The sequence below is a fragment of the Bos indicus x Bos taurus genome, chromosome 19 (genome assembly GCF_003369695.1).
Source record: "Bos indicus x Bos taurus breed Angus x Brahman F1 hybrid chromosome 19, Bos_hybrid_MaternalHap_v2.0, whole genome shotgun sequence".
NCBI lineage: Eukaryota > Metazoa > Chordata > Mammalia > Artiodactyla > Bovidae > Bos > Bos indicus x Bos taurus.
The window spans coordinates 62,949,144-63,090,013 of NC_040094.1; the positions used below are offsets into that span (position 1 = coordinate 62,949,144).

The 140,870-nt window shown below is 54.0% G+C and overlaps 1 protein-coding gene and 2 long non-coding RNA genes across 8 annotated transcripts; 2 read left to right on the forward strand and 1 right to left on the reverse strand.

The window, feature by feature from the left end:
• Positions 1-13,361: 13,361 nt before the first annotated feature.
• On the reverse strand, positions 13,362-22,149 carry LOC113878235. The gene is made up of 3 exons (XR_003506946.1): positions 21,904-22,149; positions 15,865-16,044; positions 13,362-14,191 (listed from the first exon to the last, which is right to left on the reverse strand). It is a non-coding gene; the product is annotated as an uncharacterized LOC113878235 (long non-coding RNA).
• An 88-nt stretch (positions 22,150-22,237) lies between these two features.
• RGS9 (regulator of G protein signaling 9) lies at positions 22,238-82,493 on the forward strand. Of its 6 annotated transcripts, none has more exons than XM_027519211.1 (20): positions 22,238-22,416; positions 22,806-22,878; positions 37,909-38,005; positions 39,987-40,037; positions 41,078-41,184; positions 41,368-41,419; positions 41,650-41,708; positions 43,159-43,235; positions 46,667-46,748; positions 50,561-50,623; positions 60,561-60,590; positions 61,263-61,324; positions 62,665-62,778; positions 64,734-64,849; positions 68,425-68,512; positions 69,145-69,283; positions 70,408-70,493; positions 72,601-72,718; positions 79,394-79,842; positions 82,056-82,493. In XM_027519211.1, exons 3-20 carry the CDS (start codon positions 37,930-37,932, stop codon positions 82,204-82,206), a joined length of 1,920 nt encoding a protein of 639 aa, XP_027375012.1. In that variant the 5' UTR covers positions 22,238-22,416; positions 22,806-22,878; positions 37,909-37,929; the 3' UTR covers positions 82,207-82,493. The 6 variants fall into 6 exon arrangements, 4 of the variants coding, with proteins under 4 accessions (XP_027375012.1, XP_027375010.1, XP_027375013.1 ...); XM_027519209.1 differs by lacking the exons at positions 22,238-22,416; positions 22,806-22,878 and adding exons at positions 33,469-33,651; positions 81,878-81,973 and having other exon boundaries at positions 82,066-82,493; XR_003506947.1 differs by lacking the exons at positions 22,238-22,416; positions 22,806-22,878 and adding exons at positions 33,470-33,651; positions 81,793-81,973 and having other exon boundaries at positions 82,066-82,493.
• Positions 82,494-85,598: 3,105 nt separating this feature from the next.
• On the forward strand, positions 85,599-89,309 carry LOC113878434. The gene is made up of 3 exons (XR_003506985.1): positions 85,599-85,802; positions 85,965-86,014; positions 89,217-89,309. It is a non-coding gene; the product is annotated as an uncharacterized LOC113878434 (long non-coding RNA).
• The last annotated feature ends 51,561 nt before the right edge of the window (positions 89,310-140,870 follow it).

Below are 140,870 nucleotides of genomic sequence, written 5' to 3' on the forward strand. Positions count from 1 at the left end.
CGACGCGGCTGTTCCCCAGAGGAAGCAGATAAGCAGACAGACCGAGGACGGGAGCCGGCGGAGGTTAGGTTTCCTGCCGGATTGCAGAGGATGTGACCGGCCAAGACTCGGGCCGGGACACCTGCAGGGCTGCGGGGCCACACGTGACACCTGGGCTGGCAGAGGGACGCCTCACAAGGACCCCGGAAGCCAACTTCTCTCTGAGCGCTCTAGTTTCAAGTGGAAAAAGCCCTCTGGGCTGGTCTGTATGGCAGTGCAGCTCCTCCCAAGAGCCTTGCCTGGGGCTTCCGGGGCTCAGAAGCTTGTGTGTGTCAGGCAAAGAGGTCAGTGCCCCGAGAGGCTCAAAAACACGTCTAAACAAAAAAATAAGTGCTAATCAGTTTGCTGGCCGGATTGGGTTAATGGCTGAGGAGCCCCATGACTCAGTAAATTGGCTGCAGTAAGCAATACCTGTGGTAGGATTATCTCCTGTTGTCCTGGCCAAGCCCATCGTGTGGACAAGCTGCCCTATACACCGTAGGGTAGGTTCGCCTCCGGTATCACTAGGCGGTGCCTCTAGGCAAAATAGATAGTAAAAGTCCACCCAGGTTGGAAGAGCTTTTTGCAGCTTCAGCTACTGTTTGGGAAGCTTGGTTCTCCACCCTTGAAAGGACAGACCTCTGCCTAGGACAGGGTATATAGCGCTGGCCCCCAAGCAGCATGTCTGCTTGGACTCCACATGCTAATCTGAATGCCACAAAGACAGGAAGAGGGAAGCCTATCAATTAGATAGCTGGCATCTTTTTCTTCCTTTTCCGGGAGTGCTCACAACATAACTGAAGCACCAAGGATCCCTCTTCAGGCAGGAAGGCTTTCCCGCCCTGCCAGTTCATGCTGTGACATGTAGACCAGCAGAGGAAGGTGTCCAGAGCCCTGCGTGTAACCTTGCGTTGAACAAGGTTGACTCATATCAAACCCCGCTGCTGGCCTCAGTGCTTCAGAAAAAAGACCTCTTTGGGCCCTGCCTGGGGTCGGGCTGCAGTTGTCTAGTAGCTTCTGTCTGGTTGTCAAGCCACCTTGAAAGTGTGAGCGTTAAAATGAGCTGGTGGTATAGTAGATAAGAGTCCTGCTGATGCAGGGGCCACAGGGTTCGGTTCCTGGTCCGGGGTCTGGAAGAGCCCACGTGCTGCAGAGCAACTGAGCCCCGTGTGCTACAACTAGTGGGCACACGGGCTCCTAGCGCCTGTGCTCTGCAGTGAGAAGCCGCCGCAGTGAGAAATGCAGGGTAGAGAAAAGCCCGTGCACAGCAATGAAGACCCAAGGGCAATTAAAATTAAATAAATAAATGAATTATTTTTTAAAATGAGCTGGAGGGACTTCTCTGGCAGTCTGTTGGTCAAGACTTCACCTCCCACTGCAGTGCACGCAGGTTCAATCCCTGGTCGGGGAGCTAGGATCCCACATGCCTCTTGGCCAAAAAACCAAAGCATGAATCAGAAACATTATTGTAACAAAGACTTTAAAAGAAATGGTACACATTTAAAAAAAAAATCTAAAAAAAAAAAAAAGGAGCTAGAGGTTTGATGGTTCCTCAGAAAGTTATACTTAGGATTGCCATATGACCCAGCAATTTCATTCCTAGGTATATACCTGCAAAGAATTGAAAACAGGTGTTCAAAGGAAAAACTGTACTCCTGTGTTCATGGCAGCACTATTCAGAATAGCCCAAAGGGGTGAACAACTCATATCCATCGATGGATGGATGAACAGTGTGGTATATCTGTGCAGTTCAATTATTCAGGCATTAAAAGGAATGAAGTGCTGACACGTGCTACAACGTGGATAAGCCCTGCAAATGTTATGCTGTGTGGAAAAGCTGGTCATAAAAGTCCACACGGTGTAAGGCTCCGTTTATAAGAAATGTCCAGAATAGACAAATCCATAGAAACAGCAGATTAGTACTTGCCAGCAGTAGGCAGAAAGAACAGGGAGTGATTGCTTCATGAGTATAGGCTTTCCTTTTGGGGTGATGAAGATGTTTAAGAATGAGATAGCGGTGATGGTTCATTCACAGAATTTTCGAATATATGTATATTATATACATCCTACATGCATAGGGCGTGCTCAGTCATGTCTGACTCTTTGCCCATGGACTGTAGCCCACCAGGCTCCTCTGTCCATGGGATTCTCCAGGCAAGAATGCTGGAGTGGGTTGCCATTTCCTTTTCCAGGAGTTCTTCCCCATCCCAGGGTAGAAACCACGTCTCTTGCACTGCAGGCGGATTCTTCACCCACTGAGCCATCAGGGAAGCCCCTTGGAATTTACTAAATGCCCCAAATCATACACTTTAAAATGGTCAAGTGATGAATTTAATGTTATGTAAATTTCACCACAATAAAATGAGGTAGGGAAAACAGTAGCTTCCATAAAACAAAACTCACCGGAGTCATTTACCATTGAAGGCCCACAGTATACAATGTTCAGTGAATGAAACTGTGATTATGAGTTTTTTTTTTCTTTTTTGGCCATGCAGCTTGTGGGAGTCTTAGTTCTCTGAGCAGGGATTGAACTCAGGCCCTTGGCAGTGAAAGAGCTGAGTCCTAACCACTGGATAGCCAGGGAATTCTCTGGTTATGTTTAAAGTAACTTGAACAATTAAAATTATTTGCACCAGAAGCAAATCTGCTCTAACTATTGTTTCAAGTCACATTATAATGATATTAGTGAATATTATAATTTTCAGACAAATTGTTTCATAACTGAAAATAGAATCTAAAGTTTTTAAGGGAATATAGAGTCTGTTGGTTGGAATTGGATCTGCTGGCTACTGTATTTCCGATAGACACAGATGTGAATCCATCGGAAGCATCTGTATTAGCTGGTTAATCCAAGTGCAGATGAGGGTTCAGATACCCCGAGGAGGAGCTGTGATAAAAAGATTGCACGGGTAAGCGGTTAATTAGTTGTCGTGTGGCTCTCTTCTTACTGGAAACTCAAAGTCCAGTGGCAAACAGTCTTGCTAGATAAATAATCACGGTGTGACTGACAGCGTAGAAACACATTTCCACACGACTTTTCTGCTCTCCGTGGTCACTGTATGAAGGATCAGGCCCTGTCTAGCAATACTGTCCATTCCTGTAATCTACTATCTGTTCTTTTTTTTTTTCCTCCTTGGCCGCTCCGCGGCTTGTGGGGTCTTAGTTCCCCGGCCTGGGGTGGGACCCATGCTCCCTGTGGTGGAAGCGCCGAGTCCTAACCGCTGAACCTCCAGGGCAGTCCACCTATTTGTAACTTTCTGTTGGAACTGAAAGAAAGACAGGTTTCCTATCTTAGAGTCACAGTTTTCTAAAAAGTGTGGTCTTCCCTCGTGGCTCAGTTAGTAAAGAATCTGCCTGCAATTCTGGAGACCCCAGTTTGATCCCTGGGTCCAGAAGATCCCCTGGAGAAGAAAATGACAACCCAGTCCAGTGTTCTTGCCTGGGAAATCCCGTGGACAGAGGAGCCTGGCCGGCTACAATCCATGGGGTTGGAAAGAGTCAGACACGACTGAGCAGCTAACACTTTTTAAAATAGTGGCACTGCTTAGCTCGTTTGCCAGACTCTGACAAATAACTCTGGGCTGTTTACAAAAATCAGTGTTCTTCACAGAGGACAAAAATGTGTCACCCTCAGACATGTTCGAAAGAATGTGCCAGAGGCACTTGGAACGATTCCAAAAAAGGAGTTTAAAAAAAAAAGATTTTGGAACGATGGGAAACATAATTTAAATAAGTGCTTGGCCTGCCAAGGTGACTACTCACTCTTCAGGATGGGACAACACCCATTTAGATGTGTTTATGTAAAAATCAGTCACATTACTGGATGGGGAAACAGTGGGTTAATTTTCTAATAAAGATGGCAACACACCCAAGGTTTTCTCTCGACTCTTGAGTCTCATCACCAGTGTTATTATAATAGGTGTATTCTGCTGCTTTCTTTCAGATAAAACAGGCGTGGGTTTTTCGTGTCTTCCTTTCTGTGCGAGGAAAGGAAGGGAATTCCCTAGTCTTCCCAGAATACAGATCTTCTGAGCTGTGTGTGTGTGCTGTTTTAAACGCCCCAAAGCACTTTGACCTACTTTATGTCATTCTCTGTTCACAATAGGCTGACGGAGCACCCAGTGTTAAGCTCACTCCCTGAGCAGGAGGAAGCCGGGTGGAGAGAGGCCTGAGGACTCGCAGCCTCCCTCCGACTGTCCGGGGGCAGAGGCAGAACCAGAACCACCTCCTTTTGACTCTAAATCCAGGGCTCTTTCTGAGTCACCAGGAAGAGGTAGTTCCCTGGTGCCCAGGTGTACGAAGATCGCATTTAAGGAACAAGTAGCTAAGTTTGTTTATTTGTTGGTTGGTTACTCGGTCTGTTTTTCCAGCCCCTTTTGGGCTACATGCCACCTCAAAGTTCACAGCTCGCAGGCTGATCCTGGCTCAGTCAGATGTTCTGCACCGGAGCTCAGACTCTGGTTTGTAAAATGTTCTGGGTGACTGAGGTAGAAACAAGAAAGGAGGAGGCCGGCTTTACAGCCATATTTACGCGGCGGCTGAAACCCCAGATGGTCCCTTCATGTGAGTCTGCTATGAAAAGGCAACTTTCTTTGTTACGAAACACAACGGTGCCCTTACCAGGATAAACCTCTCATGTGGAAAGTTTTGTATGAAACCTGGCATGTGGAATTGCCTTCGTGGTGGATCTTGTTGCTGGTGTTATTGAAGGAAAACATGACTTTAATTACTGGCTGTGTTTTTCTCAGCCTCCGAGGAAGATTCGTGAGCTGCTGTTGGGCAGTCGTGACCTCTCGGCTTCTCTGGAGTCAGAAGCCTGCCTCTCAAAGACACACACCCGTCCTCGGAGAAACCCTCATACCTCGCTTGCTCAGTGCGCCGGGCGCGTTTGTGGGCAGTCTATTAATGTGACCCTAAATGCGAGGCTTTGCTTGGAAATCTGAGATTCTTTCTGGGAAGCTCAGAACATCTTGCTCACCATGCCTCCTCTTCCCTTACACTTCTGAAGGTGAGGTCGGCTTTTTATGTTGTGCTGCCTGTGAATGGCTTGCGCCTTGCCAATACCAGTAAAGGTTCTCTAATGCAGGTTCATGCAAAGATGGGCCCGATAAATGACAGAAATGGTATGGACCTAACAGAAGCAGAAGATATTAAGAAGAGGTGGCAAGAATACACAGAAGAACTGTACAAAAAAGATCTTCACGATCAAGATAATCACGATGGTGTGATCACTGACCTAGAGCCAGACATCCTGGAATGTGAAGTCAAGTGGGCCTTAGAAAGCATCACTACGAACAAAGCTAGTGGAGGTGATGGAATTCCAGTTGAGATATTTCAAATCCTGAAAGATGATGCTGTGAAAGTGCTGCACTCAATATGCCAGCAAATTTGGAAAACTCAGCAGTGGCCACAGGACTGGAAAAGGTCAGTTTTCATTCCAATCCCAAAGAAAGGCAATGCCAAAGAATGCTCAAATGACCACACAGTTGCACTCATCTCACACGCTAGTAAAGTAATGCTCAAAATTCCCCAAGCCAGGCTTCAGCAATATGTGAACCGTGAACTCCCAGATGTTCAAGCTGGTTTTAGAAAAGGCAGAGGAACCAGAGATCAAATTGCCAACATCCACTGGATCATAGGAAAAGGAAGAGAGTTTCAGAAAAAGATCTATTTCTGCTTTATTGACTATGCCAAAGCCTTTGACTGTGTGGATCACAATAAACTGTGGAAAATTCTGAAAGAGATGGGAATACCAGACCACCTGACCTGCCTCTTGAGAAACCTATATGCGGGTCAGGAAGCAACAGTTAAAACTGGACATGGAACAATAGACTGGTTCCAAATAGGAAAAGGAGTATGTCAAGGCTGTATATTATCACCCTGCTTATTTAACTTATACGCAGAGTACTTCATGAGAAACGCTGGGCTGGGAGAAGCACAAGCTGGAATCAAGATTGCCGGGAGAAATGTCAATAACCTCAGATATGCAGATGACACCACCCTTATGGCAGAAAGTGAAGAGGAACTAAAAAGCCTCTTGATGAAAGTGAAAGAGGAGAGTGAAAAAGTTGGCTTAAAGCTCAACATTCAGAAAACTAAGATCATGGCATGTGGTCCCATCACTTCATGGGAAATAGATGGGGAAACAGTGGAAGCAGTGTCAGACTTTATTTTTTGGGGCTCCAAAATCACTGCAGATGGTGATTGCAGCCATGAAATTAAAAGACGCTTACTCCTTGGAAGGAAAGTTATGACCAATCTAGATAGCATATTCAAAAGCAGAGCCATTACTTTGCCAGCAAAGGTCCATCTAGTCAAGCCTATGGTTTTTCCAGTGGTCATGTATGGATGTGAGAGTTGGACTGTGAAGAAAGCTGAGCACTGAAGAATTGATGCTTTTGAACTGTGGTGTTGGAGAAGACTCTTGAGAGTCCCTTGGACTTCAAGGAGATCCAACCAGTCCATCCTAAAGGAGATCAGTTCTGGGTGTTCATTGGAAGGATGGATGCTAAAGCTGAGACTCCAATACTTTGGCCACCTCATGTGAAGAGTTGACTCATTGGAAAAGACTCTGATGCTGGGAGGGATTGGGGGCAGGAGGAGAAGGGGACAACAGAGGATGAGATGGTTGGATGGCATCACTGACTTGATGGACATGAGTTTGGGTGAACTCTGGGAGTTGGTGATGAACAGGGAGGCCTGGCGTGCTGCGGTTCATGGGGTCGCAAAGAGTCGAACACGACTGAGCTACTGAACTGTACTGAACGTAGGTTCTGTTTCTCTGGAGAAGTTGACATGTGCGGGGTCTCAGCTGAGTCCTGTGTCTGCACACCCTCTGCTCCCAATCCAGTTTTCTTTCCCTCAGAACATAGACTGGCAGGCCCGGGCCTGCTGCTTCCATAAACCGTGCTCCTGACTCGGTGGCAGCCAGGTGTAGCATGGCACGCCAAAACTGGCCTTGGCCTCTGTACCCACCTGGGCGCTGACCGTCATGTGGTTAGGGCTCACCCAGGGGTGCCGAGAAGCGGTCCCAGGGGCCTTTGTCAGGCCATGGCAGCCTGGCTCCCCAGGGGCGAATAATGCCATCAACGGTCCGTCTCCAAACTCCTGTGTCAGCCACTAAGGGAAAGAACAGGCTGGCTCCCGGCAGGACTCAGGGAAAGACACCAGCTGCTGAGTCAGAGTCACAGAGGCAGAGGTCTGGCAGCTGAGCCACGAAGGCCTTCCTTGTCTCTCGCTGTGGTTACTGCCTTTCTCCTGGCCCTGGGAGGGTTGGCCGGGCCCCCACCGCACACGAGAGGATGAGGAGGGGGTAAGAGCAGGAGGAAGCGCTTCCCTGTGTGCCAGCAGCTGTGCACTCGTTTGCCCTTTCTGGTACACAGCTGGTGATGGGAAAAGTCCTTTAAGCAATGAGTTGAGGTCACCTGCTTCTCTGGTTTAGCCGTGTGAGCCAGATCAAATTGTCTGCTGGTCATTTCCTTTCCCAGAGAAGGAAAGGAGCAAGGGTGTGGGACCCTGGGGAGAACTCCCTGAACATAGCGTGTCTCGCTTTTCCTGTCTGTAAAATGGGAGTTTGATGATGATGGTGGTGGTGATTTTTACCTTTTGGCCACATCGAACAACGTGAGATCTTGGTTCCCCGACAGGAGCTGGAACCTGTGCTCCCTGCAGTGGAAGCTCGGAGCCCTAAGTACTGGACAGCCTGGGAAGTCACCCGGGATAAAAGCGTTTTCTTAGGGAGACACTGCTCCTGGTGAATTTCATGCCATCCCAGTGCAGTGCTGGCCATTTTTCGCATTTGGCCCCTGATGGTCTAGAACACCCAGGGTTCTCCCTGCTGTATTTCCCAGGCCCTCGCCCTCTATCTCACTCCTTTCCTTCCAGGACCTCCACCCCTACTCTCATCTCCCACCCCACCTCCCCACCCTGTCTCATTATTTCCTTCCCCTCGTCCCTCCCTCACCCCCCAGGCTGATCAAAGTTCCCAGCCTCTGAGGTCCCCAGGCATTCTCCCGCCCCCCACACCCCGCAGATCATGGTTCACAGCAGGCGGTAACTTCCCCCCGCCTCCCCCACTGCCCCGGAATACGGGTCCGAGGCCAGGACCACAGCCAGCTCACTGGTGCCCTCGACATCCAGCATGGCACATGGTGCGTGCTCGTGTGCTGAGCTCAGCTACGCGTGACTCTCTGCAAACCCTAACTGTACCCGCCAGGCTCCTCTGTCCATGGGGGTTCTCCACTCAGGAATACTGGAGGGGGTTGCCATTTCCTTCTCCAGGGTTTATTCCCAACCCAGGGATCAGACCTTCGTCTCTTGCATTGGCAGGCGGATTCCGCACCACTGAGCCCACTGGGAATCCCATGTCATATGGTAAAGACTCACTGAATGTGTGTTATTTAAATGAGTAGTCACCATCTGCCTGCTCCCAGCCGTGTCCCTGCATTTCTGACGGCTGCCAGCTGGATCTGCAGCCCTGCAGGACTGGAGGGGCGTGTGTGCGGTGACCAGAGACTCTTGTGGCTCTGCCCCACCACTCAGAACCAGGGTCCAGACGCTGCAGGACACTCCGCTAACTTGGCACGGCCAGACACCACTCACGAGGGGCTCTCAGGTGACCTGAGCTAGCCGGAGGGTGTGCCTGCCACAGGGCGCCTGGGACGCGCCATCACTTGCTGCTATCCATCAAGTGGCTGCCCCCATGGGGCAGGCAGGACGCTCCTGATGCCCGCGGGCCGAGAGGAACCAGAACTTGAGCTGCCACCCCTCTCAGCCGCTGCCCACCCCTGTCAGGCTCGGGCTGGGGTCTCCGAGAGCGGCAGGGAGAGCTGGGCACGAGTGGGGTCCAATCCGAGCTGCTGCCCCACACGTCTACCGTGTTGTTCTTGTTGTTCAGTCACCCAGTCGTGTCCAGCTCTCTGCGACCCCATGGGCTGCAGCACACCAGGCTCCCCTGTCCTTCACCATCTCCCAGAGTTTGCTCAAACTCATGTCCACTGAGTGGGTGATGCCGTCCAATCATCTCATCCTCTGTCGCCCCCTTCTCCTCCTGCCCTCAATCTTTCCCAGCATCTACCATGTGAATCCTGAAAAACACACACACACACACACACACACAAACTCCCTCAGCTTCATTTCTTTTTCTTTAAAAATTATTTATTTATTGGCTGCCTTGGGTCTTGGTCACGGCGTGTGGACCCTGGTTCACTGACCAGGGATGGAACCAGGCCCCTGCGTTGGGAGCGAGGAGTCTTAGCCAGTGGACACCAGAGCTTCGTTTCTGTCATCTGAAAAGTGGAGCTAATTCTGCCGACACGTCACTGGGCTGCTGACAGGGTTCAGTTTGGTGGTAACTAAGCACCTGGCAGAGTGCCTGCCTGGCCCCACATAGGTGGCACATAATGTAGCATCTGCCGCTGTGCATCGGGGGACTGAAAGTGGTTAGTGATTTTGTTACATAAATATGAAGGTTAAAAAAATACAAACCGTGTTGTTGTTGTTTAGTCGCTAAGTCCTGTCCGACTCTTTTGCGACCCCACGGACTGTAGCCCGCCAGGCTGGCTCTTTAGTGAGGGCAAGGACAGAGGCAGAGGTGCTGGGAGGCGTGGGGGCTGCCCGTCTGGGAGACTGGGTCGACCCTGAAGGGCTTAAGGAGCCAGGGTGCTTCTGTGTCAGAAAGCTCCTCTCCTGAGGAAGGGCTGAACGCAGGCCCAGGAGACATGTGTGTGCGCACATGCGCGTGTGTGTGTTTTAAAACAAACGTGTAATTTATGACATATACTCCACCCTCTGAATCACACAGTGACCCTAGACTTTGCCCAGAGTCTCTGAGATTGTGAAGGACACTCCTTAATTCTAGCGAACTCCTGGAGGTGCTAGGTCCAGGCTGGAGACATCAGAAGTTGGAGGGAAAGTCAAGTCTCTGATGGCTCCCTGGCTGGCTTTTCAATCCCCTTCATACCTTCCCGGGGACAGGCACAGCTTCTAACAGGACTTCGGGCTTTGCTGGGTTGGAGCGGGCAGACTCTGCGGGAAGGGAGAGCTGCCGCACCCACCAGCGGGCCTCCCCCTTGCCCCAGCTCCGCTAATCCTCCAGCCGCCTGAGTCACTGTGACCCGTCTCCTTCTGCAGACCGTCCAGGTCAAAAGCCAGCCCGTGGTGGCTGCCGTACAGGGAGGGACCAACCTATGGCCTGTGGTACCAGCCCAGCACTGCCTGGCCTGGACGTGTGGGGAGCGTCTGTGTGGGCCGGGCACTGTGCCTTGTGTTGTGGACTTAGAAAGGAGGGCCATTGCAGGGAGGGCGAAGTGGATGAGGCCAACTGGTCAACCAGCCATCACAGCGCTGTCAGGAACAGGGACAGCTGATGTGTTCGAGCAAGTCCACCAGCCTGGGAACTCAGGTGGGGTCTTGGAAATCAGGTGGATGGTATTTGAGTTATTTTGAAAGAAAAGAAGGGGAAGGTGGGGAAGGGAAGGTGAGCATTCTGGGCTGGGGAATAACATTCGGGGAAAGATCAGGAGGCCCGGAACGACAGCGGAGTAACGAGATGATGCTGCTGGAAGTTTGTTGTCCGGGAGCTCTCGATCTGTGTTGGGTGAGCCCTGTTCCCATTTCCTGGATGGGTAGACTGAAACTCTGAGCCATCAGGGGCGCTCATCAAGGTCGCACTCAAGGGGTGATGCTGATTGAAATCTGGAAATGCCTGACTCCGGCCATCCCACCCAGCAGCGCGGGGCACCCTGGGGGCTGCAACTCATTCGACTTCACATGGGGGGCACATGGGGACCCCACACTGATTCACAAGCATTTTTTCCTTGTAATTGTCTTGATGAGTAGACCTCGCTGGAGGAGCTGAGCAGGTAGCCCCGCGCAGGGCACAAAGGTGACCCTAAGTGATGGTCGAGCCCTGCCCGGTGTGGCGGGTCCGTCGTCAGGGCCGCATATGCAGCGTGGCCTCACCCCGGGCACGTCAAGCACCTCTGGACTCATGGGCACTTCCCCCGGGTGCTGGCTGGGCAGCAGATGTGGGTTTCTTTCTAGGCTGGGCTGCCCGAGGATGTGGTCAGTGTAAGCTGCAGGCCCGGCTGGAGCGCGGTGGAAACAGACTATCTCCTAACCCAACGTTTCCTTTTCGGAGGCCCCTTCCAGCTGGGGCGCTTGATTCCAACTTCCTTATCAATTCGAGCTTCCTACCCTGATATAAGGAAGCTATTAGAGTCCACTTCCTGGTGTTGCCTTGACCTCCCCTGGCCTTGCTTGCGCTGGCATGGAGTTGTCTCTTCAAGTAACCAAGAGAGACAAGGGCCCTGCATAGCCTGTGCCTGGGTGTGACCTGTAGCCGCTCGTGTTCCCTGATGCTCCACGCTTCAGTCCTGCCCATCCGGGCCCTTCTCTCCCACTGTGGCCCGGGGGACGTGGGGAGCACCTTCCATCTACCTGGCAGACGCTGGCTCCGAGACGCTCTGAGAGCCAGGTCACTGGAAAGCTCAACTGCTCATCTCAATGTCTGCTCCTTCCCAGTCCTGCCTGGGGGCCTGGGGGTCCAGGAGAGGGGAGCTTGGGGGAAAAGATGGGGTGTGTCTCCTGACAAACTGGATCCTGGTGACCTGGGGCCACTGCAGGGAGCCTGGCCTGAGCCAGGTCCTGCATGTCCTTTAGGGGCCCTCCAATGGGGACCTGCTCAGCCATCACTTTACAAGTGCGCCTTCCCGACTTCCCTGGGGCAGGAGGTCGGCAAGGACGAGGATGGACTATATACCCCAAGGCTGGGGTGGGGGCGGGGAGGGCTGGCCGGAGCTCAGGGCTGTCAGCGTTAACCTGCCGGCCTCTGGAAGCAGGGTGCCAGGAGGCACAGAGAGAGGTGCTTTGCGTCTGTTCCAGGAGCTTCTGGAAAGACAGAAGGGGAAGGGAAGCCCAGCCGACTTCTCTCCTGGGAGCCGTGAGGCACCCTTGGGAACACAAGAACCCAGCAGAGCCCCGGAGCCTCTGCCTGCAGGTCTGGCGAGGCCTCCCCAGCTGTCTGAGCCCCCAGGGCTCTGGGCACACAGCACCAGCACTGGGTGACCCGCAGCAACAGAAATGCACTCCCGCCGCCCAGGGGCCACAAGCCCGAACTCCCGGGGTGGCCAGCTAGAGACCGGGAGCCTCCTTTGCTTGCCCAGTGTCTGCGGTGGCCACACTCCTGGAGGCGCCGTGCCTGCACACACACCGCTCCGCTCCCACGGCCATTTCTTTCTCTGGGTCTTCACGTCATCTTCCTTGTGTCCAGATTTCCCCTTCTTGTAAAGACACCAGTCATACTGGAATAGCGTCTACCTGACCTCGTTTTAATTCGATTTTGTCTCTCAAGTCACATTTTCACGTATAAGGGGCGTCAGAACTTGGGTCCATCTTTTGGGGGGACACAACTGGACTCTGGCCCTGGCCTCACCAGGCTACTCTTGGCAAGGCCCTTAGCCAAGGGAGGAGACAGAGACAGAGTCAGAGACAGACAGGGTGGAGCAGGGCCAAGGTGGACATGGTGGGAAGCAGGCTGGAGCCCACACAGGGAGGCGGAGGCCTCTAGCCGGACAGCTTTACCCTCTGGCAGGAGCCAGTGAGGATGCACCAGGGCAGGGATGCGGGTTAAAGGTTAAGGGTGCCATGCTTCCTACAGAGAATCAGAGGGGTGAGGTCTGCTCAGGGGTGTGGAAGAGCCGCAGGACCCGCCAAGTTCACGGGGTGATGAGTAGCTTCAGGACCCAGATGAGACGGTGACCTGCAGTCGTGCTGACGAGATGCCACAGCCGGTTTTCCTCCCGGGTCTCTTATTCTCTCCCACGGGGCACCTCCGCTGGCCCAGGGGGACTGGAGGGCCAGGCTGAGCACCGGGGGCCCAGGAGGCCCTGGAGAAGTGGGCTTGCCGGCTGACCTGGAGTCCAGCGAACCGGGCGGGAAGCGCGGCCCCTGGGGGCCGAGGACCCAAGGGGACTGGCAGGGCCGGGCGTTAGGGGGCGGGGTGGGGGGGGAGAGCTGGGGGGCGTTAGGGGGCAGCGGGGGATGGGGGGGAGAGCTGGGGGGCGTTAGGGGGCGGGGTGCGGGGGGAGAGCTGGGGGGCGTTGGGGGGCGTTAGGGGGCGGGGTGGGGGGGAGAGCTGGGGGGCGTTAGGGGGCGGGGTGGGGGGGGAGAGCTGGGGGGCGTTAGGGGGCGGGGTGGGGGGGAGAGCTGGGGGGCGTTAGGGGGCAGCGGGGTTGGGGGGAGAGCTGGGGGGCGTTAGGGGGCAGCGGGGGAGGGGGGGAGAGCTGGCGGGGGGCGTCAGGGGGCGGGGGAGAGCCGGGGGCGGGGGAGCTGGGGGTGGGGGGGAGAGCCAGGGGGAGGCGTCAGGGGGCGCGGGGGCGGGGGAGAGCGGAGGGGCGAAGCCGGCTCGCAGGCCCGAGCCGGACTCCAGACTCCGAAGGGCGCGCGTTGCTGGGTGAGGACAGGGTCCCGTGCGGCTGGGGGTGGGCGGCTGACGCGGGGGCAGCAGGGTCCCCGGGGGCTGTGAAGCTGGGAAGGGGGGCACAGCACTGCGGGCTCTGAAGTCACTCACTTCAGACGAGAGACTGCCCGCGGGGGAGACACCTGGCAGTAGGAGGAAGCGGAGCGGCGGGGGTGGGGGAGCCCCAGGGGAGCGGGGCTTCCAGCCTGGGCGGGGTGCGCAGTGGGAGGCCCTGCGGGGGCTGCTGCTTGGAGTTCTTGGGCAGAGGGCAGTTCATTTAGAAAGGGGGTCCCATGGGGGTGGAGAGTGTGCGATGCAGGGGCCGGAAGGGGGTGCCAGGAAGTTGTGTCGGCCCCGCGCTCCCCCAGGGACGCCCACAGTGCAGTGGGGACCCGGGCCCCTGGGATCTGTGTCACACGCGGGCGCGGGCCAGCCCAGAGGAGGAAGGAAGCGCTCGGGTGAGGGGGGCGCTTCGGGGCCGCCACGGTCAGACCCGGGCCGGGAGAGGCCAGAGCCGACCGGAGGTCCAACATGAACCAAAGCCGCTCCCTGCGCTGACCGAGGAGGGCGGTTCGGGAGGGTGAGGGGGCAGCACTGGCTGGAAAATGGGCTCAGGTCCCCGTGGCCTTGGGGTGTCAGGCGGGGGGCGCCGTCCTCTCCCGGGAGGCAGTAGGGAGCCACAGAAGGTCTTTGCAGGAAGTATGCGGGCAGTCCCTGCGGAAGATAAATTCTCTGAGTTTGTATTAAAAACAAAATGCTTGGTGTCTGCAGGGCAGCCTTGGCTTTGGTCCCAGAAAAGCTGGCTACCCAAGGAGCGAGGAGGCAGGAGGATAGGACTGCTGCCCCCAAGGTCAAGGTGCTGCTCACGTTACTGGGGAGAGAGGGGGGCGGGGAGAGGGCGGGGGTGCGGGGCAGAGAGGAGGGAGGGGAGGGCGGGGGTGGGGGAGCGGGAGGACCGAAGTTCCCCGTCTAAATAAAGAAAGTGAAACTGGCGGTGGCCGTGAAATGGGCCCTCGCAGGTGTCTTCACTTCCTGCCGTCGGTCAGCTTCCTGAGCCCTCCAGAGGGGCTCTTCCCAGGAAGACCAGAGCCGGAAGGAAGCAGGGCAGGAACCTTGGAAAGTCCCTGACTAGGGAGCATCACAGTTAAAAGGACATGGAGACAGTGCTTTTCTCTCATAAGGGCGAGGCTGGAGACCTGAGCCTAGTCTGAGGGTCCAGCGGGCCTGCGGAAGCCGGAAGGAGACGGGATCTCCCGGCTGGCCCAGGGCAGGGCTTCTCAGGGCGGGCAGCGCTGGAGAGATGCTGGCTGTGGGAAGCCCCGGCTGGGGGGAAAGGGCTTGCCCGTGGGATGAGTCACCTCAGCCCCAGGACGGAGGGAGCAGAGGGCAGAGTCGGGGTGGGAGGTCGGGGTGGGAGCGGCCTTCAGCTCCCCGCGCCTCCTGTCTTTATTCCACAAGCCTCCGGTCTTTATTCCACAAGCGCTTCACTCGGGAGTCGCGGAGCCCCGCGGCGGTTCCTCTGGACTTCGGACCTGGCCTGCTGGGTTGGAATCTCTTCTCCACCCCTTCCTAGTTCTGGGCCAGGCCTCCTGCGGTGTCCAGGTTCTCTCTTGAACACGGAGCGGGTGGGGAGGGCATCCATGTGACCTGAAGACTAACTCTTTAAAACACACTTGGGACTTCCCTGGCGGTCCAGTGGTTAAGACTTTACCCTCCAACAAAGACGGTGTGGGTTTGATCCCTGTTGGGGGAGCTAGGATCCCACAGGCCTCAAGGCCAAACAAACCAAACTTAAAACAAAAGTAATATTGTAACACACTCAATAAAGACTTTAAAATAGTCCACATTTAAAAAAAAAAAAAAAACCTTTAAAAAAGGGCCTTCCCTGTATTAAATCCAGGAGCTCCAGTCCACCCCTTTCCCTCCTCCATCCCACTTCAAACTCACTCAAACTTCTTTTCCTAGATTACATGCGAAGTTCAAAAATTCGCTTCTATTTCTATATTTTCAGTAGTGAGCATATATTTACAGGGGAACAAGGAGACTTGTAAAATCAAAGACGTCAATTTTCTCAGAGTCCACCGGACTCCTGATTAAGGAAGGCAGAGTGTGATGTCTTCTGGGGAACAGGGGACAGGACAACGGGGTCCTGTTTGCCTTGGATCATTTCTAGCAGCTGTTTCTGGGAAGTGTGTGCCCCGGACCCACTGCAGGAGCGCTTCTCCTTAGAAGATGGAGGGGAATCATTCCTTATCATAGAGGGGCATCCTGGAGGCGACTAGGAGGTCCCACTTGGCTCAGATCATTCTACGTGGAATTCCTGAAGCCACATTCCCATGTTCCTACCCGCTTCCTCCATCCCTGACTCACTCACTCACCCACCTCACCTGGAAGCCATGGAGGTGCAGCTCAGGTTGAGAAATAGGATGTGCTGTTACTTCTGAACTGAGCTGATCCCTTTCGATAGACAGGCGTGATCTAATCAATTGCCTCGCAAGGAAAGCAAATTTTCATCAAACTCCAATGTATTTTCACCACACTGTTCTCCTTCTCTCATGCATCTTGGACTAAAATAAAACAATGTAGGTTCAACAAACATTTGGATGAATATAGTCACTTATCCTGAAGACCATTTCGACTGCACAGTTTTTCCTTTCTCCCCCCACCTTGTCCAATTCATCAAGCCAACTCCCATTCGCTACTCAAATACAATTTATTTCTATCCCAAGTCATTCCAAAAAGGACTTGTTGTGGCTGACCAAAAGACCAAAACCCAGAGAATGAAATCTCTGGGAGAAAAAAACACGAAAAATTGAACATTCATTCCAGTTCCTGCAAAAGAGCCTGATGCCAGATTTGTTCTGCTGCTCAGGGTGGGAAATGTCTGGGCGCACATCTCTTTTTGATCAAGAAAAAGGATACGTTGTGATTTCTGTCTTCAGGGAACTAAACTTGGAAGGAGATTTCTTTTGTGGTGTTTGTTAGAGAGACAGAATAGACACTGTCTTGACAGTAGTTTGGGGTCAAGTCAGATTTTTTTCGAAAAGAAATTCACGTGCTTTGTTCCTGTAATGACTTTTGGTACCCGCTGGAAACCCTCATACTGTAGATTTGCCCAGAGATGCTGATTCAACGTGGGCATTTGAAAGCACACTGGTGGAAGCTCAGACTGGCAAGAATTTTTGGAGGCAAATGTTATTTCGTAATGTATTGGCCATTATTTTATTTGGCATCTTTGAAAACATAAGCATTATGTCGTCAGTGTTGTCAGCTAGGTCATTATGATTTTTAATAGGATGCCATTGGGTGAATCCTGTGACATACAAGTGGGCACTAAGGAGGAGCTGGGACTGTGGTCATTTGGACATGAGTCCACTTAATCTTTGGGGCTTCCTTGGTGGCTCAGAGGTTAAAGTGTCTGCCTCCAATGCGGAAGACCCGGGTTCGATCCCTGGGTTGGGAAGATCCCCTGGAGAAGGAAATGGTAACGCACTCCAGTATTCTTGCCTGGAGAATCCCATGGACAGAGAAGCCTGGTAGGCTACAGTCTACGGGGTCACAAAGAGTCGGACACGACTGAGCAACTTCACTTTCACTTTCACTTTCCACTTAATCTAGTATTCATCCAAACTCTTGATTCATTTATACCATGCCTCTTTTCAGGCTTCCCTGGTGGCTCAGACGGTAAACAATCCTCCTGCAATGCAGGAGACCTGGGTTTGATCTCTAGGTTGGGAAGATCTCCTGGAAAAAGGAAAGGCTACCCACCCCAGTATTCTGGCCTGGAGAATTCCATGGACAGAGGATCCTGGCAGGCTACAGTTCATGGGGTCAGCTGCAAAGAGTTGGACAGGACTGAGCGACTTTCATTTTCACTTTATGCCTCTTTTCACAGTTCGATCAGTGAGGCATACAGGAGATGCTTAATATAAAACGTGTGTGTGTGCTTAGTCGTTCAGTTGTGTCCAACTCTTTTTGACCCCCTGGACTGGACTGTAGCCTTCCAGGCTCCTCTGTCCATGGGGATTCTCCAGGCAAGAATACTGGAGTGAGTTGCCGTGCCCTCCTCTAAGGGATCTTCCCAAACCAGCGATCCAATCCAGCTCTCTCGCATTGCAGGTGGATTTTTCACCATCTGAGCCACCAGGGAAGCCTCAACATAAAATGGTAAGCTATAAATTAGAAATCCAGGCAAGGAAGGCGTTCCCTGGGGGTCTAGTGGTTAGCACACAGTCTCACCCCAACCTGTTGAGTCAGAATCTGCATTTTTACAAGATCCCTGGGGGACTGCTATGTGCATTAAAGTTTGAGAAGGTTGAAGAGCGGACTCTGGGGAGTGCTGAACAACTCTGACCGGGGACTGGGATTCCCTGAGGTGATGAGTCTTGCGTGATGTACCCAGTGGGTCAGCCGTAGGTTTGCAATCAGCATCTAAGTGTCCTGAGTCCTAACTACGTTCCTTCTTCCCACCCTACCTCGTCCCCTTCATCTGGGAAATGAGGACGCTTGATGAGATCCTTGTTAGGGTAGTAAACTGTGGGGTGATGAGGGTGGCCATTCAATTTATCATCCGAGCAAGGTCGCCTTAGAGAGTGCCAGAGGACCGTGAGCGTCTTCAGGCTGACAGGCCACTCACAGTGACTCAGCTGGCCACTCTACGCACCTACGGTTCTCTCCTGGTCGACAGAGCCCTCTCACAGATGTTCAGCAATTTAAACAGCAGAAATATCCAGTGACCAGATGATCTTAACATTCTATCTTTTTAATAAAATCTGATTCTCAAGGAAACTACACACACACACAATCTCCTAATAGACAAGTCACCATCTAACCTAATTGAGAAAACAGAAAGCCTAAGGTAACAAACAAAAGAGTGGGGAAACAGGTTTGCCAATTATGAGATTCTGAAACCGTTCTGCTCTCCCCATCCCCGTGAGTCTGGGAGCCTGGCTGAAGCGGGGCTTTCCCGCCATCTGTTATGCTCCGTGGCCGCCGCCTGGCCGGGCTGACGTCACATCTGCTGGCTTTCGGCCAAGTCATCTCCCGATGAGTCAACCAGCCCTATTCCAGCACTTCAGCCTGGAGCTGAGATGTCAGAGCAGCTTGGCAGAACTCCGCTCTTCTGCTGGGATGGGAACCCGATTATCTAAAGCCCAGTTTGTTGACTGCTCCTCTGATGGCAGCTGCCCACGTCCCCTCTCTGCCACAGCGTCACCCGCCGCCCTCAGCTGCCCAGTTCTAGGCAAGTCCCCATTTTTCACGGAACCATGTTGCTGGAGCTGGGAGGGCTCACCCTGTCGGAGACTGGGAGCTCCAGTCGCCCCTTTACAGATGAAGAAATTGAGGATCAGGGGAGGGAAGTGGCTGTCAGATGAGACTGCTTTTATTCATTTTGTGCTCTTTCTATTATACTATCTTTAATGACACTAAGTAACAGTCACAACTGGCATCTGTTGGTTTGCATGCTGTCTATCACGTAGGCAGTCACTGTGCCATTCCCATTTCACAGAGGGGTTAAGTAACTTTCCCAGACTCACACAGTTCGTTGGTTGTAAGTAGCAGTGTGGAGATGTGACCCCACATAATCTGACTTCAGATGCTATTCTCTCACCTCCACTGACTGCTCCAAGAGTCCTCACGTTATTCTGGAAAGATACAGGACTCAGACGATGGGTGTAATGGAGCCACTAGAGACGGTGGTTTTCAACAGTCCCCCAAAACACGAGAAACTGTGGTTTATCTGACATTCACCACTTGTCAGTCACGGTTCTAAGTGTTTTTAAAACATTTTAAAATTTTATATGGGAGTATAGTTGATTTACAGTATTGTGTTAGTTTCAGGTATACAGCAAAGTGATTCAGTTATACATATATATGTCCATTCTTTTTCAGATTATTTCCCATTTGGGTTATTATAGATTATTGAGTATAGCCTCTGTTTGTGACCCCAGGAACTGTAGCCAGCCAGGCTCCTCTGTCAAGGAGTTTTCCAGGCGAGAATACTGGAGTGGGTTGCCCTTTCCTGCTCCAGAAGATCTTCCTGACCCAGGAATCGAACTTGCATCTCTCGTATCTCCTGCATTGGCAGGCAGATTATTTGCTCTTGCGCCACTTGGGAAGCCCTCATTAATACTCTCTGCTGTATACAGTAGGTTCTTGTTGATCATCTATTTTATTTATATGTAGTAGTGTGACCTAGGATAACCACGATGGTGTGGTCACTCACCTAGAGCCAGACATCCTGGAGTGTGAAGTCAGGTGGGCCTTAGGAAGCATTACTACAAACAAAGCTAGTGGGGGGATAGAATTCCAGCTGAGCTATTTCAAATCCTAAAAGATGATATTCTTAAAGTATTGTACTCAATACGCCACCAGATTTGGAAAACTCAGCAACGGCCACAGGACTGAAAAAGATCAGTTTTCATTCCAATCCCAGAGAAAGGCAATGCCAAAGAATTCAAACTACTGCACAATTGTGCTCATTTCACATCCTAGCAAGGTAATGCTCAAAAATTCTTCCAGCTAGGCTTCAACAGTACATGCACTGAGAACTTCCAGATACACAACCTGGATTTAGAAAAGGCAGAGGAACCAGAGATCAAATTGCCAACATCCACTGGATCATAGAAACAGCAAGGGAATTCCAGCAAAACATCTATTTCTGCTTCATTGACTATGCTAAAGCCTTTGTGTGGATCACAACAAACTGTGGGAAATTCTTAAAGAGATGGGAGTACCAGACCACCTGACCTGCTTCCTGAGAAACCAGATTGCAGGTCCAGAAGCAACAGTGAGAACCGGACATGGAACGATGGGCTGGTTCAAAATTGGGAAAGGAGTACGTCAAGGCTGTATGTTGTCACTCTGCTTATTTAACTTCTATTCAGAGTACATCACGTGAAATGCTGGGCTGGATGAAGCAGAAGCTGGAATCAAGATTGCCGGGAGAAATATCAACAACCTCAGATACACAGATGACACCACCCTTATGGCAGAAAGTGAACAGGAACAAAAGAGCCTCTTGAAGTAGGTGAAAGAGGAGAGTGAAAAACCTGGCTTAAAACTCAACATTCAAAAATGAAGATCATGGCATCCGGTCCCATCACTTCATGGCAAATAGACGGCGAAACAATGGAAACAATGTCAGATTTAATTTTCTTGGGCTCCAAAGTCACTGTGGATGGTGACTGAAGCCATGAAATTAAAAGACACTTGCTCCTTGGAAGAAAAGCTATGACAAACCAAGACAGTGTATTAAAAAGCAGTCATTACTTTGCCAACAAAGGTTCATATAGTCAAAGCTATGGTTTTTCCAGTAGTCATGTATGGATGTGAGAGTTGAACCATAGAAAAGGTTGAATGCCAAAGAACTGATGCCTTTGAACTGTGGTGTTGGAGAAGGCTCATGAGAATCCCTTGGACGGCAAGGAGATCAAACCAGTCAATCCTAAAGGAACTCAACCCTGAATATTGCATTGGAAGGACTGATGCTGAAGCTGAAGCTCCAATAATTTAGTCACCTGATGTGAAGAGTTGGCTCTTTGGAACAGACCTTGATGCTGGGAAAGATTGAGGGCAGGAGAAGGGGCGGCAGAAGATGAGATGGTTGGATAGCATCACTGACTCAAAGGACATGAATTTGAGCAAACTCCTGGAGACAGCAGAGGACAGAGGAGCCTGGTGTGCTGTGGTCCATGGGGTTACAAAGAGTTGGACATGACTTAGTGACTGAACAATGAGTGTGGACTTCCTGGTGGCTCAGCAGTAAAAAATCCATCAGCAATGCAGGAGATGAAGGTTTGATCCCTGAGTTGGGAAGATCCCCTGGAGGAGAAAATGGCAACCCACTTCAGTATTCTTGCCTGAAGAATCCCATGGACAAAGGAGCCTGGGGGGGCGACAGTCTATGGAGTCGCAAGAGTCAGACATAGCATATGCGCGCGCGCGTGCACACACACACACACACACAGTGTGTGTATGTTAATTCCACATTCCTCATTTTATCCCTCCCCCCCTTTCCCTTTTGGTAACCATCTTTGTTTTCTATGTCTATGAGTCGGTCTCTGTTTAGTAAATCAGGTTATTAGTATCACTCTTTTAGATTCCACATATGATATTTGCTAAATGCTTTTCATATGTATCAGCTCAGGTATCCTAAAACCAAAACCAAAACTCCCCTTCCCAAAGAAAAACTCACAAGGAGGGAGCAGCAATGGCACCACTGAGATGGGGAGAATGAAGCAGAGAAAGGTTACATAACTGGCTTGAGCACAGCGAGTGGCCATCTTGGGGTTCAGAGCCAGTCCACCTGGCAGGGGAGCTGCATTCCTCCCAGCTAACCACACTCCACTGCCGGTTCACCGGGTTATTCATTCTGTCCTCGCAGAGCCCGACACACAGACAGGTGTCACTTTCCATCCACTCACTTTTCTCCAGCGAGATGAGGAGACAGACGCTCAGAAAGTTCAAGCAGCTTGCTAAGGCCATGCAGGGAGCTGATGGCAGCCCAGCTAGGGATCCAAGTGCCGGGGCGCACTGTTCACGCCCCTGGGCCTTGGTGCTCGGTCCGAGCTCGCCCTGGACCACAGAGCATGCGGGCGCCCTGGACCACAGAGCATCCTGGCGCCCCGGGCGCACCTCACCTGCGGCGTCCCCGGCCCGCCGGCCCGACACTGCCCCCTAGCGCCAGGTGGGTGCCAGCGCAGCGCTCGCCCGGGCGGGCGCGGCGCGCTGATTGGCCGGCGCGGATTCGGGCTCCCGGGGGCGCGGGTCGGGGGCTCGGCGGGCAGCCTCGCTCCGCCTGGGCTCGGGACCGCGGGCGCGCTTTCCGGGGGCTTCCCCTTCCGTCCCGTGCGTCCCGGTTCTGAGTCCCAGGGGCCAGGATGACTATCCGACACAAAGGCCAGCAGTGCAGGCCGAGGATGGCGTTTCTGCGGAAGGTGAGCGCGGTGCCATCCGCCGGGCCCGGGAGGGGCGCGGGGACCACCTCGGGGAAGTGCCGGCGGGGACGTGGGCTGGGCTGGGGGCGGGCCTGGTGGGGTGGGGGGAGTCCTTTGTGGTCTTAGTAACCTCAGTGATCTAAGCTTCCACGCCGCCTCTTGGTCCATGTTGGAGTACACGGGCCCGGCTGTCCTGAGGATGTCTACACGCCACACTTGCTCCGAGAAGCTTCCAGTGACCCACGGGGGGAACCTGCATAGGAATGCACCTGGCATTGCGCTCCTTTCTTTCCCTGGATCGGGCCCCCAGCCCTTACGGCCACTTCTGCGCATCAGACTGCCCACCGGACACTATAAAGATAGGTGTGACTAGTGTCCCCATTTTACAGGGAAGGCGACTGAGGCGAGTGAGGACCAACACTGGAAGAACTGTCGGTGTGACACAACAGTCTCCTTACAACGGTAGGAACATGATGCAGTGTCTGCTGGGAAGGGGCTTCCGGTTCTACTCCAGGAGCCGGGGAGCACCGCGGAGAAGCGTGCCTTGAATGTGAGACCCAAGCATGCTACATCGGGCTCTGCTGGGCCCAGGAGAGGCAGAATGAAGACCCAGGGGATGCGTCTTGTCTGTAGGGAGCCCTCTCCGGTTGGTGGGAGCTCCCCCTAGCTAAGATCTCTGTGGAGAGTGTCAGCCACCTAATGTGAGAAGCATTGTGAGCAGTGGGGGGTGGGCGGGATGTTGAAGCCATCCCTTCTGATACTTTTGGTGACTGTCTGGATTCCTTGAAACATTTGCGGTCACACCTCGGTGAGCCGGAATCTGGGAGTGGTAGCGCCAGGGCTGCCTGAGGGGTCAGACAGGCCAATGATGACGTCTTGTTACAGCTCGGAGGCTGTGGTCTGGTCATCTCTGTGTGTCTGCCTGTCTGTATGTTGTGGAAGGGGTCTTCAGGAGGGATGGCACAGGGCACAAAGGTGATGGGGGGCCCGGAGAAAGGCCGCAGCAGCAGCCCCTGTGGAGAGCTTTAAAGTCTAGGCGGGTTTCTGTTGTTGGTGGACAGTTTCTGTTTAAGAAAAGATCAAGATGGCTCTGAGATCCTAGGCGTCAGTCATATATATGTATAATTTTTTTTTTGCGCTTCGGATTGATAACTTTTTTATATTTTTTTGTTTATTTCCAGGTCTTAGTTGTGGCATGCGGAATCTTCTAGTTTGCATAGGAACTCTCTAGTGGAGGCATGTGGGATCTAGCTCCCTGATCAGGAGTGTCACACAGGATCAGGCCCCTGCATTGGGAGTGCAGAGTCTTAGCCACTGGACCACCTGGGAAGTCTCTGACTAGAACTTTTTAAAGGGAACCATTTAAGTGGTTCCTTTAGAGTTTGGTTGGCATGGGTGTGTCCTCTGGAGCCAGGTTATCTCTGTGGGAACTGTGTAGGTTTCTGGCCGTACAAGATGGAGGGGCAGACAAAGGAACAAGGACACAGTCATGTCTTGTTACTGTCGTCCTTTGACAGGTCTTGCTTGAAAGTGCAAGTTTAGTAACATACTATTAATAGTAAGTCACTTCAAAGCTCCCCTTGATAGAGGTTTGGGCCAAAACTGCCTCATTGATTCTGTTGTTATTTCAGTATCTACATCATCGTGAATAAAGCTGAAGAGGTTCCTTGTACCCAATTTTATTCTATAATGTTAGGGCAAGTTTCCAGTGAAAGTTACTTCATGCACACATACAACAGTTCTTGAGTGTTTCTTAGCAACCTTCTATTTATCAGAGGAAATGTTAATCATGTTTTACTAAAGTAGGTCCTTGAACAAATTTCCGAGGTTTGTCATTAAGAAGCCCTGAATTGTTGAATTTCCACTTGGAACAATTTGTATTTTTTCCATGTAATTGTTTCTATATTTTATAAATAATTCATTGATAACACTGGCTCAATGATGTTGAGACGGTATCTATTCATGATATATGTAGGAGGAAGGGCAAGGAGGGTCCACTTCCTTCTCCAAATGTTAACGGCTCGTAGTACTTCATTATTTATGGACTGATTTCTCAATCGTCTGTAAAACTGAAACCATCCTACGGAAATCCAGTCAGATGATTTTCAAAACAGGGGTTTCAAAATGTCGTTTGAGAAGTGAGAGTGACTCTTGCACAGGTCTGTACTCAGGTGAATGATTTATGTCAGTGTCCCCAAAAGTGTGTTCTGGGAAAAAAACACCAGTTGGTGGTGGGGAGAGAGGTGGCTATTAACAGGGTGTTACCCCGAAGTCTCTGAGGTCAAATGCTTGAAAACCACTCAGCTAAACAAAGTCAGCTGAGCTCCATTACTGCAGAGCTTCTCAGAACAGTTTAATATTCTATCAGTAACTGTGGCAAGAGACTGGAGCTCAGATCCCAAACTTACTTGTCCATCTTTTATTGTCCCCTCAGGAACACACTGTGTGAAAGCTTCTTTATGTGAAATATTCCCCAATGCAGCCTGACAGTGTCAGAGAAGGTGAATCTGGTTCACTGAAGAATGCATGCCACAGTAGTCACACGCAGCACGACAGGGTCCCATACAGGAGGCCAGGGTCACACAGGACAGGGTCAGAGTAGGACAGGGTCTCATAGGAGGACAGGGTCTCACAGTAGGGCAGGGTCACATACAGGAGAGGGGCACATACAGGACAGGGTCACACAGTAGGACAGGGTCCCATACAGGAGGCCAGGATGACACAGTAGGACAGGGTCACACACAGGGCAGGGTCAGAGTAGGGCAGGGTCTCACAGTAGGGCAGGGTCTCACAGTAGGATAGGGTCACACACAGGACAGTGTCACACAGTAGGTCAGGGTCACACAGTAGGTCAGGGTCACACACAGGACAGGGTCACACACAGGACAGTGTCACACAGTAGGTCAGGGTCACACACAGGACAGGGTCAGAGGAGGGCAGGGTCTCACAGGAGGACAGGGTCACATACAGGAGGCCAGGATGACACAGTAGGACAGGGTCACACACAGGGCAGGGTCAGAGTAGGGTGGGGTCTCACAGTAGCGCAGGGTCTCACAGTAGGACAGGGTCACACAGTAGGTCAGGGTCACACAGTAGGTCAGGGTCACACACAGGACAGGGTCAGAGGAGGGCAGGGTCTCACAGGAGGACAGGGTCACATACAGGAGGCCAGGATGACACAGTAGGACAGGGTCACACACAGGGCAGGGTCAGAGTAGGGCAGGGTCTCACAGTAGGACAGGGTCACACACAGGACAGGGTCACATACAGGACAGTGTCACACAGTAGGTCAGGGTCACACACAGGACAGGGTCACACACAGGACAGGGTCACATACGGGACAGTGTCACACAGTAGGTCAGGGTCACACACAGGACAGGGTCAGAGGAGGGCAGGGCCTCACACTAGGACAGGGTCAGAGGAGGGCAGGGTCTCACAGTAGGTCAGGGTCACACACAAGGCAGGGTCACATACAGGACAAGGTCAGAGTCGGGCAGGGTCTCACAGGCGGACAGGGTCACATACAGGAGGCCAGGATGACACAGGAGGACAGGGTCCCACACAGGACAGGGTCTCACAGTAGGACAGGGTCACACAGTACGTCAGGGTCACACACAGGGCAGGGTCAGAGTAGGACAGGGTCTCACAGTAGGTCAGGGTCACACACAGGACAGGGTCAGAGGAGGGCAGGGTCACACAGGAGGTCAGGATCACATACAGGGCAGGGTCCCACACAGGACAGGGTCAGAGTAGGACAGGGTCTCACAGTAGATCAGGGTCACACAGTAGGTCAGGGTCACATACAGGACAGGGTCAGAGTAGGGCAGGGTCTCACAGGAGGACAGGGTCTCACAGTAGGACAGGGTCACACACAGGACAGTGTCACACAGTAGGTCAGGGTCACACACAGGGCAGGGTCACATACAGGACAAGGTCAGAGTCGGGCAGGGTCTCACAGGAGGACAGGGTCACACAGTAGGTCAGGGTCACACACAGGACAGGGTCAGAGGAGGGCAGGGTCACATACAGGAGGCCAGGATGACACAGTAGGACAGGGTCACACACAGGGCAGGATCAGAGTAGGGCAGGGTCTCACAGGAGGACAGGGTCTCACAGTAGTTCAGGGTCACACACACAGGACAGGGTCACATACAGGACAGGGTCAAAGTAGGGCAGGGTCTCACAGGAGGACAGGGTCTCACAGGAGGACAGGGTCTCACAGTAGGTCAGGGTCACACACAGGACAGGGTCAGAGGAGGGCAGGGTCTCACAGGCGGACAGGGTCACATACAGGAGGCCAGGATGACACAGGAGGACAGCGTCTCACAGTAGGACAGGGTCACACAGTACGTTAGGGTCACACACAGGGCAGGGTCAGAGGAGGGCAGGGTCACACAGGAGGTCAGGGTCACACACAGGGCAGGGTCACACAGGAGGTCAGGGTCACACACAGGGCAGGGTCAGAGGAGAGCAGGGTCACACAGGAGGTCAGGGTCACATACAGGGCAGGGTCCCACACAGGACAGGGTCAGAGTAGGACAGGGTCTCACAGTAGATCAGGGTCACACAATAGGTCAGGGTCACATACAGGACAGGGTCAGAGTAGGGCAGGGTCTCACAGGAGGACAGGGTCACATACAGGGCAGGGTCTCCAGTAGGTCAGGGTCCCACACAGTAGGACAGGGTCCCACACAGGACAGGGTCAGAGTAGGGCAGGGTCTCACAGGAGGACAGGACGATAAGACTGCAGGAGGAGGCCTCACACAGGAGGCCAGGATGGCTACGCCCACGCTCCTCACAGCTGAGGGCACTCAGCCCGGGCGGTCAGCGGTGCCGGCGGCCAGCCGCTACCCGGAGGAGGAAGAAGCTGGGTTCCGAACGGGTCTCCCCGCCAGGCCCACTTCCGGGCGGGGGCTCGGTTCTGAGCGCCAGCCCGCGCCGAGCGGGGGGCCCTTCCGGGGCGCCGGCAGGGCCTTCCCCCGACACCTGCACGCGTGTGTCTGTTACTTGATGCGTTTTACACGCGCGGCCGGTCCGACACAGCACGACGAGCCCTAGCTCGCGTCCTTTTAGGTCGGGTTTTCACCCTTCTTGTCCACAAACCAGTCGCCTCGAGGGGCTGAAACGAGGAGACAAGTCCACAGCGCTGGGGGTCGACGGGCCGACCCCGAGCCAGGCCCTCGGGAAGGGCCGCGGGAGCTGGGGGGCAGACCCACCCTCACTAGCGCGCGCCCCCCAGGCTCGGGCAGGCGCAGGGAGGGGCCGGGCCGGAAGTGGCTGCCGCCGGAAGTGGCCGCCGCCGGAAGCCCGCCGGCGGGGCCTGCCCTTCCTCTCTAGGGGTGGGGCGGTACCCCCGTCTCTGTGGTCCGGGCGCGGCGGGCGGCGGAAGCGGACGCGGCGCGGGGCTCTGCGTGGGGCCCTTCCCTGCCCTTTGGCACCTGTGCGCGCCTGGCGGCGCAGCTGGCAAGAGTCGGGAATTGCCCTCATCACGACGTTAAATGTGGAGCTGCGGGAACGCGCCAGGGCCCCGTTTCTCACAGCGCGGCCATAGGGGCTCTATCGAAGTGAAGTCTGGCGCCCATTCGCTCACACTTGACTTGTTTTTTTTTTAAAGCGGTCTCACCCTTGAAGTAAGTTTTGGGCCTGAAGCCCGGCCTGGCCGCTGGACCCGCGGCTCCTGTGTCCCTCCGGGTTCGGCCCTCCGGCGCCCTGGGTCTGCGGGGCCCACAGACAGACCTTCCTTCTCTTCCCCTCGGGCCCACTGGTTCGCCTGGGTTCAGAGGCTCCTGTTAGCACCCTCTTACTTGGATTTTCTGGTCCAAGAAGAGAACAGAAACTATACAAATACAGAAGCTAGGAAAAGTAGAATCGTCTAGGTTTAAAAAACTTCACAGCATCCAACACAAACATCCAACATCTGTGGAGGATTCATCCTGGGCAGACAATCAGAGAAGTGGAGGGGAGAGGAAAACCTGCGTTTCTGAAGTGATCCTCCCACGAACGTCTGTTGGGTTTGCTCGCCCAACACCCAGTTTTGTTTGTTGCAGTTTTAAAGTGATGATTTTTCTGTGGAAACCAGCTAGCTCTCAGTCGTCTGAGGTGGGCGCAGGACCCAGGCGTGCCAGGTGGGAGCGCCCCAGCACGTCAGGGGGGCGAGGTTTGAGGTCAGAGGCTGGGCTGCCCAGGTCCCAGTCCTGGGTGCTACCTCATAGGGGTACTAAGAACCTCAGCTTATTATTTGTCCTCTACTCGTTTTTTAAGAAAAACCTTGTTTTAAATTGTAGTACAGTTGGTGTGCAATGTTGTGTTCATCTCAGGTGTACATCAAAGTGAATCAGCTAAACACATGCACATACCCACTCTTCCTCGGAGTCCTTCCCCAGGTAGGCCGTTGCAGTGTTAGAGTTCCCTGTACTATACGGTAGGCCTGTGGTCATCTATTGTGTTGCTTTTATTTTGAATTGGAGTATAGCCACTTAACAGTGTTGTGATAGTTTCAGGCAGCAAAGGGACTCAGCCGTACACGTACATGCGTCCATTCTCCCCCAAACTCCCCTCCTGACCAGGCGGCCACAGAACACTGAGCAGAGTCCCCTGTGCGGTACAGCAGGTCCTTGCTGGTTATCCGTTTTATATGTAGTGGTGTGTGCATGTTACTCCCAACCTCTTAGTTTACCCCCCATTTTCCACTCTGTTTACCCATTTGTTCACTGGGGGTATTTTGTTTTATTGGAGTATGATTGCTTTACCACACTGGGGGCATTCATAACAGGCGTCTACTCCGAGACTGTACCACACACTTGGGGGATAGGGCAGGTGTACTAAGGCCTGTTAGTACAGGCCATGATGAGTTCATCTCAGCGTGCTCTCTTCAGCTTTCTGTTTTTTCCTTTTCGTTTTTGCCTCCCACGATCCCACATCATCCACTGCATTGCCCCAGAAGTTTATTTTTCGTCCTTTTTTACCTACGGGAGACACCCTCAAGACAGAACCATGTCTTCCGTGCATGCTCAGTCGTACCCATCTCTTCCCGACCTCATGGCTGGTAGCCCACCAGGCTCCTCTGTCCGTTGGATTTTTTTTCCCAGGCAAGAATCCTGGAGTGGGTTGCCATTTCCTTCTCCAGGGGATCTTCCTGACCTAGGGATCGAACCCTCGTCTCCTACTTGGCAGGCAGGTTCTTTACCACTGAGCCCCCTGGGAAGCCAGGACCGTGTCTTACTCACCATTATACCATGCGCTTGACACGGTTCCCACCCCAGAAATGGTGCTCGGTCAAGTCTGTCGAACAAAACTGAATACTCCCTGACACAGAGCGGAGAGCACTGGACCAACGAGTGAAAGTGTAGTGAATCCTAGAGGAGGGACAGCGGGGAGATGGTGACAACCTCATGAAACTGGGGCCACTTTCTTACCGAAAACGCCACGATCCCTGGAGACTGCAGACTCCATTTCTTCGTGCTCTGGACTTGCTCTCGTATGGAGGGCAGGTGCTGGTGATCAGCAATCTACTGGTACCCAAGCCTGGCTTTCTGAACGACTGCTGCTTTTTTTCTGCCTTAGAACCCATTTCTTCTCTTGGGGACTGGCAGGGAAAATGACCACTGCCTTCAAAGAAATCAAATCTACCCTCAAGATATCAGATATTGCCCTGTGAGCCCAATAATCAGGTGCAAACGTTCACACACATGATGCAGAGTGGAGAGTGAGCCTCCTTAGGCACGGACGAGATGGATCCGGGCAGCCAGAAAACCCCTTTTAAAAAAAAATTAGTTTTCTTTATTTGTATTTGTTTTGGGCTGTGCTGGGTCTTCGTTGCTGTGCAGGCTTGTCTCTAGTTGCAGAGAACCGGGGCTGCTTTCTGGTTGCAGGGTGCAGGCTTCTCGCTGCGGTGACTTCTCTTGTGGAGAGCGGGCTCAATCAGTAATTGTGGAGCATGGGCTCAGTTGCTCCACAGCATGTGGGCTCTTCCTGGATCAGGGATCAAACCCGTGTTTCCTGCATTGGCAGGTGGAATTTTTTTTTTTTTTTTCTTTTTTACCACTGAGCCACCAGGGAAGTCCCCAGAAAACCCTTTCTCACGGATGATTGCCCAGCCTCCAGTGGTGATGCTGGGTGAGTGATATCACCATCTGTTTCTCTGTTGAACAAGACTCACGTGGAGCCACATGGTCTGAGACTCAGTAATTCTTAGAGTCAGAACAGACGCAAGCGCTGAGTGTAGATCTCATTCACAACATCCAGTACCATGGCCACTTAAGCTGTGAATATTCCCGTGACTCCTGGTTCCCTGGTCCATGAAATAACCTATGTAGTTTATGGAATATTCTAGTTGCTAGAAAGTTTTTCAAATCTTTGGTGAAAGATTTCACCAAATCTTTATGCAATGGTGCCCTAATTCAGATTTTGCTAGTTCTTAGCAAGCTTCGGTGCTGCAAAATGAATCCAGCAAATACAAAGGACCTTCACCTCCCGTCCAGTAGCCCTGTGGTCACTGATGGCACAACAGTAGGGTATTGATACCACGGGAATCGGCGATGCCACAATCAGATCTGCCTCCTGCCAGAACCAAAGCCCAGAACCCGCCGCTCACAAGCTGCAGGCTGACCGTGTCCTCGGCGAAACTCAGAATACGAGGGGGTGTAAGGTGTGCAGCAGTTATCTCCCCCAGATCTGCAAGGAAAAAGTGCCACATGGGTGGCATCTACTCCGTGCTGAGGGAGGAGGGTGGAGGGAGACGTGAGCAGAACATGCAACAGGGGAGAAGATTTGGAGGGGAGAAAACCCACCACGTGCTGGAGAAAAAGTAAAATTCAGGGCTGCTGAAAGGGAGAGACTCCATGTCGAGGGGCAGTGAAACTACAGCTGACAATTCAGATCAGGCCAGACTGAGGGAGGATGAGCCTTTTCAGGGAGCTGATGGAGCCACTGATGATTTTTTTTTTTTTTTTGCCACTGATGATTTTTAAGGAAGGGAGGGGGCCTTATAAGAGCAGGACCTGGGGAAAACTTTCTCTGACCTTGCACTTTAAAAATTGAGATGTAACTCACATACTATAAACTTCACCCTTTTAAAGCACACCGTTCAGTCATTTTGTCTACTCACAAGGTGGTGTGACTATTAACTTCTGTCTAGTTCCAGGACATTGTCATCAGCCCCGAGAGGAAACTCAATACTCATTAGTGGCCACTCTCTCCTCCACTAAATATGTGTACTTTTTACAAAACACCAAATTTGGTAACCTGTGAAGTGACTTGAATTTTGAACCCAGGAGGATTTATGTGTTCCAAACATAAAGAGGAAAAGGGACAGTGGCTTTTCTGAAAAAGAAGTGGCTTTTCCAAGGTTGTGTTGATATAACCAGAAATCATCTATCTATCCATTCATCTAACCATCCGTCTGTGCCATCAATGTTCTATCTAACTAGTCTATCTTTCCGTCCATCCATCCATCCATCTATCCATCCATCCATCCATCTATCCATCCATCCGTCCACCTACCCAGAAAGAGCAGAGAGAGTGAGAGAGAAGGCAGTATTAAATCCACATATGGGAGCAAAGAGCGTGGGTGGAGCTGATCCTCAAAACCAGCATATGGGAGACATGGCAGCTCTGGATGTTAGAAGACAAGTCTTGCAGGGATTATGTTTTTACCTGCAGGCATCTCCCGTATCAGCCGTCTTCCTGTACGCTTCCAGACACTGCCATTCCCGGGGAATCCAAGAGAGAGCAGAAGGCGCAGAAACTTGGAAAATCCCTTGCTCTGGAAAGCCCTAAGGAAGACCCTTGCTTTCCATGGCCCTCTGGGCTCTTCTTTGATGACAGAGGTGGCGGCTGGGGCCCAGGCCTGTGGAGCCTGAGCGACCCCACAGTCAGGGGTGGCATCTGAGCGTCAGGAGTGGGGCTCCCTCTTGCCCCACCCCCCATCCCATGTGGCAGGAATGGTTGGGGCATGTCCACGATGGCATCCAATCTTCAGCCACGTGGAGCCTTGGGCTGGCTGGTCTGAGGGCAGCAGGGCCTCGATATGTAGGGATGCTAAATCCCACCCTGTCAGCCTTCGGGCTGATCGAGCTGTGTATTTTCCTTCACATGTTAGAGTCTCGAGACTTCAAGACTGGAGAGTAATTCTGAGTTCATTGAGCCCGACTCTTTCTTATTACTCCTGAGAAAACAGAGACTCAGAGAGATTATGTAACTTGATCAAATCCACCTCTCCCACTAATCGAAGTGTCAGAAAAGCGGGGTGGGGGTGGGTAGGGGGTGTCAGCGAGAGGGACAAAGGCCACAAGGAGATTTTGGGGGGTAACGTGCTCCCTGACTTGACTGTGGGTGTAGTTTCCTGGGTGGATACATACACTGAAGCCCATCAGGTTGCTCACTTTAAATTCCTGCACTAATGTATGTCAGTTCTCACTCCGTAAGGCTGCTGGAAAAGAGTCACCCATCCGGGGAGGGGCACAGCAGGGGCTAGCCAGGAGGTTCACGCTTCCCTGAAACCCAGCGCTGTCTAAAAAGCAAAGCCTATTTGAAGTCGTGAAAATGCCTTTTCCCATAAAGTAATTTTTCCCTTTTTTAAAATTAAAAAAAATTTTTTTTAATTGATGTGTAGTTGCTGAACAATATTATATAAGTTACAGGTTGCAGTATAGTGACACAATTTTAAAGATTACACTCCAATGGTGGTTTCTATAAAATATTGGCTATATTCCCCGTGCTGTGCATACATCCTTGTTTTACACCTAATACTAATACCTCTTACGCCCCCCTTCTCCCTCTTCCTCCTCGCCGCCCGCCGCCCTCCGCCCCCCACCCCGCCACCCGCCCCTTGTTTTACCTCCCAGCGAAGTCCCATCCTGCCTAAGGGCTCGCCCTGGACCACAGAGCATCCCGGCGCCCTGGACCACAGAGCATCCTGGCGCCCCGGGCGCACCTCACCTGCGGCGCCCCCGGCCCGCCGGCCCGACACCGCCCCCTGGCGCCAGGTGGCCGCCAGCGCAGCGCTCGCCCGGGCGGGCGCGGCTCGCTGATTGGCCGGCGCGGATTCGGGCTCCCGGGGGCGCGGGTCGAGGGCGAGGCGGGCAGCCTAGCTCCTCTCGGGCTCAGGGCCGCGGGCGCGCTCTCCGGGGGCTTCCCCTTCCGTCCCGTGCGTTCCGGTTCTGAGTCCCAGGAGCCAGGATGACCATCCGACACCAAGGCCAGCAGTACAGGCCGAGGATGGCGTTTCTGCGGAAGGTGAGCGCGGTGCCATCCGCCGGGCCCGGGAGGAGCGCGGGGACCACCTCGGGGAAGTGCCGGTGGGGACGTGGGCTGGGCTGGGGGCGGCCCGGTGGTCGGTTATCGCTCCTTGATGTTATTGAGTGACGGTTTGCCGTGTGTGTGTGTGTGTGTGTGTGTGTGTGTGTGTGTGTGTGTGTGTCTGTGTGTGTCGTGTGTGTGTGTCTGTGTGTGTCTGTGTGTCTGTGTGTCTGTGTGTCTTAGTCTGTATTGGTTAGGTTTCCTTGTAACCTGTTTATAGTGGAGAGTCTGCAGCGGGGCGGTGATCAGCTGGAGGCTGAAAACAACCTGTTACTCGGGAGAGGAGGCGCGGCTGGGTCATTTCTGAGACAGTCTCCAGACGTTGTTGGAAGGCGCCCAGAGAGTAAATGAACATGTTTACAGTTTTCTGATTCAAAGCGGCAGTATTTAAAGTGTGTGTGTGTTTGTGTGTGTGGTTAATGTGTACATACAGAAATGGTGTGATTTGTAAGCTAGAGAGACACCCTGCTTCCAGCATCCCTGGGTTGCTCCTTCAAGTGCGTGTATTCGTGGTTCTCGGCTCTCTAGGCCGGCCGCAGAAGTCAGGACCCTCCTGTTGCAAGGGCTTTCTCAAACCAGGTGGCCAGGCACTGGGTGTCCATCCTGGGGACTTGTGCCAGGTGGAGCGCATCTTGTGGGGTGATATATTTGGGGATGAAGTGGCTCATTTTGTTCTGGGCTCTTAGATAAATGGTATTGGAGGAGGTTGGCAGAGGCTTCTGTCCTGGATCACTCGCCCGCACCCGCTCCCATCTGCAGTGAAGTGTCCTCTGTCTTAGGCTTATCCTGAGAATTAGCTGAATCCTTTGTGACGGTAAGAGCTGCCCTGAACCCTTGGAGCTCAGCAAGCTATTGTTGTCAAAACTGCCCTGATCTGTCTTGCAGTGTTAAAAGCTGGGCAGTTTGGGCTACGCTGGGCCACTGGTCACCCCTGGTCCACTTAGTTCAGTAAGCTTGTGCGTCTGCCAGGTGTAGAGGTGTGAGGGTATACAGCAGAGGTGCAGCGTCGTCTCCCTGGGGAAGAGCATACGTTAGAGAGTTGTTTAGTCAGTGGCTCAGTCGTGTCTGACTCCTTGCGACCCCATGGTCTGCAGCATGCCAGGCTCCTCTGTCCTTCACCGTCTCCTGAAGTTTGCTCAAACTCAAGTCCGTTGAGTCGGTGGTGCTATCTGGATCCCCAGGTGGTGCAGTAGTCAAGAATCCCCCTATGAATGAAGGAAACCAGGGTTCCATCCCTGGGTCAGGAAGATCCCTTGGAGAAGGACGTGACTACCCACTCCACAGTTCCTGCCTGGGAAAGCCCGTGGACAGAGGAGCCTGGCGGGTTGCAGTCCATGGGGTCCAAGAGTTGAGCACCACTGAGCACACACACGCTGAAGAACGGCATTTAGGGAAACCCAGGGCTTGGATGTGGGGATCGTGCGGGGACGTGGGGGAGCCCTCAGGGAGTGGGGAACTAGCTTGGGCGGCGAGAAGTTGATGATGGAAGGGCTGGTGGTGAAGGAGGGCTCAGGGTCCGCACACGTCTTGCGGAGGTTGGGGGTTTGATGCTTTCTGTGTTCAGTGAGGAGCTGCTCGACAGTTTAAAGTTGGGGAGGAATAAAACCCGTTGGTTCCCATGTTAGAAAAACGATTCTGGTTAGAGGGGAGGAGGGCCTCTCTACTCTGGTGGCACTTTCAAAACTATGGCCATCAGATCACCAGCCTTAGAGTTTCTGATTTACTTAGGAGGTAATTAAGTCGTTAAATCTGTGGAGCCCAAACATCGGTGTTTCTGAAAAAAAAAAAAGAAGAAGCTTCCCAGGTGATTTGAATGTTCGGTGAAGAGAAAAGGCCACAGGACATTGAATGACATCTGGGGACGTTGTGGGGAAGGGGCTGCTCCTGGCATCTCTGGGGGGAGGCAGGTGCTGCTAGACCCCCAGGCGCACAGGGCCTCTGGCCCCGCATGTCAGCAGCAGCAGCGCTGGAGGGCGCCCTGGAGGCGGGGGACCTGCCAGGCGCAGGCAGAGACAGGCGGCCAAGCCTGGGGGTCGGCGGAGGTTACACGTTTCCCGGAGGCCAGGTCCACTGGGCGAGTGGGAGACTCGGCAGAAACAAATGCAGAGCCCGCAGCAGCTGGCGGGGCCCTGGGGGTGCCTCCCAGGTGTCTGTCAGGTGGGCAGAGCAGGTTTTGGGGAGGGGCCTGTCTGGGAGTGGTGCCCCCAGGGGTTGGAGAGCCGTAGGCGACGTGATCCAGTGTCTACTGGCCCTTGGCGGGAGAGCTCCTTCGTCCCCTGTTGGCAGACAACTCCGAGGTGCCGCTGACTTGCCCGTTGTCTGTGCAGAAAAGGGCTGATGATTATCGTCCCCTGGGGAACCTTCTCGGGCTCCGAGGAAAATTCCAGCTCGTGATCTTGCCCTGTGAATGACAGCTCCCTCCTGCAGGAGTGGCGTGGGCGTGGGAGGTGGGCTGCCGTTCCTGCTCCTGGTGACACTGGAGTTCCCTGTCACGCCTGCAGTCACGCCCAGCACGTGGCCTCCAACGCCCCCATCCTGCCTCCAGCTTGGGGTCACCCGGGGTCAGGCGAGGCCCGGGTCCCCCTCCAACTTCTTGCTCCCCAGGATCGTGGGGGGCTGAGCCTGGGGGGCTTGAACGGGGCTGATGTCTGGGGTGCGGGTGGCCATCCCCTCTGGCCTCTGGGCTCCCAGGCATAGGGAGGAGCAGAGGGGAATTGGCAGCAGTTGAAGCTGAAAGGTGGGGCCTCTCACCTGCTGAGGACCTGGGGTGTGGCTCAGATGGCCCCATCTGTGATGGGCACGGGGCCTTCTTGCCGGAGGCAGAGCTGGAAGCCGGGTCTGCATGGCTGTGCTGGGCCACGACAGCAGAGGCGCGGCCCGGAGTGCACGCCCCGGCTGAGGTGTGCGCAGTGGTCTCCGGGTGGCTCTGCGGGGCCCGTGGGGCCGTGCTCTGCTGGCGTCCTCACGTGGCGCCCCGTCCCCCCGGCCGGTGTGTGTGTGTGTGTCAGTCGCTCGGTCGCGTCCGACTCTTTGCAACCCCGTGGACTGTAGCCCACCAGGCTCCTCTGCCCCTGGGGTTTCCCAGGCAAGAATACAGGAGTGGGTTGCTGTTCTCCTTCTGAGAAGATCCTTCTCCAGGGGATCTTCCCGACCCAGGGATTGAACTTGTGTTTCTTGAGCATCTCCTGCATTGCAGGCGGATTCGTTACCGCCTGAGCCACCAGGGAAGCCCCTCTGTGTGTGTCTGAGTCCTTACCTCGTCTCTTCAGTGGACACCAGCCAGGCCCGCCCTAATGACCTCCTTTTAACTTGGTCACCTTTGCAAAGACCCTGTCTGCTGATCCAGTCACATTCTGAGGTCCTGGGGGACAGGACCTCAACCTATGAATTTGAGGAGTGGTGCCATAAGAGAGTCTCTTGGAGATGAGACCACCAGCCAGAGTCCTGTGGTTTCCTCCCTGGAGAGACCCCGGGGGGACTTCCCTGGAGAACATCTGAGGACGGTGGACCCAAACCCCAAATGTTCTCGAGGTCCCTTTGCTGCTCCCCCTCCCACCAGCCCCCCTTTCTGAGAAGTGTGACACCTGCCAGGGAGAAATCTGACTCCCCTCATTGTGTTTTTAAAATAACTCTCATTATTCCTCCTCGGAAGGTTATTTTCAAACCTTTTGTAACTAGATTTTTTTTTTTTTTTTGATGCAAAGAGAAGGAATCAAACCCCCTGACTTTCTGCTGGAGAAACTCAGGTTTCTAACTCATACCTTGGGTTTCTATTCTCCAATGCTTGGGCGCCTGGACTCCATGAAATGTTGCTGTTTCCTCTCATACAAGTTTTGGGATAAATGTGGACTTTCTTCTGGGAGCTAACGTGGGAAACGGGGCCCCGGGCTCTCACGTCTGAATAGCAGGCAGCCCTGGAAGGAGCAGGTGTGTCCCAGGCTAACGGGCGGGTGTGAATGCAGAAGTGGTGCCTCCTGCAGCCCGAGGCCCCTCGGTCCCCACCCGTGTCCAAGAGAAGCACCCCCTCCACCCCCATCCCGGGGCGTCTCCTCGCTCCCCTGTACTGTGAGCCTCTCGGCTGGCCCAGTGGCCTGAGACAGCAGTGGGCTCCTGGTTGTAAGCGCCCCATGTTCCTCTTGGCATCTTTTACTCCCTTGGTGCCACTCAGCTGAGCCGGGCTGTTCTGTCTTGCAGATCGAGGCCCTTGTGAAGGACATGCAGGACCCGGACACAGGGGTCAGGGTGCAGAACCAGAAGGTCAAGGTCGTCAGCATCCCTCACGCCATGACGGGTAAGGTGTCTGGCCATTTGGTCTTGGCTTGAACAGACCACACACAGGTGTTGGTAAACTAGAGCCCACGGGCCAGAAGCAGCCCTTGTTCTGTATTTGCGAATAAAGTTTTATTGGAACAGATCCATGTCCCCATTTATGTATTACCGGTGGCTGCTTTTGCACTGCAGTGGTAGAGTAAACACACACTCTCCCCCTCCACACACACACGAGTCCAGTGTCCAGCCTCTCATCCCTTGTCTAGGTGTGTGAGACACACTGTCCTTCCTGGCACCTGGGGCCCCCTCAGTTCTCGGATTTGGGGCACTGCCCACTCAGCCACGGTCCCCCTCGTTTCTCCTACGTGGGTGAATCCCAACTGCAGTCGGAGCCCCTGTTGTGTAGCATCGGCACTGATCAAAGCAGACTGGGTCAGCGCTGCTGCCCCCTCGGAGGGCAGGTGACCGGGACTTAGGGGACGACGGGGCTGACGTGCGAGCTGAGATCAGCACAGATCATGTGGTAGATGCCCTGGGAGCCCCTAATCCCATCTGGTCTATTTCAGGAAGTGCCCAAGTGGATGCGAAAGTCCTCGGCTCCTTGGCGGGGAGCGCTAACCCATCTTCTGCCAGCTGGGGGCGGGGGGACTCCTTGGTGTGCACACCTCTGTGTAGAGACGTGGGGTGGACTGTCTAATAACACACCCAGTCCTGGGATTTTAAGTTGGATTTTAGGTGAAGAAGTCTGCTTTTGAATAAGCAAGGGGCTGAATAAAGGCGAGAGCGACAGGGGCCCCCGGGAGCCGTCACGGTGGGCATGTGGACGTGGGTGGCTGGACATGTGTGCGCCCAGGACGTGTGTACGAAGGGGCGGGTACGGGCCGTCCCCCCTCAGCCGTGCTGTGCCCCCCACCCCAGGGCACAGGCAGTGGGGTTTAGACCCTGGCTCCCCCCCTGTGGTGTGTTTCGTGGGCCAGTTTCCACTCAGGCAGGGCACCTAGCTCAGCCCTTGGGAAGCAGGCTGGGGTTGCTAGAAAGAGTGGTGGTTGGCATTTGCACGATGGCTTTGGAGCTGGGGTGCATCTTTGTTCTGAGATGATGCTGCCGCCTCTGACGAGGAGCATGTCCTGCTGAGGGGCTGGGGACCTGGCTGAGCAGGAGACACGCAGCTTCCTTGAGGTCCCGTGTCCACTCTCGGCTGGCTGGTGGGGCTCAGCTTGTCCTGGCCCTTGGATCAATGTGAATCCTTGGGAGGGGCTCCCCGTGCCCTGATCTTGTCCCCGTCTGCCTCCCCTGCCTTCTTGCTCGCTGGCCTCCCATCTGCGTTGCCCCCGGGGCCAGCCCTCAGATGTGCAGGGCTCAAGGGCAGGCAGAGCCCACATTCCACGGTCTGAAGTTGTAAACAAGACTACAGAGTGTTCCTAAGAAAGTGTCTCGTCCTTCTGCTTTGACAGAAGCCTTTATGATGACCTGAAAGGCCAGGCTTGGATGTACCACTGGCCATCAGAGTTTTGCTGGGGAATGTAGGGGCGTCAGAGACCCAGCACCCCGACCCCCTTGCACCCCCTTCCCCTCCCATCCGGGTTCTCATTACTGCCAGGACTGAGCTCCATCCAGAGCTCCATGGACAGCTTGCTTTGGGGCTGTTTTTTTTTCCAATGGTCAAGACTTAGTCTGTTTACTTCCCTCTTGATGGATGACAGTCCAGGCACCCGTTATTGTATCAGTAAGAAAAGAGAGTCAGTACCTCTGAGAGGTGAAGGCTGAGGGGGTGGCGGGGACATGGGGTGGAAGTCTGGCTGGACTCACATCGTGGGCGGCCCTGAATCATGGGCTGGGGGTTCGGACTGGACATAGTTGGGGGGTGGGGTGCAGGGAGGTCCCTGGAAGATCTGAGCAGCAGGACGAGATCACGGCTGGACAGGGAGGCGGCCAGTTGGGTGGCAGCGTGTGGGTGGGTGTTGGGGAGGCTCTGACGTTGGCCAGACCCTTCTGCTTTGCAGGAAGTGACGTCCTCCAGTGGATCAGCCAGCGCCTGTGGATCTCTGGACTGGGTGAGAGCACCTTCTGTCCTCAGCCCGACTGAGGGCTGCTGTGGGCATCACCCTGGGGCGTATCTGGGTGCAGCTGGGTGGGGCTCAACCCGTGTCTCTGAGAAACTGACCTTTTAATTGGCGAGTTGAAGCCTTTGTGAGTAAAACAGCCAGACTCAACATGGAAGGGGTGATAACCGGGGGGACACAGTTGTTTTTTCGTACAAAATACTGAGATGTGTAAGTCACAGGCTTCCCTGGTGGCTCAGATGGTAAGAATCTGCCTACAAGGCGAGAGACCCAAGTTTGATTACTGGGTCAGGATGATCCCCTGAAGAAGGGAATGGCAACCCACTCCATTCTTGGCTGGAAGAATCCCATGGACAGGGGAGCCTGGCGGGCTAGGGGGCTAGTCCATGGGGTTGCAAAGAGTCAGACATGACTGAAGCGACTAATATGACGACTGCTACTACTAGGTCGCAGGAGTAACTGGGGAGGAGTCAGTCAAGAAGGACTTCCTGGAGGGGGTGATGCACACGTACACTTGGTCTGGAAGGACATGATGCCTGTGAAGTGTGCAGGGGAGCTCGGAGGGCCTGGACCCTGGGGGCAGGCAGAGTCCAGCTTGGGGCAGAAGTCGGCTGTGAACTGGGGGCAGAAGTCGACCGCCCCTTCCTGCCTCTCACGGGGTGAAGAAGGGTCTGTTGGTCAGAGACACTCTCCCTGCTCCTGGGTTTCTCCAGACTCAACGGTGTTCCTCCAGGAAGTCCCCATCTATCACCCCAAACCTGGCCCCTGTCAGCCCTGGGGTTCACTGGCTCCCCTCCAGACGCACTGAGTTGTCTCTGGGGCGACCAGGCTGGGGGACACTCTGGGACCGTCTCCCCAGCTGGTACTTGTCCACAGCGAAGGTCAGGAACCGCTGCTCCCACTTCTTGGCGAAAGTGCCGTGAGGATGGGGGTGCCCGTCCTGGCGTTTGGGGTGCTGTGTGGGGGCGGGCGGTGAGCTTCTGCTCTTGGCCCCTGCTCTTAACTTCCTTGTCTCACCTGCTCCTCCCCAGAGGCCCAGAACTTGGGCAACTTCATTGTCAAGTATGGCTACATTTATCCCCTGCAAGACCCCAGGAACCTCACTCTGAAGCCCGACAGCAGCCTCTATCGATTCCAGGTGAGCCTCGGCCTTGACCTGGGGTCAGTGGGGCAGGATGTCATCTGGAGGTTTAACGGTCAGCTTCACATCCTCCCAGAGCTTTAGAAACGGTGGCAGAGGCGGAGGCATGTTTCAGGCTACGGGGCGGGGGGCCCGGGGCGCACAGCCTGTGTCAGCCTGGCCGCCTGGTTTCTCTCGCAGACGCCGTACTTCTGGCCCACCCAGCAGTGGCCGGCTGAAGACGTCGACTACGGTAAACCGCGCCCGCCCCCGGCCTGGCGAGGGCTCCCCATGCTGCCCAGCTGCACGCTGCGTCTTGGCGGCGTCTGTGGCCGTCACGACCTTGTCTGTGTTAGGAGTGGCTCCTGGGGGCGGGAGCGGGTCCCGGAGTGTCCTGTCTGCTACGCTGAGCGTGGCAGCCTAGCTCATAGGGGGGTTTCGACAAGCGATGAGGGTGGAAAACGGTGTCGTTTTCTTTTCTAGCCATCTATCTGGCCAAGCGAAATATCAAGAAGAAAGGGATTTTAGAGGAATACGAGAAGGTATGGAGACGCTTTCACATATAGGTCCTTGTCATTGAGTGCAGTGCAGTCTTGAGCTGCTTCCCCCGTCCCCCCGTTACTCCATTCACACATGCGCTCATCACCCCTCCCTCCCTCATCCTGTGCCCATCCATCATCCGCCCTTATATTAATATTTGGAAGCAGCTGGTTGGAGTAGTCTCCCCCATGTTGTGCTACGGTTTCTCCTGCTGTAGTTTAAGCCTTTGTCTCAGTAACTCCTGGGCTCACAGTAGCGACTGCTTTCCTTTCTGTCCCCAAATAAGAGGAGTTAACATGTGTGATGATGCACATTATAGGAGGGACAGATTTTTTTAAAAACACTTTTTATTTTGTGGTGGAGTATAGCAGATTAATGCTCTTGTAACAGTGCCAGGTGGACTGCAAAGGGACCCAGCCACACATACACGTGTCCATTCTCCCCCAAACTCCTCTGCCGTCCAGGCTGGCACACAATGCTGAGCAGAGTTCCATGTGCTGGACAGGAGATCCTTGCTTATCCACTTTAAATAGAGCCGTGTGCACAGGTCCATCCCAGACTCCCTGACCAGCCCTTCCCGGCGTCCTCCCCACCTGCAACCATAAGCTCCTTCTCCAAGTCTGCGAGTCTCTTTCTGTTTTGTAAACAAGTCACATTGTATCATTTCTTTGTAGCTTCTGCATATAAGGGGTGCCATGCGCTATTTCTCCTTCTCTGTCTGATTTACATCACTCAGTATGACTACCTCTAGGTCCAGGATGGAGAGATTTGAACCTGAGTGTGAGATGGGAAAACAGCAGTGCAGGCTTTTGTTTTGGGCAGAATAAGTCAGATTTCTCAGAGAACACACCCTAATCCTCAAAAGGCTAGGTTTCTGGGCAGATGGCAACAATCTTGCTGTGTTTACTTTTTGAAAGTGAGAGTGTTAGTTGCTCAGTTGTATCCAACTCTTTGCGACTCCATGGACTGTAGCCCTCCAGGCTCCTCTGTCCATTGAATTCTCCAGGCAAGATACTGGAGTGGCTTGCCGTTCCCTTCTTCAGGGGATCTTCCCGACCCAGGCCACATTGCAGATTCTTTACTGTCTGAGCCACCAGGGAAGCCCCAAACACGTTTGTAGAAGGGCCAGCATCACACACGGTGTTAGGTTGTAGCTCTGTGGGTTTGTGGTGCTCTGCTGTTGACTGTTAAGTTTCCACATTCTTCTCCACACAACTCCCATCTTCGTAATCAGACTAGGATACATTTATTTAAAAAAAAAATCCAAGCCCACCTGTGGCTTCTGTTGTGAAAGCTTGTTGAGGATTCGGCATCACCCTGTGAATGAAGCCTTTGCACAGCAGGTGGGGAGGGGGCGTTTGGCTAGGTCTCCTGGTTGACTAGGGCTCCCTGCCCATTGCACACAGCAAAGATCCTGAGGCTCAGTGTTCTCATTTTGTCTTCCTCCTCTAGGAAAACTACAATTTCTTGAACAAAAAAATTAACTACAAGTGGGACTTTGTCATCATGCAGGCCAGAGAGCAGTACCGGTAAGCCGGCGCTCGCCCTGGTCCTCTGGTATCCCTCTGCCCTCCCCTCCTTCCTTGTTTCTTTAAAAAAAAATGAGCTTTTATCAGGTGTCTGTGTGTTAAACAGCGGGCTAGGCCTAGGCGTAGGGAAGGGAGAGGCATTGTCCGGGGAGCTGGAGGCAGCGGAGAGGGGTGTCCGGAGGGGGCGGGGTGGGAGGACGGTGGCGGGGCAGGGAGGGAGAGGAGCGGGGTTGGGGGGACGGTGCGGGGGGGGTGCCCACCTGAAGCGGACCTGGCACAGAGAGTGGCAGGAGTGAGGCTGGAGGTGTCGCATCCAGACTGGGAGAGGGTACTCTGCTCAGCACTGCCGGATGGTGAGCCGCCTCAGTTCACGTGTCATGAGCTCAAAGAAGTTTATCTTTTTAAAAAAAATGTTATCAGAGTGTAGTTAGAGAAGGAAATGGCAACCCACTCCAGTATTCTTGCCTGGGAAATTCCATGGCCAGAGGAGCCTGGTGGGCTACAGTCCACGGGGTCACACAGAGTCAGACGAGACTGGGCGGCTACACAACAGCAGCAGTTGGAGTGCAGTGCTGTGTTGGTTTTGGGTGTCTGGCAAAGTGGGTCACCAGTCACACATACACACACGCCCTCTCTTTTTAGATTCTTTTCTCACGTGGGTCAGTACAGAGTACTGAATTGAGTTCCCTGTGTATACAGTAGGTTCTTATTAGTTACCTAGTTCATACACGGTAGCGTGTGTCTGTCTGTCCCAATCAAAGAAGCTTTTCTGATTAGCAGTTATTACTGCACACAGATCACCCCGAAGCTTCATGCTCCGAATGGCAACAGTTGTTTTCCGCTCACGGAAGTTTCCGCAGCTCTGGAGTCGGGGACGGCTTGGTTGGAGGTTGTGGATCAGAGCCTCTCGTGTGGCTGCAGCCATGAAACAGTCACACAAGTAGTCAGGAAGTAAATATAAAATGACATGTTGGGTCACGAACTTTAAGGACATGGCCTGTGCACTCTCGTGCAGAACCCAGGATGGCCCCTGTGGTGCTTTTAAATCTGTCTGAAGTTCTGAGGGCTTCCCAGGTGGCTCAGCGGTAAAGAATTCACCTGGAGTACAGGAGTCCCAGGTTTGATCCCTGGGTCGGGAAGGGCCCCTGGAGAAGGGCATGGCAACCCACCGCAGTATTCTTGCCTGGAGAACCCCATGGACAGCGGAGCCTGGTGGACCACAGTCCATGGGGTCACAGAGAGTTGGACACTGAGCGCCTGAGCACGCACGCCTGGTTCTATGACCCCTGTCCACCGTGAGGGGGAGGGCTTGGCGTTCACCCCTTCCTCCCCTCGGGGTCTCTCCAGGAGGTCACTTGGCCTTCCTCACAGCATGAGGCATCTCACCACCTACAGGTGGTCCGAAGCTCTGAGGGCAAATACCACAGGGAAGGAGGGTGGCGGCTGCCCGCTTTGATGGCCCAGCCTCAGAAGCTGCACAGGGCCGTCTTCCTGACGTGCTCTGTTGGTCAAAACAGCTGGAAACCCCACCTGGTCTCTGAGGGGGAGGACACAGACCCTCCTTACAGCGGGGGGAACCGTAGACAGATTTATAAAGCGCCACAGTGGCCACCCCTGATCCTGCATGCAGTATACGGAATGTGTCCCTAGAGCACACAGCGAAACTTGTGATTTTGTATTTATTGCTTGACTCTTTCTGTAACATTTAGACCAGAAGCTATTCAAGGGCAAGACACATGTTTGTGTGTCATGCCGGTGACTTAAACAGCAGACGTTCATTTTCTCACAGGCCTGGAGGCGGGGAAGTCAGAGTTCACGGTTCCGCCAGGGTTTGGTTTCTGATGGTGCCTCTCTTCTCGGCTTGCAGATGGCTGGCAGCCTTTTTGTTGGGGGAGGGTGGTGGGGAGAGGAGAGAGGCTGTCCAGTGTCTTCTGTACCCAGGGCACGAATCCTATCCTAAAGGCCCCACCCACATGACCTCATCTAACTGCTTCTAAACTCTTAAGTGCTTCTTAAAGAGCCTACCTCCAGGTACTGTCACACCGGGAGCTAGGGCTGCAGCACATGAATTCTGGGGGAGAGTTGCTAACGTTCAGACCTCCACAGTCTGGTTCTCCCAGTGCTTGGATCAGAGTGGAGATCAATAAATATAACATCAAATGACTGTGGGAATGAGTGCAGAATTGATCAATTAAGGGATACTTTTGCTTTAAAGATCATAAAGTGACAAACTAAGATAATTCCTCGCTCAGGGTTCTCTTGAAGCCCATTCCTCACGACTCTCCTCCAATAAGCTCCGTTGCAGACAAGCAAAGCCAGAGAGGACACAGCAGTAAATTAGCCCTTGACTGTATTTCCAGGGCTGCCAGCATTATGGAAAGTCCCCAGTGCCCCAGGCCATCTGTGGCCTGTCTGCCTGGCTCGTTTACCCAGTAGAAGATCCACTTAGGTTGGCAAGGGGACAGTGTTTATAGTTAACTTCCGGAGGAGGTTGCAGAGCGCCCCACGGGAAGGGCCCTCCCCGCCTACCTTGCTTGCTGGGTGTCCTGAAGTTACTCAAACACGTGAGCTGGCACACGACCCCGCCAACCGAGTCTTGAGAGAGTGTGTGCGTCATCCTGCGTTGCCTGGGAGAACGAGCCTCCCCGAGCAGAGCTCAGGTCGCCGTGGAAACAGCGCTGACGGGTCCACGGTGGGATAATGAGCACAGCCTCGTTTCCTACCTGTGATGGCGGGGGAGACTGGGATGGGAAGGAACACAAGTAACCTTTCCCAGGAATCAGCTGGGGGGCTCAGGAAAACTCTGACTTGGCACAAATTCTCTGAAGCCGCAGAGTGGAAGTGACGCTGGAGAGAAGCCGGGACTCCCCATGCAGGCTCTGGAGTTGCTTGCCACGCCCTCCCTCAGATGTTGATGATTTCGTTTATCAGAGCAGGGAAAGTTCAGAAGCCGGGTGGGTGGATGTCAGCCCCGCAAGTCCTCCGTACTTCTGCAGGGGTGACGTGGGTGGGGATGGTCAGACCCTCAGCTGGTCATGGGGCCTACATCGCCTTGCAGCCCGTGCTCCTGTGGGGAGCTGGACTCTGGGACCCGTCCCCAGTTCAGCTCCCGCCGCTGCCCCCTGGTGGCCCCGTGACCCTCAGGGGGCTCAGCCTCTCTCTGCTTCAGTCCCTGGGCTGCAAGGTGAGGCTCGCTCACCGGGAGGATTCGATGAGTCAATATGTGTAGAAGTTCTGAGCAGGGTACTCAGTGTGTAAGTGTGGTGTTAGGGTTCGCTACTTTCATCATCGTCATTATTATTATGGCAAGTACAGCTTATCTGGGCAGATCCGGAGAGTGGTCCGGAATGGGGTCCATCAGGAAGGGGGGCCATCAGTGAGCAAAGCATGCAGCATCTTCCTGGCCTCCAACGTGGCTTGTGGCTTTTCAGGGCCGGGAAGGAGCGGAACAAGGTGGACAGGTGCGCGCTGGACTGCCAGGAGAAGGCGTACTGGCTGGTGCACAGGTGCCCTGTGAGTGCCCTCCTGGCCCACCCGCCTCCTCTCACACCTGCCCGCCCCACCATGCTCCCCACCCCCGTGCGGCACAGGTGCCCTGTGAGTGCCCTCCTGGCCCACCCGCCTCCTCTCACGCCTGCCCGCCCCACCCATGCTCCCCACCCTCATGCGGCAGAGGTGCCCTGTGAGTCCCCTCCTGGCCCACCCGCCTCCTCTCACGGCTGCCCGCCCCACCATACTCCCCGCCCCACCATACTCCCCACCCCCGTGCGGCTCATCTGTCTGGGGCTGGAACTGAATCTGCAGGAGCTCAGTGTGGGCTCGCGTCCAGGGTCCTCTGGCTGGAAGAGGAAATGGACTGACTGGATGGAGTCTGCCCGCCGCCCGTCCGTTGGTGTCAGGATGGAGCGAAGTTCCCTAACGGAGGGACCGGAATGAGTCTGCCTTGTGTGAGGGCTGGGACTCGATGCCTTGAAAAAGAATATGAGAAGAAAAAACTGTACTTCTCTGGGGGTCCAGTGGTTAAGACTCTGCTCCCGGTGCAGGGGCTTAGGTGCAGTCTCTTGTCGGGGAACTAAGATGCCACGCATTGCATGGTGCGGCCAAAAAATTAAAAGAAGAAGAAAGAACTAGAGCCCAGGCCGCACGGCAGAAGCAACCCCGTGTTGCGGAACGGGAGTCGCTCGCGGTGGCCACGCCCCGGCGTCCCCGCGCCGCCTCTCCCTTCCTCGTCTGCGTCCCGCTGGCGGGGGCGGGAGGACGGGGTGAGCGTGTGCTCAGCCTGGGGCTTTGAGCGTGGGGCTCGAGGGCGCTAAGAGGCCGAGAGAGACCAGCCGTGCCGGCCACGTGCCCTGTCACTCATTCCCGGGAAGGCTGGCCTCGCCCCCAGCGCAGCAGAGGCGGTGTCTGTTCACGCCTGCTTCGGACCCGGTCGCTGCAGGCGAAGGGATTCGGAGAAGTCAGCTATTCAGAACCGAGCTCCTCCTCTTGCGGGAACCAAGTTCTCAGAACCAGAGTGACCTGCGTCCCCCACGGTGTCCAAGCTTCCGGATTCTTTGAACTTGAAGCCATCAGGGTTTGGCCGTTTCGCTCATTTTCTTTCTGGATTCAGAACAGACAGCCCGTAGGCGTTCCCTCTGTGAAGGCGTTGGTGTGGACGCCATGCTGGCCTGGGCTCCGCGCTAGGCCTCATGGTGCGATTTCTTTCTCCTTCAGAAAAAGCTTCTTCCTCTCTTTGGCCGTCTCAGGTCCTCGCTGCGGCACGCGGGGTCTTTGGTTGTGGGGTGTGGGATCCAGTTCCCCGACCGGGGACTGAAGCCGGCCCGTGCGTTGGGAGCACGGAGTCTTGGCCACGGGAGCACCAGGGACTTCCCTGCGTGGACGTTCTTAGTCACCTCTCGGCCGTGTGGGAGGCACAGTCAGGGCTGGTGCTGACTCCCTGTGGGAGCTGGCGCCCCGCTCTCCTGGAGAGCTCCTCCGCCTCCCACGACAGCGTCACGTGGTGTCACTGGGCGTGCAAGGCCTTTGTCACCTCCTCAGTCATGAGAGCATCACGTGATTGCTGCTCAGAGTTACCTGCCCCCCATGGGTGGCCCTGGGGAGCTGTGTTCAGAACACGGCCTGATGTGAAAGAGCAGGCGTGAGCAGATGTGAACAGACGTGAGCAGATGTGAGCAGACGTGAACAGATATGAACACATGTGAACAGACGCGAGCACATGGGAACAGATGTGAACACATGTGAACAGACCTGAGCACACGGGAACAGATGTGAACAGACACGAGCACATGTGAACAGACATGAGCAGACGTGAGCACATGTGAAAGATGCAAGCAGACGTGAACAGACACACGCAGACATGAACAAACGTGAGCAGACATGAACAGCATGAGCACATGTGAACAGATATGAGCAGATGTGAACAGATGTGAGCAGATGTGAACAGACGTGAACAGCGTGAGCACATGCGAACAGACGCGAGCAGACATGAACAGATGTGAACAGACACGAGCACACGTGAAAGACACGAGCAGACGTGAACAGACGTGAGCAGATGTGAACAGATATGAGCACATGTGAAAGACACGAGCAGATGTGAGCAGACGTGAGCACACGTGAAAGATATGAGCAGACCCGAGCAGATGTGAACGGATGTGAGCAGACATGAGCACACGTGAAAGACACGAGCAGACGTGAGCAGATGTGAACAGACGTGAGCAGACGTGAACAGACGTGAGCAGACATGAAGCCGCTCTCACACCCCGGCCCCCTCCTGGCTGCCTCTCTCCATCGGAACTGAACTGGGAGTTGGGGACGAGACCAGGATGTCCCTGAGTCTCCGCTCCCTGAGTTTTTTTTAAAACTCTCAGCCTCTCGGTGGCCTGGAGTGTAGGGATGAGGGCCGTGTCTTGTCTGAGGAGCATCCACTTTAAAGTCTGTCTTGGGTGGGGATGGAGCGATCCAAGTGACAGGCCAGCAGCCCAGGCCGTCAGATGGTCTCCGGGAGCACTCATCCAGAGTGTCCGCCCTGGGCTGCACGCAGCTGCGCGGCTCCCCCTCTGCTGACGGCCACCGCTGCCCTTGTTTCCTGTGCCCTGACGTCAGCTCTGAGGGGTCTCCATTCCAGCTGCCTCTGGGGTCCCAGAAACTGCATCAGAGTGTGGGTCAAGTGTGTATGTATGTGTGTGTGTGTGAGAGAGAGTGTAAGACTGTTTTCCATCTCCCTGGGATGGGAGGTCCCAGATCGTTGCCTGCACCAAACAGAGGAAGTGAAAGACTTCAATTGCTGGCCCGAAGGAGTTCAGAGCTGGAGCAGGACTGGCCGGGGAGGCGGCCTGGTGGAGGCGGCAGAGCCGAGACCAGCTCTGGGCCAGGCCTCTCCACCGTGATCTTAGGGTGAACCGAGGCCTTGCCTGGTGACAGCGACCCTCCGTTGTGAGCTTCCATCGTGCTAAATCCTCACAAGAACCAGACAGACAGGAGGGGTCATCTCTGGTTCTCAGCACAGAGAGAAGTCTTTTCCAAGATCCTCCCCCCAGCTGGGAGATGGCAGAATCTGGATCAGAACTTCTGGGTGCTTGACTGAAGCCCGGACTCTCCAGAGCAGTGAGCCGTGGAGCGCAGCAGTTGGAAGGCCCCTGTGCCAATCCCATGAACTCCGATCCAGTCTGCGTGTTTATCCATCTACCCACCCACCCACCCATGCATCCATCCACCCACCCATTCATCCACCCACCCACCCATCCATTTATTTATCCATCTATCCACCCAGTCCCTTGGAGTGCAAGGAGATCAAACCAGTCCATCCTAAAGGAAATCAACCCTGAATATTCATTGGAAGGACTGATGCTGAAGCTCCAATGTTTTGGCCACCTGATACAAAGAGGCCGACTCACTAGAAAAGACCCTGATGATGGGAAAGATGGAAGGCAAAAGGAGAAGAGGGTGGCTGAGGATGAGATGGTTAGACAGCGTCACTCAGTGGACATGCAGATGCAAACTCCAGGGGCCTGGAGTGCTGCAGTCCATGCTGCAAGAGAGTCCGACCTGACTTAGTGACTGAACAACCACCACCACCACCCACCCACCCACCCGTCCAGCCACCCACCCACCCGTCCAGCCACCCATCCACCCTCCCTCCCTTCCTCTGGGGATGCTATGGTGGTGGAAGACGCCCCCACCTGAGGAACCTTACACACCCCTGTAGCTCCCCACAGATGGGCCACAATCCTCAGCTTGGTCTCACGATGGGCAGCTTGGCCAGAATCCAAAGGTAATCAGAAACTGGAGACTCTCCCGGTCCTTACACTGAGTTTTTCCTCATTCAGCCAGGGGCGAACAATGTGCTGGACTACGGCCTGGACCGAGTGACTAACCCAAATGAAGACCAGGTAAACCAGGTCAGTCTGCTGCGTACGTTGGGCGGGGCCTGGGCCAGGGGGGTCTTCGGCTGGGCAGGTGTCTGCGTGCCGTTGTCTGTCTGTGTCTGTAGGGCAGTGGAGCCTCTGCTCTGAGACGGCCAGGGAGAGGAGGCCTGTGCACGCTGTGGTGTCAGAGAGGGGAGACCACGGCAGGGGTTCTGGTCAGGAGAGTGGGTGAGGGCAGGCCAGGGCAATGGGATCTAATGGTTGGTTTTCAGACTCCTGAATCACTTCCCTCTTTGAAAATCTGATGAAACTTATCAACCCGTGTCAGCCAGAGAGGCACAGAAAGGCCTTTTGCACGCCGCTTCCACCAGTTCCCTTCCCCCTCAAAGACAGTAGGCCCCAGGCTCACAACCCCTGAGTCAACTTTGGGTTCAAACCTTAATCCACATGACAGGACCTGGTCCCTTCACTTTCTTTTGCATCTCAGTCGGCTGGGATCTTTGCTTTTTTTTTTTTTTTTAAAGGACCCCTTTCCTTAATAGGCCACCGCTGATGATGAACTGTTTCCTATAATAGATTTTTATTTAAGGAAATGTGGTTCAGAAGCTGCTGAAACACAGGGCACCCCGATTAGGGTTTCCCAGGCATGGCACAGTTATTTGGGGCAGATAGTTCTGTGGGGCTATCCTGTGCCTTGTGGGGTGATCTGAAGCACCCCTGGCCTCCCCAACTGGATATCTGTAGCTCCAAGCATCTCCCTGATGTCTCCCAGTCCTGACGATCAGAAGTGTCTCCAGACATCATCTGGTGGTCTTGGGGACCAAGACTGTCCAGGCTGAGAACACGGGTCCCAGTAAACCAGCCTGTCCCCACTTAAACTAGCTGTGGACGGCTCCCTTGCTTTCTGTCCACCGCTGTATCTGGCAGCAAGCAGCCAGGGGCCTCGTTAGCCCTGTGTATCACCTGTAAGCCTCGGCAGTGCCTGGAAATGCTGGCAGGAAGTCTGACTTGTTTTCTTAGCCCACGGGGACCCGGAGCTCCGCATGACTGTGGGGACCCCCACCAGTGCCTACACGTTTTGGGTGGGGTCCACATGGAGGGTGTCCATACACAGAGGACACCCTGGGGACTCCGCTGGGCTCCCTGCCCCTAAATCAGAGCCCCCCTCCCTTGATACATGTTTGGCACCGTCAGCGGCCTTTTCCACATTCCCTGCGTCAGATGACAGGTAATTGCCCAGGCCTTGGCGGCTTGGTTGCCATGGATACAGCATCCTCAAGGAAAATACTGAACAGGGCTGGAGATTTGCTTTTTTGTGGATGCTGGCAGCTCTGGGACCTGTGTGGCCTGGAGGAGGGGGTGTGGAGGGGAGGCCCCCACTCAGCCTGACCAGCCACACACCGCATATGTGTGTGTGCATGTGTGCATGTGTGTACCTGTGTATCGTGTGTGTATCTTTCTGTGTGTATGGTATGTGGATATGCATGTCTCTCTGTATATATTGTATGTGTGTGTTTTATGTATACATGCATGTGTGTATATGTTTGCATCGTATGTGTATATGTGTCTGTATGTATTGTGTGTGTATACATGTATATGTGTGTGACTCTATGTGTGCGTGTATGTGCACGTGTGTGTTATGTGTACATGTGTGTGTGTTGGGTGTGGATTGTGTGGATGTGTATTTGTGTACATGTGTACGTGTGTATTGTATGGCCACCCCCTGGGGAGTCACCCCACAGAGCACCCCCGTGAAGCCGCTCACTCAGCATCTCAGCCTCCCGCCAAGGCCAGAGCCAGAGGGCCCGCCTCTGCCACACACACACACATACACACAATACACATACATGCATGCACACACACACAACACACTCACATACACACAGAGACACATACACACCACATACATGTACACGCATAATACAGAGACACATACGTACAGAGACACATACATATATACACGCAATACACACAGACACACACACACAATACATACATGCATACACACATACAACACACACACACACGTACACACACGTACATACACACTGTGTGTGTGTGTGGTGTGTGTGTGTCTGTGTGTAGTGTATGTCTCTGTGTACTGTGTGTATATGTGTCTGTGTGCATGTGTGTGCATGTGTATGTGTTATGTTTGTGTATTTGTGTGTGCATATGTGCGTGTGGTGTGTATACGTGTCTCTGTATGTGTGTTATGTGTGTCTCTCTCTGTGTGTATATATGTATGTGTGTCTGTTTGTACTTGTGTGTTGTATGCATGTATGCATGCATGTGTATTGTGTGTATGTATGTCTCTGTGTATTGTGTGTATATATGTATGTGTGTCTCTGTATGTGTATTGTGTGTATGTATTATGTGTGTACGTGTGTGTGGTGTGTATATGTCTCTGTGTGTATGTGTGTGTGTATGTATGTGTATTGTGTGTATGTGTGTGTATGTGGCAGAGGCAGGCCCTCTGGCTCCGGCCTTGGCAGAATGGCTGAGATGCTGAGTGAGCGGCATCACGGGGGTGCTCTGTGGGGTGACTCCCCAGGGGGTGGCCAGCCCCTTCTGGCTGAGGCAGGGTCCTCAGGGCCCCTTTCTGGGCAAAGGCAGGCAATGCGCCCCTCCAGGAGCCCAAGCCGAGGCTGGGGAGGCTGCGGCCACGGTGCCAGCAGCAGGGGCATAGGGGGCGGTGGGGGGGTGGGGGGCGCCGGGGGGCAGGGGTGGCCGGTGGGCCGGGGGCGCCGGTGGGTGTCACAGCCGGGTACCCACTGTCTTTCTGTTTCTCTCCCACCAGCTCCCCTCCTCCGTCTGCACTCGGGCTGCCCTGGTGCCTTAAGAAGAACAAAGACGTGTAACTCTGCTCGCGGGCCCGCCCCCAGCCCTCACCAGCCCTCCCCCTGGACCTGGGGCCCCCAGCCCTCCGCCTGGGCCCAGGGCGGGTGTGTGTGTGCCCTCTCCCGCAGCTGGACCCAGTGTCCCTGCTTGTCTGGCCCGAGCGCAGGGTGCAGGGAGCGGGCAGCGTGTCCCGGGGGCTGGGTGTCCAGAGGTGTCGGATTTCTGCGCAGTGCTGGTTTGAAGAGGGCTCGTTTCTGACAGTTTGTAAATTCTTGGAAAGACCTCTTTTCCTTAAACAGAGGCAGATGACCCGGAAACTGTAAACACCATGGAGAGAGGGCAGAGGCTCGGGTTTGGCAGGTGCCCGGGGCCCTGGGGGACCCTGTGCCTCAGGCTGGTGGCCGCGGGGGCTGCCCAGCCCGGGGAGGAGCCGGCCGGAGCGGGGTGGCCCGGGAAGCGGGTCCTCTTGGTCCTGCCACCCCGGCAGGTGGGGCGCCCTAATCTCAGAGGGCACCTGTCCCCACGGGGAGCAAGCTGAGTGGCGGCCAGCCCCAGCCTGGCTGTAGGCAGTGGTGCCAGGGCCGTGCCCCTCCCCTGGGCTCCAGCAGGGTCTCCAGGTGGTTCTGTGACAAGGGCTGGTGGGAGCTCTGACATCAAGGTGAGGCCCTGCTCCCTGCTTCTGCAGTTGTGTCATCTCGGACAAGCTGTGGCTCAGGCAAGCTCTTGAGCTCAAAGCCTCAGTTTCCTCGTCTGTAAAATGGGAGTAAGGAGAGTGCCTCCAGGGGCTGAGTGAGGTCATTTATGCCAAGTGTCTGGAGTGGGATTGGCGTGTGCGCACACTGGCCACAGCAGTGCTCACTGTTGTCATGACCATCTCTTTGCTGCCAGAGAGGGAATCTCTGGGGCCTGGAGACCCTCCGCCCTATCTGGGGGGCGCTCTCCCTCACCCCAAGTGTCCCCCTTCATCCTCCTTTCTTCTCATCCTTCTGCCCTGACCGTTGGTGGCAGAGGCAGGTACACGGCAACGCCACCACCCTGCCTGGCCCTGTGGACGGCTGCGGAGAACAGCGCCGTCCACACCGGCGGCCGCTCCCGCCTTTAGGGGGAAGGGCAGACACACGGCTCCACGGTCAGGGGCTGTGGCCTGTGGGGCTCCGGCCAGGAGCCCTCCATGAGCAACACCCCTCACCCCATGTGTCCCTGCCACCTGGGGGCAGACAGCTGTCGTCCTCTGGCTCCTGTGCGACCGGCGGGCGGCCGGGGCTCCATGCGGGCTCAGCAAGCGGCTCGTGACGCGGAAGCTCTGGCGTCTGTGTTCACAGCTGGGGACACAGGCGCTGGGGGTGGGCTGCCCGTCCCGGACACTCTCGGGGCTGGTGAAGCCGGGTGAGAGCTGACGGGCCCGAGCCCCCTCGGGGCCTTGTTGACATGTCCCGATGTCCGCTGCGCGGCCTCTGGAGGCTTTGCTGGAGTTTATTCTCTTCTCCCAGCAGCGTGGTGAGAGAGGTCACACCAGTTCCGTTTTGCGGAGAGACTGAGCCGTCTGTCTGCTCAGGCCGGGCCAGCCGGCGGGCGTGTGGGTCCTCACGGTTCTGTAGCCGCTGCCTCTCCGGGTACCGCCTCCCCATCCCCAGCCGCACCCTGCGGTCCTGCGCCCGGCGCCCCCTTCATGGCAGGGTCTGTGCTCAAGCCCCGAGCTCTACGCTCAGCAGGCCCGCGCTTGCCTTGATGTTCTGCTGATCTAGAACCTTATCCAGGTCCCTGGTCCCCTGAAAGCTGTGCGGTCAGTCCCGCCCTCATCGGGACAAGGACTCCTTCCGATGCTCACAGCCTCGGACTCGTCTCCTTGGACCGCTGACCGCACCCCTCTCTTTTCCGGTCAGCTTTGCCAGAACTGCTTCCGCTCTCGGATTTCCGGTTTCCGGCGTTTGACTCTTCCTCTGCTCTCGCGGCCCGTGTTCCCGGCGTCCCTGGGGTCCTCCCCACCTTACGTTTCACTCCACGGCTTGCCCGGCCCTCACCTGTTTCTGCACAGAAACCTGCCTGATCGCCTGACCCCAGGGTCGCTGCTCTTCCCTCCCCGGGTTTGCCCAGCCTCTGCCCCCGTCACCCCAGGGCACAACCTTGAGCCCTCCTGCCCTGGACCATCGCCTGCAGCCTGCGTCTGGATCTCAGGGCTGGCACGCGGGCCACAGGGCTGTGTGTAAACAGGCTCTGGACGTGTCCCTATTTGGGCAACTCTGGAAAAATCCCAAGCCAGAATCCTGGGAATGCAGAGAATGCTAAGATTCCTTGAGTGGGGTGCTCCTCCTGTAACAGCGTCTTCTTCCCTGGGCTGCGGGATAAAGAGGTGACTTCACCCCAGGAGGACTAGCTGTGGAGACAGTGGGGTTTGTGCGTGCCTTCCAGGGTGCAAGACGTGTTTTAGTCTTACCATGAGACGGCTTTCTCAGAATTGCTTAGAAATATGTGTGTGTGTACTTTTTAAGGGATTTCCTGGTGGCTCAGATGGTAAAGAGTCTGCCTGCAATGCCGGGGACCCAGGTTCAATCCCTGGATTGGAACAATCCCCTGGAGAAGGAAATGGCAACCCACTCCAGTACTTTTGAATAACTGAACTTTGATTAAATATTTCTTATGACCTTTTCTGCTTCCCTGGTGGCTCAGAGGTAAAGAACCCACTTGCCAATGCAGGAGACTTGCAGGAGATGCGGATTTGATCCCTGGGTTGGGAAGATCCCCTGAAGGAGGGAATGACAACCCACTCCAGTATTCTTGCCTGGAGAATCCCACGGACAGAGGAGCCTGGTGGGCTACAGTCCACAGAGTTGTAAAGAGTTGGACACGACTGAGCGACTGAGCACACACACACGTGGCCTTTTCTGTATTGATAGTAATAATCATATTGATAGGTTTGTGAGGCTTTGAAGCCCAGTTAAGTTTATTTTATTTTATTTTATTTTTCCCAGTTAAGTTTAAATTTCACGTAAGCAGCAGATGACTGTGTCCCCAGTATTGCCTGGGCATCCTGATCTGCCTCCTGACTGGGGCTAAAGCGGTACCTGCGTGTTCTTGGCAGAAGCATCTGAGCCCTCGTCAGCAGCCAGTGCTTAGGGTCCCGCCCCACGCCAGTCACTCCAGCTTATGTCCCTCTTTACGGATGAGAAGGCAGAGGCTTTCAGCTGCCGGGTAACTTATCCAGAGTCAGGGAGCCGAGAGGTGACAGACCGGGATTTTGACCTCTCTGACCCAGAAGGTCGATACTCTTTTAGTGACCCCCATCCCGTCAAATTCTCTCTCTGTCTTTTCAGAGAAGTCCAGAACCCTCTCCCTACTGCCAAGATACACACTCTCCAGACAGGAGAGAGACTCCCTGTATGTTAACCTAGAGGAGGCAGGTCCCATGGACAGAGGGTTGTTTTTTTTAAAATGATATATATATATATCATTATTAAATGATATATATATATCATTATTAAATGATATATATATATCATTATTAAATGATATATATATATATCATTATTAAATGATATATATAGATATAAATCATTATTAAATATATATATATATTTAATAGTTGGGCTTCCCAGGTAGTGCTAATGGTAAAGAACCTGCCTGCTAATGCAGGAGACATAGGAGACGTGGTTTCTACCCTTGGGTCGGGAAGATCCCCTGGAGAAGGAAATGACCACCCATTCCAGTATTCTTGCTCAGAGCTTCCCACGGACAGAGGAGCCTGGTGGGCTACAGTCCATGGTGTCACAAAGAGTCAGACACGACTGAAGTGACTTAGCATGTAAGCAGTGGCTTTACAGTGATGCATTTGTGCTGTACAACGAAGTGACCACGGTACCTGTATCCCCTCCCTCTTGGACCTCCCTCCACCCCACACTGGACATCAGTATTTAAAGTTAGAAATAAACACTGAAGTCCATGTGGGTGATCCAGGGTGGAGGTGGACAAGCTCTTAGACCCCAAGGAACCCACTGCAGTCCGATTCCCAGGAGATCGCTGGTAGTTTGGGGGAACCAGAAAGCCCACAGCAAGCCCAGCGTCCTGAAAGGATAGTGAAGTCAAGAAGGGAATTAAAATATAAAAAAGTTTAACACCCTGAAGACCGAGATAGTGGCCCCAGAAACAGCAGTATTAGGCCGGAGACCATGCCGAGTAGACTAGAGGTGGGAGTGCTGGTGGCCGGGGCTGTGCGAGGACGGCCCCCGGGGGCCCAGAGGCGGTGGACAGGCTGGGCTGCGTGTCCACACAGGGTGCAGGGCCGGGGACAGCGGCTCATCCTGGGGCCTGGGCACCGAGGGAGGGTGTCTGAGACCCTGCCCACCGGGCACCCCGAGCACAGTTGCAGTCGTTACCACCGTCAGCGTGTCCACGCTCCAGCCTTGCTGAGGTATTGGCGTTATTACATGTGCAGGTTTCAGGGGTATAGTGGGTGGTTAGATGCGAACAGATATGGCAAAGTGAGTTCCACCAATGAGTTCACACCTCCACCCTTGACTTTGTGGTGTAACAGTTAAGATCTGTGCTCTGAACAGCTTCTAAGCATGTAATACAGCATCGTTAACTATGGTCACCGGGCTGTGTCAGGTCCCAGGTCCTACTTCTCTTCCAGCTGGGAGTGTTTTATCGTCGTTAGTGTTAATTAAAGAGTCAGTCAGGTGTGTGCTTCCTCTTGGACTGGGGCTCTTGCGTTCTTTCGTGCTTCTTGGTTTGTTTTTGTTTTTAATTTTTATTGGAGTGTAGTTGATTTACAGTGTTAGCCTCAGGTTTACAGCAAAGTGAATCAGTTAAATATACACATGTCTCCTCTTTTCTGGATTCTTTTACCACTGCAGACTGCTGAGCAGAGGTCCCTGTCCCGTGCAGCAGGCCCTCATTCTTTATCTGCTTTATACGAAGTAGTGTCTCATGGCCAAACAGGGGCATTCCATTCAGCACTAGCCTCAGCCTCGGGGCAAGCGAGGAACAGGTGCAGAGAACACACCATTTTCCAATTCTCCTGGATCACTGCTCGGAATTTTTGTTTTTGAACAGCCTTTTTTGAGCCTTTCTTGCTATGATTCTTGTTTTTTCTGGCCCGCACTGTGCTTCCTGTGGGATCTTAGCTCTCTGACCGGGGATGGAGCCCGAACCCCCTGCAATGGAAGCACAGTCTTAGCCACTAGACCACCAGGGAAGCCCCACTTCTCCGCTTGCCAAGGTCACATCTGGGTTTGGATCCTGGTTCAGCCAGTTACCAACCAGGAGATGTCAGAGCCTTGGTTTCCTCGGCCGGAAATTAGAATAATAAAACCTCCCTCCCTTAAATTTTCTAAGGGCTCAGAGAGGTGTAAATAGCTTTGTATATAGCTAGGTGATTATTTTCACACAAAAGTCCAGCTTCTCTTTTGAGCAGAAGGCATAAACCAGTAGATACTCTTCTTAATCCACTTCCGCATGACTTGAACTGAAGCCTCTGATTATATTAGATTTGAATGCAAATCCACCCTGGCCCTGGGGTCCTTTCCCACCTGAAATGTGTGTCTTCTCACACAGCCCTGTGTTAGGAGAACATAGGAACAGATAATTAGCGTAACTGCCAAAATGTTTGGGTCATTTGGAGAGTGTTCTCAGTTTTTTAAGAGAAAAATATTCTCTTAACCTTAAAATGCATCTCCTTTTTTTTCAGCCTCCAGGCACACAGTGGTCATCATTTGTCTGGTATTTAGCGAGCATCTGCTCTGTGCCACAGGTTATGCTCCGGAAGATTAACGTGGTCTTCCTGCTCCTAGTAGCGCCTGATGGGTGCTGCATAGATTAAACAGAGGTGCACAAACAGTGTCTAATTATGGTTGTGATGAGTGCGACGAAGGCGGAAGCATGTGTGGGGATGAGGGTCAAATCAGAGAGCTGTGCCTGAGCATTCCCTTCCTTGGTTAAAAGTATGTACTTTTCATCTTTGACTGTGTCTGGTCTCAGTTTGGCACGTGGCCCCCGGAGCGCACGGACTCTCTAGCTGTGGCGCGGGTACTCGGTTGCCTTGTGGGGTGTGGGATCTCAGTTCCCCGAGCAGGGCTTGAAGCCACGTCCCCTGCACTGGAAGCTGGATTCCTAACCCCTGAACCACCAGGGAAGTCGCACGTTGCCTTTCTGAGATCACTTGTCTTAGCTTCCCGCCGCCCCCCCCCCGCCCCCGCCCCCGCCTGAGAAAAGCAATCACATAAAAACAATTCCTGATGCAAAGTTAAAAAAATGCCGCAAAGTAGAAAGGAGACTCACATATGACGTTCCAGATCAGACCCTCCTTCCTTCCTTGTCACTGGGCTCTGGCCCAGGACTTAGCTCACTAGCTGGCCAAAGGAGATCGTGTCGTCCTTGGGCTTTCCCAGGGACGCAAACCCGGTGGGACTCAGCAGCACGGGTGTTAGCCGCCAGGAATGGTGCTCAGCTTGACGCGTAAGAGGCACACCAGGCGGTCCTTGACACAAGCAAACCTCGGAAAACTGGTTTGGGAAGCACCAGCTGTACCCAGCCTCCCAGAGTTGGATGGGGCAGACAAATGGTACCAGGGGCGCGTGTCAGGTGGTAGGAAGGTTCAGGAGGAGGCAGGTCTGAGTGGTTTCCGGGAGCTTCCAGGATCCTAGACACGGGGCTCCTCTCCGAGTCGCCCTTCCTCTGCTGTGAAAGTCCAGACCGAGGAGGGAGCCCGAGGTGAGAGCGTCCGTGTTAGGGCTCCGCTCTGGGGCTCAGCTTGCAGTGGAGGCTGCTCTCGAGTCTTTGAAGCGTGTGCTTTATTTTTGCTGGCGTGGCTTTTCCCTGAAACATCGGGTACTGGTCAAGTGGCTAGTTCCCCCAGTGGATGTTATGTGGGCGCTGTGGTGGATTGGGAGCAGTCCTGAAGTAGTGGCAAAGCAGCCCCTTCTGTCACCAAACCTCCCAGCTGATATAATTCTCCAGTAGTTGTACAGAATAGGGTGGAACAAGTAATGGGGAAATTCTGTCTTTTAAGTAAAAAAAAAAAAAATGGGCAGTGTTCTCTTGGGGAAGGGTTTTTATGTTTCAAATGGATATTTGGACTCTAATGATTTCATGACTTCTGTTTAATGGTTTTGCTTCTTTGTTTTTACAGAAACAGACCGTGGTTTCTGTCAGGAAAGAGGTAATTAGCCTCCCAGTTTCAGGGAAGTTTGATTTTTAATCCTCTAACAAATTATATGTGCTTTGGCTTCCTGCTCTGCACTCAGCGATGAAATGAAAACCAGGTGTAGGGTTCAGACAGTTGTCTACAAAGTAACGGACGGCACAGACGCCAAAGCGTCTCTTGTAAGATGTGCCTGGGGTGAGCTGCTATGCGGGACATGAAGCACCCACCAAAGGCGGGATCTGCGGGGTGTGGGGTGGGTCCCGCACCCTGGATCCCGCTCACAGTCAGAGGAGCTCAGCGTCTGTCCGGGGTGACGGGCTAACTGCCCGGGCAGATCTTCTATCCAGGGCCCAGGACAGAGGCCTGGGTCATGATGGCCGTGAGGTTAGATCTGCTTCTGTGCGTCAGAGGCGTCTGGGGAAATGCTGAGCCTTTGTCTCGGTTTAGAACTTTCATTTTTCCCAGGTGGTGTCTTTTCTGAGATGAACACACGATGAGTTAAGGCTGCTCATTTGGAGTTGGGGTCCTCTGTGTGCTACAGACCTGAGCCCTGGGGTCCTGGGGGGCCGGCTTGAGGGGGCGGGATGGGGTGCTTTGATGGGGAAGCAGCTTCTGGTTCAGTCGCGTGTAGGCATTGGTGTTGACGACAGCCCGGGCGGGGCGGTCTAACCACTGTGTCTTTTGCAGATCATGTATTACCGACAGGCCTTGATGAGGTCCACGGTGAAGTCGTCCGTGTCTCTTGGAGGGTAGGTCTCTAACCTGTTGCTCTTGCTGAGGTTGGCACAGCAGGTCATCAGGCAGGAGAACTTCTGCCTCAAGGAGGACTTGACAAGTCGTGGTTGGCTTGAGATTCCCAAGGACTTAAAGGGACAAAAGCAGTCTCACGGGGATTAAGTTGGGTTGGTCTCTGGGTCGGGTGAGGAATAATCAGAGAGGGGTGAGGCGCTGGACAGTCTGTGGATGGGAAAGTGGGAAGCGTTCACGGCCTAGATGGTATGGTTCAGCGGTACTCATAAACATCCGTTGTTAACCTTTAATTAAAATCCAGTTGGGAGAAACTGGAAATTAATGTTTGATTTCTCAAACATTCAGGCTGTCTTGATCCAGTCTCCCAGAGGGCATTACTACTCTGACCTGTTCCAGAAAGTCAGTTTTGAAACCAAATGGACAGTCCATTATAGGAGGCTCAAAGGCTGTTGGATACTTTTAGACTCACTGTCTCGGAGCCTCATTACCATAATTTCCACACCATTAGTGTCTGGACCTGTGGGCACCTGTTTTCCCCCTTTCTTCCCGCTGTTCCACGGTGAAGGTCTGGTGGGAATAAGAAGGTCTTGTGAGAAGTGGAGCCCGGGGCCTTGAGTTCCACCCGGGACTGAGGACGGGGGGCTCTGCCGTGTCCCTGGGGCACGGGTCCTGCTCCGCAGTCCCTCGTGGCGGTGGGCAGCCTTCGTGGTGGGCACCTCGTGTGTATATTATGGATGCAATATGCCCACCCTTACGGTGAGGACCTGGCAGATTTTTTCCCCAAACTAGCGGACACCAGGACACATGTTGGTTCAGGAGGTCTAACCCAGCTAGAAGGGATTAGCGCTTGCATGTGTTTGTCTCGGGGAGACCACAGTGTTGAATAATGGGTCTGAATTCCCAAACGCCAGCATCTTTGACAGAGGGTGGGCCCCAGGGTGGAGACAGAGCCTCACTGAGTCTCCACGGACCTCATGCCTCCAAGATGGTGCCGAGACCCCTGTTTGAATGCGTGCAGAATCAGCTTTGCACTGTGAAGACTCACGATCAAGGCTGAAGAGGCCGTGTTCTATGAACCAAGCACAGAGAAGTCACAGAGGAGCCGGATTGGGAGACGCCGTTCCATTTCACGACGAGAATAGGACAGATCTTGTTAAGCACCTGCCAATCCTGAGAGTTGTTAGTGTTTTTCTGAGAAGACAGTGATGAGTATGTAACCACACGGACAGAGTTGAAGGAGGTCAGGCCGGTCAACCGACCTGAGTGTTGACTTATTTGGTCTCTGGGGTGTTGAACTTCCAGGAAATCACTTTTTTTTATTTTTATTTTTGCTTTTGAGGATCGTTAAGTATAGCGAGCAGTTTTCATCCAATGACGCCATCATGTCAGGCTGCCTCCCCAGCAATCCGTGGATAACGGACGACACCCAGTTCTGGGATTTAAATGCCAAACTGTACGTATTCGAGATGTCTGTGTTCTTTAGAAAGAACTTTTCACATTACAATTTTCACGTCATAGAATTCACCACTTAAAGTGTATGTTTCAGTGATTTTGACTATGCTCCTAGGCTCATGCAACTGCCACAGGTCAATTTTTAAAATATCACCCCAGTAAGAAACCCCCTACCCTTTAGATTCCACCTGCAATGCAGGAGACCCAGGTTTGATCTCTGGGTTGGGAAGATCCCCTGAGAAGGAAATGGCAATCCACTCCAGTCTTCTTGCCTAGAGGATCCCATGGTCAGAGGAGCCTGGCGGGCTACCGTCCATGGGGCCACAGAGAGTCAGACAAGACTGAGCGACTAATGCACACACCCTTTAGCTATCACCCCAAGTCCCCATCCGCTAAACCCCTCCAGCCCTCCTCAGCCACTAAACTGCCTGTCTCTCCAGGTTTGCCTCTTCTGGGTGTTCATATAAATGGAATCGTACAATATGAGGTCTTTTGTGATTAGCTTTTTACCCTTAGCATGATGCCTTCAAAGTTTATCCATGTTGAAGCAGATATTAGTACTCAATTTCAAATTATGGATGAAGAATATAATTCTATGGATGGACCACATCTTGCTCACCCGCTCATCAGCTGGCAGACCTTCAGGTCGTCTCTGCCTCCTAGCGCGTGTGAGTCTGCTGCTGTGAACATTCATGCGCTCGTCTTCCTGTGGACGTATATTTTTCATTTCTTGGGGTGTGTGCCTAGGAATGGAGCTGCTGGGTCAAAGGGTAACTCTGTTTTAACAATACAGAGATTGTTTTTGAAAAGAAAACAGTCATCTCTATGGCTTTCCATTCTCGATTTCTAATTAGAGTAAAAATAAGTTCTGGGAAGGCAGAGCCCTTAACCTGCCTTGAGGAATTACACCACTCATTCCTTCGCTGTTTGTGAAATTTGAGGGGTTGTTGCTGCATAATTCTGCTGTTTGGAAGAGGAGGCAAAGGCTGAACTACAGACGAGAAACCCAAGCTGACACAGAAAGAAAGAAGGGGAGGGGGAGGAGGGGCAGGGCCAGGGCGTGGGTGCAAACCACGGGCAGGTCGGCGACACGGCCGCCGCCTCCTGAGGCCTGTGGAGCACCCCGGGCTGACCCAACCTGGTGAGCAGGCCTGGGGGGGCGCCCTTTCCCCTCCTCCATGTAGCCCTGTGGTCAGCTGATGGGTCAAGGAGGGCGCCCGTGGGAGGCGGGGGTCAGCTGCAGGGCCCAGGACTCTGGAGCCATCTGGTTATGAGGATGGTTTCCTTCAGCCTGTGTGTCTCTCACAGTGTATCGAATAAGAGTTGTTGTTGGGGTTCAGTCGCTCAGTCGTGTCCGACTCTGAGACCCCGTGGACGCAGCACGCCAGGCTTCCCTGCCCTCCATCTCCCAGAGCTTGTTCAAACTCATATCCATCGAGTCAGTGATGCCATCCAACCATCTCATCCTCTGTTGTCCCCTTCTCCTCCTGCCTTCAATCTTTCCCAGCTTCAGGGTCTTATCCAAGGGGAAAGTTCTTCGCATCAGGTGGCCAAAGTATTGGAGCTTCAGCATCAGTCCTCCCAGTGAACATTCAGGGTTGATTCCTTTAGGATGGCCTGGTTTGGATAAGAGAGGCCCCCCTGAATTTGGGCCTGGCGTGGCGGCTGGCCCTCGCCTCCGCAGGCCTTGGAGGGGCTGTGCGTGTCCCTCTGTCCTGGAGGGTTAGCGGGGCGTCCCCCCCACAGCCCCGCCCGGGCCGCCAGCTCCCGACCCCAGTCCCAGGGGATGTGTCTGAGGCTGCATTTTCCGAGCAGGGGGTTACTTGGCTTGTCTGTGCCAAGGGATGGGGGAGGAAACGCGTGGAGGTTAGTGGGGCTGAAGCCCCTCGCCCCACACAGGTCGCCACCTGGCACAGCCCAGGTGTCTGGGGCACTTACACACGGTGGTCCTTGCAGAGTGGACATCCCAACCAAGATGCGGGTGGAGCGCTGGGCCTTCAACTTCAGCGAGCTGATCCGGGACCCCAAGGGTCGGCAGAGCTTCCAGCACTTTCTCAGGAAGGAGTTCAGTGGTGGGTCTTTGATTTTTTTTCTTAATAGAAGCATTTGCTTTTGGAGACACTCCTGGACATCTAGCCTGGGGCCGGAGGATGCTGGCAGGTGTGTTCAGGGCTCTGCTCCGGCCAACTCTTGGTGGGAGCTTTCCAGACTTGCCCCTTCTTGGGCTCCCTGGTAGGGGGGTCGCTTTGCTCACGGAAGCTGTGTGAGCTGTGACTCTCCTCCCCAGCACCCCGTCCCCTTTGGCTGCTGGCACCTGCTCACCCTGAGCCCCAGGGTCACCCAGCCACCAGCTCCCAAGTCTGCTGCCGCCATGCGCCTGGCTTTCTTCAGCACAGGGCGCCCTGGCTGCCGATTAAGCTCGCCTGGACCCCATCCCCAGTGCGTCCTTTCCAATTGGTTTGGGGTGGACTCTCTCAAGTTTTGATAACTCCCCGAGTGACTGTAACGTGTGGCCCTGATCAAGGACCACATCTCAGCTCCCAGTCTGCTTCCTTAGAAGGTGCAGCTTCAGTGGAGTGGGGGGGCTGGGGGGTCTAACGCCTGATGACCTGAGGTGGAGCTGACACAGTAACGATAGACACAAAGGGAAAGTGTTGGTCACTCAGTCGTGTCCGACTCTTCACGACCCCGTGGACTGTAGCCCACCAGGCTCCTCTGTCCATGGAATTCTCCAGGCGAGAATACTGGAGTGGGTTGCCATTTCTTTCTCCTGGGGATCTACCTGGCCCAGAGGTGGAACCTACGTCTCCTGCATTGCAGGTGGATCCTTTACCATCTGAGCCGCCGGGGACATATGGACATAAAGTGCACCCTTGAATCGTCCTGAAACCGTCCCTCCCCCTCCTGCCCCCAGTCCATGAAAAAGCTGTCTTCCGTGAAGTGGGTCCCTGGTAGTGAAAGGCTGGGGGCCACTGGTAGGCCCGCGCTTCATGTCCCGGCCTTGGGGGCCCTGCAACCTCACAGATACGGCGTGCAGGGAGGCACCCGGGAAAAGCGGAGGCCAGACTGGGGCCACATCCCGCCAGTGGAGCATTCCGTGGGCTTCACCGCCTGCCCTGAAATCCTGGCTTTCCCGCCAAGTCCCCAGCCCCGGGGCACCCCTGCCCCTCCCTTGCTCCCCGAGACCCGCTGGCCTGTGAGTTGCATCTGAAACTACCCACCGGGACGTGCCATGAGCCTGTTTGCCTGCCTGATGTGGCAACTTACGTTCTAATAGGGATTCTGGAAAAGCCTTTTCTCTGACTAAGCCTGATTGCCAGGATGTAATAAACCCAGAGATGGGGAGGGGGCTGCTTCAGGCCAGAAGCACCGGGTGAGGAAGTGGGCTGGGCGCCATCTCGTGGCCCCCTGACGAACCACAGCCTGAGTTTATCCCATCAGTGAGAATTCGTCTCTATGATTCCCTGGCTGTTATTTTGAAAAAGAGCGCTATTGATGATCTCTGGATGACATTGCCACGGCTTCTGATACAGGCAGAACAAGTAATCAGTCCATTTCATGAAAATTTTAAAAATCGAGACATGCTGCTCATGTTGTAAATTTGGACCATATAATCCACCTGCCCTTTCACAGTGTGCAGGTCAGCGCTCTGTATTAGACTCACAGACGTGCACAACAGCACCACCGTGTTAACTCTAGAACGTTGTCAGCGCCCCCCAAAAGGAACCCCAACCCATGGGAGCCGTTCCCTATTCCTCTGTCTGCCTCTCCCCCCACAGCCCCCTGCCCAGTCCTGGGCAACCACTGATGTTCTTTCCATTTTCATGGATTTGCCTGTTTGGGACATTTTCTATACATGGAATCATACGGTATGTGGCTCGCTGTCTTCTTTCACTCAGGAGAGTATTTTGCAAGTCGTTCTGTGTTGGAGCCTGTAATCATGCTTCATCCTTTTTAATGGCCGAATAGTATTCCATTCGGGCTTCCTTGGTGGCTCAGCAGCAAAAATCTGCCTGCCAATACAGGAGACGTGGGTTTGATCCCTGGGTCAGAAGATCCCCTGAAGAAGGAAATGGCCATGAACTCCATCTAGTATTCTTGCCTGGAAAATCCCATGGACAGAGGAGGCTGGTGGGCTACCGTCCGTGGGGTTGCAAAGGAGTTGGACACGACTGAGCGACTGAACGACAGCAGTGTTCCGTTCTGTGCAGGCACCCAGCCTCAGGTGGTAGACGTTCGGGTCGTTTCCGCTTTTTGGCTGTTACGAGTAGTACTGCTGTGAACATCCACGTACACACTTCCGTGTGCTCATTTATTTACACTGGTAAAATATCCATAAGGCTGCCATTGTAACCATTCTCAGTGTCGAGTTCAGTGACACTGTCACACCATCCGTCTCCAGAACCTTATAATCTTTCCAAACTGAAAATGTCCCCTTTAAACACGAACTCCCATCCCCTGGAAGCCGTTCTGCTTCCTCTGGGCCTGAGTGCTCGGGGGCCTCGAATACATGGAATCGTACGGTATTTGTTCCTTTGTGTCTGGCTGGTTTCACTTGGCACCACTTCCTTCAGGGTTCACGCCGCTGTGACCTGTGCCAGGATCCCCTCCCTCTCTGGGCTGAGTGGCGCTCATTGCACGCGCGCATCACATGTGTTTGCTCTTGTGCTGGCGAACATTTGGGTGGTTTCCACCTTTTGACTTTTGTGAACAATTGTGCATTTAATTTTACTCCTAAGCAATGAACTGTCTTTTGCTGTGGGCAAGGTGGTGTCCAGGGCCCTTCATGTAAAGCCAGTGGCTGTCACTCAAGAGCATCCTGGCCTGTCTGCTCCTGCGGGTGGTCTTGGTCCTAAGGACTCCCTGGATTTTATGCCAAAGAGGAAGGGTATAACTCTATAGAATTCTATAGAATTCTAATCCTATAGAATTAGGGGACAGAGTCAACTTGCTTAGGCTCCTACAGCCTTCTCTGGTCTGAAATGCCCGGGAGGCTTCCAGGGAACAAGGAAACGGAGCAGAGGGAAGGGGTGGTACACTTCCCTACGTGGTGGTGTTCCGTGACCCACCCCCCGCACACACGCACACCCGTGCCCACACGCACACACGCAGGCTCCTGCTTCCCGCTGCTGTGCCTCCTGTATTCTCTCAGGCGACACTGCCACCTGGGGCGATGCACCCGGTGTCACACTCCCGGGCTCGGGGGCACCGGGTGGAGGGCGTCGAGCTGGAAGGACACAGGAGGGCGACGCCCGGCTTTCCTTCTGGGCCCAGAGGGGCAGGGTCTCTGGCTCAGGCGGCCCTGCGTTTGGTCCCCCGCGGCCAGGCCTTCCCGGAGGGTCAGTCCTTCAGGGTCGCGGCTTCAGCAGAGCATCTGTGAGGGGCTCTGGCGGCAACACGCGCTGCAAGGCTCTCAGAAGCGGGTCTCTGTGCACCAAGGGGGCACCGTCGGCATGCTCCCTGGCCTCGTGCCCTCTCCCGGGCCCTGGCCGGAGCACCCAGGAGCCCGCGGTCCCACCTCCACCCCCGCGCCCGCGGCCCAGGGCAGGAGCTATGCCCACTGACTGCTTCTCTTCTTTCCCTCCCTCCGCCTCCCATCCGGGTTCCCGTCTGGGTGTCCACGGTGTCTACCGTCTGCCCCTCGCAGGGGAGAACCTGGGCTTCTGGGAAGCCTGTGAGGACCTGAAGTACGGCGATCAGTCCAAAGTCAAGGAGAAGGCGGAGGAGATTTACAAGTAAGCACGAGCCGTGCGGGTGCAGAGGCCCCCCACCTGGCTGGTCCCTGCCCTGCACTCGAGGTCAGACTGGACGGAGGCCCCGCACGCCCCGTGTCGTTCCGTCAGTGCACCTCGTGTGTGGACGCCTCACCCCTGCTCTGGGGAGCTGGGGGTCACCCCACCCACTGTTTGCTCTCTAAGAGGTTGGGAATTCCTAAGTTAAGCATATTTCACATTCCCAGTGCTGGCAGGGAAGTCTTCTTGCTTCTAGGAAATGCTGCTTGACAACCTATTCAGATGCTTGAGTATTCTGGAAAAGGACCCCTTTCACCCCAGGGTCGGTGAGGGGTGAGTTATGTCTGCCAGCCCCTCTCTCCCGAGCAGCTGGGAAGATTCCATTCACTGACTTGGTTTGGCTACTTTCATTTTAAATTTAGTTTTGGCTGCACTACACAGCCTGTAGGATCTTAGTTCCCTGACCAGGGATGGAATTCACACCCCCTGCCGTCTTGCGGTCGCACAGAGTCGGACACAACTGAAGCAACTTAGCGGCAGCAGCAGCAGCAGAAGTAGGGAGTCTTCACCACTGGACCGCCACTGGGGAACTCCCTGTCTGGCTACTTTGGCTAACATTCTTCTCCCGGTCTCAGGCTGTTCCTGGCCCCCGGGGCGAGACGGTGGATAAACATAGACGGCAAGACCATGGACATCACGGTCAAGGGGCTGAAGCACCCCCACCGTTATGTGCTGGACGCGGCGCAGACCCACATCTACATGCTCATGAAGAAGGTAGGCAGGGTTGGCCGAGAGCGCCAGGAAGTCCTCCAGTCTCTGGGTCCCCGGATGCGGGGGAAGGGGGCGTGTGTGGTCATGGCCTTGCTGCTGTTGGGTGTAGATCTGTCAGCTGTGTCTCCCACCTGCAGCAGGGCTGGCCCCTCCCTGTGCTCCCGAGCCCTCTGGCCAGGGAGGAGCAGCTGCTGAGGCTCAAGCCCTCTCAGGTCTTCTCACTCTGCAGTTGAAGGGCTGTTCTGACATAGTGATGGCACCAACTTCCATTCCCACCGCGCGTGTGGGAGGGTTCCCTTCTCTCCACATCCTCTCCAGCGGTTTTTGCTTGCAGACTTCTTCATGGTGGCCGTTCTGACTGGTGTGAAGTGGCACCGCATTGGGGTTTTGCTTTGCATTGCTCTGATAATTAGTGATGTTGAGCATCTTTTCCTGTGACTGTTTGGCCATCTGTCCGTTATGTCTTCTGCCCACAGTTCTCATGACTTTTGCTGTCACTGCTTAGTCTTTAGAATGGTACCATTTCAAGAAATTAAAATCAGTTCCCCATTGGTTGTTGAGAAATTCCCCCAGTTGTTGCTCTGGGCTTTCTCCTGTATTTGTTGGGACTGAAGTTTGCAGTTGGTTTGGGTGAGGCAGCATTCAGGAAGTGACTTCTCTGAACCTGCCCAGGGTCCCAGGAAATAGCCACACAAAGGAATCCGGGCTTCCCTGGTGGCTCAGACGGTAAAGAACCTGCCTGCAGTGCAGGAAACCCAGGTTTGATCCCTGGGTCAAGAAGATCCCCTGGAGAAGGAAATGGCAACCCACTCTAGTATTCTTGCTTGGAGAATCCCATGGACAGAGGAGCCTGGTGGGTTACAGTCCACGGGGTCACAAAGAGTCAGATACGACTGAGTGAGTCAGCACAGCACTGTAAGTGATCAGGTGAAATGGATGCCGCCGGCCTGGGGACCACACTTGAGAACCGTGGCTTTCGATGCAGATCTGAATGCCTTGAGCACAAGGAAACAAATCCTTTCAACTCCCGTCTCGCTGCTGGGAGGAAGCTGGGAAAAAGGCAAGTGTATTCTTTTGACTGGACCCTTTCCTTCTTATAATTCTCATTTTTCTCTCATTCCTGCCAGGACTCTTACGCTCGCTACTTAAAATCCCCAATCTATAAGGAGATGCTGGCCAAAGCGATTGAACCCCAGGGAACTACGAGGAAAAGGCAAGTAGAATGGGCTGAAATCGCTCACGGCCTGCTGTTTTGTTTACAGGGAAAGGAGGATCTTTTTCAGCCAAATGGCTATTATCAAGATATTTTCTGGATGAAAATATTGAGACTGGGAGGCATTCTTAGGGTCTGATCGCCTTATTGGCTTCATCACGCTCTGAAAGCATGCTGGCGAGACGCACATGGTCATTACTGCCAGTCAGTTTTGTTTTCCTAATGCTGGTTTGAAAGAGTTTTGATTATCAAATGGAATAATGACCTTTATTACAGATGGAAGCATTGCATTGGCCTTTTAACTGGCACACTTCTCCACTCCAAACTGGTGTTTAGGAATTAATTTAGCTACGTCCTGGTAACATCCTTTGTGATGGCTCAAGACTGTGGCGACAGGGGCAGATTGCTCCCAAAGAAAAATGCTGGACTTTCAGGGGAACGAACAGGGGAACTATTCTTGCTGACCACAGGGGACTGCTTTTCATCAAGTCCCTCTGTTCCTTTATCCATGCTCACCTTCCTCACTGGAGATGCGAATGTCCCTCTGGCAGCCCTTGGGCAAAGGATAAAACGTCCTGAGGAGCAGTTTGAACTCTCTGGGGGCGAAAAAGAAAACGCTAGAGGGATTTAAGATTCAGAAGAGTAACCAAACAACAGCTTGAACAAAGATTTGGGACTTTGGCAGAGTTTCCCCAGCCCCAGGGCCTGTCCTTCCCGCACCCCCCCCACCCCCACCCCCGCCTCCCATAGATGCTTCCCATTTGTCAGCTCAGCCCCACGCCAGGCGCTTTTCCAGCGTCTCCAGTCAATCCAAAGGAGGGGGTGGTTGGACCAGAGCCTTCATCAGAGGAGCTTTAAAAGACCCCAAGTTGATTTCATTTTTGAGGATAACGGCCTTGCTATGAAAAGGAGAGAAAGGAGGTCTTGGTGGTGGGTAAGGACGGGAGTTCAGTGTCCCTGGGAATCGGAAAGCTTCTTTAAGCCACAAGAAACGGCCACAATAGCTCCAGACGTCCTGCCAGAAAGCAGTGGGGGAGGGAGGGGAGCGTCTTGTGCCTCTGTCCAGATGTTTTTAGGTTGGCACAGACCTGAGAAATCAGCTGGGGTCTCTTGTGGGGTGCCTGGGCTCTTGTCTGGGGTGGCGCTGGACCGCGGGTGCAGCGCTCGGCTTCAGGGTCGAGGACCGCGGTCTGGTGGTGCTGTCGGCGCTCTGGGTAGTAAGCGCACCCTGGGGACCCGGGAAGCCCGGCCGGTAGCTGTGCGGGGATGGCAGGGGCTGTGAGTGTGTCCCATGACTGTCAGGCGTGAGACAGTGCACGAAACGGAAGTTTTCCAGAGCAAGTTAAGTGGAGCTCCAAGCAGGCAGGGCTGGGGGTGGAGACCGAGCCTCAGGCACGGCTCACAGGTGGGGGCGTGGTTCCTCCCCCGGCGGATACGGAAGTTCCAGGGATTACATGCTCCCGAAATTTGGAGAGCTCCTAGGCCTGAAGTCGCCCTTTGGGGCTGAAATGCTTCCCCAAGCCTGCTCACGGTCGCCTCCATCACATACCCGGAGCTGTGTCCTGGCCCCGAGGTGATGGTGGACAGTGCGGTCTTGGCGCTGCGTGGGTGGAGTTGGTGGAAGAGGCAGACGGGTCGGCGCATGCGCACATTGCCGCCAGCGCATCCCTGGTCCTCCAGCCCCTTCCCCTTCCTCTGCCGGTCCGGCCTCGCTCTGCGATGGCCTAGCACTTTTCTTCCTTACCAGAACCTTGACTTTTGAAAACAAATGCTCCAGTTCTCCCTGGGGGGCGAGAGCCCTTGGGCTTCCAGTACCCAGGCCCCCTTGTCCCTTTCTTTCCCGAAGAACCTCTAGGAAGCTAAGGGGACACGTTGGTTTCCAGACACTGTGGCGGGTGGTCTGTGCTTGGCGCTGCCCAAGCCCTCTGGCGGCCTCTAAGAGCTGATGGCAGCTGGGGCTCACTCAGGCCCCATCCTCCCGCGGCTGGGGGGCCTCCGAGGGTCCCCCTTAAGGTTCTCCGGGAGGATGAGGGGCCGCCAGAGGCCGGCCTCGCCCCGCCAGGTGTCCAGTGCTGCGCTCCGCCGACCACCCCCTTCTCTCTTCCAGCTCGAGCCTCCCGTTCATGCGGCGGCACCTGCGCTCCAGCCCCAGCCCCGTCATCCTCCGGCAGCTGGAAGAGGAAGCCAAGGCGCGGGAGGCGGCCACCACGGTGGACATCACCCAGGTCATGAGCAAGCTGGACCGCAGGAGCCAACTCAGAAAAGAGCCGCCTCCCAAATAAATCCACACTTGCTTCCTCCCGGGGTGGGGGAGGCAGGGCTGGAGGAGTCCTTTCTGCGTTCGTGGGGCGGTGGGCCGCTCGGGTTCACGCTGATTCCTCAGACCCCCGACCTGGGCTTCCCCCTACCCCTCCAGCTCGCCAGCGGCCTCAGGTGGGCAAAGGCGGGGGCTTGGGCACCTGACTCCATAGCTGTGACATCTGCCTGCTTCCCTCCGGAGCACTTGGGGTGAGAGCCAGAGAGAAAAGCCGCCTCCTGAGCCGCCACTGGCTTTAGGACGTTCGGAAGGGCCCTCCCCACCCCTCCGCGTAGTTCTTTCAGGCAGGTTTGCTGTTTGTTTCCAGTGGCTTCAGGAAGCTCCTCCTCTAGTCTCTCCAAGTTAGACTTTGTCTCTAAAGCAGTTGGAGACCCGCCCCCCGCCCTCCCCGCAAGGGGCTGCTTCAAGGTTCCTCGTCAAACCAGCCCAGAGCAGCTCTGCTGACACAGTTCTGTTGAGCCTGTTCTCAGTCCTGAGTTTTGAAGGCTGGCCGGGACTCTCCTTCGTTTTTGCCTCCTCTCCCCCTGTTACACGATGCCAGGGGAAATTAGTAGCTTGTAGGAATGAAGGACTCAGGCTGGAGGCCTCAGGATGGGTCCAGGTAACACGGAGCATCTTTCTGGACAAAGGATGAAGGTGCTGATGTCTTCATTAGTAGAAGGAGGGATGGTTGGAGGTCTGTGACATTTTCAAAGTGAGTCAGAGTCAAAGATAGTTCTCTTCGGGTTATTTTCTAGATGTTGGTGCTTCCCTTCTTTGTAGCTTTAGATTAGGTGAGCCTGTGGCGGGGCGGTACTCTCTGTTGTTCCCAGTCAGAGACCAGTTTACACTCTGAAAGAGCAACTAGACGCGCTTTGTTCCTCTCTCCTTTGAAGAATGCTGGAGTCTCCTATGGGAGGGGCACCTCAAGGAGAAATTCCAGGTGATGAACCTTTTGTAAACTGACCTGAGTGGGGGACAATACCTCACCATGTGGAGTCTAATGCTTTAGATCTAATTAGTTCTGCATCAATGCATTATGTGAATGGATGGATGGATGAATTGATGAGTGGGTGGATGGATGGATGGAGGGATAAGTCGATGGATGAGTGGGCAGAGCCTTGGGTTTGGAGAAGGCCTCCTAGGCTTTGGTCCTCATTCTCCTGCTAGCCAGGTAGTCTTCAGCAAGTCTCTTCACCTCTATGCTTTGTGATTTGTGAACTGAGGCACTGGGGCCAGATCCATGCTTCTTAGACCAGACTCAGTGAATTCCAGGAGGATACCCAGCCTGGGGCATCAGTTTTACTTGAAGATTTGGAATGGGAGGAAAGATAGATAATTTTTAAAATTTCACATTAAAATAATCATGAATATATTATGAATTAGACTGCAAGATGTACATGAATTTTTAAGATGAAATTTGAGACATCAAAGCCATCTCATGCCTGGCTGTGGCAGATTCAGGCTCTGCCCTCAGACTCCTGGGACAGCGTGGCTCCCCGGCTCTCCTGCTGTTTGTCCTACTTTAACGGGAAAGTTTGCGGAGCATGATCTGGAGGTATTTGCCACCCTTCGTAGTTACCGTGTGTGAGCTGAGTTTGTGCACCCAGCAGAGTGGGGGTGGCTGGTGGGCGTGTTGAGGTGCACCTTGAACCTTCAGGTCATGGAGTGTGTCTTGTTCATCTGTGACTCAACTGTTCACCTGCCCATTCCTCACTTGTGAGACATGTCTGCTTCACACGACTCTCGTCCTCCAGCAGAGTACTGGGTGCTCCAGGTCAGACACGTAGTAGGTCTGGCACAGATGCTGCTGGAAACCTCATGTCAGATACACAAGGACCCCACAATCCAAGCAGAGGCGTAGGCCTGTCAACAAAGTAGGTTATCGTTCTTTATTGGACACGTGAGCCCCATCTGAAGGAAGGCGGATGACAAATGTCTTCTGGATGGCAGCAGTTACACTCCACACGTCTTTGATTCTATTATTATTAGAGTAGAGTTAGGTTACATATTATGTTGGCTTCGTGTGTACGGCATAGTGATTCAGTGTTTTTATGGGTTGTACTCTTGTCTCGTGCCCCCGTGCTGTGCATTATGCCCTGGCACCCGGCTTATTTTATACCCAGTAGTTTGTGCCTCTTAATCCACACCCACCGATGGATTTTAAACGCCTGCTTTGTGTGCGGGCCTGTGGTGGGGGCTCTGGCCCAGCTGCAAACGTGGACAGATGTCTTCTGCCCTCACGGGGCTGACGAGGGTGCGAGCGCATCCAGGCTGGGCAGTGCGCAACACCGACGTGCTGGGAGAACCTGGGGATGGAGAACTGTCTGGCCTGGGGACTCAAGGGGTCCACCGGGAAATTCTCATGTTCCGAAGGAAGAAACCACAGGTCCCTCCCCAGTTTTGAGGTTTTGGAAGCGTGTCTGCTTCTGGACTCCAGCCACGGGCCCCGCCCCTGCCGGCTTAGTCTCTGCTCTCCATCCCTGTTAGCCCCACAGGGCCTCTTTGACTCTCAATGATATAAAAACAGTATTTATCTGGACAATATTGTTGCTACATTTAAATTAGTATCATACTCCTTATTATGCCCTGTACTTAGGTACCTTCTCGATTCTGTTATTATCATATTTTAAACAGTCTGAGTTTCTCTACCCATATGGGGTGTATCTGATGCTAGAAGATAAGTTGTGCTACAGAGTGCCAGGGATGTCTCTGTAGAATTCCAGTGTGAAGCTTGGCTTTTAGAGAAGAGACTGCTTTTGTTGTGAGCGTTGAGTGGAAACACACGGGCTAGAGAGTCGAGTAGAGTGCTTTGGGAAATGCCCGGCGTGAGTGCTCAGCAGATGCTGGCTGCTGTGAGCGGCGTCACATCCACTGTTATTATTATTGTCCTCACTGTCATTCTCACCACCTCCACCAGAGTCATCACCACCAGCATCCCCTCCACCAGCGTCACCATCGTCGTCCTCCCTGTCACCGCCATCCCTAGCAGCTTCACACTCTTGAAGCGCATGCTCCCTTGCATGTCCGTGTTGCCCAGTACAGTGACCTACCATTCTTTATTATTTAGGGCATTTAAAGCCCTGTTGACCCACACCGTCTTGCCTCTGTCCTCGCTGAGAATCCGGCCCTCCAGGGACCACTAGGATATATCCGAGGGGAGGAGAGCAGGGCGTCACAGTCCTGTGGCCTGTCCGCAGTTCCTTGGTGAGGGCTGACCAGCAGCAGGCAGTGACTGATCAGGCTGTGGTGGGAAGGCTGACGCTGGGGTGGGCAGAGGAGATGACGGACAGAAGAAACAGGGAGTTGGCTCGTGTGGATTTTCCACCGTGGGGTCGAGTGTGCTCACTTGCTTTGGGGGACAGCGGAGATGGGGAGAGTGAGAGGGGGCGGGAAGGGGGGACTGGTGCAGAGCATGCAGCCCCGGAAGGTGGCCCCCTCCTCCCGCCTGCTCCCAGGAAGTGGCCGCAGGGTCTCCTCCAAATTCCCAGCTGGCTTCTGGACGGGACGTGAATGGCATCCCTGTACCATCTGCTTTGCCTTTCATGAAAGCCTGAGCTCGTGCTCTCATGTCAGCGGCCTGCTCCACGCCATCGCGTTCTCCTAGGAAAATAAACAGCACAAAGCGAAGCTGAGCTCGCCATCACTGTGTCTCTGTCGCATCATTTCTCTGCCATGTGCCTTGCACGCGCTGCTTTGCCATTTCACGCCCGCGGTGGGTGTGGCCTGGGCTGCCGGGGCTGTGGCGAGCGGGGATCGTGGTGGAAGCGGGCGGAAGAGGCATCTTGCTCGAGTGTCCAGGGCCTGTTGGGCTGTGTCCAGGGCTGCTCACCCAGAAGGAAGGACCTTCTCAGGACAGGTGAGTGAAGCCGGACGGGAGCTGCCTCTTTACCTGTCCTGTCGTTCACCCCGGGGAGGAGCAGGTGCTGGGGGAGGAGGGTGGGCTGCGGGAGAGCCCGGAGTCGGGTGGGGGTGCGTGCCATCAAGTCCCCTGGGTCAGGCTGCCTCATCTCCGTGGGCCTCAGTGTTTTAATCTGTGAAGTGGGGTCATAACAGGAATTGATCACAGGCTTAATGAGTGAGGTTTAAGGTGATGCCCTGAGGTGCGGGTGTCCTCGGTGAACTGGAGGAAGGAGAACCTTGCTGCCCCACCCCCCGTCTCTCTGAACAAAGCCTGGTCTCAGTTTGGCGTATTGGCTCAGCACCCCAAGTCCTGCCCAAACCCTGTAGGCAACAGGCTGGCAATGTGGATCAGTAGGCAAGCAAGGGCTTTGAGGGTTACACGGACCTGGGGTCAGAGTCTCATTTGGTCACGGTAAGAGTTAACAATCGCCGAGTAGCAAGTTCGCACCAACGGCCACCATTTATGAGCTCGCGGTTGGCTGGGTGAGGCTTTGCAGGATTTCCGGGCACACCGTCAAGGTGTCTCGGGCCGTGTGAGTTCTCACTGGGGGCTCAGGAAGAGTCTGCTTCCAGGTTGTTGGAAGGATCCCAGCTCTTGTTGCAGGACCCAGGGCCCCATTTTTTGCTGGCTGCTCTCAGCTTCCAGAAGCCGCCCAAACTCCTTGCCACCTGCTCCCCACTCTCCATCTTCAAAACCAACCATGGAGAACCCCGGCTTGTTGGATTTTTATCACGAGCCTCTGACTTCTGTCTCTGGCTTCTAGACTCAGGATTGAAGGGTTCAGGTGAAGAGCTCAGTGTCACCAGAACGATTCAGAGTCACCTATGCCATATCTCACGGCATGATCATGGGGGTGGCCGCCCAGCACGTTCACAGCTCACACCCATCCTGAGGTCTTAGTGGCCACCTTAAAGTTCTACATTCTGTAGTCACCGGCTTGCAGTGGGAGCCTGGGGATGGTCCCAACCCGCTCCGTCCTCAACATTCTGGTCACTAAAACGGGGCAGTTGTAGATTCACAGGGAACTGGCACAGAGTAGGTCTTCATAACCTACAGGGCCACATACCTGACAGTCACCTCCCAAACCCTCCATCACGGCCATTCCCTGCAGACTGTCAGAAGCACAGGGCTCAGCTTCTCACACGACCTGGCTCTTGCTTACTTGCAAAGCAGTGCCCTCGGTGTTTGTGAGGCTTTGCCCCCCAACTCAGGTTCCCCTCCAGTGAGTCTGGGGTCTGCATTTATAACGGACACCCCGTGTGATGCTGACCTGTAAGCATCCATTGGGCATCACACATGTAAAATGTGGAGCCAGTGAGCCCAATTGCAAAGCCTGCTGACCATCCCTGCGTTCCTGGGCTTGGCTCCTGGAAGCCTTAGCTTTCTCATCTGTAAAATGGGCATAGTAAGTGTTAGTTGCTCTGGAGGTACCTGCAATAATTCACATCAAGTTTGCAGCCCAGAAACTCAAATTTCTGAGCTTCTCAAGCATGTTAATAATAATCACGATGGTGATTAGTAGGCATAGTAACCCGGTGGCCCTGGGTCAGGGCCTTGGCTCTGGTTGGTAGGCCTGTCTGAGCAGTGGATCAGCATCGGTGGCTGCGAGCTGCTGTTTCAGAATCTTGCTTGAGCTTCAGGGAGCAAGTGGGAGAGGGTGGGGCCCCCACCCCCGCCAAGGGCTGAGCCCCGGTGGTCTCCAGGCCTTGCTTTTCTTCTGAGGGCTGCTGGGAGTCTGCCCGCCCGCCCTTCCCTCTTCAGGCTGGGGCCCGCAGCCACCTTCCTTCGGGCCCAGGCGACGCCCCCTCTGGGCCGTGGGGCTGTGATGGTTTCACAGAGGGCTTGTGCTTCCCTGAGGCCAGTCGTCTCTTGGAGGCAGATTTGGTCCACCTCTCCCGGGCACAGCCCAGGACCGGCCCAGCCCCCAGCCCGGACCGCACCGGGCTGCCAAGTGCTGCACGGCTGCGGCGGCAGGCCCTGGGGGACACAAACCTGGCGGGGGAGAGGCGAGACAAGCGAGCTTCCCTGCCCAGGACTTGGATCCTGACGCCCCCATCTACTTGCACGGAGCTCTCGGGCTCCTTCAGCTGACCGGCCCCGGTTCCCCGCTCCTGCCCCGCTGGTCGGGGACCCAGGGCCAAAGCCGCCCAGGGCGGTTGCCTCAAGGAGCCGCCTTATCTGTATTTCCAGTCTCCTCCTCCCCCGGGGGCCCAGGCCCTGCTGCGGTGCCCGTGGGAGGCACAGGAGAGGGTGGCGGTGGATGAGAGTCGGGGCTCAGGACGCGGCGGCAGGTCTCAGGCCTGGAAGGGTCCGCACAAGCCAGGGCTCCTTGCCCCACCTCCAGTGCTCTGTGGAAAGGGTTTTACGTGCCTGCAGACCACAGGTGGCACCAAGGCAGGGCAGAGATAGGATGATGCTCGGTGGGTGGAGCCTGTGCTCCTGGAGAGTGGAGTTGATGGTCGAGGGGAAACCCCAGCCCGCAGCCAGCTCCCAGGCCTGGAGGAGCCTCCAGCTGTGCCCTGGGGAGGCGGCCAGGGCTTGGGGAAGCCTGTTCGAGGCTGTGCCATTCTCTCAGGGGGCTCGGGGCACCCCTCCCCGGTCCCCAGGGGCAACTGGACGGGCCTGGGCTCCAGCCTGGAGGGGGCAGCCCACGGCGGGGCCAGCTGTGCCCTCACTCCCCGTCTCTCTCCTTCTCTGCAGCCCGGCCAGCGGCTGGCTCCCAGCCCCCATCTGGCTGTGTACACCGGAACCTGCGCGCCCCCCTCTCCCTCCAGCCCCTTCTCCCAAAGCTGCCGCTCCCCTGGAAGGCCCTTCCGCTCGCCCAGCCGCTTCATCCGGAGGCCCAGCAGCACCGTCTGTCCCTCACCCATCAGCGTGGCCCTGGAGGGCTCCCCGGGGTCCGAGCAGAGGCGGGAGACCGATGTGTCAGGGGCGGTCGGCGGGGCCTGCATGGATCAGCTCCGGCCCCGGGCCCAGCCCAAGGCGCGTGTGCGCCTGTCCCTCGGGCGGTTCCTGAGACGAGGCTGTTTGGCTTCCCCGGTCTTCGCCCGGCTGTCCCCAAAGTGTCCCGCTGTGTCCCACGGCAAGGTGCAGCCCCTGGGGGATGCCAGCCGGCAGCTATCACGACCGAGGCCCCGGAGAGCAGCCAAGTAAGGATGGAGGGGGCAGTGTGTGTGTGTGTGTGTGCACGCGTGCTCATGGGGAGTGTGTGCACGCACATGGGGATTGTGTGTACACGGGGATTGTGTGTGTGTGCACGAGATTGTGTGTGTGTGCACATGGGGATTCTGTGTGCACACATGGAGAATGTGTGTGTACACGGGGATTGTGTGCATGTGTGCACACGGGGATTGTGTGTATGTGCACATGGGGATTGTGTGTATGTGCACACGGGATTGTGTGTGTATGTGCACACAGGATTGTGTGTATGTGTGCACACGGGGATTGTGTGTGTGTGAACATGGGGAGTGTGTGTGTGAACATGGGGAGTGTGTGCGTGCACATGGGATTGTGTGTGCACACGGGGATTATGTGTGCACACGGGGATTGTGTGTGCACATGGGGATTGTGTGTGTGTGCACATGGGATTGTGTGTGTGTGCACATGGGGAGTGTGTGTGTGCACATGGGATTGTGTGTGTGCGCACGGGGATTATGTGTGCACATGGGGAGTGTGTGTGTGTGCACATGGGATTGTGTGTGTGCACACGGGGATTATGTGTGCACATGGGGAGTGTGTGTGTGTGCACAGATTGTGTGCGTGTGCACATGGGGATTGTGTGTGTGTGTGTGCACATGAGGAGTGTGTGTGTGTGTGTGCGCACACAGGATTGTGTGTATGTGTGCACACGGGTGTCTGGTGAGGACCCAGGTTCTGTGGTCTGGGGTCTAGGGCCTGGGGGCTGGGCAGATGGAGGGTGGAGAGTGCCGGGTGAGGAGGAGGATTCTGGAAAGCAGACCCCATGGACAAACCTTTGACCTCCAGACCCTTTCCAGACTCAGCGCTGCCCTCTGCGGTCTTTCTAGGGGAAAGGAAAGTGAAGTGACGTTTAAGTAATTCAGCTGAGTCCGACTCTTTTCATCCCCTTGGACTATACAGTCCATGGGATTGTTTTTCTTTTCCATCTTTCCCCCTTTCTATTAACATGCTCTTCCAGGCTTCTCTGGTGGCTCAGTGGTAAAGAATCCACCCGCAATGCAGGAGACCCAGGTTCGATCCCTGGAGGAGGGAATGGCTACCTGCTCCAGTATTCCAGCCTGGAGAATTCCATGGACTGAGGGGCCTGGTGGGCTACAGTCCACGGAGTCTCAAAGAGTCAGAAATGACTTAGTAACTAAACAACAACACAATCCTCTTCCACTCACCCTGCCCAACTAAAACCTTGGCCTAATGAGTTTGTTGCATTTTTAAAAGGTCCGGAAATTTCAGTGGCAGTGCTGGGACCCACAGGTGGTGCTGGGCCCCGGTCCCCTCCCCTGCCTTGGGGGCCCTCTCCTCCCCCACCCGCTCCTGCACACATCTGCCCTGGGGAGCACTCAGGGGGGCTACAGGGTGCTGACAGTGTACAGCCTCCATTCAGGGCTGGCCCCTGTTATCCCCACTATGGGCGGCAAAGCAAGACGGACCTCTGAGAGCCCCCTGCCCGAGGCAGCTCTCTGGTGAAGAACAGGGGCTCCGGGGTGCACTTGAGGGCTCCGGGCTCCTGGGCACAAAGAAGAGTTATGGACAGTGCAACACAAAGGCAGCCCCGCCTTTGTTTGGTCTTGAGGGAGACAGCGCGGAGCACCCCTCCACCCTCTGCTATGCTCCTGCGTTTTGGCCATGCGTGGTCTTGGACACGGCGGCTCCGTGCTGAGGCTGTAGGTTGCCATGGATACCCAAGTCTCCAGCCTTGGCTGTGCTCTGTGCATCTGGGGTGGGGGGATTCAGGGGGAAAGAACTTGTCCGTTGATTCCTCCTGATGGGCTCTGCTGAGGGAACGCTCTAGTTTGTGGCCACAGCGGTCTTGGGGCTTTTGAAAACCTCTGTGCTCCATGGCCACCACTTCATTAGAAGGCAGTTTAAAGGGGCTGAGGCCTGGGTCCCGGTATGTTCTACAGGAATATCTGGAATTCATCAAAACCGAAAAAACTGAAGCCCCTTGAAAAGGGAAATAAAGCGTTCCCTGAATTATCCTTCGTTCAGCAGGAAAACAGAGCCTCCCTCGACACCCAGTGAACGGGGTACCCCCCCCAGCCCCGAGCGGGTCACTGCACACACAGCTTCCAGAAAGGCGCCTGGGTCTGTGCCTCCTCGGGGGGTTGGGTGAGCTGGGTGTGGTGACCTTCTGTCTCCACACACTGCTCTGCTCATGTGTCTGAAGCTTTTTCCAGATCAAGATGGACGTGCCCATGGGAAGCGGGGCCTGTCTGATGGACTCGGAGGACCCGGGCCCCGGAGCACGAGGTGACCAGGCCACAGAAAAGGAGGTCATCTGCCCCTGGGAGAGCCCCGCAGAGGGCCACACTGGCTGAGCCTGGGGCCTTGGGCCAGGAAGTTGCTCCCACAGACTCTGCAGGATGGGGCCACGGGACCCGCTGTCTCGGGGACCAGAGTGCACGAAGATCACACGTGGGGGCCGGAGGGACAAGATGGGTGGACTCTGCAGAAGAGCGCTCCGGGTGGGTGCCCCGTGGCCAGCCTTTCCCTTGCCCCCATCTTTCCTCTTGTCATCAGAAGAAAGGCATGTGGACCAGAGGACTTGACTTGCTGCCTTAAAACCAATAAAAGGTTACCTTGTCTAAGTGTTTTTGGATCGGAATGCTAGCGTACATCTCGTTTTATAAGCTATCTGTGAGCTCTCGCCTGCTAAGTCCCTCCAGTCGTGTCCAACTCTTTTGCAACCCCATGGACTGTAGCCCCCCAGGTTCCTCTGTCCAGGGGATTCTCCAGGCAAGACTTCTGGAGTGGGTTGCCATGCTCTCCTCCAGGGGATCTTCCTGATCCAGGGATCAAACCCTGGATCTCCTGCATCTTCTGCATTGGCAGGTGGGTTCTTTACCACTGGTGCCACCTGGGAGAAGGAAATGGCAACCCACTCCAGGGTTCTTGCCTGGAGAATTCCAGGAACAGGGGAGCCTGGTGGGCTGCCGTCTCTGGGGTTGCACAGAGTCGGACACGACTGAAGAGACTTAGCAGCAGCAGCCACCTGGGAAGCCCTTTATGAGATCTTATTTATGTGATAAACTCAGGTCTTGGTTTTCCGCACCAAGGGAACTGAATCACCTCCAAGAGCTCCCTGCTTGTATAATTGGTTTGTGCTTGATGCCGTCATCAACTGAGCTCCTCAGGGGGAGCTTGGGGCTGGGCCACCACACAGGAAGAGGGGGCTGGGAAAGACATCCTCCTGGAGTGCCAGGCTTGCTCAGATCCACCCAGAAGCAGAGGGCAAGGTGGGATGAGGTGGACCAGGGAACTGCTAGGGGAATAGCTGGAGAAAGGGGTGGGGCTCTCGGACCGCAGCGCAGGGCCGACCTTTGGGGAGGCGGGGGGCGGGGGCCCTGGATGGCGGAGCAGTGCCAGGACCGTCTTGGCGAGTTTGCCGGGGTGTCCTTGAGCCTGTGTCTTTTGAGCGTGGCTGTGCGTTTGGACCCCGCTGTAAGGGTGTTGGCTGGGAGCCTCCATGGGCGGCCTGACCGTGGCGTGGACACGCTGGGGCCGCTCCCAGAGGTTTGCGCCCCGGTCACCCTTCGCTCCCAGCTCTTCTCCAGTTGTGAACTCAGCATGCTGGACAGAGCGCCCCCACGGTGAGTCTCTGCAGGGCCCTGGGCAGCCAGCCGGACATCTCACTTGGTGGAATTCCTCTAGAGCCCTGGTTCTCAACCAGGGCCCAACTTGTCACAGGGGACGTTGAGCAGTGTCCGGAGACATCTTCAGTTGCCATGGCTGGGGTGGGCCTGTGCTGGGTGGGGGTGGGGGTTTCCTGAAGTCCAGTAGGCAGAGACCAAAGTGAAAGTGAAAGTCGCTCAGTCGTGTCCGACTCTTTGCGACCCCATGGACTGACTATACAGTCCGTGGAATTCTCTAGGCCAGAATACTGGAGTGGGTAGCTGTTCCCTTCTCCAGCGGATCTTCCAGACCCAGGGATCGAACCGGGGTCTCCTGCATTGCCGGCGGATTCTTTACCAACTGAGCCACCAGGGAAGGTGCTGCTAAGTGAACTACAATGTGGGACTGCCCCCACCCGCCCCTCGACAGGACGACGGGCTCTGAAGTCTCAGCCGCAGTGGAGGAAGCCGGAACAGAGGCCACAGGTCACTGCTTGTGTGCTGGACGCTGCTGGTTTCTGCCCAAAGCCCTGAAGTGTTGCCCTAAAGGGTCCACTGGGATCATGCTTGAACTGGGCAGTGGGTTGAAATTAAGGGTTACGTGGTGAATAAAACATTTCTTAAAAGTTGCCTGGCCTTCCCTGGTGGACCAGAGCTTAAGGCTTCCCCTCCCAATGCAGGGGCTTCAGGTTCGATCCCTGGTCAGGGAGCGAGGATCCCACAGGCCTTGCAGCTCAAAAACGAAAACATAAAACGGAAGCAATACTGTAACAAATTCAATAAAGACTATAAGAATGGTCACATTAAAAAAAAAAAAGCTTAAAAAAAAGATGCCTGGAAGGTCCTCGTAGAAAAAAAGGTAAGTGGTTTGCCAAACCACTTATTATGTTCTTCACCTTTAATCCTCAGAATTCAAGAGCCTCTCACTTTTAACCTCAGACACTTACTTTATTTAGCCCACAAACACTGGGGCTGAGCCATCGCTCTGCACACATCAGGAGACGAGTGGGGGCGGGTAGCTGTGTCCCCCAGACCTGGATCTACTGCCCTGAGGGAAACTCAGAGGCTTCAGCTCTGAAATAGCATCTCATTTCAGATTCTACAGAGTCCCCTCTCTTGGGCTCACAGGAGTCCCTCAGGAAGGGGAAGGGAAACTTTCTCCGAGAGAGTGAGCAGTCAGCCACGTTTCTTGGAAGGTGAGCAGGCCAATCCATTGAAATGGCCTTCCCCGGTGGCTCAGACGGTAAAGAATCTGCCTGCCATGCAAGAGACTTGTATTTGGTCCCTGGGTCGGAAAGATCCCCTGGAGGAGGGCACAGTACCCCAGTCCTGTGTTCCTGCCTGGAGAGTCCCATGGACAGAGGAGCCTGGCGGGCTGCAGTCCACAGGGTCACGGCTGGATGTGTTTTATTGCAAAGCTGGTCTGAAAGGAGATGAGGGGCAAATCCACGTCCTCCTGGCAGCCAGTGTGTCTGGAGACGAGGAGAATCTCAGCACCGGGCTCGCACACTCATGCCCCTGGGCGCCCGGGGTCCTGCAGGGAACCCCGTCCGGCATCTGGTGATGGATGATGGACTCTGGTTGCCTGAGCTGAGCACGTGTGCGTGCCAAGTGGCTTCAGCTGCGTCCGACTCTTTGCGACCCTAGGGACGGTCACCTCCAGGGCCCTCTTCTGTCTCCTGAGTTGGCAGGTGGGCTTTTTACCACTAGTGCCGCCTGGGCAAGCCCCGCGCTAGGGGGAAGTGCAGTCACAGAGAACCCCAGGAGGAAGGAAGGCAGTGGTCCACACGGGAAGGAATTTCTGTCTCCACCACATGCTGTTCAAAGGCAGAGAAGGCCCAGGGTGAGTGGCCTCCAGGGAAGAGAGACATTCAAGGGACTGGTATGCTTTGTGCCAGCCAAGGGCGCCGGGGCCCTCAGGAGCCTACAGGCCGAGCTGGGTAGGGGCGAGGGGACACAGGTCTCGGGCTCCTCGGCCTCAGAGGCCCTGCCCTGCACTCTGGGGACAGTCCCCTCCCAAGGCTTCACCAGAAGGGGGAGTCCCAGGCTCACGGATCCCCAGAGAGGCAGCTTTTCCTCCTGGGGACTTGAGACTGGAGTGAGAAGGAAGCGGGCCAGGAGGAAGGTCCTCTCCTGGTTGGAAAGCCAGAGAGGCGGATGAGGGGAGCGAAAGGGACCGGGCCTCCCCCTGTGCTCAGAGCCTCCGGAGCCGCTGAGCTGCAGGCTGATGGTGGCCTGTGGGGGTCTCCTGGCTGCTGCGTCCTGGGGGCTACCGGGGGGCTGGGCCATTTCTAGTGGCTTTGGTGAGTGTTGAGACTCTGCAGAAAAACTCCCGCAGGAAGAAAACTCCCTCCTCAGCCTGTGGACCATGGCCAAGAGAATCCCTCGCGTGGAAGGTCATCTCTGCGTGTCCACCCCCGACTTCCGGACGCAAACTGATTAACTCGCTTCCTCTGTCCCTGCAGGTTGCCCAGATGGCGCTGGCGATCAAGAACCCACCTGCCAAGCAGGAGAGGTGAGAGACAGGTCCGATCCTGGGTCGGGAAGATCCCCTGGAGAAGGAAGTGGCAGCCCACTCCAGGATTCTTGCCTGGAGAATCCCGTGAACAGAGGAGCCTGGTGGGCTACAGCCCATGGGGTCACAAGAGTCGGACACGACTGAGCGCACCCACACGCGTCTTTCCCTGTTCAGCCTGAGCGGCTCATCAGCTCCCTCGTTGGGCAGGTGAGGCTGGAAGCTGGGCCAGGCAGAGGCACCTGGACGGGGGCTGATGCACCGGGCAGTTAGCAGAGTCGGGGCTCTTGGCATCTTTGCGTGGACACAGAAGACAGAAAGGTCCAGGTTCGGGGAGAACAGAGAAGTGAGGAGCTGCTTCCCTCCTTCTCTGGGGGTTCGGCCCTGAGGCTGCTGACGCCCCCACGCCCTCCCTGAGAGTGAAGTCTGACTGGAGACGTGCATGTGGTCCAAGCATCACACCCATCAGGTCTCAGCGTGTCAGCTGCCAGGTCGGGTCATCCTGACTGCAGAGAATGATTCAGGCCCCTCGGGTCCACCGGGACCCTTGTGGTGGGAAGACCCACCCAGGAGAGGCTGGCTCCAGGGTTGCCGAAATCGAAGAAGCGGGTTCTGCCGATGACTGCTTAAAATTCATGTTGCCATGGCAGCGTGGCATTAGGCCACGGGTGATCCGGCTGCAGGGAGCTTTCATCTCGGGGAAGGCAGGGTTTCTTTTGCTCTTGAGCTGGCTCCAAGGGGACACTGCCTTGGGGTCAAGCTTTGCTTTGCTCCTGCGCCTGGGGATTGTCCCAGCAGTGGACAGCTGGGAACGGGGAGACAAAGAAGGAGGCTCTCAGAAGTCGGCTAAGCCCAGACACTGTGATTCTGGTCGGGGGGAGTTGGCTTGAAACCCTCCGGGCAAGAGATTTGAGTCTGAAGAGAGAGCAGTTGAACGGTCTGTAACGAGGGACGCGTCTGCACTGCTCTGCTTGAGAGGGAAGCACCAATGAGGAGGTTTGTGTGTATTTAGCAGCAGAGCCAAGGAAGAGCGTGGTTTATCTCCAGATGTGGCCTGGCTCAGCTAGTCCTAACAACCTGAGTAATTTAAGGGTTCGTTGAACAGCCGTCATGAGGACTTACTGTGTGGTTGGCGCGGGAAGATGCAAGAATGAGTCACGTGGCTTAAACCCTTAAGGACTCGCTGGGTAGTCAGGTCACTAAAGACAGTGAAAGCGTTAGCTGCTCAGTCGTGTCCGAGACTCTGCGACCCCGCGGACCGTAGCCCACCAGACTCCTCTGTCCATGGGATTTCCCAGGCAGGATACTGGAGTGGATTGCCATTCTCTTCTCCAGGGATCTTCCTGACCCAGGGGTTGAACCTGGGTCTCCTGCATTGCTGGCAGATTCTTTACGGTCTAACCCCCCGGGGAAGGCCCAGGGCACTGAAATCTGCGTTAAAATGGTGTACGCTGCTGTCTACAGACCAGATAGCTAGTGAGAGCCTGCTGTATAGCACAGGGGACTCTCCTCAACACTGTGGTGACCTCAGTGGGAAGGAAATCCAAGAAAAGAGAGGATACGTGTACAGCCAATGCACTTTGCTGTATGGCAGAAACAAACACGACATTGTAAAGCAACTCTACTCCAATAAAGACTTTTTTAAATGAGGCAAAGCAGCATGTGCTCGACTGCCTAGAGACTTCAGAGAAGGGAGAATCACCCCATCGGTGCCCTCGGGGTTTTCACAGGTGAGTCTAGGTTGAGCCTCAGTTGATGGGAGGAAGAGGAGGAGAGCATCCCAGTTGGAAGGACCACAAGGACAAGCGGGCGGCCGCAGGATAGAGGGGGCAGCGTCTGGGAATGACCAAGGGTCCGGTTCACTAAAGGGCCAGGAGGAGGTGGTGCTGCGACATAGGCTGACCCCAGAGCTGCGCTCAGGAGGATGGGCTTAACTCAATGGGCAACAGGGGGTCATAGAGCCTGAGCATGTCTGATCAGAGTCACACTTTGGAAGAATATGTCTGGGGACAGAGTTTGGGATGATGGAGCCACAGCGAGCTTGTGAGACCTCCATAGGGCTCGAGGGGTAAGGGGACCTCATGAGGCTGACGGCAAGGGGGTTTGAAGGGACAGAACAGCCAGAGGTCAAACAGGCCTGGGCACGTTGAAAGGGGCCAGAAGACGTTGGGGGCGAAGGCGGCTGAGATGGGGAGCCCGGTGCATCAGAGAGCGCAGCTGCTCTCCAGTGGGCCAGGAGACCAAGAGGAGGAGGCGGGTGGGGGAGATAATGCATGACGCTGAGTCTGAAGATTCCCGAGGGGCGCTAGCAGAGGAGCTGGAAGGGCCAGGTAGCCCTTGTGGGCATCCTTAGACACAACAGGGGCGCTGAAGACCTGGTGTTTGAGAGCAGATTGGCAGGCAGGGCAGGGGGAGATGGGAGGGAGGTTCAGGAGCAGAGCCCGGGGTTGGGGGAGTGAGTGAGGAGGAGCTGGAGGAGCGTGGGGGGCCAGCTGGAGACCACGGGTGCAGGCTGGCGGTGTCAGGGTGGCTGTGAGCTGATGTCTTCTCGGGCAAATGCCTCAGCCCCCCCACTTACTTCTGTGTCTGTGTGTCTGACCGTGGGGGAGAAAGACAGTGGGGTGATCTGAGAGAGTAGCTTGAAACACACATATAGCACGTGTAAAGTAGAAAGCTGGGGAAATCTGCCGTCTGACACAGGAGCCCGCAGCCGGGGCTCTGTGACGGCCTCGAGAGTGGGGAGGGGAGGGAGGTGGGGGAGGCTTGGAGGGGGAACACGTGTGTGCCTAGGCTGATTCATGGTGATGTGTGCAGAAACCATCACAGTATTGGAAGTGATTATTCTCCAGCTAAGAATAAAATTAAACAAAACAAAAATGTGTCCTTTGGTCCTGGAGGCTGACTCTACATATCTGGCCTCCTAAGTCACATTTCTGGTGACTTTCCACCCTTTCTTCTTTTCCCTAAGACACAGTTGAAATTCCCTGGTATTATTATTCTGTACAGTCATAGAAAAAATGCTCAGTCCTCAAACTGAGGACTGAGCATTTCTCCTCACTCACCTGACTCACACTGTGTGACCGGTTACTGCTGTCGCTCAGCCCTGCCTGACTCTGTGGCCCCATGGATGGCAGCACGCCGGGCTTCCCTGTCCTTCCCTATCTCACAGAGTTTGCTCACATTCATTTTTTTAATCCCATAGATGCCGTGAATCATGTGACCAATCCAGGCTGTCTCAGCCCTGGCTTCTGGGGAAATCAGAGCCACGTCTTCTGTAAAAATGCAGTGTGTCTGAGCCGTACAGCGTGTGCTGTGTGAACAGAGAAAAAAGGGAAGGAGACGAGCTGGCGCGTCAACAGCAATAACACTGCTGTGTTTCCTAAAAGCAGACCCTGAGATGAAGACGCGCGTGCCGGTCACACCTGATGAGCGCTTCCGGGAGGGCCTGGTCAGGGATGGGGAGGCCGGGCGGGGAGGCGGGAGGGCCTGGTCAGGGATGGGGAGGCCGGGCGGGGAGGCGGGAGGGCCTGGTCAGGGATGGGGAGGCCGGGCGGGGGGGCGGAAGAAGCCACGCCAGAACGTGCTCTCGGGACACAGCCTCTGCCCGCAGGGGACTCTGGCGTGAATCTGGCGTGTATGTTGCGCCTCGGCACGTTTTCTATGACTTCATGTACAGTCTGCCCACCTGCCTCTCCCTTTCTGCACATTTGGGCGAAGCAGCTCCAGGACCTGAGAGGAGCCCTTCAGGGGCGTCACAGGTGCTGGTGGTTAGGAGCACAACCACACTGAGCCTGGAAGAGGAGCTGCAGAAACAGCCGCAGGGGTCCGTGGGGCCTCGCTGCTGCTCCAGGGCCCACTGCCCAGCGGTCGTTTCTGAGAAGCAAGCTGACGTGTGATGATGACGCCTTTTGTACACTTCGGCAATGTTCATTTCTGCGTGTTAAGGATACATTATTTTAGAACTGGAATAAAGACTAAAGTAAAATGTTAAAGCATCTCGTCACTATTCTCCTCTATCCATTAGCCTGTTTTCTTTCCCTCTTTGATAAACTCCCTTTAAAGAACATTTAAGAGAAATTTAAGATAAGTTTTATTTATCTTTCTTATTAAAAGTGGTACAGGGACTTCCCTGGTTGCCCAGTGGTCATGGCTTTGTCTTCCAAAGCAGGAGTTGCAGGTTTGACTCCTGGTCCGGGTGTTAACATCCCACATGTCTCGAAGCCAAAAAACCAAAACATGAAACTGAAGCAAAAATGTAACAAATTCAATAAAAAGATTTTTAAATGGTCCACATTTTAAAAAGTCTCTAAAAATGTTTTCAAAAAAATGTTTTACAAAATAAAAGCACTACAAAAGCACTACCTGTTCATTGTAGAAAATGCAGAAAATACAGGTGAGTAAAAAGAAGGCAATAAAAGCCCCCAGTCTTACCATAAAGAATACCCACTGTGATCACCTTCAGATATATTCTTTCATGAGTGTATGTCAAATTCAAATAAGACAGTGCTGTAAATATCTGGTTTTTAAGATGTTTAGACAAACTGTTACATCTGAAAATAGTTTTAGATTTACAGAAACGTTGGAAAGTAGTGCAGGGAATTCCCGTATACCTTTCACCCAGTTTAATACTGGCTTTTTTCACTTAATTTGTCACGAAAAATAAATATTGTTTTCAACAATCTTCATCTCAACATCATTTAAAATAATCAGATCATGTTCAATTGTAAGGACATAGCATATTTACTGAACTAATCCCACTTAGTTGGATATTTGGGATATTTCTAATTTTTCACTTTTACAGGTGTTTCTTACCACAAAAAAAAAAATTCCTAGAAGTATTGCTTGAAAATGAGAGGAAAAATCTGAATGCTTTTGATACCTGTTGGTCACTTGACTTCCAGGAATATGCCTTCAGCAGAATATCTGAGCCCCCATTTCACCTACTGTGGTACAATTTAAAAGTATATTTTTAAAAAACACCACTCACTTACATGTTCATCTACTCCTCAGCCATCTTCACAGAAACATTTAGGATGAAGTTTAGAATTTAGAAAGGATTTAGAACAATGACCGAGCACCTGAGCCCTGCGGCCCTACCCACCACGCGGGGCAGGTCCCACGTCCCGACTCGGTCTTTCCCTGGCTGCCTGACGCTTTCCGGAGCTTCCAGGTGGCACAACTGGTAAAGAGCCCAGCTGCAGTGCAAGAGACGTGGAGACACAGGTTCGACCGGGAAGACCCCCTGGAGAGGGCCTGGCAACCCGCTCCAGTGTTCCGGCCTGGAGAATCCCATGGACTGAGGAGCCTGGCGGGCCACGGTCCATGGGGTCGCGCAGAGCAGGCACGACTGAGCGACTCAGCATGCACGCCTGATGCTCTTAACCTGGTGTGTTTTGCTTGGCTTTGTCTTCCCTTCGGGTCATCAGTACCTCCAGGTCCTGACGGCCCACAGTACCAAGTGCCACACTGAGAAATCAGTGGGTGCTCAGTGATCCCGCTGTGGTTCACAGACTGGTTTAATGTTCCCTCATCTGGGGGAAGCGTCTGTATAGGGCAGGGAGCTCAGCCTGGTGCTCTGGGACAACCTGGAGGGCGGATGGGGAGGGAGGGGGTTCAAGCAGGAGGGGACGTGTGTACCGATGGCTGACTCGTGTGGATGTGTGGCAGAAACCAACACAGTATTTTAAAGTAATTATCCTTCAATTAAAAATAAATAAATTGCGAAGAGCTTCCCTCATTTTGGGTGGGACAACTCAGAACTTCCCCAGGGGGATCAGCCCCAGGGGCCCAGCAGCTTCGTCAGCAACACACAGCTCATAGGTTTTCTCGGTTCTTATCTCACTTACCCCACAGCCTCACGGAACTTTCTGGAATCACCCCCAAATAAGTGACCTCCAATGTCTCTGGCTTTCTCTGGTGAAGGAGGGGCGGTGTTGATGATATATGGTGACCGAGGGCACTCAGATCTGAAACAGGGTCTCAGAGAACAGTATTTACCCTAATACATCAAATGCATTCTGGTCTTTTTTCTTTTCTCTGTAATTCTGCCGGACCTGATCCGCTACATTGACTTGATGACCCACTCCTGGGTCTCAGCCTGCAGATGGAAAAACCTCTGTCCTAGAGGGTGGGCATTCTCAGAAGAGCTGGTCTTGATCAGAAAGGCAGTTTGATAGCTGACCTCTTCCTTGAGAGGCACAGTGAGCTGCTGAGGTCAGCCCGGGTGGCTTTTCACAGCCCGGGGACGCCTCCATTTCATCCAATTTCAAACCAACACTTCTTGTCAAGGGGCTACTGCACTGGCCTCTGCTGACCACTCTGGCACGACGCCAGATGGGAACAATGCACCCCCTTCTCTCTGCAGCCCCTCGGGTCAGCTCCGAGAGGACCAAGGCTCCGAGTGAGGGTGGGGAGAGCAATTAGGGAGGAGGAGGAAGAGACGTGAATTTTCAAAGGTCAGTTGCAGTATGATCAGCCAACGCTTGGAGGTTTATTCCAAAGGCCTTTCCTGATTAGAAAAACAACAATAAAAGAAAAAAAAAAGCCCCCAACCCACAAGTGGGGTAGGAAGTCGAAGAACACTTTAATTCATAAGGAAAAGGACTTGAATAATTGATGCTGCCTCCATGCCAAAGATAATTTCAGCTCGTGCTCTATCTCACAAAGACATTTAGCATTGATTGAGATCAAAGCCTCCAGAACCCCTGCTGCTGGGCTGAAAGGCAGAACTCGCAGTGGCCTTTCTCGGCTCTGATAATGTCGTCTTTATGTAGTTAATAAACTGCACACTTCAGTCAAACTATATCATTACAGAAGACTTAGGGAGCTAATAATTTAAAAGCAAAGAATTGCCTCTGTTCTTCACTTTGAACTAAACAACATTCTGTTGAATGAGGAGCACATCAAAGTCTTGTCAGTATTACCAGTGTGGATTGAGAGAAGGCCGCACAGAGTGGGTGCTTCAGCCGTCAGGGAGAGGGAGAGGGAGAGGGAGGCATTGGCTGGTCCACCCAAAGGCAGTGCTGGGTGCGTTATTATTCTTTTTCCGACTGTGCACGCGTCAGGTGGTCTGCTCATCTGGTGGGCATCCTTGTTGCACAACGTACTTGAACGAGATCACAACGTCCGCTTTTCACCTTGGCCTCGTTCTGAACTTCATCTCAGTTACCTTCAGCCTGCCCACCCCTCTGGCCACTCCTGGACTCCCAGGTTAGATCCCTGGGTCGGAAAGATCTGCTGGAGGAGGTAATGGCAACTCACTCCAGTAACCTTGCCTGGAGAACCCCATGGACCTAGGAGCCTGGTGGGATGCGGTCCATGGGGTTGCAAAGAGTCTTACACACACACACACACACACACACACATCACATCTTTCATTTACTCTCTCATTCGATTCTTCTGGCCATTCTGTGAGGTAGTGCCAGTGTTTTATGAATCGAGATGCTGAGGCTTCGAGAAGTGACGACGCTTGTCTTGGAACCCACAGCTGGGAGTGGCATGCCCATGGGGAGTGTATGGCAACGTCAAATACAGGTATAAACATTTGGAGGGTCAAACGGTCGCCTACTTACAATGATTTAACTTAAGATTCCTCCACTGCAAGCTGGTGCGGAAGTGACGCTCATTCAGTAGAAACTGTGCTTCGAGTCTGGAATTTGGATTTCTTCCTGGCCCATGACGTGTGGTCCGGTCTCCCCTTCTGCTGGGCATGGGCATCCCCTGTGTTGCCTGGGCAGCCAGGGGGTCACGAGGGTAAAGAGCCGACGCACCAACGGCCACCCGGGACCTAGACAGTCACCCTGGCCTCTCCTTTCAGTCCAGGGTTAGTTCAATAATTCACATGAGATATCCAACGCTTCACTCTAACATAGGCTTGTTGTTAGATGATTGTGCCCAACTGCCGGCTAACGGAGGTGTTCTGAGCACGTTTGAGGTGGGCTGGGCTAAGCCGTGATGCTTCCTGTTGTTCAGTCGCTAAGCTCTGTCCAACTCTTTGTGGCCCCTTGGACTGTGGCCTGCTAGGCTTCTCTGTCCACAGGGTTCCCCAGACGAGCATACCAGAGTGGGCTCCCATTTCCTTTTCCTGGGGCTCTTCCCGACCCAGGTATCAAACCCATGTCTCCTGCATTGGCGGGTGGATTCTTTGCCACTGAGCCACCTGAGAAGCCGTGATGTTTGGTAGAAGAGGTGTGTTAAACGCGTTTTTGACTTAAGAGGTTTCAGCTTACTCAGACTTTGTTGGTCTGTAAACCAATAAGTCAAGGAAGACATGCCGTGTGTTTCTCAACACTGGGGGCTGTCAGATAAGTGACTGCACCCCAAACAACGGCACAGCTCATAGAAACGCCATCAGGGTGCAGGGATGGGTCCCTATGTGCCATTAAGTGGAAAAATGAGGTCACGAAGTTGCATCCCGCAGGCGTGCGTGCGTGCGTGCAAGCTCGTGTGTGTGGACAGTATCTCTTAAACATCAAGGGCTCTTCTGCACCTGCATTTCCTTTGCTGAGCCTCCCCCGAGCCCACTATCTCCGAATTAAAGTTCGGCTCTTTGGTGCTCGTTGCCTCGGGGAGGGGATTTGGAAGAGAAGGAGCGATGTCAGGGTTTGGGCTTGAAAATAACAAAGTCTTCAGAGTGGAAATAAGGAGGCAGGATGGATAAACTCCACACCCCCTCTCCCTGCTCCACCCCAGGAAAAAAAGGTCCTCTGTGGTTAAGGAGGGGGTGGGATGGAGGGGGAGGGGAAAGGGAGAGAGGCTGAGGGGCTGGGGGTTCCCGAGATCAAATGCTGAGCTTGGCCCATCACTTGGGCCGAACCTGCTGGGAGCTGTGTGGAGGCTCCTCCAAAGGTTCTGAGAACCAAGAGCATCTGAGGCTATTGCTCAGAGCCCTCTGACCCCAGCAGGGTACAACGTAGAGAGGACCCGAGACGGGACCCAGCCCGCCCTGTGGCCCACCCGGCCTTTCCCCAGCACTGGGGGCCTCGCAGGGCCTGCTGAGGGGCAGCACACGTGTCGAAGGCTGCCAAGACCTACAAACCAGATGCCCGACCCCCAGTTCCTCCCCTTCTCTTCTCCACCCGTGGTGAGAATTTGGCTGCTAATCCAGGGGAAAGGAGGGGACTGAGCGGATGGCAGTGAATTCCTGCCTGCAGGGGGTCGGGTTCACGAGGAGCTGAACTACAGGAAATCAACATCTCTTTCTTGCCCACCTGAAGCCGTGGACCCAGGGCTTATGGACAGGAGAGCAGTATGATCAGTGGTTATTGCTGAGCGATTTCTGTTTTCTTCTGGATGCTTTCCTGGTTTTTCACGTGTTTGGCGATAGAACACTCATTAATATTGAAATTAGAAAAAAAAAACAAACGTGCTTCAGGTCCTCCTCCAAAAGCAAGAACGAGAGTTCACCTTCGCCGAGGAGGCTCGGGGCGCCGGCCTACGTGCCACCCCCTTCCTTGCTCACACACTCCATGGCCACGGCCTCAGAGCAGAACCCGGAGGCTCAGGAGGTGGTGCAGCTTGCCTACAGCCGCAGAAGGGCACTCGCCGCACAGATCTGACTCCAAGTCCTGGACTCTTTCCGCCTCACCCCGTTGTCTACCAGACAAAGTGTTTTTTTCCTTGTGAAATGCGAAGTTAGCCAGAGCATCTGGGTTGGGGCTACAGATTCCAAGAGAACACAGGTGCTGAGCCACGCTGGCCTCGCCGTAAACAGACGAGTCTGTACAAAGGGCGGGCCAGCGTGGGGCCCGGGACACAGCTGTCTGTACAGTGTGAAAGGAAGGCTTGCCACGATGAATTATACTGATGCAACAATGGGAGAACCGTTTTTGAAAGAATTGAGCTGTTTTTAAGAGACAAAGGCACATGAATCCCACCAACATTGATCCACTTGGTGTAATTTTTGAACCTTTTTCTAGGGTACGTCCTCACTGAAGTCTGACATAAATAGAGATGCTCACACAGCGAACCAGGGTGCAGCCTGATGGATTTTCACAGGCGTTTCAAGGCCCCCAGGAGCCCGCCGGGTACCCTCTTTCAGATTCCTTCTCCTCGACAAAGCTAATAACGCCCCTGACTTCTAACACCTGAGCTTAGTTTTGCCTGATTTAAACTTTCTGTGAATGGAACCTTTTGAACATTATATAAATGGATCATAAAGGATGTTTATGAGATTTGCCTGTGATGTTGATTCATCTTTTTTCAAGCTCACTGACATACAACACCCACTGTGTGTGCTCAGTCACCTCAGCCGTGTCCGACTCGGCGACCCCAGAGACTGTAGCCCACCAGGCCCTTCTCCCCACGGGAATCTCCAGGCAAGAACACTGGAGTGGGCTGCTACTTTATCCGCCGAATGACTATATTTATCAAATGCGAGTCTACACAGAAGGTCTTAGCCATCCTCCTGCTGATGGGCGTTTGATTGTTTCTACTTTTTTTTTTTCATGTTGTTTGGTGAATGTGTTTCTCTGGGGCAGATCCCCAGGAGTGGAATTGCTGGGTCACGGAGACTACGCGTGCTCTGCTTTGGTAGATTCCACCGGACAGCATTCCCAAGCGGCTGGACCAGGTTGCGTCCGAGCTCCGAGTGTCTCAGAGACTCCCGTCCCCAGCCTCTTTGCCAGCAGCTGGTGCTTTCTGCTTCGATGGGCGTGCAGGGGTGTGTTGTTGCCTCACTGAAGCCGAGTACCTGAACGCCTCCTTGTGTGTTTATTGGCCATTTGGATATCCTTTTGTGGTGAAGTCCTGTTCAAGTCTTTTGTAGAGATTTTAAAGAATAATTACTATAATTCTTTGTGGCATAATTCTGATTCTATTGGAGTGATTGTACACGTGGTCTCTGTGGTATGATTTTTTTTAACTGCACGCTTTAAAAAATATTTATTTATCTGACTGCTCCTGGGTTTAGTTTTGACACACAAGATCTCCACTCTTCGTTGCAGCCCGTGCGTGCTATAGTTGCAGCATGCAGACTCTTAGCTGTGGCATGTGGGATCTAGTTCCCTGACCAGGGATGGAACCCAGGCCCCCGGATTGGAGTGTGGAGTGTTAGCCCCTGGAAAGTCCCTATGGTATGATTTTTTATGTTTCCTTACTGAAAACACATGTTCCCACTAGTCTTTTCACTGATGCCTGAAATGTCTACATCACACTTTATTTTGAGGGAAGACCTGAACATGTAGGTGGAGAGGAGGGTCTGACAGGTGCGTTGAAGTTGTGGGGAACGGGGGCATGTCCAGATTGCCGTGGTTAGCTCGGTCTATGATAAAGGACCCAGGGAAGCTAGAGAGATGGCAGACATCTTAGCAGCCACACGGCCACAGCCCACAAGGAAAAAGAACCTCTCATCATAATGAAAGTTATGGTATTTCAACAGCCAGGCTTTTTCAGTAGGGTGGTTCAAGAGCTAGGTGGTCTCCATAGCAACGCAGGTCATCCCACTGAGAAGCGTGGTCCTGCGGCTGCCCTCGGAGCGGAAGGCGTCTGTTACTGCCTGGCCGTTTGTCCCTGCTGCTGCTGACAAAGCAGCGTCAGATTTCCTTCTTCCTGCGTCCCTGATGACGCCCCGTTAAGGCTTCTAAGTCTCAAGTCATCCACTGCATCTCCAGTCTTCTCTCTGTTGTCTTTCAATGGTTGCCCCCTATTTATCATACTTCTCTCTCTCTCTTTCTCTACAAGCCTCATTTTCCAATGAGAGACTCTGATCAGATGGCCACTGTGGGGCACTCCTGATGAGCAGAGCTCTTCCACTAAACCAGAGAAACTGAGAACGTAGTGGGAACCACTGGGCGAGCCCTACTCTTCACTGTGGTCTTTGGCTCTAAAGACCGAGCCAACTTTCACCTACTTGGTGTACAGCATCTTTCTGAGGTTCCACTGTGGGAGCCTGAGAGATCAAGAGAGAGAAAGATTTCTGATCATGTTGTTACGGACCTGGTTTCAGCTCTGTTGTTGTTATTTAGTTGCTAAGTCATGTCTGACTCTCTGCGATGCCACGGACCGCAGCACGCCAGGTCTCCCTGTCCATCACCATCTACCGGAGTTCACTCAAACTCACGTGCATCGAGTCGGTGATGACATCCAGCCATCTCACCCTCTGTCGTCCCCTTCTCCTCCTGCCCCCAATTCCTCCCAGCATCAGGGTCTTTTCCAATGAGTCAACTCTTTGCATGAGGTGGCCAAAGTACTGGAGTTCAGCTTTAGCATCAGTCCTTCCAATGAACACCCAGGACTGATCTCCTTCAGAATGGACTGGTTGGATCTCCTTGCAGTCCAAGGGACTCTCAAGAGTCTTCTCCAACACCACAGTTCAAAAGCATCAATTCTTCGGCGCTCAGCTTTCTTCACAGTCCAACTCTCACATCCATACATGACCACTAGAAAAACCATAGCCTTGACTAGACGGACTTTGTTGGCAAAGTAATGTCTCTGCTTCTCAATATGCTATCTAGGTTGGTCATAACTTTCCTTCCAAGGAGTAAGCATCTTTTAATTTCATGGCTGCAATCAGCATGTGCAGTGATTTTGGAGCCCCCCAAAATAAAGTCAGCCACTGTTTCCACTGTTTCCCCATCTATTTCCCATGAAGTGATGGGACCAGATGCCATGATCTTTGTTTTCAGAATGTTGAGCTTGAAGCCAACTTTTTCACTCTCCTCTTTCACTGTCATCAAGAGGCTCTTTAGTTCCTCTTCACTTTCTGCCATAAGGGTGGTGTCATCTGCATATCTGAGGTTATTGATATTTCTCCCAGCAATCTTGATTCCAGCTTGTGCTTCTTCCAGCCCAGTGTTTCTCATGATGGACTCTGCATAGAAGTTAAATAAGCAGGGTGACAATATACAGCCTTGACGAACTCCTTTTCTTTTTTGGACCCAGTCTGTTCTTCCATGTCCAGTTCTAACTGTTGCTTCCTGACCTGCATACGGATTTCTCAAGAGGCAGGTCAGGTGGTCTGGTATTCCCATCTCTTTCAGAATTTTCCACTGGTCTAGGCAGAGGCAAATCCATCTTTGGAATTTTGTTTACATGCACCAGTGAACTCCCTTCTGGCCTCAAGCTGGGTTGGGTTGAGTTTCTGGCCCTTGTAACACAAAGTGTTCAATGAATGTAGTAAGCTTCCTACATAAATACTAGCATGAAGAAACTGGATCAGAAGTTTGAAAGATGCTCTAAGAAAAAAGACTCACAGTTCCAAGGACATCAAATCACAGAAGAAAACTCTGTCTTGTCATCCTCCTCCGGAACACATGAAACAGAAGCAAGTTTGAGCCTTAAAGAATCGAACCTACAGCAACTGGAACTCGGGCGGACTGGCTCTGCTGCGTTTGTGAATCCGCTTCTGACCATTATTATTGTGCTGCTGAGCCCTGGGAAAGCGAGAAGCCACCTGTCAGCCCTGAAACTTCCCTAGTGGCCCAGCGGTTAGGATGCAGCACTTCTGACGCAGGGGGTGCTGGTTCGATCCCTGGTCGGGGAACTAAGATCCCACACGCCTCGCGGCACAGCCAAAAAGTAAGAACTTAATAACTCTTTAAGTTTGATAGCATCTCCTTCCATCCACTCCTCTATTCATCCATCCATCTCTATATTTACCCACTAATTAAACAAATATCAACAGAGTTTAAATAACGGACACAAAGAAGTGAGTCAGAGAAGGACAAAGATGGTATAACACATGGAATCTAAAAAAATGATACAAATGGACTTATTTACGAAACAGATTCACAGACTTAAAAAGTGTTTTTATTTGGTGTGGACCATTTTTAATAATCTTTATTGAATTTGTTACAATATTGCTTCTGCTTTATGTCCTGGTGTTTTGGCTGTAGACTTGTGGGATCGGAGCTCCCTGAGCAGGGATCAAACCTGCACCCTGTGCATTAGATGGTGAAGTTGTAACCACTGGACCGCCAGGAAGTCCCGGACTCACAGACTTTGGAAACAAACTTACAGTTACCAAAGGGGAAAGGCGGATGGGAAAGGGGTAAATTAGGAGTTTGGGGTTAGCAGATACACACTACTATATGTTGGAGAAGGAAATGGCAACCCACTCCAGTATCCTTGCCTGGAAAATCCCATGGACAGAGGAGCCTGATGGGCTACAGTGCATGAGGTCACAAAGAGTCAGACACCACTGAGCGACTTAACTCACTACTATAACAGGTGATCAACAAGGACCTACTGTATAGGGCAGGGGACTCTACTTAATGTTCTGTGATAGTCTATGTGGGGAAAGAGTCTGAAAAGGAATAAATACATGTATATGTATAACTGAATCTACTCAATATTCTGTAATAATCTATGTGGGGAAAGAATCTGAAAAGGAATAAATACCTGTATATGTATAACTGAATCACTTCACTGTATATCTGCAGCCAACACGACACTGCAAATCAACCATACACCAATAAAAAAATGAAAATTAAATAAGAAAGCAACTATCACAAGGCCTAAGGAGGGAGATGACTTGAAACACTAGGTCATGATCAGATTAGCAAGACTTTTCTGCGCCTGGAGGCTGGGGCCCTCTTTTGCATTAAAAAAAAAATGAGAAAATCTAGTTAGATACTTGCTCACATCCCTTTGAGGCTGTTCCGTGATGATTCAGACGGTTTTCAGAATGGATGATAACTTAGAGGGTTATACGGTCCGATTTTATCATGTCTGGGACGAGAACACTCAAACTTTCGGTACCCAGAGCCCGACACCCACTCCGCCCCCCATGACGTCATCACTTGCCTGTGGGGTCGGGCAGCAGGGCCCGGAAAGGACGCGGAGCAGCTGCCGTGGTGATGGTGGTGTCTGGGGCACCCACCCAGAAACGAAAAGTGGAAGAAAAGAGCTGGGGGCCCCAGAAAAGCTGCCTTGGGGTTCTCCTCCAACAACTGAAATTCAGAGCGTGTCTGCACACACAGGGAGAGGAAAGGGTTCTGAGCGCTGGCCCCGGGAGCAGGGAAACGCCAGCTCCGGGCAGGCTCACAGGGGCGCCGGGCGGCTCTGCCCAAGAGCTGTTTCCCCGACTCCCTCCTCCAAAAAGGAAATTGCAGGCTTGTTACAGCTTCGCTCAGGACCGGGGATTATGGAGCTTAAACTCTCTCCTTCAAGCCATGTTCAAGTTTTTGACTTAAAAGGGAAATGTTTCATTTTGGGCCAAACGCATCCTCCCCCTTCCCCCCTTCCTGGACGGAGAACAAAGCAATTCAAATCAGAAAACAGAGGGGACTCCGCGAGCAGTGTCCACAGGGACCCGGCTCCCAACTGGATCCGACGGAATTTGATTGAAGTACAGCTGAACCCCTCCGCGTTTGTTCAAATGTCATTTCAATAGAAACGTTTCAAATCTCTGCCAAGGAGCTGCCCAGGGGGTGGCGGGCAGCTTGGGCCGGAGACCACAGGGGCGGACCCGGGAGAAACTGACTCAGCCCGGCTGGGGGGGGGTGGTGGGGGGGGCATAGTGGGAAAGGGAGGGGGAGAGGGCGGAGGTGGACTTTCTGGGCCGCTCTCACACTACAGATGCGAGATGTAAACGAGACAAGGAGGCCTGGATTTTGGCATCGTATTTTCCTTTTTTTTTTTTTTTTTCAGACGCAGATAAATGCAAAGCCTGGGAGGATTCATGATCGAAAGAGTGACGAGACTGCAAGATCCATGGTGCTCTAACACGAATGCGCCGCGTTGTCCGTTTGGAAAGGGGACGTGTGTCTGGCTGGCCTGGGCTTTGTCAAGGCAACTGCACAGGATTTGGTTTGAGGTTGGGGCTGAGGAGGTGGGTCTTGATTTCCTTACCCTTCATGGTGAAGGTGGCCATGAGGTTAGTGGTTCAATAGCCAAAACAGTCTTGAAAAGGAAGACCCAAGTTGGAAGACTCGTACTTTTTCAACTTCAAAACAGTCAGCTGTGGAAATCGAAGATGTATACAGAGAGCTACAGGCATCAGGACTGTGTGGTCCTAGTAAAGGACAGACCAGGGGTCCACGGAATAGAACTGAGAGTCAGAACAGGACCACAGCACTATATTTAATGTGGAAAACCAAGGACTTCCTGTACAGCACAGGGAACTCGTCTCAGTGTGCGGCCGCCTGGACGGGAGGGGAGTTTGGGGGAGAGTGGACACGTGTGTGTCCACTCAGCGAAGGCTGAGTCCTTCGCTGTCCACCTGAAGCTGTCACAACATTGTTGATTGGCTGTATTCCAACGTACAATAAAAAGGTTTTGAGAGGAAGCGGGAGCCTAGGAATAAATCCGTATACTTACGATCGATTGATTTTAGACAAATACATCAAGACAATTCAGTGGAGAATGAATACTTTTCAACAAGCAGTGCTGGAACTATGGGACATGCACACAAAAAATGATGAAGTTGGATCCCTACCTTATACCACAGACGCAAACTACCTCAGCGCGGCCAAAGACCTAAATGTAAGGGCTAAAGCTTTTAGAAGAAAACCTGGGTGTAAGTCTTCAGGGCCTTGACTCGGGCAATGGCTTTTTGGATATAACGCCAAAGGGAAAGCAACCTCCTGAAAAGTGATAAATTGAACTTTGTCAAAATTAAGCGCTGCAAAGGACATGATCAAGAAAGTGAAAGGACAACTCACAGAATGGGAGAAAATATTTGCAAATCTAGTGTCTCATAAAGGCCTCATAGACAGGCAACCTAATTTTAAAAGTGGACACAGGGACTTCTCTGGTGGTCCAGTGGTTAAGAATCTGTCTGGCAATTCAGGGGACATGGGTTCGATCCCTGGTCAGGAAGACTCCACTTGCCACGGAGCAGCTAAGCCCGTTCACCCTAGAGCCGGTGCTTTGAAACAAGAAGCCCCCGCAATGCAAAGCTTGTGTGCTGCAACGAGGGAGTAGCCCGCATGAAGCAACGAAGACCCAGCTCAGCCAAAATAAATAATTATTTTAAAATGCACAAAGGATTTGAATAGACATTCTCCAGAGAAGATGTGCAAATAAGCAATAGGCGTAAAATAAGCTTGACATCATTAACCTGTAGAGAAATGCAAGTCAAAAACCACAGTAAGGCATCACCTCACACCCACTAGGGCGGCTGTGATCAAAACGTCAGCAACAGACGCTGGCAAAGGTGTGGACAGATTGGAAATCCCCTACATTGCTGAGGGGAATCTGAAATTGTGTAGCCATTTCGGAAAACAGCAATTCCTCAAAAAGTTAAATTTAGAGTTAGCCTATGACTCAGCAGCTCCACTTTGAGGTCCATCCCAGGAGAACTGAAAACAAGTGTCTACACAAAAGCTTGTACACGACTGCTCAGAACAGGATTACTCACAGTGGTCAAAGAGGCAGAAAGAGCCCACGTGCCCATTGACTGATGACAACAAATTGTTCCTACAAGGGAATATTTTTCAGCCTTGAAAAGGAAGGAAATACTGATACATGGGGGAACATGCGTGAACTTTGAAAACGTTATACTGCTGGAGAGAAGCCAGACACAACAGGCCACGCTTTATGTGCACACTGCAGGTCCAGGTGACTCAGCGGTTAAGAACCTGCCCGCCGGTGCAGGAGACCTAAGAGACTAGGGTTCGATCCCTGGGTCGGGAAGATCCCCTGGAGAAGGAAATGGCAACCTGATCCAGTATTCTTGCCTGGGAAATCCCATGGACAGAGGCACCTGGCAGGCTGCAGTCCGGGGTCACAGAGAGGCAGACAGGACTGAGCATGAACACGTCAAGAGCGCTGAGCAGAGAGGGACCCACGCTTCTGCCGCCTCCTCGCCTCCCTTGGAAACATCCAGATTACTTGCCAGGTGGCCGGCTGCCGGCCCCGCTGCACTGGCTGCCTTGATGTCCCTGGACTTCCCCTCGAGACGTCCCCGCCACCTCCCCCTTAACCCCCAAAGAGCCCTTGGCGGACTTGGAAACTGAGTCACACGGTCCCTTCCGGAAGCCCACTCCTCCTCTCCCCACCCCCGCCCTCCCACCCGTGACCCGCAGGCTGGTTTTCATTCTCTGTCTCTCTCAAGCTGTGAGGGGTATGTCTTCCTAACACTTGTCAAAAATTAAAGTGAGACCCGCTTTCAAATGTTCTGTCTGTACTCACGGCCAGGAAGGCACGTCTGTCTCCAAAGAATTTGCATTTACAATTCCAAATATGCACTTGCGCTTGGGCGAAAGAATGTCTTCCTGCTTTCAAGCTGGGCTTGGCATGACCTCTAGGTTTTAATATTTTCAACAAAGTGTCATTGGACGATGTCACCGCATGCAGAAAGCGGGGGAGGGAGACGGTCCTTTCGCGGATGTGCCGCCTGGTCCGAGAGTCAGCTGAGACTTGGCCCAGAGCCACCTACCTGGTTTTACCTTTTGCTCTCACCCTTTATTTAATTTTAAAAACCTCCACGGAAGCGTTATTGTTTTCATTTCTAGGTTTTAATTACTTGAGGGTCAACACGCGTTTTCTGAAGACTGAAGTGTTGGCCAATGCTACACAAGAGCATCATGGTGGACCTCCTTCCTCGGTCACCATCCCTTGCCTCCAGCCCTTGCCCCCACGCACCCTGTCCCCCGAGGCTAATCACAGCCACACTCCTAGGTCTAGATTTTGCCCACAGACTCACTGGAAAAACCCTGATGCTGGGAAAGATTGAGGGCTGGAGGAGAGCGGGTGACAAAGGATGAGATGGTTGGATGGCATCACCGACTCAACGGACAGGAGTTTGAACAAACTCCAGGAGACTGTGAAGGACAGAGGAGCCTGGCGGGCTGCAGCCCTGGGGTCGCAGAGTCGGATGCAGCTTAGCAACTGAACAGCAACATCATCCAACAACAAGTCCTGTAAGAATCCAGCTGAGGGTGCTCTCTCTAGGGCTGCCCCAGAGGGTGATGAGCGGTGGGATTCTGGCTCAGAGTGGTGGGGCCTGGCTGCCCCCAGTCAGGGAGCCCCGCTGGGTCTGTGGCAGGTGCAGTCCTGTGGGTGGCCAGGAGGAGGTGTCTTGTGCTTCACAAGGTCCTGCTTCTGGGCCACGGTCTGAGCTCTGCCATTCCTCCTCCTCTCTGCACACAGAAGGCTCTGTCTTGACAAAGCAGTGGCGGGCACCCCACGACTCTGCCTGTCCATCACCCTGTCACAACAGTCAGCGCTGCCCCAGGCTTCACCACCCAGCTCTGTGTGACTTAGACGTTGGCCCGACGGCGGGATTCTGAAGCTTCATTCAACAGCCCACCAGGCGGGGGGCCCCGGATAGGCAGGTTTGCTCAGAAGTGAGTGTCCCTGGCATCCAGAGCAGGTGTCTGACGCCCTCACTCACCACCACCCCGGGAGGAGCCCCCTCGGGCTGGACGGAGCAGAGGCTGTCTGCGAACAGACTCAGGGGGCATCACCCCCGGCCGTGGGCTGGCTGGGCAGGGAGGACTTGGCTGATGCTGGGGGCTGTGACTCCAGGTCCATTTTCAAGGAGCACGTGTGGATTTTCACAGCCCTTCCTGGATTCATTGGGGTCGCCCCCAGAGCTGACCCTTTTCCCACCTACGCCCCGGAAAACAGGCTCAGATCTGCCAAGCGCTTCATCAGCCCCACAAAACCGGAGGTCTCGGAGCAGGCCGATTGGAGGCCCTCCGAGCTCCGCTCCAGGCTGCCCCGCTGCAGCACGTGTCCAAACAGACGCGACCCCTAAGGGGCAGAGGACACAGCCAGCCATCATCACCTGCTTTCAACTCCTGAAAGCCTTTCCACTTCCACCTCTGTTATCTTGTCTCCTGTTCCCGGGAGGTCTTGGAGCCTGTGGTTGGGGTGGACACGGGACCTGCATGGTCTCTCTTCCCTGCCGACCTCACCCCCAAGGGACCCCCCACCCACTGTGTCCTGCAGGCTGCCTCCTGGGATGTGTGGGCGCCACCCTCCCCTGAGAAGCCCGCCTGGGCTCAGTCGCCTTTGCAGCCCCGTGAGCTGAGGGGACCCGCCTGGACCCGCCTGGACCAGAGAGAACGTTGCTCAGAGGCCTGGAGCGGCGGGCACGAGGCCTGGACCCGCAGCTCCGGGACAGCTCCCGCCCTCCTGTGTGTCCTGAACCCCAGGGGATGGAGGAAGCCCAGAAGTTCCATTTATCCAAAGAAAAAGCTTCCTGGAAAATTACCTTCTACTTCATCACCTGTCTGTTTCTCTCTCTCTTTTTTTTAACAATTGTAATAAAATACGCATAACATAAAATCGACCGTGTTAACCCTTTTTAAGTTCAGTGGCGTGAAGTGCGCTCACCTTGTCGGGCAACCACGGCCGTCGCCCACCTCCAGAACTTTCTCATCTTCCCACACTGAGACTCTGTCCCCATTAAGCACCAACTCGCCGCCCCCCAGGTCCTGACAGTCACTGTGCTACATCTGTCCCTGTGAATGGGAGGGAGTACCTCACCTCAGTGGAGTAATCCTTCGGTGCCCTTTTGTTTGTTTATTTATTTTCTACTTTTTGGCCGTGATTTGCAGCATGTGGGCCTCAGCCCCTGCACTGGAAGCACAGAGTCTTGACCACTGGACCGCCAGGGAAGTCCCCGGTATACGACCTTTTGTGACTGACTTTTTCACTTAGTGTAATGTCCGCAAAGTTCATGCTGTAGCGTGTGTCAGAATTTCCTTCTTTTCAAAAGCTGAATAATATCCCAACGTGTGTGTATATGTATGTGTGTGTACATGTGCGTGTGTGTGCGTGTGTGTATAAATGTGTGCATATGTGTACGTGTGTGTGTGTGTGTGTGTGTGTGTACCCACTATAATTTAAATGTTCATCTGGTGTCTGTTTCTTTTAAATCAAATGTCTTAAAATTACTTCCTGGTTAAGCAGACTATTTATACCAAAATAAACCCTGATAAATAGGTCCAGGGGTCTGCAGACTTCTTAATGGGCCAGATAGTAAATATTTTAGGCTTTATGGTGATTATGGTCTCTAATGAGCCCTGGTGGCTCAGTTGGTAAAGAATCTGCCTACAATGAAGGAGACCTAGGTTCAATCCCTGGGTGGGGAAGATCCCCTGGAGAAGGAAATGGCAGCCCCGTCCAGTGTTTTTGCCTGGGACATCCCATGGACAGGGGAACCTGGTGGGCTACAGTCCATGGGGTCACAAAGACTCAGATAAGAATTACTGACTAAACCACCACCACCAGCATCAGAGTGATATAGTAGCACAATCACAATGAAGCCCATATTGGATGCTTGACTTGGTCTCACCAATCGTAGCTGCCGTGAGAGCCAGTACTTAGTGGGGGCGAATTGCTCTCACCCTTGGCGGCCCTGATGGGCTGTGCCTGGCGCCAAGCTTCCTTCCCATGCTCCTCCACTGGGAGGGCTTAATGGAAGCCAGATCCAGGGTGGGGTTTGGTTAGGCTTGGGGGTCCAGGACTCAGAGTTTCTTGGTTTATCACTGAGCACAACCCCCAACGTGATGACAGATGAAGACCCAGGGGTGGCGAGGAGGTCATGGTGACCCTGTCTAGACTCTGAACTTATTTTTAAGAGGCAATTTTGTTGGAACCGGGTCCCGGGCGGTTCCGTGTGTTCTGAGATGGTGCTAAAAGGATCTTCTGTACAGGGGCAATGTCCTAGGTTTATGGTTTCCTGGCTAATTCCACCATAAACTTAATTGCCTTTTCTTTGGCTTTGAAGCCCTAAGACTCCCCTTGGCACAGGACTCCCTTCCCTACACACACCCAGGCTCCTGGCAGGAAGGATTGGCTGAAGATCCAAGTGCCAGGGCTCCCTGACTCATTCTGCAAACGGTTACTTCTGCCTGGACCCTCCCTCTGCAGGAGGTGACGTCAGCGAGAAGCCACGTCGCCAACAGCTTGCCGAAGCCCTTGGAAGCAAGCTCCTGGGAGCTGCTGCTTCCAGGCCCGGCCCGAGCACTGGGGAGTCCAGCTCACTGCCTCCCCTCCCTGGCCGACCCCTCCACGATTTAGGAGCTCTGTCCAGCCTGCTGGGTCTAACCTGAGTGGTCTTAGCTCTCACTTCATTCCCACTACAACGCTAGAAGCCTGTGTCCGCGTACCCATTCTACAGAGGAAAATACTGAGGCCAGGGTGAAAATGAAGGAGCTGAGTGAAGACCGGCCGGGAGGTGTTGAGCGAGAGCTCAAACTGAGGTCATCTGGCTCTCAATTCAGGGTTTGTTCCATCATGTTGCACACACCTGTGTTCACTACTTACGGCCACCATGATAAATGATCTCCAACCTGGTGGCTGAAAACAATAAGAATTTATTCTTTCTACAGTCCTGGAAGCCAGAATTCTAAAGTCAGTGTTGGTGGGTGGGTTCCTTCCAGAAGGAGAGTCTGTTCCTTGTCTTGCTCCAAGCGCCTGGCATTCGAGAACCTGTGGGTGCCTCGCTTCCGTCTGTGTTTGTCTTCTCACAGGTCTTGGCAAGACGCTCTTCTCTGGATAAAAAGGGAATGAGGTAGAGAGTTGGAGGCCTGGTGGCAAAGATAATCCAAGACAGAAGGAGGGTGTAGAGTCAGGGACTCCTTGGCTGAGTCCTGGGCAATGACTGGGGCTTCCCGCGTCTAAGCCTCCTTGTCACCTATGACTTGGGGCTCGTGACCACACCCCACGGGGTTCTCTAAGAACTAATTGTATGCACAGCAGCGCTCAGCCCCAGGCCTGGCACCAGGGAAGAGCCCGATGAACATGGAAGAAACAGGATTGATAAGGAGGCTCCCATCCCGCTGTGGATAAAACCCAAGGTCTTTGTGACAAGGCCTTGCCTGACGCGGGTCTCGTCCTTTCCGGTCTCCCTTCTGCCCGCTGCCGGCTCTGCTCTGGGCGTCTCGGCTGCTGCACTGTCCCCTGCCCCCTGCTGCCCCCGCCTCTGCTCAGGGCCTTTGCAGCTGTAGCTACTTTGGCCTGGCCTGATTCTGCTCCCTCTTCAAAGTTCATCTGACCTGAGGCCTGTCCGGGCGTCCTGTTTAAAACCCTCCCGATCAGTCCAGTTCCACCCAGGTCCTCCCTGGTGCCCCGGTTCTGCCCTTCTGCCCCGTGGACCGTGGTCTTCTCAGCGCTTATCACTCTTGTTGTCATTGTTCAGCTGCTCAGTCGTGTCCGACTCTGCGATGTCATGGACTGCAGCACGCCAGCTTTCCCTGTCCTTCACTGTGTCCTGGAGTTTTCTCAAACTCGTGTCCGTTGAGTTGGTTCAGTTCAGTTCAGTCTCTCAGTCCTGTCTGACTCTTTGTGACTCCATGGACTGCAGCTCGCCAGGCCTCCCTGTCCATCACCAGCTCCCGGAGTTCACCCAGACTCATGTCCGTTGAGTCGGTGATGCCATCCAGCCATCTCATCCTCTGTCGTCCCCTTCTCCTCCTGCCCTCAATCTTTCCCAGCAACAGGGTCTTTTTAAATGAGTCAGATCTTCGCATAAGGTGGCCAAAGTATTGGAATTTCAGCTTCAACATCAGTCCTTCCATTGAGTTGCTGATGCTCTCCATACAGTAAAGCTGTGGTTTTTCCAGTAGTCACGTACCAATGTGAGAGCTGGACCATAAAGACGCTGAGCGCTGAAGAGCTGATGCTTTCAAATTGTGGTGCTGGAGAAGACTCTTGAGAGTCTCTTGGACTGCAAGGAGATCCAACCAGTCACTCCTAAAGGAAATCAACCCTGAATATTCATTGGAAGGACTGATGCTGAGGCTGAAGTTCCAATACTTGAGCCACCTGGTGCGGAGAAATGACTCATCAGGAAAAACCCTGATGCTGAAAGATGAAGGGCAGGAGGAAAAGAGGGTGACAGAGGATGAGATGGTTGGATGGCATCACCAACGCATTGGACAGCTTATCATGAACTGATGTGGTAAATACTCTTGACCCTTGAACAATGCGGGGTGTGGGGTGCCACTGTATTTAACTTTACAGTCAAACCACTATAACCAGGTTCCATATTAGAGGATTCAACCAAGTGCAATTGTATCACACTGGAGTACTTACTGAAAAAGTATCTGCTTGCTAGTGGACCCACACAGTTCAAGCCTGGGTTGTTCAGGGTCGACTGTATTTCCTGATCTGATCGTTTGCTTCTGTCTTCTTCCAGCCAAGCATGAGTGTTTAAGGCCTTGTTTGTTCACTGCAAATCCTCAGTGTCCGTGGCAGAGGCCGCAGGCAGTAACTCTCTGCACGTATGTTACATTCATGCATGAAGTCTGCCCGGCGGCCCTGGCTAGCAGCGGCTCACGTGTGCAGTCTCGCCCCGTCAGCCATCTTTTGACTTTGCACGTCCACCAGCTGCACTCTGCGCCTCAACTCACTTCACGTCTGCGTTTATAGGTGGAGAAACAGGCTCAGAGAGGCCAAGTCAGTGGCCTAAGATCACACAGCTCATCGGCAGAGGCGTGGAACTCGTATCCCTGTCCGCCTCGTCTCCCCTCCTACGCTGGGGTCTCTCTCAGCTTCTGACTCTAGAGGCGGAAAATGAGGAAAGATGGAATCTGCCCCCATCAGGGGCCTCCCTGGGAAACTCTGCAAGCTCAGCTCCCAGAAGAGGGTCCTGGCCTCCGGAATTCTTGGCAAGAGGCAGGAGATGTGCCTGGACCTTGTGTCGCTGACCTTGAAGAAGCTTCTTCAGAAACTCTTTTAATTTAAACTCCCCGGCAGCTTCCAGCCACCCACATCTGAAGTCGTGTCAGCAGGGCCCGCTCAGGCCTGGCTTTCTTTCCAGAGTTCCTGACCCCGCAGCCTCCAGCACCGCTCTATGCTGCTCCCCCATCTGTGGTGACGGGGGCGTCGAGGAGGGTGGGGCGGAGGAGGGCAGGGACCAGGCTTCCACCCCCGCCTTCCCAGGGGCCGAGGGGCCGCTGTCCTCTGCCGCTTCGTCTCAGAAAGTCCACCTCCAGGAAGCACTGCAGAAGCTGCCGTGAAGAGTCGGGGGTGCCCAGGGGCTGTCTGGGGTCAGGGGCCCCACTTGGGGCCGAGCACCTTCTAGCTGGCACGCCGCCTGGTCAGGCCACGGGACCCCACGCCCTGGGTCTCTGAGTCCACCCTGCATGGCTCCCTTCCTGCCACGGCATCTCCATCAAACTGAATCGAAAATGTGTATGGAGCCAATGTATAGACTGTTTGGGGCCCTGGGCCCTCTGGGCCCATCTGGGGTGTCCCTCCCATCCGTGGGGTGGTCAAGACCTAGCTCACAGCTCAGAACCTTCCTGAGGTCTTCCCAGCTTAACCTGCTCCAGACTTTGACACTGATTAAAATTCCCAGGGGCTTCCCACCACCTTCACCGCCGTGCGACCCTCTGCAACGCCAGCTGGGAGTCCTACCGCCCAGCTCAGCCTTGAACTGTCCACCTGGAAACAGCGTCACACAGCGTAAGTGAAGGGCTCTGTCCTATGAGAAGACCTCTGCCCTGCGGACGCCACTCAAAAGTCCAAATTGTCACCGGTGAGTCTGACCGACCTGCTGCAGTTCAAGGGTCTAACAACCCCTTCCTTGGGTTAAATTAATTTGCTAGAGAGACTTGCAGGACTCAGAGAGACAATGTACTCAGTAGACCACTGGTCTATTGTAGAAGGATATGATGTAGGAACAGACCGATGCAAGAGACGCAGGGTGCGGGGCATGGGGAGAGCTTTCGTTCCCGCTTCAGCGAGAGCCTACCCACATCTCCACCTGTTCACCAACCAGCTCCTCAAACCCGCCCCTTTGGGGTTTTTATGGAGGTTGCATTACCTAGGCATGATTGCTCAGTCAGTAAGTTACGTCCGAGTCTTCGAGACCCCACGGACTGTAGCCTGCCAGACTCCTCTGCCCGTGGGGTTTCCCAGGCAGGAATACTGGAGCAGGCTGCATTTGCATCACCTGGGCAGGATTGGCTGAATCACTGACCAGCCCTCCAGCCCTCTCCTCCTGGGGTGGGGGTGGGAGCATGGCATGCACCCTGCTGGCTCTCCCGGCAGCCAGCCCCCGTCCCTCAGGTGCAAGTCCAAAGTCATTTCATTAACACAGCGAAAGACACCTTGGTTGCGCTCACCACTAGGAAATTGAGAGAGTTTTAGGAGCTCTGTGCCAGGTGCAGGACAAAGACCGAACGTGCGTTTCTGATTATAAACCACAGTATCACACGGCTCAATCAGATCCCTTCACACTGCCCGCCCCGTGGGGCCCAGGGTCTCTGTGGAGCAAAGACCTGTGGGAGGGCTTGCTCTTGGCTCAGGATAAGCCCAGGGTCTGCGGCTCCTGGATCCCCAGCCTCATCTCTCCAGCCCGTCTCTGCTCTTCTGGATCTCTGAGCGACCTGGCCATTTTCTGTGGTCTGGCTTTCCCTGTCTTCTTTCTGCTGCCCCTCTCCAGGCTGGGGAACAGGGTTCCCTCAACACTTGAGTCCTTCCCAGAAGCACGGAATGGAGCCTATTTGGAGTAGGTTGCTGATGAGGTCATTTGTCAAGACGCAGCCATGCTGGGTCAGGAGGGCCCTGGGTCCCGTGTGGCTCTGTCCTTACGAGAAGAGACCCAGAAACACACAGAGAAGAAGCCCAGGAAGACGGAGGCAGAGACGGGGTCATGAGATACGGGCCAGGGGCCTTCCCGTCTTCCTGCCACCCCAAGAAGTTAGGATATGAGCAAGGGCGTCTCCTCCCCTCCAGCATGGCCCTGCCGACACCTCACGTTTGAACTTCAGGCCTCCAGGACAGTGATAGAATGGATTTCTGGGATTTTCAGCCATCCGTTTGTGGTGCTTTGTGACACTGGCCCTAGGGAACTGGTCCTTCCTGTGGTGGGCACGGCTTTTCCCCTTCCACATCAGACCTCGCTTTCCAGCCTCCTCACATCAGGTGAGCGCGCCTGCCGAGCAGCCTGTGGCCACGTGGTTCCCAGGGCGCTGCGTCCTGTGACACTGCTTCGCATCTCTCCTTCCTGCCTCCCCCATCCTCACTGCCCTGGGCTGGAACCTTGCCATTAAAGCGTCAACACTTCTCCTTTGGCTTCGTGCTCAGTTTTCCAGAGGGTGCAGTCTAAACAGTGGTCAAATAGGATTCTTGCCCGGGAAATCCCATGGACAGAGGAGCTTGGCGGACTACAGTCCTTGAGATTGAAAAAAAGTCAGACACGACTTAGTGACTAAACAACAGCAACACCAAAACCTGCTTTTTACCCGGCTCCCTGCTTCCAGAGTCATAGGCCACAGAAGCAAATCAAAGACTGAGCAATTCTGGAGTAAAAAGGAATCTGTCTTGAGAAGGACATACTGTATGACATCCCTTATATGCAGAATGTAAAAAGAAAGGATAAAAATGAGCTTATCGACAAAACAGAAACAATTTACAGTTTAGAGAAGGAACTTATGGTTGGTGGGTCGGGGGAAAGGATGAAGGGAAGGGATAGTTAGGGAGTTTGGGATGGACGTGGACACACGGCGATATTTAACATGGATAACCAGCAAGGACCTCCTGTACAGCACAGGGGATTCTGCTCAGTGTTACCTGGCAGCCTGGGTGGGAAGGGAGCTTGGGGGAGAATGGATACATGTGTATGTATGACTAAGTCAGTTCACTGTCCACCTGAAACTATCTCAACATTGTTAATTGCGTATGCTGCTGCTGCTAAGTCGCATCATTCACATCTGATTCTGTGCGACCCCATAGACGGAAGCCCACCAGGCTCCTCTGTCCCTGGGATTCTCCAGGCAAGAATACTACCAATGCAAAATAAAAAGTTTAAACAAATCTGCCTACCCAGCAGGCTAACATTTATTGAAAACTTCCTCTGTTGTAAACATGATTCTAAATGTCACATGCTGAAATTCCCACACCCACCCTCTGGCGGGGGTCTTAGTATCATTCTGCCTTACACTCAGGGACGAGACACGGAGAATCTGCGTAACTCGTCTAAGACAGCACGGCGAGCCAGCAGAGAAGCCTGTGCTCAGATCCAGGAAGCCTGGCCCCAGAGCGGCACAGGCTCCGCCTTCACTCAGGACTGCCTTTGTTTTTGAATGATGGATTAAAAAAAAAAAAAATCACACCACCTGTGGACATCACCTGAGCTGGTTCTACCGAGAACAGTTTACCCTGATTTCCTGCAGAGATGCTGTTGGAACCAGCAGGGAGCCTTCTGCCTCAGCCTGCGCAGAGACCCACCCCAGCTCTCTACGAGCTCACAGCTTCGCCCTGTAATAAACATTTGCAGGAAAGGAGAGGAGGAGAAAAGGGGGGAAAGTTGTCTTTATTTTAAAAAAAGCAGCATCCTTGTTGCAAGAGCAGGAACCCTGGACAGATATTCAGTGGTACTTTCCATTCTTAGCTGCGGCTCCCACATTGGAAGAGAGAGTCTTTTACTACATCATCAGTTGCTCTGCGACTCTGCGGCTTCTAAACAGGGGGATGGCCGAGAAGAAAGCAAGAAGAGGCTGCCACCACCATGAGACAAGGTCCCTCAGCTTCTGGGAGTGGAGCTGCCACGTACAGTCGCACAGGTTGCACACTGCACAACTGCTGGGGTGGCCGTTCCCACGGTTGTCCATCGCACGGTTGCCCTGAGCGGGAACCACGCAATCCAATCCGGCAACCACAATGCTGAGGTTGGGTGGGGTGGGTGAGGGTAATTGCAGGGCTATAATCATTCTAAATACAATCTGGCTTATCTGAGTGCCTCAGGGTGTAGTCCATGCCATATCACAAAGCCCCAGGAAGGTCTGACACTGGCGCCTGGAAGCCTGCCCGGTCTGAGGCGAGGCCCAAGCTCCAGCGGGAGTGTCTGCAGTGGCATCGCCCTGACAACCTGGCCCTGAGTGCCCACTTGCTCCCAGGGTCCCGCGGCCTCTGTCAGCAGGTTGGGCCGGATCTTTCTTTGTTGTTGGGGCGAGGCTGCTGGGTGCCCTGACGGAGGTTTAGCACGTCTTTGGTCTCTATCCTCAGATACAACAGAACTGCCCCCAGACGTTACCAGGAGTTTCCTGGGGAACAAAAGTACCTGGGACTCGCAGAGCCGCGCTTTCGAGGTTGACTCAGTGCGGTCGAGGTGGCAGCTACTGGCACACGTGCTCGCAGGCACTTGGAGTGGGATCGGTCCAAACTGAGGTGCCCTCGTTCACAAGCGATTTCAAAGAGTGCAAAGCAAAAACCAAAAAAAAGAGTGCCGAAGTTCTCAGTAAGAATTTTACAGCATCGATTACACACAAACATGATAATCTTCTGGATCTAAGGGGCTAATTAAAATATAACATCCATTTCCTCTTTCTTTTTTTAAAATGTGACCCCTAGAAAACTTAAAATGACCCATGAGTCTTTTTGTAGCTTTTAGTCGGAAGGTAATGGCTTTACAGTGTTGTGTTGATTTCTGCCACATAACAATGGGAGTCAGCTGTAAGGTTACTTGTGCTCGCTCTTGAGCCTCCCTCCCATCCTGCTGGGACCTATGAGTCTTCAATGCTGCTTCTGCTGGGGAGCGTGAGGTTAGCTGTCCCCCCTCTTTTCCAGGGTCTTTCCCCCATGGCTCAGTGGTGGAGAAGCCACCTGCCAATGCAGGAGACTGGGGTTCAGTCCCTGGGTGGGGAAGATCTCCTGGAGAAGGAAATGGCAACCTGATCTGGTATTCTTGCAGGGAGAATCCCACGGACAGAGGAGCCTGGTGGGCTACGGTCCAAAGGGTCTTGAAGAGTCGGATACGACTGAGCTCCACACCCTCTGTTACTGGGGCTCCAGGGGCGTCAGCAGTGACCGTGCTGGGCTTGCCTCTGTCCTGCCCCTGCCGCCCTCGTCCCCATCTGGACACGTCAGGTCCACCCCACTTAGAAACACCCTGTGCTGGAAACTTCACGCTGTCACCAGCTCCGGGAAGAAGGGCCCAACAGGCCTGCTCCTCCACACCTGCTGGGCAGGCAGGGACCCCCGGCCCCGACCAGCGTCTGCATTCCCGGGTCCCCCGTCACGGGTTCTACCGTGCTGCCATTCCGGACCCATTCCACCGATTCCATAGCCCTTTTCCTCCTGCCGTCTTCCAGGTACATTGCTCTGATCCTATTACTCCCCCGTTTAAGAACCTTCTGTGGCTGCCTCACCATCCCCCGGACAGCCAGACCCCGTAGCTGAGTGCTCACAGCCTGTTGCAAGCTGGCTGCAATCCACCTTGGGGGCTGGGACTTACTGTCACAGGCTTTCCTTCCTGTTCCAAACAAATGGGTTTATTTCCTCTCAGGTCCCCTGCCCTTGGCATCATCCCCTCTGTCAAAGCCTATTCATCTTTAAGACCCTTTCCAATGCCTCCTCCTCCGAGAAGCCTTCCGTGTTTACACCATCCGTGGTCACCAGACCATGTCTGCACTGAGCACTTGGGAACAGTCATCTGACTATCCTGAGGATGTTCTGGTATCTTGTATTCTTTAGTTAACTATACCACTCCTTGGATTTCCCTGAGTTTAGATCGCTTCAGTCCTGTCCAACTCTCTGTGACCCCGTGGATTGTAGCCCGCCAGGCTCCTCTGTCTGTGGGGTTCTCCAGCAAGGATTACGGAGTGGGTTGCCATTTCCTTCTCCAGGGGATCTTTCCGACCCAGGGATTGAACCAGCATCTCTTGCATCTCCTGCGTTGGCAGGCATGTTTGTTACCACCAGCACCACCTGGGAAGTCCCTCTTTAAGCACAGTTTGTAAAGTTTGTGGACAAGCCTTCTAGGAATATACTCATGAGAATCACTAGTCCCAGTATCTTAAAATGAGAGCTCTCTCTCTCCCATGGGAGATGCTGGGGATCATGTCTAAGCCTCTCGCTATTTCCTAAAACCCCAGCCCTGTGCAAGACACATCTGAGGATTCACACATGCTGGTTGGAGAATAAGGCCCCCATTCAGAAGGACAAATCAGGACTTTCCTGGTGGGATAGTGGTTAAGAACCCGCCTGCCAGTGTAGGGAGCACAGGTTCGACCCCTGGTCCAGGAAGATACCACGTGCGTACTGCAACTAGAGAAAGTCTGTGCACAGACATCGAGACCCAGGGCTGTCAAAAATAAACAAAGAACTTAAAAATAAGAAGAACAAGTCAAACGGGAGGTGGGGGTCAGGCAGGAGAGACCCTGGGAGGTACTCTGGGTGCACACGTTGCTGCCTGTGTGCCATGACTCAGGTACCCGTGGGCACTGTGCTATGTGCCCATGGGTACTTGCCCAGCCCTGGAGCTCTCCTCTGAGAGGCGAAAGGTCAGGGCGGGGAGTCCCCTGTTCTCTGGCAGAACATCTGAGGTGCCGTCTCCCCAGCTGTCTCCTAGGTTAGTGGCTTCCTAGGAAGTGGCGAATCTCTCCTCCGGCTGCCTTATAGATCAATATTTGCGCTGGTGGATTATGGCAATTATGCAGGGTGGTGGGGCTCGTTTCTCTGCCTCCCGTGGTGCCGGGCCCTGCAGACGGGGCTGTAAACCTGACTCAGGGAGACGGGCTGCCAGGCAGGACGGTCCTTCTGAACAGCGACCTCCATGTCCAGTAGGCCCACCTGTGAGGGGGTTGCTGCCCCTCCGTTTGTGTGGTTGGTTTGGCTCTAATGGCTCTGCCCTCTTCCTCCCAACAGCCTGAGCAGTGAGCAGGCTCTCACCATCCAGCACTGATGATTTGCCATAAAGTCACCCCTTTCCTTTGGCTTTGTTCTCAGAGCAGGATGAGATGGGGAGAGCTGGGTCCTCCTGGGCCTTCCCTGGGGCCAGTCTGGCCTGAGAAGGGGCACAGCAGACACAGCGCCTGCCCAGCGGCCGTGCCCACCAGCCCTCTCAGCCTGCGCCTGTTCTCGAGCGGCCGGTAGGTGGCTCTGTGAGCGCTGCTCACTCTGCAGGAACCTCAGCCCAAGCATCCGCCCTCTCAGCCTCGCGCACTGGGCCCCCAGGATGCTCTGGCAGCTCCTCAGGTCATGTCTTCCTGGCAGGAGGCGGCAGTGGGCATTTTAGGGGCTTGGAGAAGCCTGGGAGGGCCAGACCACATGTGGTGTGTTGGAGGGCTCAGGGAGAGTGCAGGTTTGTGCAGAGCAGAGCAGTGGTCTCTGCATGCTCACTCATGTCCAACTCTTTGCAACCCCCTGGGCTCCTCTGTCAATGGGATTCTCCCGGCAAGAATACTGGAGTGGGTTGCCATTTTCTCCTCCAGGGGATCGTCCTGATCCAGGGATGAACCTGTATCTCTTGCATTGACAGGTGGGTTCTTTACCAGTTGAGCCACTGGGGAAGGAAGTGGGGGGAGGCTCTGTAACAGGGATTAATCACACAACCCCTGGAGGAAGGGGTGGTCCGGCTTTGCATCCTAGCTCAAACTCCTACAAGCTGCTCGGCTTTAGGCAAATGACTCAACCTCTCTGTTTCCATGGGTTTATCTGTAAATTGAAGACGTGATACCTCACAGCGTCCTTGAGATAAGAGCCCACATGAACAGGGCCCGTCACCGTAGTAAGCACTCAGTGAGTCTCAGCCCTTTCTTATTAAATGGAACAGGCAGGCTGCAGAGGCCGGTGCGAACTTACCCACCGCCCCTACCCCCATTCCCACGAAAGACGAGAAGAGGAAGCCAGGAAAACAGGGCAGCGAATAGGAAGGGCCCTTCTCCTTCTGTTGTACAGAAACTGATACCAGCAGGGATTAGATGTAGCCTCCATGGTAAAGGAAGCCTCGCTTGGAGACGGGAAAGAGCGCTTGGGAGCTTGGGGCTGGGGTTACCTAAACCAGCAGGGCCTGTGGGGAGGCACCGAGGGGTCTCCCAGGGGCTGGTGCGTGCCAGGACTGCTACCCTACGGTGTCACAGAGGACCAAGGTGCCCAGGGGTGGGATGTGGTGGGTGGCTGCGCACCCCCAAAGAAGGAAAGGCGCAGGTAAGCCCTGATTCCCAGGGAGGAACAGGCTGGGCCTTTCCTGGGAAGATGCTAGAACCATCTGGGGTGGGGGCCCAAGGGGGTGGCTTAGTGAGGAGCAGGGGCCCTCGGTCAGACCCTAATTCCGTGCTGGTCAGTGCTCACGGGCAGCACATTAACCCCTTCAGTTCCTACTGCATGCCACGGGAGGGTCTAAGGACCAGTGAGGTCACCCACGTGAGGATGTGTGTTTCAGTGAGCGGAGCGAAAAGCCAGATGACGTCATAAAGAACACATTATCCCAGACAGATTTAATTTCAGTCATCTTCACTTTCAGGGCAGAACATGGCAAGTTGGGCATACCAGAGGAATCCAATCTCTTTGCTAAACTGAGGCTCAGACGAAAGTAATTTGTCCAAGGTCATAAGCTCATGAAAGGCAAAGCTGGGGTCTGGTCTCCTGACTTCAAGTCAAGAGCTTTTAAAAATTGTTATGGCTTTTCATCCTAACATCAAGATTTAGTCAATAACAGCATTTCTACAAATAGTTTTTGAAGGAATAGTAATAGGTACTTCTAGAAACAGAGTTTCTAGCTAATTAAATTTGGGAAATGCTGAGTTAGAAAAAATTACATGGGATTTTTTTTTTTTTTTTTTAAACCATGGGACTTCTCAGAGCCTTCACTATGTCTACACACTTTGAGAATCTCCTAGACGCCAGTATAGTGAAAAGCATTGCTCAAAGGAAGGCACAAAGCTACCCTTGTTTTCTTAGACCGTCTCCTGGAGGTTATTCATGGAGTCCGCAGTTGACTCTTGAACAAGGCAGGTTTGAGGGGGTGCTGACCCACCAGGCAGCTGAAAATCTGAGTGTTTGTAATTCCACTTCCCTATCTGTGTCTGCTCTGTCTACGGCTCCTCCACACTCCAGAGTCCTCCCACCCTCAGATCCCACCAACCGTGGGTCATGTAGAACTGTAACATCTACTATTGAAAATAGAATCCTTGTAGAAGTGGATCCACGCAGTTCAAACCCACGTTGTTCAAGGGTCGAGTGGTTGGGTTGCTGTGTGTGTGTGTGTGTGTGTACGCTATGTGTAAATGCTCTTGATTTGGAGACGCCTGTGGAGTAGTTGAGTATGGATAGTCACTAGCTCTCTGATCATGCTATGCGATCAAGTTCACAGATAAGCTCAATGGACGTCCTTTAATCCATGTTGATGAACGTATGTATATATCTGTTTAATGAGGAGGGCCCACAGCAGAAGACCGCACTCATGCCTGCACGGTGGGATTACTAGTTATTTTCATTTCCTTCTTATGCTTATCTGTGCTTTGTAAATGTTCTACAATGAACGCGTGTTCTGCGGCCAGGAAGAAAAGCCGCTCTTTATTGCGTAATCAGTGCTGTGGCATCGACTTGAAAGGACGCGGCTCCTCTGGGGATTAAGTGCCGGGCCTATCTTTACTAATGACTTAAACAAAAGGATGGGGCTTGTGCTCATCAGAGCCTCACATGATGCTAAATTTGGTGGGGTGGCTCCCACTCACAAAGCCAAGAATAAAATTCAAAACAACCACGACAAATTGAAAACACGACCCTACAAAAACCGGATGAAATTCAATAGTACAATTAGAAGGTGAAATATTTAGGGCTAAAATCAGCCACCATATCTTGAGGATGAAGGCTCCAACTGCCAGGTAGGCACCTACGAGGCGCTTGATTCTGGACTAAGGACTGGGGCCAGACACGGGGTTAGGAGGAAAGTCCTGGTGGCAGCTGCTGTCCATGCAACTGTGGTTTCTGAAGGCAAATGCCTAACGGAGCCGTCCGGCATGAGGAATGGCTCCCGGTTTGCAACACGGACCGGCCTTTGAAACCTCGGGTTGCCGACGTTTCCGGTGACCTCGCTGCAGTAGGAAGTCCTCTGTCCCCCGCCGGGCTGGGCGGACACTTTAGCATCACGTCCCCTAGTAAGAGGCGCTCTGGGGTCTGCAGTGTGGAAGCAGAGAAGTCAGAGCTTCTGGGACATGTTACAGGTTTATGGGGACCATCAAATAGAATCTTTGAAATCTGACACATTTCCAGAAAGCCCATCCTGGAAACTCTGGGGCATCTGGTTGCTGTCAATAGAGCGCCTTGCCTTCTTCAGGGCTGCCTGGATCCCACAGGCAGGGAAGGGCCATGATGTGCTGGGCCTGAGAGTCGTCCCCCTTCTAGGGTCCAAGTGAGTCAGCCCCTCATTAGGCCTCTGAGGTGAGTCTTGTGTCACCCTTCTGAAAGGGTCTGGCGAGGCTGGAGGGTGTCCAGGCAGGAGCCACAGAACTGATCAAAGCAGTGGAAACAAGGGCCAGTGCAGCAGGTTAAAGGGACTGGAACCATGTCTCCTGGAAAAAGCCAGGGAGAGTCTGAATCACCCAACGCACAAAACCCACCTTAGCGTCACCCAAGGGGCCTACTGGAAGTCATCCCGAGAGCCCCGAGTGATCGTGCTCCCACGACGCTCGGAGCTTTCTGCTCAGAGCTTCGCATAATTGTGACCTCACGTCATTACGACTGCCGTCCTCCGCCAGCCCTGCCCCAGACGAGGCCCGGCACAGGAGCTACACAGCTTGCTTGAGCTCCGGCTGGGATCTGAGCTCAGTCAGTCTCATGACCTTTCAGACAGTTTCCCAACAGTAAGTGTCCTTTCTGTAGCCTTTACAGGAGCGCTCTCATCTGGCATTGTATGGCGTGAAGCTTGTGGATGGCAGCTAAGGAGGAAAGCCGGTTAGGTGACGGATGGCACTGAGCTGTCACCAGACTCGTTTTTGACAATGCGTCTTCTGCAGTGTGGCACCCCTGCCCCCCCCGCCCAGTGTAACGCCGGGGCTCACGGGTGGACCTGTGCACCTCCCCCACGTTCATATGTTGCAGTCCTAGCCCCCAGGACCTCAGATTGTGACTGTGTTTAGAGACAGGGGCGTTTTTTATTTAAAACATTTTTTAAAATTTATTTTTGGCTGTGCTGGGTCTTGGTTGCTGAGGGCTCAGTAGTCACCGCTTCCGGACTCCAGAGCCTACATGCAGTAGCTGTGGTGCGCACGGGCTTAGATGCTCCACAACATGATCTTCCTGGACCATGTCCCCTGCATTGGTGGCTGATTCTGCTTTTCAGCTTATTTATATTTAACTGGAGAGTAATTGCTTTGCAGTCTTGTGTTGGATTCTACCATTTACCGACATGAACCTTCCGTAGGTATACGTGTGTCTTCTCCTTTTTGAATCTCCTTTTCACCCCAGTGCTGTGTGCTCAGTCCCTCAGTCGTGTCCAGCTCTTTGTGACCCCATGGACTACAGCCCACCAGGCTCCTCTGTCCATGGGATTCTCCAGGCAAGAATACTGGAGGGGGTTGCCATGCCCTCCCCCAGGGGATCTTCCCCACCCAGGGATCAAACCCAGGTCTCCCGCATTGCAGGCGAATTCTCCACCATCTGAGCCACCAGGGAAGCCTTCCCACCCCATGGTGGTCACAGAGCACCAGCTTCCTGCGTTATGCAGCAATTTCCCGCTAGCCATCGATTTTACCCGCCCCAGGGTGTGTATTTCAATACTCTCTCTCAGTTCGTTCCATTCCCTCTTGCTCCTGCTGGGTCTGTAACCTGTTCTCTATGTCTGAGCCTCTGTTCCTGCCCTGGCAGTCGGACTCCTATCCACTGGACCACCGGGGAGGTCCCGAGACGGGGCCTTTGAAACGGTCACTAAGGCAGCGGAGGTCAGGAGGTGAGTCCTCATCCAACACAGCCAGTGTCCTCCTGGGAAGAGGCGATGAGGACACAGACGTGGCGGGACAGCCGCGGGAGGATCCGGCGAGGTGGCCAACTGCAAGCCTCGGGGAGAGGCCTTGGAGAACCCTGGCGACACCTTGATCTTGGACTTCCAGCCTCCAGAACTGTGAGCAAATACATTTCTGCTGTTTAACGCCCCCCCCCCCACCGCCCCCGCCATGGCCCCCAGGGCCTGCGGTGCACCGTGAGCCACCTGAGCAAACGAACATACCGAGAAACTCTCCCATCTCAGAAGAGGAACCGTGTCTTGGAGGAGCCAGTAATTCGTCCACTGTGACGGAGAGAAAGAGATTCAAGCCTCTTTCTGTGACCCCAGGACCACGGGGCGGAGACAGAACACACAGAAATGTTACTTAGCACACATCTCAGCAAACACAGTCCTTTCTGACCCTAGTGTGGATTTGCAGGGGTTTTTTTTATGAATATATTTTTTTATTGAAGTATAGTTGATTTACGATGTGGTGGTGGTTTCGTGGCTCAGTCGTGTCTGACTCTTTGCAATCCCATGGACTGTGGCCCACCAGGCTCCTCTGTCCAGGGGCTTTCCAGGCAAGAATACTGGAGTGGGTTGTCATTTCCTTCTTCAGGGGATCTTCCTGATCCAAGAATCAAACCCAAGTCTCTTGTCTCCTGCATCGGCAGGCTGCTTCTTAGCCACCAGGGAAGCCCTGATTTACAACAGACAAAGGAAAATGCTTCAGTTCACACACACACACACAGTCTCTTCCACATTCCTTCCCGTTATGGCTTGTCACACGTTACTGAACACTGTTCTCCACGCTGTAGAGTGGGACCTTGCTGTTTATCCCTCCTGTCTATGGGATGCGGCGTGCCCAGCGCCCAGAGGGATGGGAGGCCCCTGCTGCGAACTCAGCACCACTCGTGCCCACAGGTGGGATGAGGGCAGAGGAGCTGGATGGGGTTGGCAAGATGAGAGCTCACGTCACCGAGGTGCCCACGGCGCCCTGGCTGACCAGGGCGCAGGATCCCGGGAGCCTTCCCATCTCTGGGGGCTTCCCAGGGGTGGGGGCAGCCTGGGACAGCTACCCTGAGAAGCAGCACTGGGGCAAGAGAGACTGGCTTCTCTCCTGCTCCCTGAACTCGACGCATCACAGGCTGCCCTGTCCTCAACCAAGTGAGCCTGCCTGTAGGTTCCCTTCAACAGTGACTCTGGGTTCCACGACTGAGGACAGCTCTGGGGGGCTTGGAGCCCACCAGCCCGGAAGCCTGAAGGTCTGGCCCCATGGGAAGCAGGGACCACCCCCCGCCCCCACCAGCCTCCCCTTCCGCTCTCCAAAGCGAGAGCCCAATCCTGGCAGCTCACGGCCTCATGGCAGAGCCAGTTCGAAATATGTTTGTTCCATTCAAGGGCCTCTAATGGAATCAAGACCAGGCTATTTATATTTACAGATGGTGCAGACTTCAGTGGGACATCAAATGTGCCAGATGTTGTCAGAACAGGAACATAGGGGAACTTGGCTGATGGAAATCCAAGAGCCAACCCCTCCCCCCCACCCCCCACCCCCCAACAAGCCTCCCAGGACCCTGACCAGGAGACGAGGAGAAAGGCCGGGCCGCTGGGCCCTTGACCGACCCAGGCGGAGAGGCGAGCCCAGCTCCTCTCGCTGGAGGAGAAAACAAGAGTCTCGTCTCTTCCCCGCGTTCCTTCCGAGACCGAGCGGGGGACCGAGCGGCGGGCGTTTCATCTCCAATTATTTTCAGCCAAGGGAAAAAGCAGATGGTAAATAGCACCGAAAAAACCTTTTTCAGAATTAATATTAATAAAAGATGTGCGGGCGGCTTTGGCTGAGTCCTGGGGAGCCAGGGCCGCCCATGCGCGGCGGGGCGTGGGGAGCGGGGGACGCAGAGGGCCCGGCGCAGGGCGCCCCTGGGTCCCTGGGGGCCAGTGTGGGTGACGGGGCACCCGTGGGAGCCCGGCCTCTGGAGGGGCTCCAGCCACACGGCGCCTGCCGAGGGCCCGAGCTCCGCAGGAGGCACGCCCGGCTCACGGGGAAGACTGGCGCCGGCCCTGCCACCCCCCCGCCAGGATGGCTCTCCTCCGCGCACAGAGGGGCGGGCTGCGTCTTACCACCTCGGCCCACGCGGCCCTGCTTGGCCAGGCCCAGCGTCCATCTGTCAGCAAGTCCTATCGGATGTCCGCAGGCCGCCCAGCTGTCCTCTGACAGCCCGAATTCCACGTTCAAGCAGAGACACTGATCCGGCTTCTTCAGGATTTATGGGCTTCATGGGGGTGGAAAGACCGCCAGGCAGCGGGTCCTGGGTGTGGAGGCAGAAGGGCGAGTTCTGGGGACCCTCATTTATCCCCCAAAGCTCTGGAGCACGGTCAGGCGCTTTCGGTGGTTCTAGGGGACAGAGTGGATGCGAGCCCTGCCCTACAACAGCTTCTGCTGGAGCTGGAGAGAAATCATTATCCCAGGCACACTCGCGTATATGTCGATGACTGTCAAGTTCAACTAATTTACAGGAAGTGACAAAGGACCACAGTGTTGTGAATGAAAGAACAAGAATACCTGGAGAGCTGCCCAGCGAGTCTGCATCATGCTGATTTACTGAGGTCCTGGAGCTCAGGGAGTTATGGGCTTGGAGGAGAGGCTGGAAGAGAGGAGGTACCACAGAGGGAGACACCGACCACACAAATCTGCTTTACGAGCCAGAAACCCCCAGCTGGGACCACCCTGCTGCCTTTGCAGCTGATCTTGTTTCTTTCTTTGCTTTGGCCACCGGGAAGCTCAAGATGGAAGCACGTTTATCTCTGGCAACAGCCATGAAGGGTTTCACACGATGTCTCTTCTGAAGTAATCTAGCTCCTGGTTGTGGTTTTCCTTCCCTTCTGTTTGATTTCCTTCATGGCGTATTTTTAATTTGTATTTTCATACTTTGTACGTATGCCCCCTTTTTTGGTATGCTGTTTGGAATGCTTTCTGAACTGCACCAGAGAAAATATAAACAAAAGAGAATGGATGTTGATGGGGTTCAATTAAGACAGGAAAATCATTCTTGCTTCCTGTGATTCTGGATGAATCTGGGGCTTCCCAGGTGGTTCAGACAGTAAAGGGTCTGTCTGCCCATGCAGGAGACGCAGGAACTCGGGTTTGATCCCTGGTCGGGAAGATCTCCTGAAGGAGAAAATGGCAACCCACCCCAGTATTCTTGCCTCGGAAATTCCATGAACAGAGGAGGCTGGCAGGCTTCAGTTCAGCGGGTTGCAAAGAGTTGGACACAACTGAGAGACTGTCCACATGAATAAGAAGTTAAACATTGCCAGAAAGGACATTATTATTTTATTTTAAGTGGAGGATAATTACTTTACAAGAAAGGACATTATTGGGATGATTGATGAAATCAGAATACGGGCCATGGATTGTAGATTAGATAAAAGCCTGGTTTGAATGGAAATTTCCTAAATTTGGTGATTTACTGTAGTTACATAAGACAATGTCCTTGCTTTTGGGAAATGTACCCTAAAAAGGATAAAGAAGTATGCTCTCTGCCGTCTCCTCTCAAATGGTCCAGAAATGGGGAGGAAAATGTGTGTATATTTATATACATTTATATACAGAAGAATTTTTGTATGTGTGTATAAATGTATATTTATATATAATGAGAGGACAGGGAAAGAGGAAAGATTACAGTCTCACCCTTGCAGAACGAAAGCGCTTGTACGTCTAAGTGAGTTCACCTTGCAATTTTAATTACAGTGGGTGCCCTTTGAAAAAGAATCTTAAAAGGCTGATTTTTTCTTGCTTTCAACACCGCCCTCTCCCTCCGCCCTCTCCTCTGAGGACTCTCACCCCCAACCCCCAAAAGCTAAAAAAAGAGACTGCATTTTGGAGTGATTCCGGAAAGAATTGTTTTCAGATAATTAGGCATGGTCTGCATTTGCCTCTGGCATCGGTGTGGATACAAAAGTCCCATCTGGGTGATCAGCAAGTGTTTGAGCTCTGAGACGTTTTTCTTCTGGAGGTTTTTATTAATCCACTGGGGAAGCGCCTCCAGCTTCCCCTCCCAGCCCGACTTCTTGCTTGCAGTTCAGCCCAGAAGGGAGGGTCAATGCAGAGGGTGGAATCGGAAGTCGGCCCTTTCCCCTGGCTCAGCTGCAGGGCCTTCTCCCTCCCCCAGCCTCTCTCTCCATCTCCCTTGCACCCCAGTCAAGGTGGGCTTGGGTGCAGAGCTCTGGCAGACCCTGGGGAGCGCCCACCTCTAGCCTGTCATTCAGAAACACCCGGAGCAGGAATGCTCTCAGCCTTCTCTTCGCCCCCTGCGGCTACTCCTGACCCACCAAGACTCTGGACAAGGAGACGCCCCCTCCAAGAAGCGCCTCCTGTTTTGGCCGTGGCCCACTGGGCTCTGTCTGCAGCCCACGGGGCAGACACCCAGCGCTGTGTCACTGTTTGGGTTCCACGCGTAAGTGGCACTGCGTGGTGTTTGTCCTTCACTTTCTGACGCGCTTCACTTAGCATGATAAACTCTAGGCCTACCCACGCAGTTGCAAAGGGAGGCAGGGTTGGGATGGGGCGGGAGTTTGGGATAACAGATGCAAACTCAGGCATATTCGATGGATAAACAACGTCTCTGCTAAATATTACAGGGAGCTGCAGTCAATATGCCATGATAAACCGTAATGGAAAAGAATCTGGAAAAGAACGTGTGACCCTGGTGGCCCAGTGGGTAAGAACCTGCCGTGCAAAGCGAGGGACGCCAGTTTGATCCCTGGTCCGGGAAGATCCCGCGTGCCGCAGGGCAAACTAAGCCACACCTCACAACTCCTGAGCCCGCGCGCCCTGGAGCCTGAGCGCCACAACGAGAGGAGCCACTGCAGTGAGAGGCCCTCGCACGGAAACTGGAGAGGAGCCCCCGGCTCGAGAAGGGCCACTGGCAGCAAGGAGGACCAGCGCAGCCAAAGAAAGGAGCAGGAAACACACACACGACAGAGTCGCTCTGCGGCACAGAAGTGAACACAGCATCGTAAACCAGCTTCAACAAAACTTTTTAAAAAGGTAAAAATAAAGATCACATACAACGTGGAAAAAGAGATGTCAACTCGAAAATGAAAGCCCTTATAAGAGACCAGGAAAGGCCGAGCACGCCGAGACCCCGTAACGGGCTCTGTGGCTCAGCTAGCAGCATCTCCAGATGGCCTGCACGGGGACGCCCCAGGAACTGGGGAGCTGGGGCCGGCTTGTCCATGGACCCCGGGAGCTGAGCGGCTGATACAGGAAGGCTACCCCTTCTGTGGGAAAACCAGTGATGACCGTAACTGTCTCCCCAACTACCCTATACTTAAACCCGATTAAGTCCGCTCTCTGAAAGGAAGTGCCCCATGGTTTAGCCGAGCTTGGGGTCCCTTCTCTCTCCCCAGCGCTGTGATGCTGCGTTATATAGCAGACTCTGCTCCGAAGCAGGACCATGTCCATCGGGCCTGGTTCCAGCAGCCTGCACCTCCCTGACACCAAGGGGAAGGTTCCATTTCTGGGCCACGCTCACAGCCTGGGGTGAGGCTGGGGAGACACAGTGCATCCCAGTGGGTCCTTGGTGCCTCCGAGCTCTGGATGGGCTGGCCTCCCGGCAGACTTTCTCAGCCTTGGAGACACTTGGTTTCCCTTCTCCAGGCAGACGCATCTGGGAGAACAGAAACTTCCTAGGTGAGAAAGAAGAAAGGGGAATGTGTCTGTCCCTCGGGTGTGTGTCTGTCCCTCGGGTGTGTGTCTGTCCCTTGGATGTGTGTCTGTCCCTTGGATGGGTCTGTCCCTTGGCTGTGTCAGGCCATCAAAGTATCAGTGGGTGACTTGGTAAAATCAATCCTCTGCCCTTCACACATCCAATTCAACTCGGAAATAGAGATTATGGCTTCCAAAGTGGGCATTTTCCTTTGCCAGTGTGGTTGCAGGCAAGGCACTTCATTCCCTTAATTCTCTGGACACCCACTCATGTATATAAACACCCGTGCACGAGATAATGCGGCTTCCCTGGTAGCTCAGACGGTAAAGAATTCACCTGCAAGGCAGGAGACGCAGGTTTGATCCCTGGGTCAGGAAGATTCCCTGGAGACGGGAATAGCAGCCCACGCCAGTGATCTTGCCTGGAGAATCCCATGGACAGAGGAGCCTGGTGGGTTACAGTCTATGGGGTGGCACAGAGTCGGAGACACCTGAGCACGCGTGTGCACACACACACACAGCAAGAGGTGACACACCCGCACACGTGTTTGCACACCCTCACACATCTTCTTGCACACATCTTCTTGCCGTAATTAGCACCCCGTGAAGGACAAGTCCATGAATCAGAAACCCCCAACCTCGATCCTGGGTGACTGACAAGCCAGAAAACTTAATTTCCCTCTTTGTGGGAGAGATCTTTTAAGCCACCGTTTGATTGCTTCAGCAGATTAGGCCAGTTCTGAACTGCTTTGGAGAAATGCGTTCCTTTGCCCAAGGCCCCCCCACCTTCCCGGGTGGTGATAAGGCACCTGTAAACACTCTGAAACTTTCTCTCCAGACTTCTGGGCTCTGCCACTTTGAAGTTGAACTGCAGGAAGACCTCCGTATGAGATGAAAATGTCTTGCCAACTGATAAAGAATTGCGGATCCAGCTGAAATCCACTCAGTCATAGGGATTAACCAGCCTGAGAAGGTTTGTTTGGGTGGAAGGCTGAGTTGAAAAACAGGAGGTTTGGATTCAATCAAAAATGAACAGAGAACTCTAATCACCCAGCACCCACCTCCGTCTCACCCAGGGGTGCCCAGGCAGGCTGGGAGGGCACCCACCTCCCAGTTCACAAAGATCTTCGCTCTCACAGCACTTTCCCTCTACATGGCAATTCTTAAACTTCGTAGGGCATGTGTGTCTCCAAAGAGCTTGTTCCCTGCATTGCCGTGGAGTCTTATTTGCACAGGTGGGACTCGGTGAGCTGGATTTTTAGGAAGACCTGGGGCTTCTAAAGCAGGTGATGTGTGTCATGCATGCTAAGTTGCGTCCGACTCTTTGCAAAGCTATGGACTGTAGCCTCCAGGCTCCTGTGTCCATGGGATTCTCCAGGCAAGAACACTGGAGTGGGTGGCCATGCCCTCCTCCAGGGGATCTTCCCCACCCAGGGATGGAACCCGCATCTCTTACGTCTCCCACGTTCGCAGGAGGGTTCTTTACCACTAGCATCAGCTAGGAAGCCCTAGGCAGGTTATGCTGCTGCTGCTAAGTCGCTTCAGTCGTGTCCAACTCTGTGCGACCCTATAGACGGCAGCCCACCAGGCTCCTCTCTCCCTGGGATTCTCCAGGCAAGAAACTGGAGTGGGTGGCCATTTCCTTCTCCGGTACATGAAAGTGAAAAGTGAAAGTGAAGTCGCTCAGTTGTGTCCAACTCTTCGTGATCCCATGGACTGCAGCCCACCAGGCTCCTCAGTCCATGGGATTTCCCAGGCAAGAGTACTGGAGTGGGGCGCCATCACCTTCTCCGAGGCAGGTGATGACCAGACTCTTAAAAACACCAAAGTGGTAAATAGCACTGTCTATGCAGGGCTAAGGTCTGTGCCAGGACCGGGGGCAAAGTGTGGATGAGCAGCCCCCGCCTCCAGACCTCCGGGTGCCACCAGCTGGTTTATTGTTCAGATCTCAGCTAAGCAGACCCTCCTAACCCTGCAGGCTCACACAGCTGCCCATCCACTCCACCGCCTGATTTTAATTCTCTGCATAGTGTTCACCACTAGCGGACATTTTATTTACTTCTTCACCCAGTTGTTTATTGCCTGTCTGCCCAACTAGTCCTAGCGAGTGCTGTGCTTGGGGAGCGCGTGTCTGCTTCTTGGGGGCAGATCGTCGGACGCCTCTGTTTCACTGGGCAGTGTCACCCAACTAGTCCTAGCGAGTGCTGTGCTTGGGGAGTGTGTCTGCCTCTTGGGGGCAGATCGTCGGACGCCTCTGTTTCACTGAGCGGTGTCACCCAACTAGTCCTAGCGAGTGCTGTGCTTGGGGAGCGCGCGTCTGCTTCTTGGGGGTAGATCGTCGGACGCCTCTGTTTCACTGGGCGGTGTCACTCTTTGCTGAACTCAGGCTCCCGTCTCTGCCGGCCACCCTGTGGTCAGAGGTCATGATCTGGCAAAGCAGTAGGCGTGCTCACTCCAGGTGTCTGCAAAGTGGCCGTTACCCTCCGAGCTGGGCAGAGATGCTCTAAAAATGAACAGATGCCTTTGGTCCAGTGTGGTGGCTCCCAGATGCTCACTGTGGGTTGATGGCATCGGAATTACCTGGGGAGTATCTGACCTGTGCAGATTCTCGCCACTCCCCTCCTGGAGGACCTGTTTGAGGAGATGTGGAGGGGGTCTGAGGACCTGTTTGAGGAGATGTGGAGGGGGTCTGAGGACCTGTTTGAGGAGATGTGGAGGGGGTCAGAGGACCTGTTTGAGGAGATGTGGAGGGGGTCAGAGGACCTGTTTGAGGAGATGTGGAGGGGGTCTGAGGACCTGTTTCAGGATGTGGAGGGGGTCTGAGGACCTGTTTCAGGATGTGGAGGGGGTCTGAGGACCTGTTTCAGGATGTGGAGGGGGTCTGAGGACCTGTTTGAGGAGATGTGGAGGGGGTCAGAGGACCTGTTTGAGGAGACGTGGAGGGGGTCAGAGGACCTGTTTGAGGAGACGTGGAGGGGGTCTGAGGACCTGTTTGAGGAGACGTGGAGGGGGTCTGAGGACCTGTTTGAGGAGACGTGGAGGGGGTCAGAGGACTTGTTTGAGGAGATGTGGAGGGGGTCTGAGGACCTGTTTCATGATGTGGAGGGGGTCTGAGGACCTGTTTGAGGAGATGTGGAGGGGGTCAGACGACCTGTTTGAGGAGATGTGGAGGGGGTCAGAGGACCTGTTTGAGGAGATGTGGAGGGGGTCTGAGGACCTGTTTGAGGAGATGTGGAGGGGGTCTGAGGACCTGTTTCAGGAGATGTGGAGGGGGTCTGAGGACCTGTTTCAGGATGTGGAGGGGGTCTGAGGACCTGTTTGAGGAGATGTGGAGGGGGTCTGAGGAGCTGTTTGAGGAGATGTGGAGGGGGTCAGAGGACCTGTTTGAGGAGACGTGGAGGGGGTCAGAGGACCTGTTTGAGGAGATGTGGAGGGGGTCTGAGGACCTGTTTCAGGATGTGGAGGGCGTCTGAGGACCTGTTTCAGGATGTGGAGGGCGTCTGAGGACCTGTTTCAGGAGATGTGGAGGGGGTCTGAGGACCTGTGTGGAGGGGGTCTGAGGACCTGTTTCAGGAGATGTGGAGGGGGGTGTGAGGACCTCTGCTTGTCAAACGTAGCCCAGTTGTGCTCACGCTTTGCGAGCTTGCCGAGCGATAGCTTAGCGGGTCGCTATGGAGACACCTAGTTCATGGGAAGAGACCCTCAATGCCTGCTCCCAGCGCTTCTCGGCCGCGTCTCCATTGACATCTGGGGACGGAACTCTTTGCGGGGCAGGGCTGGGCTGTGTGCCCTAAGATGTTTACCACCACCCCTGGCCATCCCTCAGGACACCATGGCACCTCTCTTTCAACCGTGACAACCAAAATTGTCTCTGGGCGTTGCTTCGTTTTTTCTGGGGGGCAAACACGCCCCTGGTTTAGACCCACTGCCCCAGGGCCTCAGCCATGCTTCAGGTAGCCTGGAGGAGATCTCTGTAGTCAATGGTCTAGAAGATTCCATCACCCAAAGTCTATAACAACAGAGGTGACTCCTCAAAAGGCCAACTTTTGTTATGCTAAACAATTGCCTAAACCCATCCATGCAAATGTGGTGGATACTCGTGTACCTGGAAATCAAGAACAGCTTTAAACTAATCAAAAAGAGATATCCTGGTCAAAGTGTATTTGAAGACTGCCATGTTTTAAAACTCAACACGACTTAAAACAGAATCCTATAAGTTCCTCGGCTAAAATACTTTCAGGAGGTATTAAGTATAACAATAGTTTGCTACATGAAAATGGCTTTGAAAAATCTTAAAAGTGTTTTAAAAGAAAAGGGACTTTTTTTGGTGTGAGGCATTAAATTGGATGTGAATATGACAGATTTCAAAGACTGTCAAAATAACAAATTTACATCATAAATGCATCCGCTTTCCCTTTAAAGGCTTTTCCACCATCAGGAAGGCGTTTAATGGTGAGCAGGTTCAAAATGTCGCCAACTCCCACCGGTACAGAGGGGAGGCAGTCCCCACCAGAGTCTCGGGGCTTCAGACAAATTCTCTGCCTCTTTTCAACTTAATAAACTGCACTCCTGTCAAATTGCAGATAATGAGAGACAGTGCCATTGTTTTCTCCCACATCTTGCTAAGAAAGATATCTCCCAATATTTTGGGAGGACCGCTATACCAAAAAGTAAACTTGAAAGAAATCCACCCCGCCGTGACTTTACCGGATCAAAGGCAACGGAATCTCCACAGAAGCACGGTTCTGAAGTTTGCAGCGCTTTCGTTCAGACAGAGGCTCATTAAGAAGCATCTACCGTGTTTGATTGTTTCAGAGTTAGCCATCTAAATTTTTAATCATGTGTGGGTGCAAGATAGTCCTAGGGTTGTACCCAAACACTGCAAAGCCTTTATATTCTAAAGAGTCATGTCAATACCCTCTCTTCCTGAATAGTCAGCAGGTAGGCTCGTGGAGGGGGTGGCTTCAAACGGCTCCCTTCTGTGACAGAGGGGTGGGCAATTTCTGAAGTTGCCTTTGGAAAGAGAAATAAGTCCGAGTGTTTTGAAATCTGGGTTCCTTTCTTTTTTGAGGGAGTGAGGCTGCGGCTCTCTGTGCTCCCCCCTCCTCTCTTCTTTCTGCAGAGATGAAGCTGCTCTTCTTCATAAAGAGGACAAGAGGGCTTCGCTGGGAGCCCGGCCTCTCCACCTAGACTCTCCCGGAAAAGAAGCACGTTCTCTTACTCAGCACGCTCGGGTTCAACGTCCTCCAGCAGTAACCGCACGGGCGTGCTTGTTGTATCCTCTTCTGGGACAGTCTGTTTTCCTTTCTCAAGAGACTGATGGGTCTGCAGCCTGGGCCAGGGTCCCGGAGCCCTTGGCGAGGGGTTGGTGGAGGTGGGGAAGGCGGGCCGAGGAAGAGCACTTACCCTGAGCTCCTCGGCCAGAAGGGCTGTGCGTCCCGCCTTCCACACCCACTGGAAAGCCGTCATCTCCCCGCACCGCCCAGAGGCAGAGGGGCTGGAGATGCAGCCTTTGTCAGGGCAGCCCCTCCCAGACACAACCCGAGAGTAAAGGGGAAAGCGCAGGAACGGCCTGGGGGGCGGCCTGGGTGGCTCAGTGGTAAAGAACCCGCCTGCCAAGTCGGAGAAGCAGGAGACGTGGGTTCCATCTCTGGCTCGGGAAGACCCCCTGCAGGAGGAAATGGCAACCCCCTCCAGTATTCTAGCCTGGGAAACCCCACGGATGAAGGAGCCTGGCTGGCTACAGTCTGTAGGGTTGCAAACAGGCAGACATGACTGAGCGAATAAGCACACAGAAGCCTGGTGGTTCTGGGCTTTCACTGCTGGGGCCTGGGTTCAATCCTTGGCTGGGGAAATAAGATGCCACAAGCTGAGTGGCGTGGCTGAAAAATTTTTTAATGATAATTTTTTGAAAAGGGAAAGGGTAGATGGTTGGTGGGCCTCTCACTGTCCCTGTGACATCAGGAAAAGGGCTTTTCTTTCTTTAAGTGATGATTAGAACCGGAACGTGTTCGAAGGGGTGGACCTGAGGTTTTCAATCTAATGGCCCACTACTTACGCTGGAAAGGGAGTGAAGGCCTTCCTCTCGCTTCTCTGTCTGGATTTCTCACCCCACGTGGCCACAGTGGTTCTCCTCCGGGGATCACAGGAGGGTTTGTGACAATGAAGTTCATCACGGCCAGCCCCAGGAGCAGCTGAAACCAAAGGGGCCAGGGTGCGCCGAGCAGTCAGGGCCCGTGTGCGCCGAGCCGTCGGGCTGGTGCGCGCCGAGCCCACAGGAGGGGGTGGGCCTCCTCCCAGGCTGATGACTGGCTCCTGGTGAAGTCCTGGAGAGCACTGCCGCTGTCTTAAAGGACAGCTTGTACACACTTAGGAAGGTACGCGGTGATGGTGGAAGAATTAGACCAGGTTCCCAGGACCACATGCGTCAAGCTCATCTCAAGTTTGCCTTCCACGGTCTTAATCTGGCAAACCAAGGAGATGCAGGAAACCCTGAAAACTGAGTTTTGTACAGTGTTTGGCAAGACCTCTCATAAAGTCCGAGGGGGACTCTACAGCATGGGAGACGGTACATTTAGGTGGATTTATGACTAGTTGACAAATCGTTCTCAGAGCAAGCTGAAACAGGGAGGTGGGGCTGCTACCTGAACGCCTTCAGGAGTCAGATGGTGTCATTGATGGGTAGGGCTGGCAGGGTGCTTGATGATACACAGTGATGGGGACAGAGACGAACGGAGAGCCGGTCACTGATGGCTGAGCGCCCTCCACACACCTCCAGGGGGGTGTGCAGTCCACAACACACGCAACCACCCAGAGCTGCTCTGGTCACGCCTGCCGGTTGTCAGCGTGTTGGACTGTGGACCCAGGGTTGAGCTATATTCAGTCTTTCAGGAGAAGCTGGCTGTGGACCCAGTGTTGAGATACACTCAGTCTTTCAGGAGAAGCTGGAACCCAGATGTTGGCCACTGATTCAAAGTTAAAACAAGAAAGAAAATACCATGCAGGCCAAGCAAAACATCCCACAGGCTGTGTTTGGCAGCTGCACTGTCCCTGTGTGATCTCTAACCCAGGAAAGGTTTCCGGTAGCACAGGGTTATATCGTCGGTCCCGTTCTACTCAGCAAGTTTAATCAGTGACTTGGATCAAGATCCAGAAAGCATGGCTGTTGATCCAAAGCCAGAGGGACCATCGGATGACCGGCATGGGATTCTAAAGAAGCTTAGCAGAGCAGGACAGAGGCGCTTGTGGGCAGACATATAGATGATCGCATCCTTGGGTTCGCAAACATCAACCACACAAACACAGAAGGGATTAACAAGAGCACACGTTAGGAAAAACATGCTGTCAAGTTTCAGCTGTTTGCAGATCAGTGTGGGACGATGGGGCGATGGGGCTGCCAGAAGGCAAAGGCAACCTCAGCCCGCGTCAACTGCAGCGGAGCCCGCCCGGCTCAGCCAGCCGCAGCCGGAGCTCTGACCTGGGTTCCAGGAGACACTTGAAGAGGGACGTGCGGAGCCTGGAGCACACTGGGGGGCATCAGCAGGCACGGGGAGAGTACTGGAGACTCTTCAAGCGAAGGAGAGCTGAAGGTGTTAGGGCTATTTTGCTTCGAGAAGGGACGCCCTGAAGATACACAAACGCTGGGTTCCAGCATTTAGGGGGTTCGTTGTGTGTGGGGGGAATTAGCATTCTTCCTAGTGTGTAGATTAATGCCAAGGGGGAAGTGGTGCAGGGACCCAGCGTTCAAGTCAACATGCAGACACCTTTCAAACACATCTCTGGGGAGGGGAAGGGCTGTCCAGAAGGGAAATTGCCCCCACCCCCCCCCCCATCAACAGCTCCATCCCTAAAGATGGAAAGCTGAGGGTGGGAGACCTTGGGGATGATGTAGAGGGAACTCATCAGAACAGGACTGATTCATCGGAAGGACTGATGCTGAAGCTGAAGCTCCAACACTTTGACCATCTGATGCAAAGAGCCAATTCACTGGAAAAGACCCTGATGCTGGGAAAGGCTGAGAACAGGAAGAGAAGTGGATGAGATGGTTAGATAGTATCACTGACTGAATGGACATGAATTTGGGCAGACTCCCGGAGACAGTGGAGAACAGGGAAGCCTGGTGGGCTACGGTCCATGGGGTCTCAGAGTCAGACACGACTTAGCGACTGAACAACAACAAATCAGAACAGGCACACTTGAGATGGGATGCAGAGAGTCCGGGGGGTTGGAGGGCCTTCCTAGCTCCTGCCACACAATGAACTCCTGACAGGTAGAGCTGGCAGGGAATAGTGTGTCAAAGAAGGTCATTGAGGTGGTCGGGGAGGCAAGAACAGTAGGCATTCAGGAGAAGTGGAAGTGTCAGAACCGTCACGAGCCATAGTCTCAGGAAGATAAATCCTGGTACTGTTGACTGAAGATGGTATGTCAGTCCTGTAGGAAGATGCGGGGACTGAAGTTCAAGGTTCATGAAAATACTTGGTCTCTTCTCGGTGGGTGCCATATTTTAGAGATTGAACCACAAGTCCTAGAGCAAAGGCAACTTGGATTCTTAAGCCAGAACCCTTTGGAATGAACTGGCTCAGTCTCTTTGTTGCATGAATTAGGGAACTGACTCTCACAAGAAGGAAGTGACTTGTCTAGGGTCATATAGCCGGGAAACAACAGAATCGGAACGTGACTGGGGTTTCCTGACCTAAGATGTTGCGGTGATGGTCATGCTCTGGGTGGATACTCTGTAGAAAGCTTAACCTCAGTATCATCTTTATCCTCAGACTCACCAGCTGCTCCCGTTTAGTGGCTTAAAAAATGGTCTTGGTAGTGACTGCAATGGTCTCCAGACACAGAGGCCGCTACAGCTTGAGACTTGGTCTTGACACACTCATTCGGTTCCCTACTTTTTCCCCCAAGGTAAGTTGGTTCCAGGATTCACCACATTCTTTCTATGTCATCGCTCACTGTTTTTTTAAATTTACATATTTTTAATTGGAGGATAACTGCTTTACAATGTTGTGTTCGCTTCTGCCGTACATCAGTGTGACTCAGTCATAGGTGTACACATGTCATCTCCCCGTTTAACCTCCCTCCCCCCACCCCTCTTCTTGTCACTGGTGGGGCTCCCTGTGCTGTGCAGCAGCTTCCAATTCCCACAGCTGTCTGTTTTACATGTGGTGACGTATATGCTTCAGTGCTCCCCTCTCAGTTCGCCCCTTGCTCTCCTTCCCCCGCTGCATCCACAGTCTGTTCTCTATGTCTGTGTCTATTGCTGCCCTGCAAATAGGTTCATCAGGGCCATTTTTCTAGATTCCATATATATGTGTTAATATGCAATATTTGTTTTTCTCTTCCTGACTTACTTCACTTTGTATGACAGGCTCGAGGTTCATCCACCTTGCTAGAACTGACTCAAATTTGCTCCTTTTATGGCTGAGTACTATTCCTTTGTATATATGTACCACAACTTCTTCATCCATTCATCTGTTGACGGACATTGAGGTTGCTCACTCTTATCTGTGGTTCCGATGACATCTTGCCAAAATGCAGGTCCAACAGGATCCCTGGGGGACACTGGAGCTTTATCACTCTGCCTGTAAAGACCAGTTTCCAGATCCCTTTTGCATTTCGTCTCTGAAGCGCAGCAGGCAGGACAGGGCAGGTGAAGGCTGCCAACGGCCACCCACCAGGCTGCGCCTGAACACAGCCCAGTGGTACAGACTTCCCTCAGCCCATGGCTGGACCAGTCACATCCTTTGAGCTCCTCAGAAAGGCTGAGTGAGAGACGCAGAGGAGGGCATTACTCAGATCAGCTTTGTCCTTATCCAGGAGCCCTCATGGCTCAGCAATGCCCAGTCAGTGTCCCCCACCCGGGGCAGGCTGGTGATGGAGCTGATGGCGGCAGACTCTCCCGCTGGAGGGCCTGTGTGCTGCGGACTGAGGCCCGCTGGATAGAACCCTACCTCGGGTCTTGGAGCCCCGGCTGCTCCCCTGTGGGGGCGCGGCTTACAGCCTGGGCCTGAAGCGTGGTCTGCAGGCCCTCCTTCCCGCGGTCCGTGCGCGCTCATCCGTCAGCACGGCTCCGTCCACCACGCTGCCGCTCTGGGCTTCACCGGAGACAGCTGTGGTGCTCCCAACTGGTTCTTACGAGAACTCTCTCTCCCCACTTCTGGAATACAGAAGGTCAGCTGCCTCCCCAGGACAGGCTTGGTCTGGAGGCGGGGGCCTCTTGAGCCTACCGGGCAGGCCTGAGCCAAACCACACACCCCGAGGGATCAGCGGCCTTCTAGAGACGCAAGGAGATGGACTGAAGTCCCACTGTTGCCAGAGGAGGAAGAGAACCCCCAACAGCACTCTGCGCTCCCTCCTGCAGATCTGAGGCTGCGCTGGGACACTTCACAGGCACCTCCCGGAGCAAGAAGCGAGCTGGGCTCTCGATGAGGTCAGGAGCCTGGGCTTCAGACCAGCACCTGCATCTCTGCTGTGGCCCCTCTCTTCACACCAGCTGTGTTGTGATGCGCTGTTAGCTGAAAAAGGAAAACTGCTTACCCAACAGCAAGCACGTTCCAGCGAATAGATTTCGTAATATTTAGTATCACTTATATTATGAATATGTGTTGTACAGCTATATGCGTACATTTATCAATAATAAAACCCATTCCCATGTCAACTTCGCTGCAAAGACATTGAGAGAGAAAGAAGAGAGTACGCATAAAATGCTGCGCATTCTCCTCTGGGTGAGGCGTCGTCAGTAATTTTCACCTTAATTTTTGTGTGCTAAGTCACTCTGTCTGGGCTTCCCTGGTGGCTCAGACGGTAAAGCGTCTGTCTGCAATGCAGGAGACCCGGGTTCCATCCCTGGGTTGGGAAGATCCCCTGGAGAAGGAAATGGCAGCCCACTCCAGTATTCTTGCCTGGAAAATCCCATGGACCGTGGAGCCTGGTAGGCTACCGTCCATGGGGTCGCAAAGAGCAGGACACGGCTGAGCCACTCTGTAACCCCATAGACCGTAGCCCACCAGGGCTCTGTCCACGGGATTCTCCAAGCAAGAGTACTGGAGTGGGTGGCCATGCCCTCCTCCAAGGGATCTTCTTGACCCAGGGATCGAACCCGTTTACTTCTTAAATGTTCTGTATTGTCCATGTTTCTTGTGCATCACTCATGATTAGAAAAAAAATGAGGTTTTTTAATTCCCTAAGGGAGGGAAGAGGGCACAGCTGGCTTAGAACGGCTTCCTCCAGCTTGGGGGAGGGGGGCTCGAAGAACAAAGAGACCCCAGCGCCCACGGGTCCGTGGGGACCTCCTGAGGCCGCCGGGTCTGGCTGGATTGGGATTTCGGGCCTGGCCAGGCTCCCACCAGCTTGAGGAGCCAGGAGCCGCCCAGGGGTCACCATCTGGGCTGGAAGGTCAGCGTCTTCCCCTCCCAACCCAGCGGGAGTGGGGAGAAGGGGCTGTTGGGAGAGAGGCCCGAGGAGCGAGGAGGAGAACGTGGGCAGTCAGGAAATCGGGAAATAAACAACGTGTTCCTGCGAGGTGGGGGTGGGCTCGCTTTGATCCCAGGCCGGGAATGGGAAGCACCAACTCTGGGAAGATGAGCCGCTTCCCGAGACCTCCTCAGCCCACCTGGGGCGGACACAGCGAGAGTCTTAGCCCGACACAGGTGGATGGGGCAAGGGCCCGCCGGCACCCCGAGGCCCCCTGAGGCCCCGCATCCCCGTGGCCGCATCACAGGCTGGCCCTCTGCCCAGACGTTTCTGTCTCTTAGAGTTCGCTTTTTGGAGAAAGGTTCCGCTCCCCACTCTCGGGAGCATTCTCAGCCCTCCCCGCCCTGACCACCACACACTGTCATGCCGTGGTTTGCCTTGACGTCTCCCTTATCCGCTTCCTGTCCCTGGCACCCAGTGGGCACCCTGTGTGGCATCCATGCCCCCTGCACTGAGTGAATGAGAGATGGACGGCTCCAGGGAGGGAGCACACAGCTTGCCTGGACATCTCTCCTAAGACCTCGGTCAGCCCGACCTTGCTCGGTGTTCGGAGTGACTTGTCTGGGGAGTCCCGGTCACCCTGACCATCGCGGCATTTCCCCCGGGCTGGGCACCCCTGCTCACGGCGGCGCACCCTGCTGGCCTGCTGCTGATGTGTATCTCAGGCACGGAAATCCATGACTTGACTTTGTATGAAAGTCCCCCTTCCCCGATGCACCTTGCGATGGTTCATTTTACGTATCAACTCGACTGTGTTAGGAGACGCCCAGAGACCTGGGAAAACATTAGCTGTGTGTGTGAGGGCGTTTCCAGAAGAGATGAGCATTTGAACCCCTCACCAAGGCGGGTGGATGTCACCCAATCCACTGAGGTCCCCGATAGAACCAAATGGAGGAGGAAGGCGAATTCTCCTTCTCTCTTACTGAGTTGGGACAGCCGTCTTCTGCCCTCAGACACAGGCGTTCAGGCTCACATCGCACCATCTGTCGGCCCCGCCCCAGTTCTCAGCACCTTTGGACGTGGGTTGCATCACACCACTAGCTTTCCTGGTTCTCCAGCTTGCAGCTGGCAGACCGTCGGACTTGTAGGCCTCCACAAATGTGTGAGCTAATTCCTATCATAAA

Bases quoted from the DNA above. Each gene is read 5' to 3' on its own strand.
- RGS9 (XM_027519208.1), top strand. From the start codon at position 33,595: ATGACCATCCGACACCAAGGCCAGCAGTACAGGCCGAGGATGGCGTTT. The intron at 38,006-39,986 runs GTAAGGTGTCTG...TCTGCTTTGCAG, and splicing joins CATCCCTCACGCCATGACGG to GAAGTGACGTCCTCCAGTGG. The intron at 41,185-41,367 runs GTGAGCCTCGGC...TTTCTCTCGCAG, and splicing joins GCAGCCTCTATCGATTCCAG to ACGCCGTACTTCTGGCCCAC.